The 144,179-nt window shown below is 35.9% G+C and overlaps 1 protein-coding gene across 1 annotated transcript; it reads left to right on the top strand.

Annotated features, from left to right (window-relative positions):
- Nucleotides 1-40,346: 40,346 nt before the first annotated feature.
- Nucleotides 40,347-43,284, top strand: LOC114266737 (uncharacterized). The gene is made up of 7 exons (XM_082911610.1): nt 40,347-40,515; nt 40,603-40,844; nt 41,434-41,655; nt 41,745-41,819; nt 41,922-42,026; nt 42,125-42,477; nt 42,981-43,284. Coding segments are annotated over exons 1-7 (1,152 nt in total). The 5' UTR covers nt 40,347-40,361; the 3' UTR covers nt 42,982-43,284.
- Nucleotides 43,285-144,179: the final 100,895 nt, after the last annotated feature.

Raw genomic sequence — 144,179 nt, 5'->3', positions numbered from 1 at the left:
GTTCAAAGTTGGCAACGCTAGCTCTAAGGTATTCAACATTAGCCCGGAAGTTGGAAAAACGGGCGCCGGGAGGCTCCGGAGGAGAGATAACTGGCTGTCGCAACAATTGCTGGCCTCCCACCCTTCAGTGACCTTCCCTGTGATAAAACAGAGGTACCTGCCAAAAATGAGCGAAAACCGTTGCAAAACGAATGTTCGGGGGCCAAAACACGCAGTTCGGGGCCCCGGAAACTGCCCGTTAAACACCGAAAGTGGCGTTCGGCCACGAAGTGGGTTTCTCAGACCCCAGTGTCCCTCAAAAGGGAGAAAATAAGATGTATGCCAAAAATCAGAGCAAACGGAGATGGTTAGGCGGTCCCGAACCGAGGCACACGGCCTGACGGCTCCGAAAACCGGAAACCGGGCTCCGAAATGAGAAAAATGGCCTACGGCCACCAAATGTAGCCTACGGACATTGAGAGATGGTCTACGGGACCTCTCCCTCCCCTTAGGAAAAGAAACAGAGAAAATCGAGTCTGGTTCGCAAACCGAGGCAAGGCACCGAAGAAGGTCCGGAAGTCCGGAGGCGGGGCTCGCAGCCGCGACTCTGAAACTTCTGAACGAGCACATTATGCAATATCACCAAGTGCTCAACTGGTGACGTCTGAGTCTCAAGGTCGGTCAAAAATGGGGTGTCTACAGTTGCCCCTCTTTGACAGAACTCGGAAGTCACAAGTGACGGGAGTGAATGTCAAAGCCCAGAGACGACCCATTTTTGACAAGGCCGAAGACTTAGACAAACATACAAGATAAATAGAAATGTGCCCGCAGGCAGGCCCGCAGGCAGGGGGGGCAAAATGCAAAATGATATGCAAGAAGCCGAACATAACTCAATGATCATGCAAATGCAGCAAGCTGTAACTCGGTGTTTAGGGACGTATCCCAGAGGTGTAGGGACGTATCCCAAGAATTTAAGGACGAGGAGGAGAAACAAAGGGACGTATCCTGGTGTTTCAAAATGGTGTGAGCATTGGGACTTCTTCCGAACGCTTTTAACCGAAGAGGGAGAAACATAGGGACGTATCCCGGCGTTTCAGAATGGTGTGAGCATTGGGACTTCTTCCGAATGCTTTTAACCGAAAAGGGAGAAACATAGGGACGTATCCCGGCGTTTCAGAGTGGTGTGAGCATTGGGACTTCTTCCGAACGCTTTTAACCGAAAGAGGGAGAAACATAGGGACGTATCCCGGCGTTTCAGAATGGTGTGAGCATTGGGACTTCTTCCGAACGCTTTTAACCGAAAGAGGGAGAAACATAGGGACGTATCCCGGCGTTTCAGAATGGTGTGAGCATTGGGACTTCTTCCGAACGCTTTTAACCGAAAAGGGAGAAACATAGGGACGTATCCCGGCGTTTCAGAGTGGTGTGAGCATTGGGACTTCTTCCGAACGCTTTTAACCGAAAGAGGGAGAAACATAGGGACGTATCCCGGCGTTTCAGAATGGTGTGAGCATTGGGACTTCTTCCGAACGCTTTTAACCGAAAGAGGGAGAAACATAGGGACGTATCCCGGCGTTTCAGAATGGTGTGAGCATTGGGACTTCTTCCGAACGCTTTTAACCGAAAGAGGGAGAAACATAGGGACGTATCCCGGCGTTTCAGAATGGTGTGAGCATTGGGACTTCTTCCGAACGCTTTTAACCGAAAGAGGGAGAAACATAGGGACGTATCCCGGCGTTTCAGAATGGTGTGAGCATTGGGACTTCTTCCGAACGCTTTTAACCGAAGAGGGTCTAACCCGTCGCACGCGCGAGGAGAAAGAAAGATAATTGCAAGTGAACTGGTGCATAAAAATGCAAGTAATTGAGCATAACAATGCGAGATAGATGTGCATAATCAATGTAATGGATATAATAATGCTAGTGAAGTGGGTGCTTAATAATGCAACAATGAGCATAACAATGCTAGATAAATGTGCATAACAATGCAACAAATGAGCATAACAATGCTAGATAAATGTGCATAACAATGCAACAAATGAGCATAACAATGCTAGATAAATATGCATAACAATGCAGCAAATGAGCATAACAATGCTAGATAAATATGCATAACAATGCAACAAATGAGCATAACAATGCAGGTGGAGTGTGCGTGACAACGCATATTTGAAACAAAATACCGAACAAGGGAATACTAGCCTTAAGTAGACCAATTTCCAAACGCAACCTCCGATTTACCTCTCGGAGGGGTCACGATACATTCCAAAAAGGATACACCTCGTGCATGCCGACTGACGATGAGCTACACATCGAAGACATGAGTTTGAAAATCCCACAGAAACATTTTGAGCTGAAAAGAGTAGGTCCTTCTTGCGCTTTCTTGACTGTACTTCCAAACCGCAGTTACTACCTTTCCTTTCTGGCTATGTTCACAACTTTCCCTATTCTCCAACGGGGTGACAGACTAGGTTGGTTCAGTATCCAAAATTGAGGTGCATACACGCTATCTCAACCTATGGGGCTTCCATACAGACTTCAAGCCGAGGACACGCCTCTGGGTATTTAAACCAAACTTTAGTCTCGGAAATCCCGAACCTTTGCGTCCTAGGCATCAGCCATTCGAACTCTAGTTTCCACCGTCGCAGTTGGTCTCCTAGGAACTCATTGCGAACACAGCCAAGATGCCTCTGGCGGGGAATGGTACTCAGGGAGAGCACTTCTGATTACCATTTTGGCTTGAAGCAAACTTGATCTTGAGCTTGAGGTAGAGGCACATTCATACTTCGGGGCACTGGCAAGGCCTGAAGAGGTACATATGGAATGCAATCTCAGAATTTTCTGAAGGTGAAACACACTCAGATGCTCAAAATTTTCCCTATTTTCTTTTGCTTTGCAGTCCGGAACTTATATAGCTTCAGATAGGTCCTTGTTTTGCTGTTCTGACATGACTTGGGCTAAACCCTGCGGTTTTATGAAAGAATGAATCTTGTTTTGCACAGATGTGGAGAATGGCACGGCACTCGGAGCGCAAAACGATTTTATTTTGAAATTGATAAATGAGCTCTTGACCGGGTATCGAGCCTACGACTGAACACAGCAAGACAACTCAATACGGAAATAAAAGGCACACAACCTAGACACATCGGGTAACACTCGAAACGACTCAAAAAAAGAATCGAGATAAAACAAAAAGACATGACACTCAAATGTGCACAGGGAGCCTGTTTCACCGGGTAGTGTTTCCCACCCTTTTCTTATTTGTGGTTCTCACATCACTTGGCCCACAAGCTCTGTTTTTCTGAAAAAGCCCTCTTCTCACTTTTCCTCTCATCGCGCATCTCTCTATTCTTCATTCTCTCATTTTTCATCCCTCCCCTGGGTGGTTGATGGACGAACAGCAAACTGTGGGCTCGTGCCCCTAGCATTCTGCTAGATTCTCTTTCTTCCGCTCACAGTTAGTGAATTCCTCCCATGGAAGGGTTGCGCTACAACTGGGTGTGTGGCGAATCCGCAGCTAACATCAGTTGATGATGCTTTGCAGGGGAGTTTGGATGTGATAAGATCTGTCCAGACGATGGAGTGGAATATCTTGTCCCGTTCCGGTTCGTGCTTCGCACTTGGCTTGATACCTTGTTGCTTGGAGGATGAGAGAGCTTTCAGCTCTTTGTTGTTAACTTCGGTCATTCCCTTTTTTTTGGCGGGTAGAGTGGCCTTTCTGGCAAGTATGTTGGCAATGGGGAAAGGACAGGAAGCCTGACTCAACTGTGCCCGTAGTTCATCATTTTGACCATTTTTTAGTTTTAGTTTTCTCCTAAAAAAAATTTGACCAAAATGAGAGTTAGATTAACATACTTGTTCAATTTTCTGATTTAAAATCATGCAAGTTAGGCAGTGAGCACTGAGAGTTTTCCTTTTTTGGGTCCAAGGAATGGTCCAGTTTTGAAAATGGAATACTTTTCGAGAAGATTAGTCAACCTCAGTAAAAATTCTCAAAAACTATTTTCGTAAACGACCACTGCTCAACGAGCATGGGACCTACTCTTGAGATGCGCAACCTCGGATCCATGGCAATGGAAAATTGCCCCTTGTCTGAAGGACACTACATGGCAACGGAATGTTGCCCCTTGTTTGAAATGACACTGCGACGTTCTGAATGGCAACGGAAAGTTGCCCCTTGTTTGGATAGCACCGCAGCGCATTGAATGGCAACGGAAAGTTGCCCCTTGTCTGAATGGCACCGTAGTGTATTGTAGTCAGTCCTCAAAGCAACGAACGCAACCAGACTCTCAGATATAGAGAAGGCAAAGATTATCAGAACCATTACATGGACATGATTGAGTTTGAAGTGTTTTACGGCTGGACTTCAGAATGAAGTTGCCTACGTATCCCAAAGATGGGAATCAAGCCTCACGTAGTTCGGGGTTAAGGTACACTCGGGTATTAACCTCTCCTTTTTAGGCTCTAACTTTTGCCAAGGCGCCCGTTACGGGTTTTCGACCTTGCGAGCTTTGTTCTTCTTTTCTTTTCAATTCTTTTCATTTCTTTTTCCTTTTTTTGATTTTTTCGTTCTTTTCTTTGCATCTTTCTTTTTTGTTCTCTTTTTTTCTTTTTGCATTTTTTTGCTTCTTCTTTTTTTTTGTATTTTTCTCTTGCTCTAACTTTTGCCTGGGTCGCCCTTCCGGGTTTTCGGCCCAGCGAGCCTCTCAAGGGTAAAAGTATAACAAGTCCATGCCAAATGGTTTTGAGATCCTGGAGTCATCTGAATCCAGGAGAATGGCTGCTGCTTTGCTTTGTAAGCTTCTTCTGATGAGATCTGATCTTCTTGACCTGACTTTGGTGCCTCTTGTTCGAGGGCTACTTCAAACCTAGCCACACAGACCTCACATCGTAGTTGACCGTCGAACCTTCTGATTTCAAGTTCAAGGTTTGGAAGCGGAGGGGTTGAGTCTCGAGGCTGAGAGCGATCCTAAGCTGCACAATCTCAAGAGCGATTCCACACAGGTCTTCGCAGGACCGCTCAAAACATTTTTTTGTTTTTGAAAATTTTTAAGAAAGCGACAAATCGCTCGCGCTGAAGATAGTGTAGAACCAATCTGGATTAAGCCAGGATCCTTCTCAGTACTCACGCTAATAAGCATGATTTCATTCATTAAGGGCTTAGCATGCCTCTCTTTCTCTCAAATGATCAAAGTTTTGCAAATCCCGAGGAATTCCTTCCTCTTCGTTTTCACCGCAGTGTTCAAAAAGTTTTGAAAAACTTAGGTTAAATGCAATGATTTTGGGGTGCAGAAGAGAGCAGGTGGAATGTACTGCCATTTCATTCAGATTCCGTCACAACTAGCATACGGCAGAAGCGAACACAGAAGTGCAAAAATTACCGCTATTTCATTCAAATCTGTTGGTACAACTGGCTCCCTGGCAGAAACAGACTCAAAACAAAACGAAAAGACAAACACAAAACAAAAATGGTGACGCCCGAGGTAACACCCCCCGGAATCACCCGACTCCTATACAATAGGACTGACTCGATACAACAAGACAGATCCAAAATAAAAAGAGACTGACTCAAAACAAAAAAAGACAGACTCAAAACAAAACAACAAGACTGACCCAATACCCGAGTCAGAAACCGGCATTCGCAAATGCTCAAAACAGTGCATGCCATCCACCATATCTAGAGTAAACTGAGCGCTGCCCGCAGGTGGTTCATCCCTCCAATCACATCACATTATCCCCTACAAGTTCACTGATCAAGTGCCGATAGACTTTGCAGGACCTGGTGCGGGGATGACCCCATTGTCGATCAGATCTTGTATTTCGTGATGGAGACGAAAGCACATGTCAGTGTCATGACCGGTTTGCTGATGGAAGGCACAGTAGTCGGCTGGGTTGTGCGAGAGAGGGAGGTTCTTTGGTAATGGCTGCGGCTCCAGGGGCTTCAAATCCCCCTCTCTAACCAAGATCCTAAAGGCCGCTGATAGAGACATGTATAGTGGTGCGAACACCCTCTGGCCTCGAGGTGGGTATTTTGAGGTTTGTGGATTTTTACTGGGTGCACCAGCAAAGGGATTGGCAGGTGCTGGCCTGGTTTGCCGATCTCTTCTGAGTAAGGGTTTAGAGCTGAAAGGAACATTCCTGGTACAGCGGCCCTTCTCCCGGATTGCCCCTTGATTCAGACTAATCTCATGCTGAGTGGCGAAAGTGTTATCTACAATTTCTGCGACAACTGCGAGTACTTGCTGCTTGTTCAGCCCTTCGGCTTTCAAAGCCTCAATATCCCACCGAAGGTGTTCATGGGGACCAATGCCTGCCCCTACCTTGCTCTTACCAGTCGCTTCCACTTTGCCAAGGGATTGGCCTTCCTCAAATGCAGCTCGTCCCAACATCGGGGAGTCTTTTGACATGAAGTTCCCGATATGTGGTGTGGTCGATGATGGAGCCAATGTCCCGGAGGCCAGATCTGTCACGGTTTTTTGAAGATCTTTAATCATTCCCATCAACTCAGAAATAGTGGGTTCACGGGTTTGAGATGGTTGAGGTTCAGGTGCATCCATCATGCATAGGTCCATGCTTTCTGGGATAAACACCTCAGGCTTGGGTAGATGGGCCGGGGTGATGTATATGCTGGGGTCAAAGGTGGATGGCAGTATGTGGATGTGATTGAGGTAGGCAAGAGATGTTTGGTCATTAGGGTCTGAAGGTGGAGCTATCGTCCGGTTGTCGATGAGATTTTGGACCTCATGACGAAGGCGGTAGCAACGGTCGGTGCCATGACCGCGCTGCTGATGGTACATACAATACTTGGCGGGGTTATGTCTGGCTGGGAGTGGGTTGGGAAGAGGTTGAGGATCGAGGGGTTTGAGATGCCCTTTTTCCATCAAGGCTTTCAGTGTGCTAGTCAGGCTCATATAGAGGGGGGTGAAAGTTCTACCCTGAGCTCGGACTGGGCCAGCTGTTTGTAGGCTTGGTTTGGCAAAAAGGTCGGCTGTGGTGACCGTATTGATTTCGGTGGGTTTGGGAATGCTACTACCAGCGTTGGTACTCCTTGAAATTACCTTCCTTGTCAGTTCCCTTGTCCTGGGAATGATCCCGCTGTTGAACGCATTCTCGACTTGAACCCCCAGTTCATGCAAATTTTTGAAAGTGAATAGTGGAACGACTATCAACTTTTGCAACATATCATGCTCGAGGTTTCGGACCATCATCTGCACTTGATCCTTCTCAGAAGGGCGACGATCTGTCATTTGTGCTGCCTTGGCTCTCCACCTTGCAATGAATTCCACAAAAGGCTCTGTTGGGTTCTGGCGGGTTGCTTCAAGCTCTTGGATGGTCATTTCAACTTGGGTATTGTAGGAATACTGATCGACAAAGGCCTCAGCCAGTTCTTCCCAGTTTTGCTTCACTGTATCCTCCAATTTGGTATACCAGGTGGCTGCTACACCCGACAGGGTTCTTCCATACAGAGAGAGTTTTTGTGGCTTAGTCAGACCCATCGGTTTTAGGATATCCAAGAAAAGTCGGATATGTACCATTGGATCTCCAGACCCGTCGAAACGGTCGATATATGGCATTTTGAATCTGTCTGGGAGCCGGATGGAAGCCTCGGTGTGCCCATCCTCAATGCCAGGAATGGAATTAAGGCCCTGTGCCCTTTTGAATTGCTTCTCAAGGTTTGCAATTTTCGCTGCAGTCGGATTGAACTCATCAACATGAAAGGGTTGAGTTTTCTCATTAGGCTGCACCAGGGGTCTGAGCACCTGAGCTTGAGTCGACCCTTCTCGAGGATTCAGACACTGCAAATCTTCAACTGGTGGAATTGGGTCAAAGTTCGGCTGGGGTCCCAAAGCTGGATGTGGGGCAGATGCCCCAGATGGGCGCTGCGTTTCAATACTGGTCTCAGCCTGCATGGCAATTCCCTGACTTAGCGCTGCTGTCATGGCCGCAAACTCTTCCGAACCTTGTGCCATCATGGCCTGCTGAGTCTGAACAAAGGTGATGTGACTGGCGACTGACGGATTAGATGAACATATGAGCCCTGACCGGCTTTTCTTTACCTTGCCTCAGCGAAAGAACACTGATTACCCTTGAACTGAATCTCTTACCTGACAAAGTCTATCAGCACAAGTTCGATGAACCTCGGGGGATATCGGAGCCTTCTGAAGCGACAGTTCCAAGACTACCTTGCAAAAGAGAAAACAGACAGCACCTCAGCCTGATTTCACCTGAACAGATACGAGCATAGTTGAATGAGTGTGCCCTCTACTGAATTCTGCCACAAAATTCTGCCCCAAATCTGAGTCTGATACCCACAGGTAAAGCTGACTCCCAAATACTGATAGTAATGCCCGCAGCCATGATGCCAAAATTCGCAAACTGGTGCCCGCAGGCCTGACGCCCGAACTCATACACTGATACATGCATTCCTGTAGAGACGCACTCTAAAGCACATAACAGATAAGTGAGAGCCAAAACACCCCTATGAAGGGGTAGGGTTTCCCTGTCCTATTTTGTCAGGAGCTAGGGTTTCACTACGCACGCAGTGGTTTCAAACAACCTATAAACGGGTAAGCAACCTGTCCTAATTTGGAATGGTCACTATGGATCCGAATATGCACTAGGTCGAATGGTTAAAGAGGGTGCCCCGGTAAAACCGGGGTTTGTGTTCCCATACTGGCAGAGCCCACAACCGGTCAGCCTTATGGTCATGCCTTGACAAGACAAGCCTCCGGCAAACCGTTCAGGAATAGCAGATGGCAAACACGGTGTCCTAGGCGCACCAATGCAAATGCAATGCAAAGAAACACACAAGTGTAGTCAAAAACAGATATCATGAGTTCAAGTCAAGTTCTCTAAATCCCCAGCAGAGTCGCCAGAAACTGTAACCAGCCCGCGGGGGGACCTCGCTACAGCTCGGACTCGACTCTTCGTAGTCACGGTTCTAAGTCTGAACCAAAGAGTCCAAATCCGGCAAATCGTTTTGAGAAAAACAGATTTTTTTGAAAGAAGTGCCAAACATGGACTGCTTTGCCAGATACAGAGTCGCCACCTAAATGTTTTTTTCATGGGAAATTTAGGAAACCCTGACTCGGTGCCAAAGGCCACGTGTCCGTCATCACCAAAGTTGCCTCGGCTCGGGAACTTGGGTACGATTGGGGAAGGTCACTTCGTGAGCACCCCCGCTCGCCCGATCAAAGATCGGCCTCTACTAACCATGATATCTATTTTTGAAAACATTGTGTGTTCTTATTCCGGTTATTAGCCTAGGTTACTATGTGATGCGCACAGCATACAAGTATAGACTGGGTCGCCTGAATTGGAACAAAACATTTCATGTTTGTTTTTGAAAGATGGTTTGCTACTCGCAAGTAGGCTTAAAATGCAGATTTTGCCACCCTCGGGTGGGCTTAGAAGAGATGGTTTCGCCACTATCTAGTGGGCTTAAAACAAACAATTGATGATTTATTCCAATCCAAGTAACCCAACCTTCACCCACAGGCATTCAGGCAGTTATATCATATAAGCAATTAGCCTCATGGTAAGCATGCTATTCATGGCAGTCACTCACACGCATGCAAGGATGCTAAAGCATAAAACTCACCGAGTACTCCAAGCCAAAACAGAAACTCATTAGAAATCATGCATGAATCCTAAGTATACAGAAATGCCTAATGCAACACATGCAAAAATGCAACTATGGAAGGCTCGGCTATTCTAAACATGGCATGTGGAATGCGGCAACTAGCATGTATTCAATTTGGAATTGAAAGTACAATGCAGTTAGTATGATGCGCCGAGCCCGGTGCATGCAAAAATAGATGAATGATGCAAACATGCTATCATACTGTATGCTAATTGAAATATGCCCTAATCTAACCATCATAAGCGGATAAATAAAAGGGAGAAAGACGTGGGGTTGGAAGACATACAACACACACACGCACACTTATTACAGTTGTGCCCTCGCACAGAGGGTCCGAATAAATAATACAGTCCAAATATTACAGTCCCGAATGAAAGAATATTACAGTCCAAAATATTACAAAATCCTAATTAATTAACGAATTAACTAAGAAAACTGTAAAACTGGCATGCAAGCCAGGGACTGCCTTGCTTCTGATGGATGATGCATGTCCGGATTGTCTTGCGCGGAAATCCACCGGAATGCCCCAATTAGCCTCTGTTTACACCTGTTCTTGGAATGCGTGCCAAGCCCCCCAAAGGTTGCTGATTCTTCATTTTGCTGCAACAGAGAGCAGGAAAGGGGCATGGCAATGTATTTGCACAGATATATGCATGTCTCGATCCTCGTGCCACCAATCACGCATACCGAGGCATGATGGCCGAGGAGTCGAAATGCACAACTCAATATAGGATGAATGCACATGAAACTACAGCTAAAACCTAACTCCATCATGGATAATCCGGAGTGTCGGTGACTGGGGAATTGAGACACATTCCGTCACTCGGAGTACGAAATGTACCTCGTTTCCCGCGCCCGGGCTAACTCCTATTCCGAGCACGATGCAATATGCATGATATGCATGAAATGCAACTAAGATGCAATCCTAACATACACAATGCTATGAAAATGAGATGCCTCGAAATGCGTGCACGCGGGCACGCAAACCGAGGCGATGATATGTGTCTCGAAATACGTGCACGCGGGCACGCAAACCGAGGCGATGATATGTGTCTCGAAATGCGTGTACGCGAACACGTAAACCGAGGCGATGATATGTGTCTCGAAATGCGTGCACGCGGGCACGCAAACCGAGGCGATGATATGTGTCTCGAAATGCGTACACGCGGGCACGCAAACCGAGGCGATGATATGATGTGATGAAAATGAGATGCCTCGAAATGCGTGCACACGGGCACGCGAACCGAGGCAATGACTGAATGCTATGAAATGACATGAAAACATGATATGGACTTATACCAACATGAGTGAGCCTCAGCCACTCTCATATAAGATGCCGGTTGATGAAAATGAAGTGCCTCGAAATGCGTGCACACGGGCACGCAAACCGAGGCGATGATAAAATGTGATGAAATGACATGAAAATGACAAATGGGCTTATTATACCAACATGAATGAGCCTCAGCCACACTCACATAGGATGCCAGCGGATAAAAATGAAGTGCCTCGAAATGCGTGCACACGGGCACGCAAACCGAGACAATGATAAAATGCGATGAAATGACATGAAAATGACAAATGGGCTTATACCAACATGAATGAGCCTCAGCCACACTCACATAGGATGCCGGCGAATAAAAATGAGGTGCCTCGAAATGCGTGCACACGGGCACGCAAACCGAGGCAATGATAAAATGCGATGAAATATGGCAAAAATGATATGCAAGCATGCTAATGGAATTTCAGCAACAAAATATGGGGGAAAACAGTCCCGAAATGAAGCGAAATGACATGAAATGCAAGGAAATGGTCCCGAAATACGAATTTAGGCACCCGAAATGGCCTATAGCTATGCAATGCGTGCACAATATGGACATGGAATGTAAAGACAGAAGCAAGGCAGCCCCAAAATTAGCATTTTACTAGTTTATAGCATGGCCAAACAGTGGACAAAACAGGGCAAAACAAGCATGCAAAAATGGGGAATAAACATGAGATTAAGAAGTAACTCATAGTTACTGTCCTCGAACAGGTTCAGGCCCTTCTACAATATTGAAGAGGGGCCATAAATATGCACATTTACAGAACTGTAAAATCCTCAAAAACAAACATAGATATGGCTAAGCTTTTATGTAAGAAAACGGGCTAAAAGATGGCCAAAGAGGCAAGTGGTATATACAATGCCCAAACTGAAAAATTCCCTTCTACAACATTGAAGAGGGACCAAAAATAAGTATATTTCCAGAACTGTAAAATGGCCAAAACAGTATAAAAACATGCTAGAAATGCAATGCAAAATAAGGCTCAAAAGAGGCTATAACATGAGGTATGCAAAATATTCCACAAATGGCCAAAGACCCTTAATGAAACATGTTAAGAAGGTCAAAATAAGACTATCTCTAGGCCTGTAAATCGACCAAAAACAAAAGCATGGTGGGCTAACAAAACATGCAAGAAAACGGTATTTACGAAGGATATTGAAGCAAGTGGCATATGGAGGGCTCAAACAGGGTTGAGCCCTTAATGAGACATGAAAATGAGCTCAAAATAAGGCCACTTTCAGTTATGGCCGGAGCTCAAAGCAAAAAGCATGGATGACTTGCAAAAGATCCAAGAAAAGGGCCAAAAAGGGGAAATTGCAACTTACCCTTGAAGACCAATTCTTTTGTTGCTTCTTGGGCCAAATTTGTTGCCTCTTAGCTGCTGGAATTCCTCTCCTTGCTCTTGGAATGGAGTGGTGGTGGTAGAGCTTGGTGTTGTAGTGTAAATGGTGGTGTAGGACTTGAAGCTTTTTAGGAAAATGAGAGAGATGGAGGAGGATTTGTCTCTTGAGGCTTGAAGAACCAATTTTCTAACCTTCTAGAAGAAGGTCCTCAGCTGGTTATAAGGTCAAGAAAGGGGGTGTAAAAGGGGGGTGCAAAGGAGAGCAAAACTCTCTCCCAAAATATCCCCCGGATACAGAAAATATCTGGGGGATATTGCCTCACAGCTGGAAGGGGCACAGTGAGGAGAGCACGGCCGGCCGCTCACTTTGGCCGGAGGTGGCCGGCCGGCCACACCCCCTAGCCGGCCGGCTAGGGGTCAAAAGGGTCAACCATATTTTCTGGCCGGCCAGGTATTGGGGAGGTAGCCCTATGTGTGTACAACACAACCATGTAATTGAAAATCCAAGAAAGTGGGCCCAAGGGGTTCAACAATGGCTCGGAAAGAGGGGGTCAAAAGGGTCAAGTTGACTTACTGGCCGGCCATGAACTTTTAGGGGCCTCTCAGGTGTGTACATCACAGATATGTGGTTCAAAGTTCGAGAAAAAAGGTCCAAGGGGTTCAACATTAGCCCGGAAGAAAGGGGTCAAAAGGGTCAGGTGACCTTAATGGCCGGCCATGAACTTTTAGGGGCCTCTCAGGTGTGTACATCACAGATATGTGGTTCAAAGTTGGCAACGCTAGCTCTAAGGTATTCAACATTAGCCCGGAAGTTGGAAAAACGGGCGCCGGGAGGCTCCGGAGGAGAGATAACTGGCTGTCGCAACAATTGCTGGCCTCCCACCCTTCAGTGACCTTCCCTGTGATAAAACAGAGGTACCTGCCAAAAATGAGCGAAAACCGTTGCAAAACGAATGTTCGGGGGCCAAAACACGCAGTTCGGGGCCCCGGAAACTGCCCGTTAAACACCGAAAGTGGCGTTCGGCCACGAAGTGGGTTTCTCAGACCCCAGTGTCCCTCAAAAGGGAGAAAATAAGATGTATGCCAAAAATCAGAGCAAACGGAGATGGTTAGGCGGTCCCGAACCGAGGCACACGGCCTGACGGCTCCGAAAACCGGAAACCGGGCTCCGAAATGAGAAAAATGGCCTACGGCCACCAAATGTAGCCTACGGACATTGAGAGATGGTCTACGGGACCTCTCCCTCCCCTTAGGAAAAGAAACAGAGAAAATCGAGTCTGGTTCGCAAACCGAGGCAAGGCACCGAAGAAGGTCCGGAAGTCCGGAGGCGGGGCTCGCAGCCGCGACTCTGAAACTTCTGAACGAGCACATTATGCAATATCACCAAGTGCTCAACTGGTGACGTCTGAGTCTCAAGGTCGGTCAAAAATGGGGTGTCTACAAGGACTTATCATCCTTTTGTGGCATCAGCACTGGAGGGTTGGTCAAGTAGGCTTTGATTCCTTCGAAAGCAATTTGATGCTATGATGTCCACACAAACTCCTCTTTATCTTTCAGCCTTACTAAGGAAGAAAATACTTTAGTTTTCCCTGCAGTATTAGAAATGAATCTTCAAAGAAAATTAACATGTCCAAGAAATTTTTGTAATTTTTTCTTGCTTGATAGAGGTTTGGCTTCAATGATAGCTTTGGCTTTATTCTGATCAATCTATATTTCTTTTGTGTACTACATAGGCCAAGAAATTTCTAGCTGATACGCCAAAAGCACATTTGAGAGGATTAAGTTTCAATTTGAACCTTCTCATTCTTTCAAAAGCTGCTTCCAAGTGAAACAAATGTTCCTCCATGGATTAGGACTTTACTACAATATCATTAATATAACACTCTAAGTATTCTCCAATGAGGTCATGAAAAATAGTGTTCATAGCCCTTTGATATATAGCCTCAGCATTCTTCAAGCCAAATGGCATTTTAACTCATTCGAAGGTGTCAATATTCCCAGGACATCTGAATGTTGTCTTGTGGATATCCTCTTCTGCAATGCAGATTTGGTTATAACCAAAGTGCCCATCCATCATTGATTAAATCTTGTACCCTGTTGAACTATCCACCAATAAATCTACTATGGGCATGGGGTACTCATCTTTTGGAGTTGCTAAATTTAGGTTTCTGAAATCGATGCATACCCTCATTTTACTATTATTCTTAACTACAGGCACAATATTGGATAGCCATTCAACATACCTAGCTGTCCTAATAAAGCCTACCTTAAGGAGCCTGAGAATTTCCTCCTTGACCTTCTGAATCACTTCAGGACTCATCCTTCTTGGTTTTTGCTTGTATGGCTTGAAATTAGGCCTCATAGGGAGCTTATGTTCTACTAGTGACCTATTCAATCCTGGTAGTTCATTATAAGACCATACAAAACAATCTTTATATCTCTTCAAGACTACCAACAACTGGTCTCTGTCAAGAGTATTTAACCAAGCACTAATGTAGGTGGGCTGCTGCATGGAACCTTCCCCTAAGTTCACTTCTTCCAAAGGGTTTTGTATCTGGGAACTCACTGATGCTTCTTTTTTGATTTCTTTTGTCTTTGAAGCAAACTCCTTACTTTGTCCTGCTCCTAGTTTCTTTGATTCAACATCTTTGCCCTCCTCCTCATAGACAAAGTCTGTCCATAAGGCTTCTTCTTCCTGTATCTCCTGAACTTTTGTTTCAATATCCAATGCACAGTATTTATCCAAAGCTAAAAATCTAACCTGTTGCTGCTCCTGCTTGCAGCCAATTATTATGGCTTTTTCCTCTTGCTCTTGCACCTTCTGGACTAATGATTTTAGATCCAATACTGAGAACTAAATTAAAGCCAAAGATCTGGCCTCCTGGGTTTCATCTATTTGCCTACAACCAGGCATCATTGTCATCTTTAATGACAAACTCTTCATCAGCACTTTCCTGGACTACGTGTTTTAGGTGTGCTAATTTCTCATCAGCCGTCACTTCGGCTGATCCATCAAGCTTTCTCAGTATACTGAGTGGTGTCACATCTTTAATATACAATTTGGCCTCTGCAAAATCTGCACAAGCTATGAAGGGTTGAGGGTCTGCATTGATCTCCTCTATCTCTCCATTGCTCAAGACCATCATGACCTTCTGATGTAAAGAGGAAGGCACACATTTGTTGGTGTGAATCTAATCCCTCCCAAGTAGAGCATTATACTTAGCATTGCTGTCGATAACGAAGAATGTCATCATGCAGTCCCTGGTTCCCACACTCAGGTTAATGGGCAAAATGCCTTGAGCCATCTGTTTGTCTCTAGTAAAACTAACAATGGTTGTACTGGTTGGGATTAGTCTGGGGTTCCTTTTTCCTAGTTTCTCCAAAGAAGATTTCGAAAGCAGGTTTACTGTTGCCCCATTATCCACCAATACCCGGTTCATTTGTATCCCATCGAAGAAGGCCTTGATATACAAGGGTTTGACATGTTGTGTCATGAATGTCGTAGGATACTCAAAAGGGTATGAGAGGTTAATACTCACCTCTTCCTCACTCTCATCTCCAGTTTCCATTGGTATGGCTGCTTCGGATTCATCTTGCACCATACTCACTTGTGAATCTTCACTAGAAACTGGAATTGGGTCAATTTCCTAACCTTGGTTTTCATCTTCAGCTTGAAACTCCTGTGGTAGTATATGCACCATATTCACTGACACAGGAGGAAATGAGCCAAACTGGACGACTGGCTGTACATGTTTCTCTTCTTAGCCAACTTGTTCAATTACTTCAGAAGCATTTTCCATGCTGCATTCTAGTACTTCAGCACTAGTAATTTTCTTCGAATGGTCTGTTTCTGCTGGTTTTTCGACCAAAAATGTATGTTCAGCCATAAAGGCTTCAAACATCTCTTCCTTAACCATCTCTTTCTTCTGGCCTAAGCCAACTTCTCCCTTTGTCTCACTATCACTTTCCATCAAAGCTTTTTCCAATCCTGCCAAACTGGGTCTTTCTTTGGCTTTTAGTTCGGAATGAACTTTGGCCAATTGCTTTCTGCTGCAACTCATTTTGTCTTGAGGAGTCGGTTTTGGATTATGATCTACCCTTGAACTTTTTCCTCCCTCTGTCTGGCCCTTTGGCTGGACCAATGAAGAACTTTCTCCGTTTTCTTTCAGATCCTTCTGGTACTGAGTGTACCTTCGCTGGATCTTCCTCCTTTGGGACCTAGAGATCACTGGGACCATATTTGGTTCCTTTGTTTTTGGATGCTTGAGTAACACCCAATTATTGGTGTCCAACAACATTTCTTTGGGTAGACATTTCCCTAGGTTTGTTTTGCATGACAAACCAATCTAGGACTCCAGGCACCCATGAACCTACTAGCCTAGTTGTTGAACTGTCTTTTTCTTCCTTCGAAACCATCTTCGAAGCTGGCTGTGAAGGCCACTGCTTGGCCCTGACTCCCTATTTTGGGCCCAATTCAGGTCTTCCATGAAGGTGGCCACTTTCCATCCTATGTGAGGCTAGTCTAGGGGCCCAATCCCTGGCTTTGATCCCATAACTTGAACCCCTTTCAGATCTCCTTTCAGGATGATTGCCCTCCATTCTGCAATAATTAGGTGGTCTGGATTCATGTAGAGGTCTCTTGCCTTTAGAGTGTACTCTAACAGCTGTTGGCTTAGCCATTAATGGTTGCTGCATAATACCAGTTGGATATGACCATTTGTTATAAGCATTGGTTGGTTTAGGACGCCTCTGCACATCCTTGTAATATTGCTTCCCATCAATCGGAAGCCCTTTCAACCACTTGTAGCTCAACCTGCATCTGGGCCACATTCTTTGCATGACAGCTGCCTCTAAAGAATTATCATCCAGTGCCTCTTCATCAGAGTCTTCCCTCTGGTCTAGAAAACCTTGTCCAACAGTTGGTAAACTTCTGGCATCTATCTTGACAATAGTCTGGCTAGCAACATGCATTTGTACATTGAGCTCTTCCAATTCTTTCAAGGACAAGTTCTGGAAGTCTAGCACAATAACATTGGCTGCTACTTCTCCAATTTCTAGGAATGGATTAGTGTCAATCCCCATGGCCTTTTCTGCTTTAGCAAGAAATTTTAGACTCCCCTTTTAAATCTGCTCTTGGATCCCGTCTCGAAAAATAATGCATTTTTTGGTTGAGTGAGACTAAGAATTATGCTATTTACAATACACTTTCCCTTTAAGTTCCTCTGGAGACGGAATTTTTACTCATTTTGGTAACTTCAGGAAGTTTGCGGCAAGCAAATGATCAAAAATGTCATATGCCTTTGTCAAATCGAAAGAGTATTTCCTATGAAGGTCTTTCTTTTTAAACTGCTGGTCTATTGCTGTGTCTTTATGAATTAATGTTTCACATATCACAGGTTCTTTCCCTACAATCTCTGCTGCATCAATCTCATAATTAGAATCTCTATAGTACGTTTTGTATGATGTATTACTTCTATCTTGTTCTTCTTCTAGTAATGCTTCATTCTTAGACACCTTATAGGTCAGTTCCACTAAGTCTCTAAACTCAGTTAAGTCAAACTTCTTTCGAAGCCTAAACTCTAGACCATTTTGAGTCAATCTCACAAACTCAGGCTCTGGTAAGACAATCCTACATTTGTTTCGTGCTCTTTTGAATTTGACAATAAATTTAGCAGCCTTTTCATCAGGCCTTTGACTCAACCTTGCCAAGTCTGCCATAGAAACTTCTGGCTTTGTTTGGAAAAATTGGGCATGAAATGCCTCTTTCATCTGTTGCCAAATTTGGATAGAGTCAGATGTCAAGTTAATATACCATACGAAGGCTGTCCCAGTTAGAGAATTTGGGAACAATCTCAACTTCATGTAATCATTATTGGTAAATTCACCATATTGGGCAGCGAACCTAGCAATATGCTCTACCGTTGACTGGTTTCCATTCCCATAAAAAATAGCAAAGTCTGGTATCCTAAATCCTCTTGGGTATTCATATACCCTATCTACCCATTCTGGATATGGTTCCCTGTACACATGAGTTTGAACCCCCCGAGCCATCGGTTCACACATCTTTCTAACAATGTCAGCAATTTGGTCCCTAGGAACCATATTTTGTGCTTATTGAACCACTACTGGAGGAACAAACACAGGATTCGGTGGACAACCTTGTGCCTGAGGTTCGCTTGGTCCATAGGGTGGCACATTTGGGACTGGTTGTCCCTGTGGTGTTGGCTACTATTGAGGGTATGGGTAACCCTTCTGCGCCTATCCTGCGAAAGGACCTGCGAAAGGTGCTGGAACAGGTGTTGTGTCTCTTCCAATTGTAGAGAACCCTTCCAACCCCCCAAGTGTAAATTCAAACAAAGGATTAGTGAACCCCCTTGTGCCAGGTATGCCTTCGAACATGGGATTTGGAAATATCCTTATGCCATCTTCTTGTGTTGGGCCAGATCCATCAACTTGCATGGCTTCACTGTTAAGTAATGAGGCATTTTGATTTGTCACAAGTCTCGAAAGAGGTTCATACCAAGACGAAGGTGATGGTCTTTCGTAGTTTTGGTTACTTGTTTGACCATTAGAATGTCCATTAATTTGCATAGGCTGTTTATCTCTAGCCAATCTTTGTTAAGGGACATTTGAAATTTCCTCCAGATGTCTTGTGTTTGTTGGTTGGTGGGTACTCATTCGATCCACGAAGGATGTTGCCCACATTTTCATTGTGTTCATTAACTGCTGTCCCATGGAATCTACTAGGCTACTCCATGGATTCATTGGTTGAGTAGATGGAACGGTGGATGGTCCAATTCCTTGGCCTCGTCCAATATTTTGAACATGTGATACTTGTTCCGAAGTGCTGGTCCGTTCGACCATAGGTTTTGGTAGAACAGGTACTTCTATAGGATGTGTTATCACATTATCCTCTGGATTAGGCATTTCTACTTCTCCTTCCATGCCTTCTTTCGAGCGTTCATTTTCTCCTTGTCTCCTACGTCTAGCCATTTCACTCAGGTCCCATTGGGCATGCCAAAAATATATGTTGGCTTTTTGGCTTTCAAAGGTTAGTATTGTAATTTTGAGTGTGCCAGCAAAGATCAATTAGTCTTTACAGAATATTAATTGCCAACCAATTATCAGACGATTGTGTTTTAATTCTTTCAGCCTCAATGAAGAGAACTTTTACTGGTGGCTTTGTTTTAGGAGAATTGAACAAACAATGATTTAAATAAAGAACAATTATAGCATTTCATTAAATAAAATAGAAGACTTACAAAGATCCAAATCAGCCTCGTAGAGGTTTACAACGATAAACTACTTGAAACTACTCCTATGAACGAAGTGCAGTGCGGGAATTTAAAATACAGAAATGTAAAGAACAAAAAATATAAAAATTGAAAAAATAAGATAGATAAAACTAATTTTTTGGATCTGAGTCTAGAGGCTTTCTAGGACCTTCTCTGCTATTTATGCTTCTCAATGCCAACCGTCAAAATAAACTTCTAACAGTCGAACCACTCTTCCATGATCGCTGCTGTTTCCTTACAGTTAGTTCCATTATGCCATATTTACAGTTAGGCTTCCCTCCTGATTTCGAATTTAAATGTATGTATAACCGTTAAAGCCACGTCATCTTATATTCTTTTGCTGATCCAGTACTACGCAGATCTTTAATAATCAAAACTGACTGCCACATGTACGATAACAATTGAAGATTTGAATTATCTTCTCGTATTGTCCTTATCTTACCACGTGTCAAACTATGATTGAATTATACAAAATATATAACCAACAACACTCATATAAGTATTGTATAAATTTTTTAATAATTTTATTGAAGTGGCTAGCTCTTTATCCACCCCTTCAAGTTGCATTATTGTTACTTTGTAGAATATTCCCCATGTGCTAAGTAACAAAAATAAATAAATAAAAAGTATATTTGTTTTGAGCAATAAAAACAACTAAAAAAGTTTTGAAATATCAACCTTTTCAATAATTTTTTTTCTTTAATTTTTTATATTGCCAAATATATCAATTTTTAAAAGGAAAATGTTATGAGCTATTGTTAATATTGAAAAATATACAAAAAGATGTATTAAAATATGTGAAAGTATTTTAATAATAGTCATTTATTTTTTTAATATATATTTGATTAACATATAGCTATTAATATCTAATTATTTTAATTTTTTGTATGAAAATTTTAATCTTAAAAAATAAATAATTTAAAATATCAAAATCAATCCTAAACTAATCTTGCCAAATCTAAATACCCTCTCAAACCCAACTTGAAATAAGTCAAATCCAAAATATGTAACAAATATATAGACTAGCAGGACTTTAAAAAAACGTCGAAGTCGATCTTAGGAATGGAATCATGCAAATAAATATATGTATTTAATAGTAGCAAGTGATGGAATCGCTTAGTGCCCATGGGTCCAAAAATGAATGACCGTACTACTGTATATCATTATTGGAGATTCAGAACGCGTTTTGAAACAGTTCGAAATATCAGCTTTGGTTTCACTTTTCAGATTCATTTTTTTTTAAATTAAAATCTTTTTATTCTCATATATATATTTTTTACTGAATTTTTAAAATATTTTAATTAATTTATTAATTTTTAAATACACTTAATATAAATATACTTAAAAGCATGATATTTGTAAAAAAAATCTTTAAATAAGAAGAACTCAATTTTTTTATATATTTATGAAAGTGCAAGTCAAAATAAGTGAAAGTTGTGCTGTTGTCATAAAAATACCATTATGAGTTGTTTCAATTTAAATATAACTTCTTTTCTTTTTTTTTTCTTTCTACATTTGATTCTCAAAAATGAGATTCATTATAATGAAATTCTAATTCTGATCAACTAAACATAATTTAAGTCTTCGTTTGAAATGTGAGTTGGCTTTTTAACTTTTTAATTATTTTAGTTTGGAGCTAAAAAGTCTCATTTGGAATGAATTTTTTTAACTTTTTTAACTTTTGTGAGAGAAAAAATAAAATGATTATGGTTTAGATATGACATTTTATCTTATTGATTTTTTAGCCTATTTTATCTTTTTATGACTAAAATAGTCAAAAAAAACCAATGCCAAATATAGTCTAAGGCCTCGTTTGGGAATAGGCTATTTTAGTAATTTTTTAGCTTTTTGGCTAAAACATTGGGATGATCTAAATAAGTGCACTTTTTATCTTTTTATGAAAAGATATACAGGAAAGCAGAGAGGTGATGTGATGGAAAACAGATAAAAAAGATAAATTATATAGGGGATGCCAAACCAACCCTTGGCATGATTTTTTAATTTTTTACCAAAAGATGTGCAAAAAGTAAAGAGAAATGGGAGTCTTTGACTTTTTGATATAGATTATAGGTTTTTTGACTTTTTTAATAACTTTTTAACTTTTGTCTAAAATATTAACTTGCCAAACGAGCCCTAAATAGCAAAATAATACCCATGATAGCCAAAAAAGCCCCTACCAAATATAGGCTAAGTAGCAAAATAATCCCCATGATATGATAAAATTGGCAAAACACAAAAGCATTGAGAACTTGTTAAGCCACAACAACCCACAGCTTTGATGCAACTGTCAGCCCTTCTTTGCCACCCTCCTCCACTATTACCTAGCCACCCATCCCAGTTCCATCCCACTCTTTGTTGCCCATAGTCCTCCTCGCTTAACCACTTCCCCCGACTATCCTACTAGACTATTTAAATTGAGATTTTAAAATTTTAGAGTACGTGTTTCTCTGGTAATTTATGATTGTTTTGCAAACTGATTATTTTAATTGATTTTATATCCAAAAAAAATGTATAGAAAAGTTAATTTTTTTTATAATGATTTTTTTTTTTTTTTTTTTTTGACTATTATAACCTATTCTCTGAACATAAAATAAAATGATAGATGAATTGAGATAATTTTATAATGTAATATAAGCACCCAAATTCTATTTTGTAGCAATTATTTTGAACAATTCACAATTATTGCAATTTTTTAGAAACATTCTTATTGATTTGTAAGTGCCCATTTGAGAATTTGGCTATTTTTGTGGCTTTAGACTTTTGACCCCGTTTATGAATAGGATATTTTAGTGAGATTTTAATCTGATTAAAAAAGGTTATAATTGAGATGATAGTTTATTTTTATTTTTATTTTTTTGTAGTTGATTTGATAATTATTAAAAAAAGTGAAATGATTATGATTTAGATGTGATAATTTGTCTTATTGACTATTTTAATCTATTTTATCTTTATTGGCTACTAGCATATTATCCGTGATACGCACAAACATAAATAAATAATCAAAAATTAGTTTCAAAATAATATAAAATTTATTTAAATTATGTAGTAAAAAATATTTATAATCAATTAAATTTTATTCATTTTTATCAGAGTTACGCCTAAGAGAAAATTTTTATTATGATGTAATGAATTGTGTATTCTAAGTTATAAAAAAATTGCATGTCATAATTTAATTGGTAAAAATTATATTTATGATAAAATATAAATATATTTCATTTTATAAGTTTTGTAATTTTAATTTACCATATGATAGTAGTAAATTACATTTGTTCATATACTAATTTTTTCTTATTTTGTAAAGTCTAAAAATTTGTCTACTCAAAATTGTAGATTATCATATCTCATAACTCTTAGGTGAAAATGGATTATGATTGATTTGTGGTGTTGGGCTAAACATTACAAGTGACCTAGAAACTACTCGACTCAATATATATGTTAATGTGACCTTCACCTAATTATTAAAAATTGTCTTTATTGGTTCATGGCCGGTATGATCTAGTTTGGGGTTTCAATATTGGATTAAATATTAAAAATTAGCCTAGAAATTTTAATTGAAGTCGATTTTTTATTTATTTATTTAATAATTCTTGGATTAAGCTATAATACATCATATTTTAATAACTCAATATTATAAAAAAAAATAATAATAATCTTAATGTTTACGGTGCTTTTTATCAATCAATAAAAAAAATTATAAATATTAAGAGAATTACATTTGAACAAATTCTAACATATAATTTTTATTTTAAAACTTTAAGATCTACACATTTTCTTTGACTCTATAACTAATATTTGAGATAGCAACTAAAATAAATTTCAATAATTATTATGGGGAAACATGTGTGATAAGAGTTTACACCACACAATTTTAAAAAGTAACATTAAATTCAAAATTTTCAATATGGAAAATCTGTATCCGTGGAAGGTAGAATTCTTCCCTACAAGAAAAGTGAGATGACGTGTCCATTCATTTACTCTATTAAGAGAAACCAAAATGTCAAGGATCACCCCCGACTAGGGTTGGTCAAGAGGACCCTCCACGGTCAAGTCAAAATACTATTTAGCCATGAATATTTGTATTTAAAAAAAGGTTATTGGATTACCTGTAGTCTATCATATCTGCTTCACTTGCTTCGCCTTTTATAGTTTTGCTGACTTGAATCTCATCTGTTTGATCTGAGGTTTATGTCCATACTTGGTTCTGGCTGGGCAAGTGGCCAAGTTGTTGTTGCCTTTGATTGTTGGATCATTATTTTATGGATGATTTAGATTATGTTAGATGCTAGTGGCCAACTTGCTAAGCATTGTATTCGTCAGATCAAGTTGATCAAATGGACGTACCGCCTAGTAGGTCTGACTTATACTCTTGTATTTGTCGTATGATGTTTCCACTATTGGTTTAAGATGAAGTCGACGTTCCTCTTACATTAATGAATCTTTATTTTTCATTCCTCCTCACGCTCTTAGCCACGCGCCAATTTACTGCTAGTTGTCTCTAATGGGCTCCTTAGAAGATTTATCTGGGCCTTCCCTTTCTTTTAGGTTGTATTGCCAAATTGCTTTGAGCTTGGGCCAATATTTTACCCCTTCACAATACTCAACTTTATGTTATGTTTGATTCAGGGAATTGGGTAGGAATTTGAAATAAGAAAGGAAAAATATATGTGAAATGTGAATGAAATATAATTACATTTCACCTAATTTTTACACACATTTTCATTTTTCCTTTCAAAATTTCTATACAAAATCATGAACCAAATACATCATTAATGATTGAAAGGAGTTTTGGATCTCAATTATTGTATTGATATATACTATCCAAAAAAAATTGTATAATATTTGGTGGGAGAAGTAAATTCTTAAAATAGGCGTCACCATTTGAGCGCTCGGTGATACTACGTATCGTGCTCGTTCAGAAGTTTCAGAGTCGCGGCCGTGAGCCCTACCTCCGGACTTCCGAACCCTTTTCTGTGCCTTGTCTCGGTTTGCGAACCAGACTCGATTTTCTCTGTTCCTTTTCCTAAGGGGAGGGAGAGGTCCCGTAGACCATCTCCCAGTGGCCGTGGGCTACATTTTGTGGCCGCAGGCCATTTTGCCCATTTCGGAGCCCGGTTTTCGGTTTTTCGGGACCGTTGGCCGTGTGCCTCGGTTCGGGACCGCCTAACCATCTCCGTTTGTTCTGATTTTTGGCATACATCTTATTTACTCCCTTTTGAGGGACACTGGGGTCTGAGAAACCCACTTCGTGGCCGAACGCCACTTTCGGTGCTCGGCAGCCCATTTTCGGGACCCCGAACTGCGTGTTTTGGCCCCCGAGCTTTCGTTTGGCATTGGTTTTCGTTCATTTTTGGCAGGTGCCTCTGTCTTATCACCAGGGAGGTCACTGGAGGGTGGGAGGCCAGCAATTATCTTGGCAACCAGTTATATTCCATTTTCGCCCTCCGACACCCGTTTTTCGCATTTCCGAGCCAATGTTGAACACCTTGGGGCCACTTTCTTCAACCCCAAACCACATATTTGTGTTGTACACACATGGGAGGATCCTAATATCATATGGCCGGCCACTATTTCACCCCTCCTAAAATTGGCTTGTTCTCTCTCCTGTTTTAGAATTTCCAAATTCGAACCACAGGGTTGTGATGAGGAGACCTGGGAGGCCACCTTTTTGTGGTGGCCGGCCACTAATTGTTCTTGGCCTTTTTGACCCTTGGCCGGCCGGCTAGGGGAGGTGGCCGGCCGGCCACATGCAACAAAAATACCTGGCCGGCCTGCTTCCTCTCAACTTGAACTTTACAGCTGTATAGCTGTTTCCCCCAGAAAATATCTATATGCGGGGGATATTTTGTGGGGGAAAAAGAGGCTCATTTTGGCTCCACTTTTTCCTAGAGTCTTCTCTCCCTCTCTTGCATATATTGCTGGCCTCCCAACTCTAGAAAAAGGGTTACAAGAGTTGCTTGGAGGAGATAGATACATATCACCCCATTTCCTTCAAGTTTTGGGCTCCATTTCTTCATCATCTTCAAGCTCTACCATCACCACTCCATTCCAGAAGCAAAGGAGGGGATTCCAGCAGCTTAGAGTCACCAAATCTGGTCCAAGAAGCAACAAAAGTGTTGGTCTTCAAAGGTAAGTCCAATTGCCCTCTTTTCTAGCTCATTTTTGCACCATCTCTAAGCCATACATGCTTGCTGATTTGAGCTCCGACCAAAACTGAAAGTGACCTTATTTTAAACTCATTTTCTTGTTTCATTAAGGGCTCAACCCTGTTTGAGGCCCCCATATTGCACTTGCTTCAATATCCCCTTGTATGTCAATTTTCTTGCATGCTTTGGAAACCCATTATGCTTCCATTTTTGGGTGTTTTACAGAACTAAAAATAGGCTTATTTTGAGCCCCTCTTCAACATTGAAGAAGGGCTCATCACTGTTTGAGGTATATTTTATACACTTCATGTTATATCCCTCTTTTGGTCCCCATTCTTGCATGCTTTGGCAGCCTATCATGCTTCTGTTTTTGGCCTTTTTACAGTTCTGAAAATAGTCTTATTTTGGCCCATTCTACATGTTTTATTAAGGGTCTTTGGCTGTTTGTTGAATATTTTGCATACTTTGTGTTATAGCCACTTTTGAGCCTCATTTTGCATTGCATTTCTAGCATGTTTGTATACTGTTTTGGGGGTTTTTATAGTTCTGTAAATATGCTTATTTTTGGTCTCTCTTCAATGTTGTAGAAGGATATTTTTCAGTTTGGGCTGTGCATATACCACTTGCCTCTTTGGCCACCTTTTGGCCCTTTTTCTTGCATAAGAACTTATCCTTGTCTATGATTGTTTTTAGGGTTTTTACAGTTCTGTAAATATGCTTATTTTTTGCCCCTCTTCAATGTTTTTGAAGGGCCCTAACCTGTTTGGAGTTAGCAGCTGTGAGTTGCTATGATTGTTTTGAAGGGCCCGTGTGCACGCATTTCGAGACATGTCATTCCATAGCATTGTGTATGTTAGGATTGTATCTTAGTTGCATTTCACGCATGTCATACATATTGCATCGTGTTCGGAATAGGAGTTAGCCCGGGCACGGGAAACGAGGTGCATTTCGTACTCCGAGTGACGGAATGTGTCTCAATTCCCCAGTCACCGACACTCCGGATCATCCATGATGGAGTTAGGTCTTGTTGTGTTTTCATGTGCATTCATTCTATATTGAGTTGTGCAATTCGACTCCTCGGCCATCATGCCTCGGTATGCGTGATTGGTGGCACGAGGATCGAGGCATGCATATATTTGTAAAAATACATTGCTATGCCCCTTTCCTGCTCTCTGTTGCAGCAAAATGAAGAATCAGCAACTTTTCGGGACTTGGCACGCATTTCAAGAACAGGTGCAAACAGAGGCTAATTGGGGCATCCCGGTGGATTTCCGCGCAAGACAGCCTAGACATGCATCATCCATCAGAAGCAAGGCAATCCCGGGCTTGCACGCCAGTTTTATTTGCTTTCTTAGTTAATTCATTAATTAATTAGGAATTTGTATATTATTCGGACTGTAATATTCTTTTATTCGGGACTGTATATTTATTCGGACCCTCTGCGCGAGGGCATAACTGTAATAAGTGTGCGTGTGTGTGTTGTATGTCTTCCAACCCCACGTCTTTCTCCCTTTTATTTATCCGCTTATGGTGGTTAGATTAGGGCATATTTCAATTAGCATACAGTATGACAGCATGTTTGCATCATTCATCTGTTTTGCATGCACCGGGCTCGGCGCATCATACTAACTGCATTTGTATTTCAATTACAAGTTGAATACGTGTTAGCTGTAGCATTTCATATGCCATGTTTAGAATAGCCGAGCCTGCTATAGTTTGCATTCTTGCATGTGTTGCATTAGGCATTTTTGTATACTTAGGATCATGCATGATTTCTAATGTAGTTTCTATTTCGGCTTGGAGTACTCGGTAAGTTCTATGCTTTAGCATCCTTGCATGCGTGTGAGTGACTGCCATGAATAGCATGCTTACCATGAGGCTACTTGCTTATGTGATATAACTGCCTGAATGCTTGTGGGTGAAGGTTGGGTTACTTAAATTGGAATAAATCATCAAATGTTTCAAGCCTACCTGCGGGTAGCAAACCATTTTCAAAAAGCGAACATGAAATGTTTTGTTCCAATTCAGGCGATCCAGTCTATACTTGTATGCTGTGCGCATCACATAGTAACCTAGGCTAATAACCGGAATAAGAACTCACAATGTTTTCAAAAACAGATATCATGGTTAGTAGAGGCCGATCTTTGATCGGGCGAGCGGGGGTGCTCACGAAGTGACCTTCCCCAATCGTACCCAAGTTCCCGAGCCGAGGCAACTTTGGTGATGACGGGCATGTGGCCTTTGGCACCGAGTCAGGGTTTCCTAAATTTCCCATTAAAAAAACATTTAGGTGGCGACTCTGTATCTGGCAAAACAGTCCATGTTTGGCACTTCTTTCAAAAATCTGTTTTCTCAAAACGATTTGCCGGATTTGGACTCTTTGGTTCAGACTTAGAACCGTGACTACGAATCGAGTCCGAGCTGTAGCGAGGTCCCCCGCGGGCTTGTTACATTAACTAACTTCTTTTTTTTTTGAAATGTGTAAATCAAGGCATACATATCACCTCTAACGTTTGGAAAATTACATTAACCCCCTGTCATTGTAATTATTTAGACGAAATGAAGACATTGAATTCATGCACTTTCTGTTTTCTTGCTTTGCTTTACTTCTTCTTTTTTTTTTTCCCCCTACTTTCCTTTCCTTTACTCTTTTTTTTTTCAATGTAATTTTCTTTGTTTTTGTAGTAGAAGTTGTTACCTTTTATATGAGTGGGGGAGTTTGTGAAATAAGACTATTAATCACAGGGGTGGAAATTTAATTTCCAAGACGTCAGGGGTGAGACGTAATTGGACCAAATCCTAGGAGGTGTCTGTGTAATTTGCTCTAAATTTTAAAACTGATTAATTAACTTTCCTTTTTAAATTTCTAAATTTAAATTTAGAATATGTGAATCAAGGTATAATAATTTTGTTTTAAATGATTCAATAAAAGCTAGAAGATTTTTTAAAATTTTAAAATTAATTAGTTAACTTTTCTTTTCAAATTTCTAAATTTAAATTTATAAATGAATTAATTAACTTTCCCTTCAAAATGTATAAATCAAGATATATTAAGACTTTTAAAAAAAAATAAAATTAAAACTTGTTAGTTAACTTTCCTTTTCAGATTTCTAAACTTAAATTTATAAATAGATTAATTAACTTTTCTTTTGAAATGTGTAAATTAAGGCATAATAAGAATTTTTTTTCAAAAATAATTCAATAAAAGTTAGCCAATAAAAAATATTTTAGAAAAATAATATAAGGGTTTTGAACTTCTGTTGGCTTATTTTTCCTACAAAGAAAAATATCATAAATGCGAGTGTGCCAGCAAGGATTAAAAAATCCTTACGGATTAATTTTAAACCAATTATCAAGCAATTGCATTGACGGTTCTTTGCCTCGATGAAGAGGACTTCAAAATTACCAAGTGTAGAGAAAAGAAAAATTAAAAAAAGAAAGAGGGAGACGGAGAAAGATAATTGAGTGAACAATCAAACTAACCATTAATTTATCTCTACTCCTATGCTTCGAAAAGGAAATTCATAAAATAAAGTGTAAAGAACTTACCTCCACTCATATACTTCGAAAATAAAGTGCATAATATAAAGTGCAGGAAATATAAATGACAAGAAAAATAGAAATCAATTGTCTTTGATTTGAATTCTGGATCCTCTTACAATGTAGCCATGAATGGCTATTTATAGGCAAACATTTGTAGGAAAAAACTACATAAAACTACCCACTTTTCCACCTCCTCCATTTCATACTCTATGATCTTCTATAACTTCCTTCAACCTCCACTTCCTGCAATTATATAAATAATAAATAATAATGAAATTACAAGTTTATGGCGTCAACATTATCCCCCGCAGCCCATAAAAATGATGTTTACTTGAATTTTTGAAAGGCCAAACCAAGCACATGACTAATCTAAGCAAGAAAGTGCTTCGAATAATATCAACAAAGTGCTTCAAATGATATAATAATACCAATAAAGTGCTTCGAATGAGTATAAAATTATGACTAGATGTCTCGAATTATATATATATATATATATATATGCCTTGAAGGGATATTATAGAAGTACTTCAAATCGACATTAATCCGTTGAAGGAAATTAAACAATTTTATTTTACTCGTGCTTCAAACACTTAAAAAACTTGGAACCTTTTGAAGTAGTTTGATGTTGCTTGCACTTAGAATCATTCAGAACCTCATATTTTCAAGGCAAAGCCAATATTCAAACATGATTCACCTTAACAAGTTGTTACACATGCTAGCTATTATGAACTAGTAACCAGCTTCGAAGGTGGCATAGAGGACCAAAATCATCCTTCAAAGATCGAAAGTGCCGACAAATGACGAATTACATCCTTGAAAATACTCGGCAAAGTTTTGAAGGTTCACAACCACCATTATTGTTTTTCTTCGAAGCTATTAATACAAGATGGAGTGCTTCGAAGCTTACAAAATTATGACAAAAGGACTTTCGAAGCAACTTTTGGCCAACATTGTAGTTATTCAAATTTTGTATGTTCTAGTTCACTTATAATTAATAAAAATATTATTCTTGTGCTTCGAACCAATTCTTAATTCTCTGAAGATGCCAAAACTATTGTTCTTCGAACCAACTTTTGTAGAATACTAGTTACATTTTCATGTAACAAATGGCTATAAAATGGTTATCAGTAAAGCCACTAATTATCATGCCAAAAATATGCATTATTCGACAATTAATTAATTGTCATTTTACATATATTTGAAGGGAGGTACACATTTCGAAAGTGTTTATTGATGACAAAATCACCCTTCAAAAGTCACATATGTTATTAAAGGATCAAAGTCGCCTTTCGAAAGTGCTCACGACATCTCTACGAACCAAATCTAAAGAGTTGGATTACTACGAAATTAGTTTGGCATTTTAACTAGCCATTAATGGCTATAAAATGATATTTCAATGAATAACATGCTTCGAAGGCAACCACAAAACCAAATGGTGATAGTTTTATGGATAAACTAATAATCATATTTTTTGCCCAATATATTGCAATAACGAAATATTATTTGTTAGCTATTCCATCAAAGTCAACATTTGATGTGATCTACAAATCCAAAATGGATTTCGAGCAAAAAAGTCATGGTATAATGTGACCATGAAAATTCATATTTTTTGACACTTTGAAAAATGTCAAAAATTTTGAATTCATGAACAATGGCTTGTTCATTATTCTTGATCATGTTTGTTTTAAAAACATGACTTTCGCCGAATTGATTTTCATAATTATTTGGCAAAGTGGATTGTTTTTCCATGCTAGCCATTAATGGTTTATGAAATCACCTATAGATATGTTATTTTTATGACTTGACTCTCTAAAAATTGATTTTTGGACCCCCTGAGCCATGCATAGAACATTATTCTTAGTCAAATTTGGCTCAAGAACATGCTCTTTCGTTATGTTAATTTCATAATTTGGCTCTTTAAAAACGGGTTCTTGAACCCCCCGAGCTATTGATGAAATCAACTCTTTACTTTTGCTATTTTTAATCATAGAAAAATTCTGTAAAAATTCACCAATTCCAGCCATTAAAGCCTCAGTTAAAGACTTGGTAGTGAGAGTTGATAACTCATCATTCCATTGGCGAATTTCCATATCAAGTTGATGAATTTCTCTAATTAAATGGTATCTTTTTTTCTTCCATCAAATAATATTGTAAGAGATGAAAGTTTATTTCATCAAGAAAATAGATTTCTTCTTGAAGATCCAAATTTTTTTATTTATGCCTATAGATTTTATCTAGGCTATTTGAAATGAACAAATCCAATTCATTTTTCACTTCTTAAACTTGACATCCCACTGGGCGTGCCAAAAATTGTTGGCTTATTTTTCCTACAAAGAAAAATATCATAAATGCAAGCGTACCAATAAGGATTGAAAAATCCTTACAGATTAATTTTAAACCAATTATCAAGCAATTGCATTGATGGTTCTTTTGCCTCAATGAAGAGAACTTCAAAATTGCCAAGTGTAGAGAAAAGAAAAATTAAAAGAAGAAACAGGGAGACGGAGAAAGATGATTGAGTGAACAATCAAACTAACCATTAATTTATCTCTACTCCTATACTTCGAAAAGGAAGTTCATAAAATAAAGTGCAAAGAACTTACCTCTACTCATATGCTTCGAAAATGAAATGCAGGAAATATAAATGACAAGAAAAATAGAAATCAATTGTCTTTGATTTGAATTCTGAATCCTTTTATAATGTAGCCATGAATGGCTATTTATAGGCAAACATTTGTAGGAAAAAAACTACCTAAAACTACACACTCTTCCATCTCCTCCATTTCATATTTCATGATCTTCCATAACTTCCTTCAACTTCCACTTCATGCTCCATGTTCTCTATTTTGTTCTCCATCGTCTTTTCACATTTCATAATTTCTCATAACTTCCAAAAAAATGAGTAAAAAGATGACACATATCCTGCAATTATATAAATAATAAATAATAAAAAAATTATAAATTTATGGAGCCAACAGCTTCACAAAGCTTTTCTCATTATAAACACCATTTCCCTTAATGGCCCTGTTTGGTAGAGTTGTGGGAAAGTGCTTATAGCTTATGCCTAAACAACTTATAACTTATAATTATGAACATAAGCTGATTTCTGACTTATAAATTAAGCATCTCCAGCCCCACTTAAAGAATAAGCTGATTTCTGACTTCCAAAAAGCGATAAGCTATAAGCTATAAGCTAAACCAAACACATCAAAATAACTTAAATTAAGCTGAAAGCTGAAATAAGCTACTTTTAAGTTCTGCCAAACAGGCATAATATATAGCATAGATTTTAGCTTAAACCACACTTCCCAAACAGGGCTGTCTATTTTATGAGAAGAAAAAAGTTGATGATTTGTGAATTTTTTTTTTTAATTGAATAAATTATTGTGAGAGAAAAAAATAAATGATTGATGTGTAAGACGTGACATTTTATTTTATTAACTATTTTAATTTCAGTAATGCTAAGAACATAAAAGCCATTCACAGAATGGGACACAGACCTCTTACAAGGGTCCCCTTGTGAATAGTTTTTATGCACATAGACTTATTGTTTAATTTAATTTAATTTTTTTTTATTATTTTTTAAATCTTTATTAGTTATTTAAGCCAAACCCCACCTTTCCAAACAAAACATAAATATTTGCAATTCTCTTTTTATTTGTAATTTTCTCTATATATATTTACGAAAAAAAAATATAAATTACATTCACTTCTCTAGAAACTTTAAAAAATATATAGGGTGTTTTTTTAGAATTTCATAAAAAGCTAACTTTTTAATTTTTTAGCCAAAAAAATTATCAAAAAGTCACAAAAAGTTAATTTTTTAGCCAAAAAAGTCACATAAGGCCAAAAAAATAAAAAAGGCAACTTTTAATTAACTTTTCAAAACACTCCATAGTTTGTTCACATTTTTGACATAATTACCCTGACTTCTCCTAAGATTTTAATTCATATAACATTTAAGTCATTTTTCATCCATAATTATTAGTCATATAAATAAAAAATAATATTATCATTTTTTTCCTCTTAAAATGTATATTTATTTTAACATTTATCTACCATTAACATTAATTATAATTATTTTATTTAACTTGTGAGTGTAACTTGCCTTGAAAAAACAAAAATATTTAGAAACTCTAATCCGTGAGTTCTAATAATTCTAATGGATGGTGGACTCTACTATAATGTGATGTTTTGACCTTAAAGTCAAAAGTTGATTTTTTTTTGTATTTAAAAGCATTTGAGAAATTGATTTTCTAGCGAAATTACAATTCTACTCCTCATAGGTCAAAATATACTTACATAGATGAAGTTGTAAATATTTTAAATTGAATGGGGGTAGTTTGATTATTTTATTATAATTTAATATCATAAATAAATATTAATAAAAAAAGTCAAAAAAAACTTTTTATTAACTTCTCAAATTACTTATTTAAAAAATTCAAAACTTAATTAAAAGTTAAAAAATTATTTTTTGCTATCTTCTTAAAATATCTCTACAACTATCATTATTACTGTTTGCAAAAATTAGTGGGAGCGGGGGAGGATAACAGCTGGTGAGAGAAAATTATGAGAGAGACGCGGTTTTGTTTATAGTAAAGTCTCTAATAAGAAGAGGAGAGAAGAGCGCGTTTTAGAGGAGTTGGAGGGACCATAGCATAGTTGATGTTTGTTTGGTAGTTTGGGAGAGTTGTGACTGATTTGATTGGATGAGGAGTAGTACTAGTGGAGTGTCTGTGATGTGATGTAGTTCGTTCGGATGCTTTCACTCACATGACCGGAGTCATTCTCTCATTCTTTAATTTTTTATTTTGAGTTATTTTTTAAAAATAATTATAATTAATTTTTTGATAAAAAATTGTTTATAAGCAATTTTTTTTGTGAAAGAGAAAGTGAATTGTAATTTGAAAAGTGAATTATAATCCACTTTTCAAAATAGGCCTTTATATGACATTTGACTCAAAAATTATTGTTTGGTTATATTTTTTTTGATCAATTATAAATTTTTATATTTTTTTATACTTTTGATTATTTAATATAAAATTATAAATTTTATACCCATCGTCAAACAAGAGACATCTTAACTGTGTTCTTGACCAACCAATATCTTCTCCATTTGACTTGCCCCACCTGCTAGCTGGCAGTCCCACCTCTCCATTCTTTGACATTGACCATCCAAACTACTCTTTCATTTTGATCATTTAAAAAAAAAAAAAAAAATACTACTCTTTCATTTAAAAATTATAAAAAAATTAATTTAAAATATTAAAAAATTATTAAAAAAAAAACCCTATAAATAAATAACATATTTAAGAATTCAACCAAATGGGATTTTCAAAATATTTTTAAGAAACTTATAAAATTCAGACACTAGTAAAGTGGTTTGGCAAGTGAGGTTTTTAGTTAAAAAAAAAAAAAAAAAGTTATTATAAGTAATCACACTATTCTTTTTATTTATTTTTTTATGTTTTTTATAAAATTTAAAAAATCAATTAAAATATTTTTTAGTAATTTTTGATTTTTTAACTAAAATATAAGATGAAAAAAATTATTAATATATTTAGGATGGCTTTTTTTGATTTTTTTTTTTTACAAAAAGATATGAAAAAAATAGAGAATGAAGATGAATATTTAACTTTTAATTATTTATTAACTTTTTGACTTTTAAACTATTTTTGCTCGTTGTCAAACTAGTCTTAAATTAACGAATTGTCATGGACATGCAAGTGCCACAGTCGACATGCATATAACTTTCCTAATTTTTAATCGCAACAAATTATATATAACGTGATAGCATTATATAACAATATCAGCCATTTTCTAAGACAATGACTATAAGATACACCTCTACTTGTAATTGGAAATGAAATGCACACACGAAGCAAATGTTTGTTCGCATGGCAAACTATAACATGAAAATTGTGTAGATAATATGGATAGGGTAATTGGGATAAAGTATTGTCGAGTTAAGTAGATTATTTAAGAGGGTATTATCTCTAGGTTTCGGGAGGCTCTATTTACATACCACTTTCTCTCTCAAGGCAAACCATTTCTAAAGACACACCAAAAATAATTTACAAAAATAAATATTTTTCTCATCACACACCACAAATTTATATATTTACCCTTACTCACACACCCACCCATAATAATATACACACAAAGTTCCATCTTTGCCCCCACACAGCCATACACTCTACACCCACGATATTCATCTCCCCCTCCATTCTTTATTCTCACCGGTGAACACCATTGCTGAAAACACTCATCAAGACGTCGTCGTCGGTGTTGCTCAACATAGTTCTGAAAAAAAAAAAAAAAAAAATTATAACTGTTCGGTAGTACATAGTTGAATTAAATGAAAAAGTTCGACTGTAGTAATCTGAACAAATTGCACTAGTTCGATTGTAGTCTGTTGGACAGATGTAAGTTGTTCAGTTGTAGTATATTGAACAAATGTAATTTGTTCGATTGTAGTATGTTGAACATATATAAGTTTTTCGATTGTAGTCTGTTGAACCGATATAATTTGTTCGATTGTAGTTTGTCGAACAATGATATATCATTCACCTCTGGTTAACCGAATAACGATTTACCACTCATAAACGAAAACGAAGACGAAAACAACAAAAAAAAAAAACATTTTCATTGCTCCATTGTTCCGAATAAGAATTCTCAGATGCATCCTTCATTGAATCCAATCAAAATCTTTAGTAATACTATATTTTAGATTATTTGTTGAAGGGTTTTTGATTTTGGTTTTAGAGTTTTTGGATTTTTGACAAAGAAGATACGTAAGGAATAAGTTTGAAATTGATGATTTATATTATATTGATTCTTGTCCTTTATGGTGAATACACAAATGGGGTGTATCATAACTTGTCTTTTATAGTCATTTCACTTAAGGTTAAAATTGTATTAAAAAATAAATTAATTAATGATTTGTCTTGAGAGGGAAAGCGGTGTGCAAATAGAATGACCCCTAGGTTCCCTCTAATGCATTGACACATGGCATTATTCTATAAGCACGCATATCTGTCTGTTTGGTGACTTTATTTTTTTAATAAAATTTTAACTTTTGCACTACAACAAAAATAGTCTTTAGAGACGAAAACTAATGACGAAATTTTTTTTGTCACGATAAACGTATCTTTTAATGACGAAAATCATATTTCATCTCCAAATGTACCATTTTTGGAGACAAAAATAAAATTTCGTCACCAATCTAAATCATAATAAAAAAATTAGGTGACGAAATTATTTTTCATCATTATTTATAATTTTTTTTGTCACCAAATATTTTCCCGCTAATATTTTTGGAGGGTGCCAAACTTTTGAGACTTTTAGTGACGAAAAAATTAGTCACTAATTATAAAATTATTAATGACGAATATATTTTTGTCACCAATAATTTTTAATATTTTAATATTATTTAGTGACAAAACGATTTTTGTGGCCAATATTTCTATCTTTGGTGAAGAAATAATTTTGTCACTAATAAATAATTTAGTTACTAAATATTTAGGGGGGGAAAAAATGTTTTGGCACCAAAGAAATAATTTTGCCACTAATAAATAATTTAGTTACTAAATATTTAGGGGGGAAAAAAAATGTTTTGGTACCAAAGAAATAATTTTGCCACTAATAAATAATTTAGTTACTAATAAATATTTAGGGGGAAAAAAAATGTTTTGGCACAAAAGAAATAATTTTGCCACTAATAAATAATTTAGTTATTAAATATTTAGGGGGGAAAAAAAAAGTTTTGGCGCCTCAAACACCCACAATGATTTATCGGTTCAAACCTATTTCACACACACACACACACACACAGAGGCGACGCCGCTGCTCACTCTCCTCATCGATTCAGACACAGATTCATCGCCGATCGGCTCACTCTGCTCACCGCCGTCACCCTCTCCTCACCGCCGCTGATCTGTTAGCTTCTCCTCTCCTCACCGCCCCTCGCTGCTGTGCCGATCTAGCCTCTCCTTCCCTTGCCGATCTCATCTCCTCTTCAGAATCTGTTAGTCTCTCTCTCTCTCGTTGCTCTTTTCTCTCGATGCTCTCTCTTTCTCTCTTTTCTTTTGCTACTCTGTGTTCTGTATACATTATATTGTTATACATATAATATATATATATATATATATATATATATATGTATCCTGCTCTATTTTATTTATAATTAGATTCTGAATATAATTAGATTCTGAATATGAATAGATTCTGAATATAATTAGATTCTTAATCCTTCAATATCATTGAATACATGGCTAGCCCTTCCTAAATTCTAAGATGTGGCATGTTTTCTTTTCTAGTGCGAAATTATAGCTTAATGGGGAAGAAAGGAAAGGGTCCTAAATACTTGACCATTGTCTTGGTAGAGTAATCAGTAATGATCAGGGTTGGTTGTGTGCTGATTATGATTTGTGAAATGCTTTTGCTCTTATGGCTAGAGTGGGTAAAGAATTGGGGGTTTGGTTTCTGCCTTTGCAGAGACCTCGAGGTCTCTATTTTATTTCAATAACTAGAGCAGTGACAATGTCTATTGCTCTGCCCATGGCTCAGTTTTTACCACCCCATCCACATCCCATTAAGGGTGGTTCTAGACAGGTTGGTTTAAGTTTCCATTTCTTACCAAAGTGAGGTGCTGGGAGGAATGACTTAGGTGCTGACCTATTCATAGAAATTATTTCTAAAATGTGTCTGCCTCACAGAGTTGAACCGTCTTTATAACACTTGATGCCCAAAACTTTTGCTTACATAAGAATGCTTGCTGAAGTTTAATGGCATCGACTTATACAAGACGGCTGTATAATGTATCCCTACTTGTTCTAAAATGAAGATGATCAAAACATCAAAGGTTCCTATCTAACTTATGATGAATACAATCTAGTCATAGTTATGTTGCAAGAAGTTCATTGATGTCCCTTCATTGCTACTCAAAAAATAAAATCACGTGCATGAATGCTATGCTACTATGATGAACTGATCAGAGGAGTTGATCATAAAACATTTAAGTAATATTTGAAGGTTCAACTTGTTACACTTTGTCTCATTTGTAGGATAAATATAGCTTCCATATTCTTCATTCAACATATGATCACGTGGAATTATTATTGTGGCAAGTCTTATTTTAGATATTGTTGCAATTCACAAAAAATTAACTTTAAAAAAAGAAATTGTAAAATTTATTAGGTTATATAATATTTTCTTCCGAAAGTTAAAATAAAGCATTTTTTCAATGGGTAGAATTACAAACAAATTGAATTGTTTAAGAACAGTTCACCTTTAATTCATTAAAATTCATTCAAATTAAGTTCTATTATTAAGTAAACTAGTTCAAGACAAATTTTTTAACTCGTTTATTAATCAAACTAAGTTTGAATATACCCAGGCTCAATTACAACACATATTGTATTAGTCCTATAGAATTTCTTAGAAGACTCTTTTTTTTGGGGGGGGGGGGGGACTTTTTTTTTGGAGGGGGGGAAGGGGCTTAGAGTTTCTCACTTGATTCACTACGACTATGGTTCAGTTAACAAAATAAAATATGCTTACTTGCAACAAGATGTCGACAAGGGATAAATACATAAACTAAAATCATAAGATTTATAGGGATGATCACATCCTGTAGAATTTACAATTCTGTGAACATTTTGTGTCAATTGTATTATCAATTTTAATGTAAGCAACTCAACTGCAAATTTTCTTCCACCTTACCTTTTTTTCAAAACCAAAAAAATAAATAAAAATACAAACAATCCATGCATGTTTTAGACTATGGATTTAACAATATTCTTGGCCAAATGCAAAATAGAAGAGATTGAAGAGAACTAGTAGTTAAATAAAGAGTGACACAATTGCATGGTATAGTTTTGACTTTTGTGATTGGTCATTCTTTTCTTCTCTCCATTACATAGCTGGCTTTAATGCAACTAAATAATGGACCTAACACACTATCTCCATCAGTGGGACTTAGAATTGACACACTTTGATGTTATACTGTTGTCAAAACGTGTAAGAGAGTTTAATTAATGAGAAACAAACAAGGAGGTAATAGCTAAAGCCATATGGAATATCAGATCAATCATTTCAAAAACATTTGAACCCCATTCATCAAACATCTTTGCCCACCAAACATAACCCACTTCACCACTAGTCCTCTTGCTATGATGGATCTTTCTCTTTAAACATCAATACTGTATATATAGAGAGAAAAGGTCTTAATAATGATTATTTTAAGAATTATCAATAAAAAATATAAATTATCAAAATAATTTATAATTTTATTAAACTTTTTATGTATATCAAAATATTTTTGTATTTTTACAAATTTTTGTATATATTTTATAACATTAACAACAGTTTTAAGAGTTATTTTTTATGTTTTTAAGAGCACTAATAACTCACCCAAAGGACATAATATACATCACATATACAAGAAGTTAGTAGTCTTGGGACATATTCAGGTGGTGTCCAAAAATATTATGATTTGTGAAGTGAGTGGGGCTCATAACTTTATATAGCTTCCATATTCTTCATTCAAATATTATGTTTGGGATTATGTTTTTCTTCTTTTATTTAATGGTGAATAATTATATTGTCTATATTTTCCAATTAAAGTTGAATTATGTTATATGGTTGTAGAAAATGGTCAAAGGAAAAAGACAATGGCTGAAACCAGGTGATTTGAGAACTAAGAAGCTAACAGAATATGAGAAACAAAGAAATAAGCGAATCAAGAAGAACTATGAGGTAATGAACAATCTTGGAGTGAAGAACATTACAAATTATTTGATGAGTGTGGTTCAGCCCAAATGTGCAAATGCAAAGGAAAAGGGAATTAGGGTTGAGGTAGATGATGATGATGAGTATAATCCGTCAGAGAGTGAGAACGATAGTGATAACGAGTCATTGGGTTCCTTTTATCGCAAGGTATTATATACATTATTTTATATTTGTGTGTGAACATATCATTTACTATTTAAATATCTTCTTCATATATCTTAAACATCATATCTTTTTTAAAATATATTTTAACTGTGTTAAATATCTTCTTTACTATTCGATTATGTTATTTCAGGAACAAGAGATGCCACCGGGGTTACGTTTACAGCCTTATTCGAGGCCATTAACTCCCACCCCAGAAGAAGGGATGGATCCCCCACGTCAAGAAATTGGTACCCAACCCTTACCACCTCATAATGTGCAACCTGTGCATGAGGTGACTGCATCTAGTAGTGTTGGTAAGTTTGCAAAGTTGTTTATATTTAATTTAAGGTCTAACTTGCATTTGTTTACTTATTAACTCAATTAACATTATGTCCTTACAGCATCACATGACAGACGTGGTCGTGGTCCAACACGCGGCATACAAACCCAACGCATTGTCCAGAAAAATGGAAAGATGTTGGTTCCTGTACCTGAACATTTCCGTGCGCCAGTGGGAGATCAAGCCTCTAAGTTGGCCTCCAAGATTGGCATAGAGGTTCGAACGCAATTACCAGACTTGAGCATTTGTAGGTGGAATAAGGTTCACGATGCTGATAAGAAGCCGATGATCCAACGCTTGGAGGTAATTATTGTCAAGTAAAAGAGGCATGACACATGAAAATTGAAATTGAAATTACATGGTAATTATTGTGTGAAAGAAATACTCTCTTTGTTAGGGTGATTACAAGAACTTGCTGCTAAACAAGATATTACATGGTAGCATATCAAAGACTTCTAGTTTTGGAACGAATTTAACGATTAGTAAGAATGCAACTATAACTATGTATTTAGGAAGGTCTTGGCAATATCTTCACAGTAAAAAGCAATATTTACAATAGTATACACTTATGATTCACATATTCTTGCTGTTAATGTTTTTCATTACAATATATAATGCCTAGAAAGACATGTAGGACATTTCATGTCAAAGCTTGACATTGAATTTTTAGGTTCCTGTAGACTGCCTAGAAAAACATGGACATCATATTCCTCAGTTAACACATATGTTGCAACTGTTACAATATATAATGCCTGCATATCTAGGAATTAAATTGCAACTGTTAACACATCTGTTGATGCAATCTTTTTTTCTTTGTTGTTTAATCAGGCTCATTGCTGCTTGTCTGAAATTTAGGTTATTTAACTTATAAAAAAATGATTTGATTTTGTAGGATCAGTTTGATCTACAAGGCAATCCGAGTGATGTAGCAAGGACTTTAAACACACAGTTTGGTCGGCGATTGAGTAGCTTCACCTATAGGTTGCACAAACAATACAAGCAACTTAAGGATGCAAGAGGGGAGGAGTACGCGAGAAGCCACCCACCTACAAGTGTTACTCTTAATCAATGGACATCTCTAATTGACAAGAAGTGGAATAGTAAAGAATTCATGGTATAATGTTTTATGTTAATTGTCAAAAATTAATTTTCTTCTTACTAATGTTAAGTTTTGTTGTTTTTATTGGTGTTTCAATCGTGTAGGAACAATCACTAACTAATGTGAATAATAGGATGCAAATGAAAACAAAACATAGATGTGGATCAAAATCAATCCCGGTTAGGGTGCATAGCTCAGTGTGTTCTGCTATTTTATTTTATCAGATTAGTAGGCTTTGTTATTTAAATATTTGAAATAACATTCAAAAACAAATGAATCAGATAATTGCAAATGGAGAAGTTCCTGATTTGGCAAAGTTTTACAAGTCCATCCACTATAATTCGAACACACATGAATGGATTTCGTCGGAGAGCCAAGCTAATTATGTATGTACAAGGCAATGCATATTAATTTTGATAAAATTATTTATTTGCTTTGTAGGGTAGAATAACTAATAATTGTTCGATTTATTTTAAATTAACAGGACAACATGATAAAGACGCAAGCCGAACACCTCTCGCAGACTGGTGTGATCCCTTTAAGCCAAGAGGAGTTGTCAGTTAAGGTGCTTAAGCCAAGGTCAGGTTATGTGAAAGGACTCGGCTTGAGGCCTTCTTCTTCTATGAAGACTACTGTTGTACCTGCTGAAAATAGTGACTATGTTCAACGCCTTGAGATGCAAATAGCACAGCAAAATGAACAAATTGCAAGGTTTCAAAAGTCAGAGAAGAAACAAAGCAAGAAGATACAAAGTATCATAGAGTGTTTGACGCAGAAAGGTATCACGGGAAATTTTGAGAATGGGGAAAGTTCAGATTCTGATGAACAAGCTTCTTGGTTAGTATATTATGTTTATATGTTAATTTAGTAGAACATTTCTTCTTTAACTAGGGTAGAATAAAAAACTATTTTTGACATTTAGGCACAAGGTCCCGGGAAAATAGTGAAGTATGCATCTAAAGGCCCGAAAAACATCACAAACACCTTGAGATTATCAGAAATTATCACGAACACTTTGGGAGGAATCAACATAAGTTGTGAAAACTTACAGAACAATCATAGGACTCTCGGTTTGGAAACATTTAGGCTTGAAAATAGGCCGTTAGGGAGTAAAATCTTGAAATAGTCGTTAAAAGGCCAAGAAATATTATGAACACCTTGGGAGGAACTAATGTAAGTTGTAAAAATTTACGGAACAAGCACGGTAAAAATTTGGTTTAAAATTTACTTTGAAATTTTTATTTTTTTCTCTTATAGGTTGCATATTAACATATTTAGTGAATGGTTACCTTAACCTTTTGTTGTTGTCTTTTTTTTCTTTTTTCTTTTTTAAATGGCAGATTGGAGGTGAACGAATTTGGTAACCTGCATAGCAAGAGTTTTTTTGTTGATATTACCAGACACATCCATCACAGTGTAGTTGTACTTTTTGTTGATATTACCAAACATGTATTTTGACTATGTTGTTGTGGGCTATGATTATATTGTGATGGATCTTATCTTTTTGTTGATATTTTATTGAATAGATTAAAATGAACAGGTTTTTGTTGATATTACCAAATGAACAGGTTTTTGTAATGATTTGTAATGGATATTATATTCAGCAGGTTATTAAAATGCACAAGTTATTTTGATTGTGTTGTAGTTTTTAATTTTACTAAAATAGATGTTATAATTTGGATGTTATATATTAATTTCTTGATACTATGAGACATGTATTTTGCTTGGGTTGTTTTATGATAATGAACAAGTTAATTTTATATTGATTTGTATTAAATATTTTATTTAATAGATTATTAAAATGTACAGGTATTGTTTGTTGAAAAAAATATATAAATTGCAAATATAACCCTCCCCTCAATTTTTAAAAATTATTTATTATTGGTGACGAAAAAAATTGACACTAAAACTTTCTAATCCCAACAAATAATTTTGTCACACATTCACTATTTCATCACTAAATTAAAATATTTCTTGACAAAAAGTTTTCGTCACTGAAGGTTCTTTTTTTTTCATCTTTTGGTGACGATATTTTCGTTACTAAAAACTTTATCACTATTTTTAATGACGAAATATTTTGTCATCCAAAATAAATATAATAAAATTTTATTTAATTTTGGTGACGAAATGGATATTATAGATGACAAAATATTTAACATTTAGTGACGAAATATTTCGTCACCAAATGCCAATAATAGGTGACAAAATAAAATTTCGTCACCGGGTACTTTTAGTGACGACGAATTGGGGACGAACGTGGTGACGAAATTATTTCGTCACGGATCAATTTGGTGACGAAAATTTCACTATTGGAGACGAAGTGATTTTGTCATTAAAGTACCATTTTGTTGTAGTGTTGTATGAGTTGAAAAAAATTAAGGTCTTTAGGAATGATTTTTTTTTAGTTGAATAAATAGTCAAGGAAAAAATTGTTGTACAAATTGTGTGATTAACTAAAACAAATAAATTCATATTTTATAATTGAAATTATATAATACAACATCATGCTAGAAAAAACAACTAGAACAGGAACACATAAAATAAAATAGCAATAGTAAACAAATTAAAGCCTACACTAGACAGTGCCCTTAAAACAGATTTGCCGCCTCACCAATTGGATATTGGAGGTTGTTCGACGTCTATCTCCTAGGATACGACGGTTGGATCAGTTACAACAATGCACCGACTAAGTAGTTTCGGCGAACAAAACTTTGCAGCACTCTCTCACAGGAAAAATATAATATAAATGTGGAGGAAAACTTTTGAAAGGAAGAGCAAATTTTCTGGTGTAGAAAAATGAAAGAGATGCCCTCCTTTTATACACATGAAGGGAGAGAGGAAGAGTCTCTTCTACAACAAATGCAGGATTTAATTCTGCATTAACTTGTAAAACTGATGAGTTTAAGTCTATCATCAATAAAGGAGTTACTAGCTATACACATAAGTTTTGTGTATATATTTCTATAGCCCATAGACCTGGCTTGGCCCAAAAAGATTAATATGGGTGGGCCAAGCCCAACCCCCACACTCAATCCATTCTACCAAGTCTCAAGCCTAAGCTCAAGTCCCACTGACCTGGACCGGTTCGGGTGCGCAAGCGCGCGTGTGATAATTTTTGCATAACTAACTTGGACCATAATCTTGACTCAAGTCCATCTTTGAAGCATCCATAACTCATTTCTTCGAAAAATTTGGATGCCTCAAAGGGCTTATGCCCTTAGCCAAAAAAGGAGATTTAAATACCCATCAATGCTCTCCTTTACAATCAATATGGGATTCAAGGTTTTACACTTTTTTCAACACCTCTTTCATGAGACCAACTTAATGAGCCAATTTCTCATTCAAATCTTAATGTTTTTTATCATTATTTTTCTGGTGTAAATATTACATTACAAATGTTATCCAAAAAGCAACCTAAGAGGGGAGGTGAATTAAGTTTCTACAAATTAAAATTAATAATACCCCAATAAAATTAACTATTAGTACAACAAATTATTAACAAGTACAATGATGAACTTAGCAATAAATGATCAAGCAAAATAACAATGAAGTATAACTAACATACAGGGTAAATCAAATGATTAACACATGAATATTAGATAGCTATAGTAGTAGTAGGAAAGTAGAGAAATTAAGAAGAGAAGACAAACAGATTTATAGTGGTTCGATTTCAACCAAGCTTACATCCACTCCTCAAGCTTCACTTGAGATTTTTCACTATCTTCTAGCTTCACAGGGGTGCTAGTAACCTTTTTACAAATTGAGCAATTCTCCACGGATTTTATACAGACTTCACAAGCCCAAACCCAAACCCTTGCAAATCTTAGGTGATTCACAATCACTTTCAAGATTTCAAGAACACAGTGTTTGCAACACTTTTACATGATGAAATTATATTTTTGCTTTCAAAGAAAGCTTACAATAAATATCTCTCAAAGATAGATATATAAAATGAAGTTTTGATTTTTCTGTAAATCTCACACAGGAAAGATGAGCTTAATGCTATAAGGCTCAGTGTATAATTTCTGAGAATAGATGTGAGTGATTATAAATCAAAGAATATTTTCAGGTTTTTTTGTAACTTGTTTACATTAGAGGTTTTGGTATATATAATGAAAATTATAGCCGTTGTATTCATTTGAATTTATAGCCGTTTATAGCCGTTGTATTTCCATCATTACAAATTTGAATATCTTCCATTTGAACCTTTTGAACATTTTGGCCTTTTGAACCTTTATAGCCGTTTATAATCGTTGTACTTCCATCATTACTAATTTGAATATCTTCCACCAGAATCTTTTGAACCTTTTGACCTGCTGCTGTGCTAGGCTGTTTGAACCTTTGTTTTGGGTTGTTTGAACTCCTGATTCAATCAAATATTAAATACATTCTAACAACATTTAGGATAAAAGTTTATGTGAGAAATAATAGGACAAAATAAATTTTGATTCTATTTTTCTCTTTCAAATAAATCATCAAAATAAATTTTGATTCTATTTTTCTCTTTCAAATAAATCATCAAAATAAATTTTGATTCTATTTTTCTCTTTCAAATAAATCATCAAAATAAATTTTGAATTCTATTTTTCTCTTTCAAATAAATTAAAATATAATTAAATAAATCATCAAAATAAATAAGTCTAACAATCTTCCCATTTTTTCTGATGGCACACAATGATGTTTTGATTTCATTTGGGAGTAACAAGGGCTCCCCCTCAAGTCATACTCCCTGAATTTATTTCTAAATACATAAGTTAGCACATATGTAATAAATAAGTTTTAATCAATAATATAATATAAGATTAATATATCAAACTATAAATACATAACATCAGATTAGTTTGAAAATAATACCATAATACATAACATCATATAATTTTCTCCCCCTGTGACATTATCAAAAGGAAATTATGGCTCAAAATTTAGAGAAGGAGGAGGAAAATGATAGTGATAAATGGCATAAAAAAATAGAGAATCAAAACATATATATATATATACATATATATATATATATATATAAAGATTCGTCTGCGTCTCCTTTTTTTCCATCGAAAATCACGTCGGACACGCGTCCTCACTTTTGCATCAACCGACCGACAAAAGCGAGACGGGTCAATCAGTCAATCAGTCAATCAACTGCCTCGGCTCTCTCTTCCTCTTGTCGTCTTCTCCTCCGTCTTCTTCTTAATCACTCTCTTCGCCTTCTTCTTCCTCATTCGCTTCGTGAGAGAGATAGAACAGAGAGACTGAGCAGTGCAGAAAGAGTGCCAAAAACTACTCTCCTTTCGATTACATCTCTCTCTCCTACTACATGGCCTCGTCCTGTTCCCTTACCCTTTTTCCGAACCTGAATGATCTTGTAAGCACTGCTGGGCCGAGTGCCCTGGCTTCCATTCTTCCTGTCATTCCTCTGCCTAACCTTCTTATGATGTCGATTGAGCAAATCATGGCAGCTCAATCAGATATTGAAGCTAATCATTTCACACTGACGTCCTGTATGGAGACGGTGACGATAGTCACAAAATTGGCTCACCGATTGCAGAGCAGGACGAGTGAGGTCAATGCACAACTCTCTCTACTTTAGCGCATGTACAAGGATGCGCGAGTAGAAATAGGCGCACTGAAGGCCGAAAATAAAAAACTTAAACGGAAGACCACCTCCATGGCCCGATTTGGAGGAACGTCGTTCTTGGCCTTTGATGGTCAGCGGGGAGTCGTTGCTCTCAACGAAAGCACGGGGGCAAGGGCGTCAAGGGTCGCCCAAGGTGATAAAAAGAAGAAGAAAACGATGGAAGAGGCGAGTAAGTAAGATCGGCGTATGGCCGGAAAAAATGAAGTTTTTTTTTTTAATATTTATATTTATTTTGATCGGCGTGTGGCCGTAAAAAAAATGAAGTGTGTTTTTTTTTTTATGTAAATATTTGTATTTTGATTTGTTGTTGTGTTTATGTTTAAGTATTGAAAAATGAAATTAAAAAGTAGAGAAAAAAATGAGAAAATTAAGCCCAAATAAAAAATAATAATTAGAGAAAAAAAAATAATAATGATACCAATTGTTACTGAGTATATGAGAAGCATTTGAGCATGATCTAATTCGCAATTTCTTAGCAAGAGCATACCAATCTCAAGACTATAATAGACATAATAGTGCATAGATCAAACAAGGTTGCCAAGCAAGAGCATAAATATGGAGCTAAAGTTCAAGTCACTTTTCCTTGAGGAAAACGATATTCCTCTTACATTATCAATAACTAATTAGCTTAAAGGTCATGTTGTAAGAATTAAGATACCAAAAGTATAGAGATACCAAAATAATCAGAGATACTAAAACAATTAAGTCTCTTTTTCTCCCCTGATGACATTTTTAACAAAATCAAGCACAAGGAGGGAGTATGGTCCAAAATATAGGATGAAAGAATATAAGTCTCATTATAGCACAAATAATCATCCATATCAAGGTAGCTCTATGATACCAAAAAAAAAATGATAGCACATAATGATCATACAATTGAAGCTCATACCATTTGACAATAATGGGCAAAAAAAATAGTAATATGTGAAGGTGCAAGCTCATAAGTTTGATATCAAAAATAGAATAGAAACTAAGGGGATTTTAAAAAATAATCAAGTTTAAATTCTTCCCCTTGTTTCATTTGGCAAAATCAATAGGAGATATGATAAATGAAAACTCATAACTGAAATGTTCTTGTCAATAATATCAAATAGGATGCCAAAATGATACCAACATGTAATCTTCCAAGGATACTAATATGCAATCTAGAAGATTTAACAATCATAGCTCAAACATTATGTAGAATACCAAATATTGCTCATAATAGGTTAAACTCAATATAATCTCGTGGAGGTAATATAAATCCAAAAAATGAAGTATGTTCAAGGTATAACAATCCATATGCCAAGAAAAATCATGAATTTCAATATATAACACACATTTTAAGCATAGGCATGATTTTTAGGCATGAGTATCATCAAAGAGTATACATTGCAAATCATATGAAGCATAATCAATCTTTTTCATATTAAAGTAATAACTGTATTAGCTCAAAGGATATAAGATAGAATTTTTACCTCAAAAGCTTAAGAGAGTATATGAGGCATACGTTAGGTTCAACAGATGGAAGCTTTTCAATCTTCAATTTTCTTTCATGTGGAGTTCATCTCAAAGAGGTTTAACAAGTATGTTAGCAAAGATGATTTCTCCCCCTAAATTGGTGCTTCCGTTTTCTATTGTGACCTTGTAGAGATATGGCAATTGTATAGCATAATCATATTTAAACTCATGAAGCAAGCATGGTAAGCAAACTCAAAAGATGGGAAATATTTCAGTATGAACCATGATCAATCAAGAGCTTGAGATGCTATTTTTCAAAATTTTTAAATTGTAGCACATAGCATAACATGCATGAGAAAATATTGTTTTATGCTCTTTGTTCTATCAAGAATTGATGCGACATATAAAATCATCAAGAGGCATCTTCATCAATTCAATCTACATACTCAATGTGATAAAACATTTTACTCAATGTGGAACACAACATGAATGCTATAAACAATTAATTCAACAATTTATCACTCAAAAGCATTTCATGAGATATATGCCAATGTAATCCATATTCAAAATATATTCAATAGGATAGATGCAATGTCTCTATAAACGTATGATACTTCTTTTTATTTGGACATTGTTGATAGATCATAATCAACGAATTTCATAACTCATTCAAATATTGCAATGTAAAGCATATAAGCATGAAATTTTCATATTGAGTATATTCTTGAGATCATAAATGTACAATTCAAAATATAGATAGTATACATCTCAAAAATATGCTATGACATCAAAATTGTTTCTACAAAGATATGACTCAAAATGGAATTAACATATTAGTATGAAGTCATATATAAGATATGAAAAGTATGCTCACAAAAAATATTTATCACTTCTTATCTCTTTTTCATAGCAATGGATGACATGAAAAAAAAAATTCCATATGTAAAGTCACAAAATTTAATGGTAATATTGGGCCCTTAGGGGCCTACTAAGGGTTCTGTTTTGATAATCCGAACCGTTAATATGTAGAACTCATCGAGTAATATATACTTGTAAAAAATCACGTTGATCGAATATCGTTAACTATATGATCAAATTAGTTTTGTATAAACAAAACGGATGGTGTAATAGTTAACTGTTGAAAAAAACTAATCCGATCACATAGCAATCAATATCCGATCAACGTGATTTTTTATAAACATATAATACTCGACGAGTTCTACATATTCAACGGTTCAGATTATTAAAATGGGACCCATGGTGGCCTCCATTGACCGACCATCACTATTCAAAAGTTATTTGCCCCGAATGAGGCAATTTTTTTCGGTGTAGACATGCTGGGGCAGCCGTAGGCCAGCCGTACAGCCAATCACCTTTTTTCCACTATACACTTTATTTATACAATTTTTTATTACACATTTTTTCATAAAAAGACAAAAAGTTAGCCCAAATATCCATCTTTTTTTCCTCAACTTTTTAGTTCAAAAAGACAAAAAGTGCACTTATTTAGGACACCCCAAACAACCCTATTAAAAAAAAAAATCAATTAAATCAAGATTTTATAGTGATTTGACTTAACAAAGGCTCTGTTCAATCTCTAAGTGCACATCCTAGACTATTTTTTACTATCTTACAATGTTGTTATTAGGGGTTGGCATAGAGTTATTCGACCCACAAAATTCGTCCGACCCACACACTTATGAGCGGTTTCACAAACACATTAGGGTCGGATGTGGTTTGAAATATTATAAATTTTTGAATTGCTGGTTTGAACCACACCCGCCAGAACCCGTCAGCATAGAATAATATTTTATTTTTATTTTTTTCTAAAAAATCTGGACCGTTCATCCTAGATATTTTTGTTGCCCAAACAAACCAAACCCTAAACCTAATATCATCAAACAAATGTGGTGTTTGTTCAAGATTATTTTACTAAACTTCTAGCTTTTCGCTTAAAAAAAAGCATATTCAAACTGTTTGGTAGACTTCAATTAACTTCAGCTTAAACTTCTACAGCTTATGCAGAAGGTAAAAAAAGCTAAATTTCAGAAGCTGCTTAGAGCTACTTCAGATTCTCACAGGGTTTATGCAGAGGTAAAGATACTTAAATGACTTTGGTGTTTTGAATTATTTACTCTTATACCACATATATATATATATATATATATATATATATTCTTTTTTTGCCCTAATCTTTCTCTTTGGCAAAAGATATGCAGCAGCAACGCAACAGCATACTTGTGACTTTGGTTCGCTTCCGGTGCTGGTTCACTTCCGGCGACATGTGGCTCTGGTTTGTATCCGGCTTTGGTTCATTTCCGACGACGTACAGCTCTAGTTCGTTTCCAGCACTGGATCTCTTTCTCTCCTTCCGGCTCTGGTTCGTTTGCGGCTTTGGTTTGTTTCCTTCATCTTTGATTTTTCTTTTTCTCTCTTGCTCGACATGTATGTATGTATATATATATATATATATATGTATTGTTTTGGTTATTTATGATTTTGTCTATTTTAAATTTGTTCAAATTGGCGAAAATAAGAGTAGTTAGGGTTTAGGAAAAATTTGGGGAAATTTTATTCATGCTTTGATGTTAAAAATTTGTGTAGAAGTTGACTGCCATTGCATTGATTTTTTGTTTATTAATGCTTTGTTTGTGTTTTTGTTTTGTGTTTCCTTTTCTCCCTTCTTGATTTTTTTTTTTATTTTTGTTGTTAAAATTCATATTCAGAACTCCACAATTGAAAATTTTAGGGTTGCTCTGTTGTAATTAGTGTTTGGTTGCCCAGAAATTTCTAGAGATAAAGGATGTGCAAAAGAGTGTTCTTGGGCCCATTTGATAGTAGCAATGGCTGCTGCTATGTGTGTACAAGGCCTTTGCATAATAATTTTATTGAATAAAAAGTCCACAAGACAGTAACTAAGTTTGAACATAACACCAATCCCCACTACTAGGTCATTATTGTTGAAGACAACTCCACAATGAATGTGAAGGACAACCAAATTGGACTCTTTACAAGTTGCAGTGGTTTTAAAGATGTTAAAGGTTTTTGGTGGTGGTGCAAGAGAGAGTTGAATGCAAGCTTCAACTAAAAGTTGGTGAGCAGAGGGAATATGAGCGGAGACAGACAGTAAGTGTATGTGAAAGGGAAGAGTAAAGGATTTTGGCTAGAAGCAAGGTTCAACTAATTTTATCAACAAAAAAAAAAAAAATGCAAAAACAAAAAAACTAATTTATGATTTGTTAGTTCAATGAGTGTGGAACTGCAATATAGGGATGGCAAGGGGCTATAATTTGTAGTATAGTGTTCTTGCCCCATATTTTGTACCTTTAGAAATGAGGATACTAACAAAAATAAGAAATAATTTAGAATATCATGATAATTATTTATAATTAATGAGAGTTAAAAGATATCAGATGAGAAATAAGAGAGTGAAAATGAATGTTAAGTGTAATACTTTAGTGGGAGTGCTTAACACACCAATCTGTTCATGCTTTGAAGGAGTGCTTAACACACCAATCTGTTGATGTCTCATACACACCAATCTGTTTTTTATTTTTTTGTTGATATGATTTTTAATAATATGAGTAAGAGTTTGTTCAAACTATTGTTGCAACTCAAGTTTTTTTATTATTATGGTTTATTTAATAGAAAATGAGTTCCCAACCACCATCACAATCTCCAACAATTACAACGAGCAAGGGAAAAGCTTCCTAAAACTCCCAACCCTCACAAGGTTTAAAGGTACATTGGGACACAAAGTCCACTAAAATTTTTGTCAAACTTTGTGTAGAGCAAGTGAAAGCAGGTCACAGACCTGGTATGCACTTAGATAGGATTGGTTGGGAAGCAGTTATTAACAAGTTCAAAATTGCAACTGGAAAGTCATATATTCTCATTCAGCTTAAAAATTGTTGGGATACTTTAAAAAAGGAGTGGGGTCTTTGGAAACATCTATTGAGAGGTGAAACTGGGCTCGGGTTAGATCCCTTAACTGGAGCTATCATGGCATCTAATAATTGGTGCAATTTGAAGTTGCAGGTCAGTGAATTATGTTTAATTTTTTTTTTCTAGCTCACTTGTACTTGAGCTTTATGATTTATATATTTGTAATTATTTGTCCATATTTTGTTATAAAGGTATCCTGATGCGGCCAAATTTTGTGAGAAGCCATTGACATTGGCCAATGACATGGACATACTATTCTTTGATGTTTCTGTAACTGGTGAGTGGGCATACACCCCAAGCTCTGGAGTGTTTCTTGACATTGAGGGATCTCACACCCCACTTGGTGATGATACTGATACGGAAATCCATCCGTCTGAATTGAGCAACCAATGTCGTCACCAAAAAGAGGGTGCATTAAAGAAGCAAAAGGGGAACAAAAAACAATCGGCTGCCGGTGAGTTGAGTAAGACACTTAACCGCATTGTCGATGCTGTGGAGGCATCATCTTCAACTGGTACATAGAATGTTGCTATGCAAAATTCGCACACAATAACTGAGTGTTTGGCTAAGATTAGCACAATCTCTAGCGTTAGTGAAGACGATGACCTTTTAGTTTGAGTTGCAAGGTTGTTCATGAATGTCACGCCTCGAAAATAACCCCACATAACTATTGCATCAACCCACTTCATGATAAGACATCAACTAAATTCATTTACATAGTTCCAAAGGTTTACCAAAAGCCAGTATACATTTCTTTACAAACTAATACATGAGTCTAGAACATGTAAAAGAAATAATTGAATCACAACAAATAAGGCCCTCAAGGGCTTACAAGTTCCAAGGCAATAGCCCGGTTACATATAATGGTCTCTCGGACCCAAGCACATTAGCCCTTGGCTTACAACCATTATCACAACAAAATAAGAGTCAAACTACTCTTCTTCCAAAACATCCCCACGCCTTTAGCTTGGCGGGGTCGCCACATCTTTACTTGCACCAATTCCAATAGGGGTGAGCATAAAGCCCAGTAGAGATTTCTCACAAAGTATATACAGTTATGCCAACTCCATCAACGTTAAAAATGCATATGTACTGCCATGCAAGTACTAATAATGAAGGAAAATCGTATTTTGATGCACTAGTTCACAATCATCATGTTCTCAATAATATTCAATGCACAATTTAAATTCACCATGTTCTCGATAATATTTAGTTATCTCATCAATTTCAAATTTCCAATATTTAAATCAACAGGGGCAGTAAATACGACACTAGTAATTCCTAGGCTGGTGTCTGCAAGTAGTCTCTATGTACACTACCAAACTGTCATTTTTACCGGTATTAACCGGAAGGCCCGACACCTATCCGTGCGGCTTTCGGGTCTTTTACTCTGGACACTCAGGCCAACTTATCAAATTCATCTACACCCCCTATCCAGACTTACCAACATATTTACCCCATACACATTCCATTTGTTCTCATCACAATGATCTTTCTCAAAATGAATGCTTTTCCAACTCATGTCATGATATGCAATAATGACCTTAAAACAATTGAGAATATGATGCAACAACTACTAACTCATAGACCCCATTTGGTAGAGCTGTGGGAAAATGATTATAACTTATAGCCTAACAGCTTATAGCTTATAGCTGTGAACATAAGCTGATTTTTTACTTATAAATTAAGCTTCTCCTCCCTCACTCAAATAATAAGTTGATTTTTGTCTTACAAAAAACTATAAACTGTATTGCTAAGCTGAACCAAACACATCAAAATAGCTTAAATTAAGCTAAAAGTTGAAATAAGCCTTACCAAACAGGCCTATAGCCTTCTTTTATATTCAACAAAAAGAAACATGTCTACAACCATATTCAACATCACATTATCATTTCCTCCTTACCATGTTCTTTCACAAGATGCCCATGCGTCTCCAACGCATAATTACACTTCCTCATTTCACACAATAATCATGTGTCTTCGACACGCCACAACAATTCCTCAACATTAATTCATCATGACCAAACTTTCAATATGGCTAACATGCCATCATTCATTTCACTTTTCCATTATACTACAATTAAACATTTTCACATCACTTATGGCACTCAACAACTTGCCATATACCACTTTACACAATATACAATTATCAATGAGTTTTAAAAGAGGGCTTAGTCTCCAACACATAGATATATCATGACTTTGCTAACTTGTTAAACATTTGGTGAGACTTAGTCTCATACATGCTCTTGATACAAGAAAATATGTAATTTCAAAGACACATTCACTATTTTTCAAAAGCCCCAATTTCTAGGGTTTTCATAGGAAATAAACTTTCATCATTTAAAAAAAAAAGCTCCATGTAGTAATTTTCTTTGAGTTTAGTAGAGGGAAACCCTCAAGATAAAAGAAAAAGGTTGGGATGTAAACCCACATTCAAAACCCTCTTTACATTTTGAACCAAAATCAATAAAATCAATAGAAACTCAAGAACTCTTTAAATCAACAACAAATAGCAAAACTATATATATAACTCAAGAAATCCCTACCTCAAAGCCTTGATGAAAAAGAGATGAAACCCTAGCCTCAAAGATGAGAGAAATTTTCGGGTCTCCACCACCCAAGTGAGGCCCTAGCTTTGGATCTTCAAAAATTAGAGAGAAAGATGATGATGATCTTGCTCTAAGAATCTCAAGAATCAAAGAGTTTTGGGTGATTGAGGTGTTTTCTAGAGAGAATGGAGAGAAATATAGGGTTTAGAGTGAGAGAGATATGAGTATAATGTTTGATAGATTCGGATCAAAATGTTATATAAAAACAGAGCTCGGACTGCCTGTTTGGCCGCTCGTGCGGCCTTCCCTATCGCTTGTGCGCTCTAGACAGTAGCAAAATTTCTGGGTGTCAAACGTGGCCGCTTGTGCGACCCCTCCCACCGCTCGTGCAGTACAATTCCGCACATGCGGCCTAGGGCCCCGCACGTGTGGTCCTAGCCCAGCAGCCCAAAGTTTCAACTTCAACCCCGGTACCCCGAACTCACCCGTGCACCCTTCGGGACAAACAAAAATTCAACACCGAAAGAAATAAGCACCAAGAAACCAATTCCGTACATTTCAATCCAACGAAAATAAAAAGTGAACGAAGCGAAAAAGAGGAGAAAAGGAAAAAGAAGGCCGGTCATCATAATGAAACCCTCACTTCGTGAGTCTTTCATGGCTTTGCCTAATGATCTGTTGTGTTTGATGTTTATTAATCTTGAAATTTCTTTGGAAAAGGCTCGCATTCTTAGTTTTCATGATTAGTTCATTATGCGAATGTTTTTTTTTTTAAATAAAAAAAGACATTAGGAATATCTTCAATTAATTTGGCTTGATGTTGCATTTATGTTTGCCTTAGTGGCAGATTTGATTTGTGCTCTTACGAATGGAATATGAAGTATTATTGCAAGTTGTATTTGCAAACTTGTTTGCCATGTGATTTTGTCCTTGTAATTTTAGGTCACAGGCTTTAGCTATTATTTGTCCATTTGCCTGCAAGATTGGAAAGCAATTTTAAAAAAAAATATTATTTTAAATGATGGACATTGCAATGACACTGTCTATATATACTCATAGTGAACTTGTTTGCCATTCCGAATTGTTAAACAAACAAGAGGCATTCCAATCTTTGCAGGTATTCTGCTGATGTTTGTCTAATTTTATTTTTTGTCTATATCCTCTAATTTTATGTGTTCAATTAATTTCTTATTGTTAAATTAATTTTTTTTTATCTATATCCTTTAATTTTATATTTATTTTTTGTGTTAAATTAATTTCTTATTGAATGAATGTGGTACATGACCCCAATTTCTATACAGTATAAAAAGATGGACAATTTCAATGATGATGGTGATTATGATAATGATGACAATGTCGCTGGATCTTCACAACAACCAAATCACCTGTATGGGAATCCCTACCTAATGGAAGCAGCAGTGGTAGGAACAATTTATGTAAAAAATTACCTAAATAAACAACCATGTAGGATATCTACCCTCACAGGACATCAATGGATGTTAGAATTGCAACATGGTAATGCTACAAGAATATATGAAAAATTTAGAATGGGCAGGGATGTTTTTATCAATTGTGTAATTTATTACAGATTAACTATGAACTACAAAGTGGGAAAAAAGTTGAGGTTCAACAACAAGTTGCTATTTTTTTTTTATATATTGTTCGTCAACATGCAAACAATAGAAATGCTCAAGAAAGATTTCAATTATTGGGTGAAACTATTTCAAAATACTTCCACTTTGTTTTAAAAGCATGTGTGAAAATGTCTGTGGATTGGGTGAAGCCTTGGCAGAGAAATCAGGTCCATCCGTACATAAAGAATAGCCAAAAATATTACCCACATTTTAAGGTAACTAGAAATACTCTCTCTCTCTCTCTCTTAAAAAAAATGTTTTCTAATATTTTTTGTATGTAGAATTGCATTGGGGCAATTGATGGAACACATATCAAAGCTCATGTGGAAGCAAAATACTTACCTTGTTTCATAGGTAGGAAGGGATACGCTACACAAAACATATTGGTAGTGTGTGACGTTGATATGTGTTTCACCTTTTGCTTGTTTGGTTGAAGGGAAGTACACATGACATGCGAATTTTTTGAGATACAATTAGGAATCCAAATAATAATTTTCCATATCCAGAAGGAGGTGTGTATGTAACACAAATTAAGATTTATTCATTTATTCTATATTAGTTATATTTGTAATGAGTTCATATTTTACTTTGTAGATGAGTATTATTTGGTTGATTCTGGCTATCAAACACAAAAGGTTATTTGGCACCGTACAAAGAGAAGAGATATCATTTATCTCAATTTGACCATCGGCCTCCTCAAACTGCACATGAAAGATTCAACAAAACACATTCATCACTCAGAAGCGTAATAGAAAGATCATTTGGTATTTGAAAAGCAAGATGGCCTTTTATGAAAGATATTTCATGCAATTACAATTTTGTTTGTCAACGGCAACTTGTTTGTGCTACTATGGCGATCCAAAACTTCATTAGACGAACTAATTTAAGGGATATTGCATTTGACTCTTATGATAAACATATTGACTATGTCCTTGTTGACAAGGAAGCAGTGGTAGGGAAAGACCGACATGTGCATCCGGTTCATAATGATGATTATGAGATGGATTCAAGAAGATATGAGACTTTAATGTCAATTTCTCAAGGAAATAATTATTAAAATATAATAAATTTATTTTGTTTAATATTTATTTCATTGTTATTATTATGTTAATTTGGTATTGGAATGATCTCTTAGTATGTAATTAATAGCAAAAAGTCTAGATAAATTCAATTTACAACTAACAAGAGTAAAAAAGACATTTACACATCAAAAAGTTACTTCACAGTTTATTTAACAAATACTACTCAGCAACTTAAATATATAATCTAACAATTACACCAAACAGATTAACAGTTTTTTATTAAAGTCATAATCTATAATCTGTTAAGCTATAATCTATAATACGTTTTAACAGCTACACCAAATGGCCACAAACTGTGCAGCTCTCTCTATCTCATCTCTCTCTCTCTCTCTCTCTCTCTCACACACACACACACACACACACACACACTCTCTCTCTCTCTCTATGGCGATGGCGACCACTGATTTCCACCGATCAACGACCTTCGCAAGATCGACTCTCCCTCTCTGGCAACTCTCAAGTAAGCTTCTCTCTCTCTCTCTCTCTCTCTCTTCCCAATCTCTGAATTTTCTTTCTTATGTCAGATATGTTTGTGTCCTCAATCCTCTGCAACTCTCAAGATCGACCTTTGCACTAGCAGGTAATTGCCTCTCTGTTTTGATAATTGGGGAAAATTATGTTGATGTCTTGATATGAGTGTTTTGATACTTGAATCTAAGTGTTTGAATCTGTTATGAATATGTTTTCCATGTCACTCAAATATTTGAGTGCTTTGATATTTGAATCTATTATGAACCTGTTTTGATACTTGAAGGAAATTATGTTGATGTCTTGATATTCTATTAAGGTTGTTTCAATTATTATCTTAATTTTTGACTTATTTAGATAAAAAATTAGATTTTTAAAGGAAAAAAAGCTCAAAAACAAATTTTTAAAAGAAAAAGTTCAATCCGCAAATCGTTCGCACATTCGCGTACCCTATCCGCACAAACCACAAACCGCACTGCAGGCGGTTGCGGTTTGACTTTTCTCCAAACCGCATAGATGCGGACGGGTCAAAATCGAACCGCAAACCGCACAAATCCGATCCACGACCACCCCTAGTTTTTACACCCAACTAATCAACGAAAATTCTCAAAAACTATAGTACAATCTTCTTTCAATAGTTTCTCTTCGAACACTTAACAATAAATACAAGGGCTCTACAACCATTTTGTAAAAGAATAATGCTAGATGTATTAATTAATGTACTAACTAATATATTTATAGATGCTGTGGCATAATTGTAGATATTTTGGATATTTATAATTTGTATGATAGGTAGGGTCAATAATAATGATATAACACTAGCTAATACATTAGTATATACATTAATTAATGCATGGAGTAACACCGTTTTCAAAAGGATTGTGAAGATCTCAAAGCAATAAAGAGAACTCTGAAACAGTGGGTAAAAAATGAAGTTGAAACACGGGGAATGTCATTAATTATGGCTCAAAACTTGAATGCTCAATCTCTTTCAATCTGTTGTAGGTAGGTGAACAATCGTTTTTGAATTTTTAGAATTCCTAGAATCCTTTCTTGAACGTTAGTGGTAATTGGAGTGCATTTAATTATTTCTTTCAACGAAAAATAATCATCTTCTTTAATTTTAAATTTTTTTTGGTTGGGTCAACTCTTTCAGGTTGGCTCATTTTGAGTTTGGGCGAAATCTTTTACTTTCAATAGATTGAGGTCAACTCTTTTGCATAGACGCTAGAAATTGATGCTTCGAATTTTTTTGATTCAGGTTTGTCTACATTAGAGAGTGGACACATTTTAAAAGAGTAACAAAACTAGTATTTGTAGGAGTTTGGGGTCCACTCATTTTCATCGAAGAGCCAACACCGAAATCCTCAATATTTTCTATTTCAATATGTTAAGCTTGTAATCTCCATCATATACAAATTTAATTTCGAAATGAGCTAAGCTTAATATAATTAAGCATGAAGCCAACACCAACTGAATTTTTATTCAAGTTTTTTAGGAGTTGTTTGGGATGTCTTAAATAAGTGCACTTTTTGTCTTTTTAAACTAAAAAGTTGAGAAAAAAAAATATGAATGTTTGGGTTAATTTTTTAACTTTTTACGAAAAAGTGTGTATTAAAAAAATTTATAAATAAGTGTGTAGGAGAAGTTAGTGGAGTAGGCGTACAGGTTAGGCAGGGTAGTGGGTTGGTTAGGAGATGAGAAATGATTGTCTCCTTTTTGTACTTGAATTTGACGGTATTGTTCGGCCCGTGGGGGCCACCACAGGTCTCGTTTTGATAATCGGAATCGTTCAATGTGTAGAACTCGTCGAATACTAAATGTTTGTAAAAAATCACGTTGATTGGATATCAATAGTTATCTGATCCTGTCAATTTTTTTGTCAATTGTTAACTATAACACCATCCATTTTTTATACAAAACTGATTTGATCATGTTGTTAGCGATATCCGATCAATGTGATTTTTTATAGGCATATAGTTCTGGACAAGTTCTACACATTGACGGTTCGGATTATCAAACGGGACTCGTGGTGGGCCCCACGGGCCCAATATATACATCCAACTTAGTGATTTTATATATGTAAATTTTTTTTTCCCTGTCACGGTACTAAAGGGGTCCATTCAGTCCCGAAAACTGTGTAAAGTTTGTTTGATTAAAATATTATGTATATTAATTTTTTTTATATTTTTAATTTGTGAATAGTGATAACTTTTTTGTTTTTTTGTGTAACTTTTTTGACTTGTTATATTTTTTGGAACACCTCAAACCAGGCCTTAATCTAAAACATATGGTCAAAAGAGATTGTTTGAGATGTCCTAAATAAGTGCACTTTTTGACTTTTTGGACTAGAAAGTTGAGAAAAAAAATATAGTTGTTTGGGTTAACTTTTTGACTTTTTATGGAAAAATGTGGATTAAAAAATTATATAAATTAGTATGTAGGGGAAAATTAGAATTGAGAATTATGCAGCCGTACTTTTTGACTTTTGGTGAATAGTGATAACTTTTTAACTTTTTGAGTAACTTTTTGACTTTTTGACTTTTTTTTCAACTTGCCAAACTTGGCCTAAATTATAAACGGTAGTGCTATGTGTATCAATTAGTGTACTTACTAGTGTTATGTCATTATTACTAACCCACCTATTATACAAATTACAAATATCAAAACTTCTAAAATTATATTATATCATCTGTTAGTACACTAATTAATACAAATATAATTATCCAATTACAAAACTTCGGTGAGGAAGGCTATTCTTCTTCTACTTCTACTGAAAAAATTAGGAGAAATAAATCTAAATTAAAAATGTACACTTCATTTATGTTTTGTTATCATCAAAATCAACCGTTGAATGTTTGGGCTATCATAATGGATGTGAAAATCCTATGCTTCCTGGCACTTGAAAAACTAGTGCTAACAATTTGGGGAACTAAAAATGTGCAAACTGTAAAGTGCATAATAGAGCTACGGTTATATATGATATCTACTTTGCTATGCACTGGTCAGTATAAAAAATGTTAGAAATTTCAAAAATTTTATAAAAAATTCTACCAAATATCTTGTGAAATATTTGATAAAAATTTCAATAGAATTTTTGGAATTCCTAATATTTCTTGATCATTATTTACCGCGTTTTTCACTTTTTTTTGTGCGCGTGCGTGATTTGATGATGATATGCCGCATGAAAAAATTCCATGGCCCATAGGCCGGGCCATTGAACTTTAACTTGGTCCAGGCTCGGCAATGACCTAACTTGGGGCCGTGGGGCTACCAAAAAAAAAAAAGAAGGGAAACTTACTCATAAGTCCCTTACACAAAATTCAAAATTTATTTAATCTCAAAATAATACACTTACACCAATTAGTTTTATATATTTTTAATTATTATCAAAAAATTTTATTTTTAATTTTTAATTTTTGAAAGACACAGTTACATCTAGGAGTGTGCGTGGTGCGGTTCGGGCGATTTGAGAGTCAAATTATAAACTGAATGACGGATTAGCAGATTGACGGATTGACAAATTGCAATTTGAGCAATTTTGGATGGATTGGCAGATTAAAGAATATTTTAACCAATTATTAAGCCTTTGCACAATATATAACACAAATTTACATAATATTTTTCATACATATAATACAAACTAATTTTACATAATATTTTTCATATATATAACTACTAATTTGTAAGAAATTTCACATATTAAATATTTCATAATTATTTTTGTTTTGATATTTCATTATAAGTTGAAAAATATATATGTATTAACTATAGCGGAATGGAGTGGGTTTGAAGGCGAATTATAAAATTTAAACCGCTGTTAGCAGATAGAGTGGTGCGAATTGACGCGAATTGATGCAATTTTAGCGGATTGGGCGGTATTTTGCACATCCCTAGTTATATCCCACCACCGTTAGACTTTCGTCAAACAATCATCGGAGACTCATTGGAATGTTCAACATTACCAGAAAGTCGCTAGAATATCACCGGGAGATCGCCAGAATATCATCGAAATTTCACCGAAGTATTGCCAGAATGTTCTGAACGTCACCGGAAGTCGTCGGAATACCTAGAATGTTCACTAGACATTAAGAATAGTGCCGGAGACTTACTGAAATGTCTAGAATATTGTCGAAAAAAAGAAGAAGAATATACTGAGAAATTAAAGTGAAAAAATATAGCAAAATATGCTAAATATTAATAAACTAAAAGAAGAAAAAACCTAAGAACAGCAAACAACAACAGTGGAAAAAAACATATGCTAATTTTAATTTTTGTAGGGTTCAAGCAACTAATTTTCAATATCAAACTGAAAAGTAAGTTTTGAAATTGTAAAATGTTATAATTTGAAAATATGATTCTATTAAGTTTTTGTCCTTATTAATCAAATTGAAAAACATGTTATAAAATTACAAAATTTTAAAGTTTTAAAGAAAGTTATGAAACTGTAAAATTTTACAATTCTAAAGAATGATTCATTTCAGAACAAAAAACAATGCAATTTCCACCGCCTGTAATTAAAACTCGAAAATAACTCATTCAAAACTTAAAAATTTTCTCCATTATAACAGGAGAATAGAAGTGTGTAGTACATAAAAAATATTAAAACTGAGAGATTGAATGAAAGAGACAGATATATAGAGATGCTTATACTCCGACAACTATTTTTTTGTTTAGATCTAGCTGGATCTAACGTAGATCTACTTAGATTTGATGCAAATTTGAGTAGATCTACTCATTTTCTTTGTCGGAAACTCATCTCTTTCATCATCGATGAGCACGAAGTAAGAAGTTGGTGTTTAGTGATTGCCCGTGAACCCCAATCAATGGTGATTGCAGTCGCCGGTGACTGTAGATTAGAAAGAAAAAGAAAAGAAAAGAAAAGAAAAGAAGGAAGGCGTGGCCGTTATCGTCGTTGTCAATATCAGAGAAAGAGAGATAAAAAGAAGAAGCAAGATGTATGGAAAGAGGAGAAGATAAATGAATATAAGACTTTTGAGTCTATTTAAGAAGTTTTGAGATTAAATAGAATATATACTTTTCAAAAAAGACTTGTGGGTAATTTCCCCCCCCCCCCCGAAAAAAAAAACACTTACAAATCCAAGAGACTAGGGAAAGAAAACAAAAGCATCTCATAACCTCGAGAGATTAGAACACAAAAGAATTTAAGTTTGAGATAAGCACAATACAAACTCAAACCAGACATATTATACCCAACACAAAAAATAAATAATTAATTAATTAAAATTAAAAAATAAAAATAAAAATTTTATAGTGGACTTGACCATATTATTAGTCCAATTGAGCTCATCACATGACACATTTTATGATCCAATGTATTTATTTTATGATTGTGTATGGTTTGTAGATCCTTCATAGAAAGATTTGATTGATCCCATATTTATAATCACATGGTTTATCATCAAATAAATGAACTACAAGTATAGTTGTAAAAATATATTATAAAATAATTATGATAAAATTATAGGACTATAATTATCGAATAAGTGGTTTTTTCATAAATAATACAAATAAATATAAAAGTGGACCTTATGATGGGTTTGAAAAGCCAATAACATAATTCAGTCAACTATATGAATGGGAAAGAAGCTATATTGTTTTTTTAAAAAAAAGGTTTTACTAACAAATGTCTTTAGAGTATAACAAAAAGATAAAAAAAATAAATTATTAAAAATATGAGAGACTTTACATCAAATTCAATATATTTTTTTATTAAAAGTAATTTACTTTTGAACTTTTTCACTATTTTCAAATATTTTTTAGGGCAAAATTCACACTCTCTTTATGGCCCAATTATATTTTTTTAAAAATATTTTATGTAATTTTTATTTATTTATTTTGTAGATACATCTAATCTAGATACACTTAAAAAGTATAATATTTGTAAAAAAAATTTTTAAAAAAAATTACCAAATACAAAAAATATTTTAAAAAAATACAAATTGCAAACTCAAAAAATTATTTTTCAAAATTCTAAACCAAATAGGGCAATTTTTTTTTTTTAAATGAATATCTAAAAGACTCCTAAAAATTACTTTTCAATGGAATTCTTCCTTTGTTGTTTTTGCTTATGAGGAAAAAAAATAAGAGAGAAAAATCTTTTGTAAATCCATAGTACCACCCTTATAAGTTATTAAGGATAATGGTAGTTCTACTAGAGACATAAGAATATTTACTAGTCAAAAATACATTAACATATTTTGTTCCATAAATATCATCTATGTGTTGAAATTTTTATTTTAACCTATCTGTTTAAAATAATAATAATAATAATAATAATAATAATAATAATAATAATAATAATAATAATAATAATAATAATAATAAAAAATAAAAAATTATCTATTCGATTTTTTGAACCTACTTGTTCAAATTTTTATCTATTGTATGAGAGGGTCTGGGAAGATCATCGAAAAATTCGAAGGTTGCCGGAATCTTCGAGTGTCCGCTAAAAAATTCAAATGTCACTGAAAATTTTGAATCTTTTAGAAATAATGAGAAGCTTAGGCTGTGTTTGGTTAGATGTTCAAACTATGATTCCGCCGTTTGGTTTCAGTATGATGTTTGTTTGGAGTTTTCAAAAGTTAATTCCACACCTACTTTTGAAAATTCTTTCCAAGGCAGAAAAATTTAGGCTAACCAGTTGTCCTCCCTGATGTCCGACCAATCGTCCTCCTGGACGTCTGGCCAGTTGACCAGTATAGTGTATTTTTTATTTATTTATTTTACAATTGGCACCTATTATTTTTTATATTTTGAATAAAAAAATTTAGAATTTTTTAATTTTTTTTATGAGTGTTGAATAGAATTTTTAGTTGTGTGTTTGGTTATGAGTTGTAAGTTTTTGTATCAAATATCATATATCACATCAAAAATTCCCTGCTCAATTCAAAACTCTTTCACCAAACAAAATTTTCACGCTCAAATCATAATTTCAAAATTCACAAACTTAAAATACAACTCTATTATCAAATTTTATTTAGAAAACTCTACCAAACGTTACCTTAGACTCTTCAACGATTGGGTAGACATCTCATTTTTTACCGCCCTTAAGACATGGGCGCCTCATGTTGATCACTCGACGATGAGAGTTATGCTGTACAAACGTTCAATTTCTTCAACAAGAAGAGCTTCTAAATTCCAACCTTACACCCTATTTTGGACAAAAACTATTTTAGACCTTAAAACCCTCTCTTTCAAAATACTTTTGAAAATGTTTCTACGATGTTCTGAGACTCGCATTTCGTTAAATATTGCACTTTTCAGTAAACAGAGCAAGAACAAAGTGAAAATAAATGGAAGAGATGTGAACTCTTTGAAAAATCTTTTTAAACCTCTTATTTATAGGTTAGGAGTTGAAGAAAATTGGAGGAGAGGGAAGAAAACTAGTTGGGAAGAAGTTGGGCTTGAATCCGTTAAGGGAGAACTGAGCAGCCTTCACTAAATTAGGCTTATCTCTTTGTGCACTTAAACTTTAGTTGTGAGGCCACCACCATTGGAAAGTGGACTTTCGGGGCTTCATTTTAAACACAAGAATCTCCTAAAGCCAAGTTCAGATGAGGCAGATATGGCCGTTTGAAGTTAGGCATTAATCCAGTTAAGATAGAAATGAATGACCTTAACAAAAATAGGCATATCACTTTGCACACTTAGAATTTAGATGTGAGGCTCCACCATTGGAAACTAGACTTCTGGGGCTTCGATTTAGGCTCAAGAATGACCTTAAAAGGAGTCCGGATGAAGGAGATGTGCCTATTTGAAGTCGGGTCTGGAAGCAAATTTTTGATGGCCGGCAGGTGGTCAGCAGATGGCCGGTCGGCCACCATTGATGGCTGGCAATGCACACTTCTAGCCTGTCGGCTTTGACACCCCAAAAATTTTGAATTTTAGAGAATATATTATCAATTAAATACAGTGTTTATCTAAGGTTAGGTGTCACGACCCAAATCCGTCCCTAAAAGTTTGGTCCACAACCGGCCTGTACATAGGCCTCAAAACAGAATTTTAAAATAATATTTAACCATTTATGGGGCCTTAGGCGGAAGCAATAACAATAAAAGACAACATCCATTGAGCTTGTGCATACATGATGGTTTAATTGGATTTAAGCATTTAAATACGTTCCAAATATACATAAACAATCACAAATTTTATATAGATCTCACACACTCTTACATAAAACTTAATAATTTATAAGACTCCCAACAATAAATTAAGGCCTCCACGTGGAGACATATCCTAGGTGACTTGGCAGACAAGCGAACCTCAGTACAACTCTAGTGTCAATCCCTGATGGCTCACCTACAGAAATATACATAAAACAGAATGAGTAAGGCTCAGTGAATAATAGCAATTTAAGAAGGTTAATTGAATAAGCCAAACCTTGGATAAAATAAATAGACAGATACCAAATTTGTTTTATACCAGAAAATATAGATTGGCCTCAAGCCTAACAGATCACACAGAATGGCCTCTGGCCTAACAGATTATACAGAATGGCCATAGGCCCAGATTGGCTTTAAGCCCAGTTCATGTATGTATGGACTCAAGAGGTGTCTCACACGGATTATAGAGGTGACTCGCATTGCAGCACTTAGTTCCGTACATCACTTTGTTGCATACTAGAAATCATTAGGTCTTAAAGACCAAACAATCCATATCATGTCATAACATAGCATAACTGGAACGGATAAATAGAAACAGAATAATCTTAGTTTCCTAAGAATACCATTATACAATAGTGCACATAAGTTTCTCATGGTTTAGTTACAGATTAACACAGTTGTCTCGCGTATAACAGAATAAGAATAGTAACTATTACAGAGAGCACATAATAATGTTAAACCTTTGCATTCATATCGTAGGTTCTGAACGACCTCAGGTCCATATGTAACACAACAGAATTATTTCAGATTCATACAGATACACATGGCTTTTCCAATTATTCTGATTCTTCGGAGATATCCATACTCGATGACTTATAACTGAACGGCCTCAGGCCTATTAGTAGCAAAACGGTATGCTCTCATACTTACACTGAAACTATTATTCAAGAATGAACATAAGTTCCCTTTATTCATTAAGAAACGACGTAATTTACTTACGGAGAATAGAATGTTAATATTATATATTAATCAGAACCATACAGAGGTATGCACATTTGTTTAATCGTTCATATACATTAACATAGTTAACCTGCAATTAACAGAGTACTAATGGTAATTGTTAGCTGTAAGTAAAGCATACTACGACAGTACTACTACTCACAGTGATCAGCTCCCGGTAGTAATGGGATGATGTCCTCGTCTCGACCTACAAGTACAGTGCACAACACATAATATGAGATTATACTCGATCTTTTACTTCTTCTCTTTGATCATTCAATCACTTAGCCATGGTGGTACCAAGCTCATTATTCTTTAATAAGTTATAATCCATGTCTCAGAAAACAGGAGAAATCGATGGGAAATGGTTTAAGTGAAGAAATAGTACAAAACTAGTTGACAAAAAGTGAATAATCGTCACTAATTTGGGCATAATTATTTCTATATTTAGAATTTGGGAGTGACACCACTTCCATTGGAAACTAGACTTCCGGAGCTTGATTTTAAGCTCAAGAATCACTCAAAACGGAGTTCGGATGAAAAAGATATGCTTGTTCAAAGTTGGCTAGACAGAGCTGTCTCCACACATGCGAGGAAACAGTGCTGCACGTGCGGCCCTAGACAGTTTGCAGTCCGAAAATGGCTGAAAAATTGGGACTGCTCATTTTCAAAATGAAACCTCAATTCCATGTAAATCAAAGCCCAAAACCCTTTAATACATAACAAATTTCATATTATTAATCTCCATCAAACATCATAACCTTAAACTATTACTCAATTTCCAAGCACAAGAACACAAGAACATAATATAGCCATAGTTGGGGTTCAAAGCTCACATCTTCTATATCAATCCTTGATTTCATGTAATTGATGCTTTAAACATAAGGATTCAAGATAGGTGATCATACCTTAGTTCAATCTTTATCTTCCTTTTAATTCTCCTCTATTTCCTCAAGCCTCCATGGTTGATCTCCCTTCTCTTTCTTCAATTCCCTTCAAACCCCCATGATTGTTAAGCTTTTCTTCAAGAATCTTGGTCTCTTTTCTCTTTTCTCCCTCACGGTTCTCTTCTCTCTCTTTTAGATATTTTGGCTCCCGAAAGATGAGACCAATCACTCAAAAACATATCTATATATCTAAATAAACACACATACATGACTTAACACTATAGGGAGAGCCAAACGTGGCCTTACGAATCGCGCAAAATCAAATTTCAAATAAAGTTCCCAGGTGACTCTAAAAATTACGCTGATCAAAAATATGTCCCCTACTCTGGTTTCTGAAGCCTCTAGGGCCTTCAATCTGCAATATAAAGTTAACCACCCAAACGTGCATTAACGAATTAGACAAATTAGATTTCCAATTACTTTTCCCAAATAGTTCTAAAAATTCCCATTAACATATCCAAGTACTCAATTTTGATTTCTGAACCTATAAAGGTCGGTAATTTCAATTTTAAATTCGTAACTCAACAGATAATGCTTCAATTTCAATAGATATAATTAAACTAAACACATCATCTCATAGTTAAATAAAGATGATTTCTTATACGCATTTTGGGGTCATTATATTAGGAGTCTAGGAAACAGCACTAATGAGTCCTATGGCCAATAACCGAGCAAGATCTCAAATCGCCAGAGGAGTCAAGTTAGCCTCCCTTCTAAGTCCAACTTTCTTAGGTAGCGCACCACGCTTTTGACAGATCTTAAAAGGCATTGACACAAGGTCTCATAAGCAACGCAGAGATAGGCATAAGATTACAAAGTAAATAATAATTACAACGTCTCAAATTTTAAATTTACAAAACGAGTTCTGTTACTATTACAATCCAAAAAGAATAAATAAAAACACAATTAGACTAATGAGCGAAATGGTTCCAAACTTTCTCTAAGGAAAACTTAAGTCTTCAAATGTCTTTGACTCTTCGTTGGCTTCGTACGTTTCTTTGATACCTGGCATGAAACGCTATGAGTTTCGAATGCCTAGTAAACGCACACACACCCCATCCCTTTTTCCCAATCCAACACACCATCACAATTATAACAAGCAAGTAATGAAGCATGATAATCATTTAATAATAAAGGATTACAAGGTTAGATGTTAGAAATCTAGAAATCCCTCAAAGAGACATCGTCCTCCCAACCACAAGAATCGAACGCGGATTATTCGGTATGCCCCCTTTTTTGCTGCTTTGTTGCAGCACGAACCTCGGATGCCTACCAATGGTTATATACCGCGTAGCGTCAACCGTAGGGCCTCAAAAGAGACAGTAATAATGAGCCTTGCCCAAATCCCTCCTTACACCAAATACCTAGGGTCCGAATATAACCACTCCGTTCAAGGGTTCCAAAAACCACTTGTGGAAGATTTTAACTTCCAAATAGGGAACGCATCCCTTCAACCAATCAATATCTTAGTAATCTTGTCTAAAAATTTTCATCCCATTACCACCCATTAAGTTTCCCATTTGAGTTAGATAATTTAAGTCAGAGTTAGAACATGCTCTTGAAACAACATCTATTGCACAAGTTTGAATAACTAAATTGTACAAATAGAAGGAAATAAGGTTACAACACATGAGATTCACATATGAAGATAGGCACAAGTAGCTCTAGGCATATTCAAGTAGTTAAAGGAATAAATTCGCACATGAATATAATTTCCAAATTTGCATAAGTGTGAGCACCAGTGAAGGATTAAAATAAAATGCATAAACCTATGACATGTGAAATATCATATCGAGACATGATCATAAATTAATAAGCATATTCATGAACACAAGAGTATAAAACACTAATAAAAACAAAATTTCTAGATTCAGTACTACCTAAAGATTATACTCAAAAGGGATATTTCAGATTTTTCCAGAGCCTGGCCTTCCTATGGTTTGTAGGGAATTTTATCTAGTTTTCAGAACATTTTTTGGAAATAGAATTGCTTTTCCAGATTTGTAGTTATTTCAGAAATATTCCAACTCTCTCTAGATTCGTTGACTGTTACGAAAATCAGATTTTCTCACAAACCGCTCACTCGTTTTCAATGAAAAAAATTTTATTGAAAGATAACTCCTTAAGAAAGATTTTGACATAAAATGGAGGTCCAAGATATTTTTATACATTTTTCTACAATTTTCGTAAGGTGGCTATAAAACAGATTTTTTTTAGCACAGTTCTTGAAAATAGAAAGTTTGTGAGAAAAGAGGTCAGCTAGGGAAAATTTTCCACTTATCTTGTGATGAAAACATGCTAAATAATATGTATTAAACTCAAAAATTTAAGGTGAAGGTGTGCCTTTTAAAATTTTGAGAGATTGATAGGGAAAAATGTAGTCTTATACCGATTAAGAGAAATAGAAGAAGGGTACAATCAAGACTTAACTCCTTTCATTTTTGATACAAGAATACCATTATAACACATCTAAAAATACCATTTTAAACTTCTAATAACATGTTTTTGAAAAAGGAAAATGGAAGAGAGAGTTGTATTATGGCTTACTGGAGGGTTGTTGGAATTGTTAGCAAACTTTTTCTTCCTCTCCTCTCTTCTACCAAGCTCACTCTCCTTCATTTCTTCTCTCTCATTTGAATATAATGTGTATAAGTATTGTTCTTGTATGTAAAATGCTAGGGGACGGGTTGTTTATATAATGAATTTGGTGCAAAAGGTCTTAAATGCCCCTTGGTTGGAATTGGATTGGATAGTTTGGATTTAGTTTGAATTCAATGGAATAGTGGAGGATTAAAGGTCTTAATTAGGTTCCAAAATATGATCTATTTAGGGTTTTCCTCCTAATCAAACCAACCTAGTTGCTTATATACATATATATAAAAGTTTGTACCAAGTCAAAGATTTTTCTTCCTTAAATCATGGAAAATTATCTCATAGTACATTCATTACACCTACAATGGTGATGGCTAGCCATGTGATGGTGAATTGATGGACTTGTTTTATTTTTTATTTTTATTGTGTGTACAATTGTTGGAATTTGTAAAATAAATGTTTTAAAAAATGATTTTAGGATTCAAGTATATATATAAATATATAATGGTACTTGTTTGGGGTTAATTTGTGATTTAATAAAAATGTGAGGGCTTGGGCTCAATTAAAGTATCTATTTCAAGTGTAGAGTTAATAAATTAGGGTTTAGGAAAAATAATTCGGTTTGTATTATCTTACTTTGAATTTAAAGGTAAATAACCGAACGAAAATTGTAAAAACTGGAAGTTAAGGTTTGGAGTGTTTAATCTAAAATTTGAGAGTTAAATAATTAATACTAGAGTGTTAGAAATGATTTCTAAGCTTCCAAGGTCGATTAGGGTTTGTATGGGTTCGTCCGTGATGCGTTTTCGATTCTAGGGTTTAATTTGCGAACATTCAACGAATTAAGGGCTTTATTATAATAACTCAAAATTTAGGGACCTAATAACGTTTACAAAAGTTAGGGGTCTCACATCGGCCACTGGTGAAAAACCTAGATAATTTTGGCCAACTATCCCCCAAAAGTTCTAGTTGTTCCAAGCTTGATATTTTTGACATGAGGGGTTGTTTTTTTATTTAAAAGGGACATTCCTTCAAGGTTTAAAGTTAAAAAAAATTCCAAAGGTTCCAAAACTCGAAATTCTCTCTCTATCTCTATCTTGTAACCTATGTACCCTCTCTCTATACTTCCTAAACCAATATTGGAGCTTTCCTTGCTGAAATTATTGAGTCTAAATTTCAGCCATTGAGAGTGAGAACTTGTTGGTTTGTGAACAAAAGTGTTATTCTCTTTTAAGAGATATAATTTTGATTATCTTTGCATTACTCATTTTCTACATTTTCTTGCTGATTTTGAAGTGTTTTTGGACTGTTTTTATGGGCTGAAGCTTGTGGTTTAAGGCTATTAAAGGTAGAGGGGTATTTTTGGGTTGAAACTTGTGATTTAAGGCCAATAAGGGTTGAGGGGTGATTTGCCCTTCTTTATACCTTACTTTCAAGGCCTTGGCCATTGTGTATCTAACCCTTTTACTATCTTTTTCTGAACTTTTAAACACTGATTTTCAGCGGTCAAAATCATGTTTTAAAGTCCAAATTTAGAGGGGTTAGCCTCCCCTCATTGTGTCTTGCTTACTAGCCTAGTTTGTGCAATGTTTTAGCATGTTAATCTATTTTACCTCAATTCCAGCATGTTTTAGGACTGTATTAGACCTATTTTAGCACTGTTTTGAGTTGTTGGTTGCATTTGAGTTTTGCTTTACATGCTTATAGTGTATTTGTCCTCATAAGCTTGGTGTTCTAGCCCTTAGACACCATCTTGTTTAAGTGGATAGCATTTATTTATGTTTTTCTCACTTTTTTTCAGCACTTAATCATGTCTGCAACCTCCTTCCTTTCTTGGTTTTTGTTTTTCTTTGAAAGTGGTTCAAACAATTTGTTTGTTTAAAGCATAAGATTGAGATGTCATGCTTAATGGTTTAATCGCTTAGGGGGTTAATTACCAACGGTATGATGTCTTTTTCATGCCTAAAACAACTCTTAGTTTGAGCCTTCTTTCCATTTAGAGGACTTAAACTCACCATTGGACTTAATGGATTAAAGAATTGTTGGTAATCTAAAAGGAGTAACTAAAATTGAGGCTAAAAAATAGTGAAAGATAATAATTGGTTGTGTTCAATTGGACATTAATTGAACACATGAAAGCTTGAACCATTTCGTACTCATTAGTGATGAAATGATTCAAGGTCTCAAGGTCACCACTTCCCTTGATCATCCATGATAGGGAGGTGGTCTTTAAAGTCTCTTTTTGTTGCATTTATTGAAATTGCACACTTAGGTTCACAAGGCATCATGCAATAAAATTGCTTGAGTTGGTGGTTTGTAACTTAAGTTCACCACTCCTTGGATTTGCTTATGAAAAAGATGGGTGAGTTATGCAAACAAATCCTTGAAATGCCCTGTATATGCTTTGTTTTTCCTCTGTTGTAGCAAAGAGAACTAGGCAGCTGTAGACACCCCATTTTTGACCGCCCTTAAGACTTGGGCACTACTGATGGTTTGCTCGGTGTTGAGAGATGTGCAGGGCAAAGAATCAGTTTCTTCGGCAAGGAGAGAGGCAAATCCTTCAAAACACTTTGTTTAGGGGTTTGGAGTTGAAGAAAAGAGGAAAGGAGAGGAGAAAACTAGTTTGGGAGAAGTTCGGCATGAATCCGGGTAGAAGCGAGTCGAGCAGCCCTCGCTGAATCGGGCTTATCTGTCTGTATACTTGGATTTTAGCTATGGGGCCACCACCATCGGAAAGATTACTTCCAGGGCTTCATTTTGCACTCAAGAATCTCCTAGAGCCAAGTCCGGGTGGGGGAGATATGATCAGTTGAAGTCGGGCATCATCCCGGTTGGATCGAATCTGCGCGGCTTCACGGAAAAGGGCATAACTTTTTGCACAGGAGGAATTTTGATGCAAGGTTTGCGCCATTGGAAAGCTAACTTCCGGGGCTTCAATTTGGACACCAACCGGCACTTTTTTGACCTCACCGGCCACCCATCGGCACTCTGTTTGTGCCGGCCGGCAATTTATTGTGCCGACCGGCCATTTATTGTGCCGACCGGCACTTTATTGTGCTGACCGGCAATTTTTGCTAGCCGACGACCTTCCGGAGCATTCTGCAGATTGAGTGGATTCCAGCTGTGCCAGCTGGAATGCACAGAATTGATCCCCCACGTGCATGTGTGTTTGTTTTGCACCTTGTGAGCTTTTGAACCCCCTAACCTTCTAGAAGCTTGAACCTTTTGGCCAAGCTTCTTGGAGAAGCTTGGCCAGCTGTTTTAGCTTCCTCTAGAAGCCTTGCACCCCCCTTGAACCCCTTGGCCCCTTTGAAGCTTGTCTTAGAAGCTTAGCATTGCTTATATAAGCACCTCTCCTCCTCCTTTGTTTAGGTTGGATTTTGAGGACAAAAAACCAGAGATATATAGACATATATCTGATATACATACATGCAACCCTCCATCTCTCTCCATATCTCTCTCATTCAACCATCAAATACCCTTGTTCTTGGGCCATTTCTTCATCAACTCATAGCACAAGGCATCCAACGCCCATTCCAGTAGCTTGAGGCTGTTCTCCAAAGCTTAGGAGCACCTAAACTTGGTCCAAGAGGCACTGATTTGCTGGTCTTCAAGGGTGAGTCCTCATCTTCCCTTTTCTAGCCTTTTCTTGCTTAATATCTAAGCCATAGTTGCTTACATCTTTGGGCTCCGACCCAAACTTCAAATCATCATATTTTGAGGTCCTCTTCATGTTTGATTGAGGACCTCTTGCTGTTTGAGGACAGTAGCTTGCACTTACTTCAATATCCTCCTTGAATGCCATAATCTTGCATAGATTTTTTGGCTTGCGTGTGATCTGTTTTAGAGCCTGATGTAAACTGAAAATAGGCTTATTTTGAGTCCCTCTTCAACATTGAAGAAGGGCTCAACACTGTTTGGGACTTCCATGTCGTACTTCCCTTTATATCCTCTTTTTGGTCCCATTTTTGTATGTCTTGGCAGCCCCTGATTTTTCTGTTTTTGGACCTTGGTCCGAACTAAAAGTGGCCCTATTTTGACCTCCTGAACATGTTTTATTAAGGGAATTTTCTTTTTTGGTGAATGTTTTGCATACCTCATGTTATAGCCACCTTTTGAGCCTCGTTTTGCATTGTATTTCTAGCATGTTTGTATACTGATTTCGGGGATACCATAAACTGTGAATGTGCATATTTTGGGCCCCTCTTCAATGTTGTTGAAGGGCCCTAACATGTTTGGAGACAGCAGCTGTGAGTTGCTTCATAATCTCATGTTTAGGGCCATTTTTGCATGCCATTGTTGCCCTATCTTTGTTTGCTTTTTGGCTATGAGTTGTACTAGTAAAATGCTAATTTTGGGGCTGCCTTGCTACTGTCTATTCATTGCATATCCATGTTGTGCATGTTTGATATAGCTATAGGCCATTTCGGGTGCCAAAGTCCATGTTTCGGGACTATTCCATGCATCGGGTGTGTTTTCGCCTCATTCCGGGGCTGTTTTCCCCCATATTTCAGTGCTGAAATCCCATTAGCATATTTGCATGTCATTTTCCATGCCATTGCATTGCATATGCCATTGCCTCGGTTTGCGTGCCCGTGTGCACGCATTTCGAGGCACTTCATTTTCATTCATCGGCCTCTTATGTGACTGTGGCCGAGGCTCTCTCATGTTAGTATAAGTCCATGTTGCATTCTATATGCCGTTTTAGCCATTGCATTGCATATGCCATTGCCTCGGTTTGCGTGCCCATGTGCACGCGTTTCGAGGCACTTCATTTTCATATTATGGCCATTGTTTTGGGCCTAACTAGAGCTGCCTAATTCATGTTTAAGACCATCCTTTGCTTATTTGCATGCTCATCTTGCATGTTTGCTTGTATCGGCATGTTGCATCCTTAGCTCGTATGCCTAAGTTGCATTGCATCTTGCATGCATCACCTTGCCTCTTGAGATGAGTATGATAGAGGTTAGGCCTCCTTGTGTGTTTATTTGGTTTGCATGCATTTGAAATCAAAGTTGCATACTTGGTTCTTTGGGCCATCATGCATGGAAATGCGTGATTGGTGGTCCGAGAACCGAGGCACATGTCCCTTCGAGTCATTACAATGATAAGAGACATGGTTGGTGCATATATGCCTTGAAATGTGCTGCCATGCTTTGCCTTGTCCTCTGTTGCTGTGGGTTGCAGGTTCTGCAGGAATACTCTGCCGACCGGCAGTGTAAGGTGCCGGCCGGCAATCTTTTCTCTGCCGACAGCTTCAATTTTGTGCCGGTGGCAACATCTCATTGCCGGTGGCAATTTCACCCAGCCGGTGGTGTCTCCCAGCATCCAAGGAAGCAGTCCTGAAATTTTGGCAGCCTCCAGAGGAGCACAGGAAAGAAAACAGAGGCAGCCTACGCATGGCGGCGCGCTTCCCGAGGCGGTTTACTGTTTTCTTAGAATAATTAATTTGTTAATTAATTAATTAATTTGTAATATTTAATTAGCTTGCGTAGTTAATGAATTTGTAATATTTATTCGGTCCCTCCGAGTGAGGGAAAATCTGTAATAAGTGTGGGTGTGTGTGTGCATGTCTTCCAACCTCCACTTCTTTCTTCCCTTTTATTTACCTGCTTATGATGGTAGATTAGGGCACATTTATTTTAGCATACCTTATGCTACGCATGCGTGCATCCATACATTTGTACTGCATGCATTAGGCTCGGTACATCACGCTAACTGCATTCGTACTTCAATTCAAAAATTGACTATGTGATAGTTGATCGCATTTCATATGCCATGTTTAGGGCTAGCCGAGCCTGCCTAGATCGCATTTTGCATGTGATGCATTAGCCACTTTTAACATGAACTAGGACATGCATGTTTGCTAACTAGTTTACTGTTTTGGCACGGAGTACAATGTAAGTATTTTTGCTTTAGCATCCAGCATGCGTGTGAGTGTTGCCATGACAGTATGCTTGCCATGCGGCTAAGTGCTTACATGGGATAAACTGCTTGAATGCCTGTGGGTGGAGGTCAAATTGCTTAAATTGGGATAATGCGTTAAAACTGCGATTTTTTTTAAGCCCACTAGATAGTGGCAAAACCATCTTTTCCAAAAGCCCACTTGAAGGTGGCAAAACCTGCATTTTAGCCTACTTACGAGTAGCAAACCATTTTCAAAACGAACATAAAATGTTTTATTTCCAATTTGGGCGATTCGGTCTATACTTGTTTGCCGCGCGCATAACATAGTAATTCTAGGCTAACAATTGGTTTAAGAACACATAAAGTTTTCAAAAAACGGATATCACGGTTAGTAGAGGCCGGTCTTCGGACCGGGCGAAAGGGGGTGCTCATAGCTGACCTTCCCCGATCGTACCCAAGCTCCCGAGCCGAGACAACTCCGGTGATGACGGACATGTGGCCTTCGGCACCGAGTCAAGGTTTCCTAAATTCTCCCAGAAAAAATATTTAGGTGGCGACTCTGTATCTGGCAAAGCAGTCCATGTTTGGCACTACTTTTTCAAAAATCTGTTTCTCAAAACGATTTGCCAGATTTGGACTCTTTGGTTCAGATTAAGAACCGTGACACAAATTGAGTCCGAACTGTAGCATGAGGCCCACGCGGGCGCTGTTACAGCAGCAGTGGTCGACAGACCACCTTTGATGGTTGGCAACCTTCATCACTGGCCAACCGGCCACTGATGCAAAATTGAACAATGTGTTTCTAAGGTGGAGTAGAGTTGTTCTGGAAGTGGGCAACAGTGTTGGCGTTCAACTGTGCAAACAGAGGCATTCAGAAGCAAAATAGTGACTTTTCAGGTGAAAACCGAGCATGCACATGAACATCCCTCATTTTTCGAGGTGTAATCGTTAGTTGTTTAGTTTAATTACTTATTTTAATTGCACTTGTGTTGTAATTATTTAATTAATTAGTTAACTAGAATATTTAGTTAATTCAAGTGTTGTAATAATTAGTTTAATTAGCTTACCTTTAATTAGTTAGTTAATTAGCTTAGTTTGTTTGGACTCTCCTTCGTGAGAGCGTAATGTAATAATGTGTATATCTTTCAACCCCACATCTTTCTCTCTTTTATTTACTAGCTTATGATGGTTAGTTCAAGGACATCACGTTTCAATTAGCATACTTCATATTTGCATCCATTTGTATTGCATGCATCCATTCGTATTGCATGCACCGTGGCTTGGTTCATCATTCTAACTGCGTTAGTAGTTCAATACTTCTTTGAATACGTACTTAGACCGTATGCTATTTAATTGTTTCATATGCCATAAATAGTAGCCGAGCCTATTTAGTTGTATATCACATGTGTTGCATTAGTCATATTGCATAGTTATGAATCACGCATTTTTTCTAACTCTTTTGTTTTGGCTTGGAGTACTAGGTGAGTCCTTACTTGCTTTAACATAATTACATGAGTGTGATTGCCATTTTCCCCATGTTTAGCATGCTTGCCATGAGGCTAAATACTTAATTGATAAACTGCTTGAATGCTTGTGGATGAAGGCTTATTGCTTGAATTGGAATAATTTGAGCAATGTTTATATGCAATCACTTTTTTAAGTGGTACATATTTCGAAACAATTTTCAAAACAAACGTGAACTCAAGATGTTCTAATTTTTGCAATTTAGTCTATACTTGTGTGTGTATGCATCACATAGTAATACTAGTCTAATAAACTGGAACAAGAGTATATAATATTGATAAAAATCATATCATGATTAGCAGAGGCCGATTTTTGATCGGACGATCGGGGTGCTCAATTCATGACCTTCCCCTCTCGTACCTAAGTTCCCGAACCAAGATAATCTTGGTGATGACGGACACGCGGCCTTTGGCACGAGTCATGGGTTCCTAAATTTTCCAAATAAAATATTTAGGTGGCGACTCTGTATCTGGCAAAGCAATCTAATTTTAGCATTTTTGATTCAAAATCGATTTTCCAAAAGATTTGCTGAATTTGGACTCTTTGATGTTTATCAATTTCATATTACACTGTGAGTTTATATTCTAAACCGTAAGAGTCCGAACTGTAGGGCTTATTCGAACTTCCGAAAGGGGGGGCACGAAAAAATCGAGCTACAGGTTGTAACTAGAAACACAATAACAAAGAAATGACAGAGAAAAGATATTTGGTGAAGAATAATGTAAAGTAGTTAGAGGGACAGTAATGGCAAGGCTCCCCTATGGATCTCCTATTTTCACTTTCAAGGTAAATAATGGAGAAAGGAAATTAGTTCTCTTTAAAAATTGTCTCTCCAAAATCAACTCTCTTATAAAGCTATGGGTGGATGCTATTTATAGGTACCTCATAATATAGGATAGAGCCCTTGCACATAGGGAATATATCCTCTAACCACTTTGTCCGAGAAGGTGACCTCTCAAAGGATGGGAAAGATCTTAAAGATGAGATCAACCTCTTGGTGAACCTTTCTTCTTAGCCACGCCGAACCAATGATCCTTAATCATCCCAAAGGGTTAGGGGTAGTCCCAGAGGATACCTGTCATAGAAGGGTCAAGGGTAGTTCAAGAGAATGCCCTGTTGCAAATATTGTCGAGTCTTAAGGACCCCCTAGATTGTGCCACCTCGATTTGGGTATAAGCTAGTTTAGCCGAAGAATGTATTTATCTCTACTCATCGTCCTCGGGATCAAGTTCTTTGTTCGGACTTCGTCACCCCTATGGTTCTGGTGCGTCGATTTTAGAAAGCTCCGAGCCCGCAAGTGTTCTGGGACTCATTTATGGAGCGACTTCCAGATTGCTTTTGAATCTGTTTGAAGCCAAGCGTTTTGAATGTCTAGGTTTGTGATTCAAACCCTTTCGAGTCTGAGCACAAATAGGTCTCAAGGTTCGTGGTTCCAAGCCCTTTCGAGACAAATCAATTACCTCAGAGAATAGATCTCCTTTGAGGGTTTCACTTTTTCCGAATATGATATATCTCTTCAAGAGCGTGCGTCGATTAATTCTTCCAAATGTTCGTATGATCTAGCCCTCCTCGGATGAGTTTGTTGGACTCTCTTTAGAGATACAAGCTTGATGGGTCCTCCTCGGTTCAATTTGTTAATTTTTTCGCAAGCTCGTTCAATATAATTCACTTTGGCTCACTTAGTGATAATTTCTCCGGGCCCACTAATTTTGGGCTTTCTGACTGGACTTTGATTGGGCCTAATTAATTTAATAGGCTCAAGTTAACCCCTCTTACATCTATCTATCAAAATTTTTTTAATATTTTTTAATCTCAAAATTTTATCTATCCAAATTAAATCTATCTGTTCAAATTTCTCCAAAATTCAACAAATATTCGTCCAAAATTCAAAGGCGATCACCGAATAACCACGGTCTCATACATGCATGAATGTCCCCTGTAAACACACCTCAAGATCAACCAACACAAATCTCAAAAGAAACTTCTAAATTTCAAAATCTCCATAGTTTGATCCCCCCCCCCCCCCAAAAAAAAAAAAAGAACAAAATATAAAAGGGAGAAATGAGAAGACACTCTAGAGAGAGAAGATAGAAATTATAGAGAGGAAAACGAGTTTGATTTGGAGAGAGGCCCATTTCAACAGATAATGGATCTAAATAAATATAAAAGCCCGTGAATGATGGTACTGTCCTAATGGACCCAAGTAAATTATGTGTTCGTTTGGACTAAAACAAAAAGGCTTTGTATCTGTGTCCTTAAAAGTTTTTGGAATTGACTTATGACGAGGGATAGAATTAGGAAAAAATTAGAAGGGGTCATGGTTTTATATTTCTATAAAAAGTATTATTTGTCATGATATTTTAAAAATATATATATAGCATTTTATACATAAAATAGTTGTTCAATATAAAAAATATATATCTCATTTTTCTTCTATTTTGCATTCTCTTTCTATTTTGCATAAAAAAAAAATTTCATCTCATTAGAGATTGCTTCTATGGTATATAATTTTTTTCTATATATATATATACAATTTATATATCATATTGTATATACATGTGTACTTGTGTATATAGTGAAAAAAATTATCATTCCTTTGGCCCCTCTAATAATAATATCCTAATTCCGTCCCTAAATGTGAGCACCATAAGAAAAATACTACATAAAATTTTATTTTTTATATTATTTTTACATTTTTAGACACAACTGAATGAGTCTTATATGTATTTATTGGATGTGTCCTATTGGTTGCATCAAAAAATTAAAAAGGGAGATTATGTATAGCATTACTCGTAATATAAACCAGAGTAGAAAAATGAGATTATATATAGTCGAAGTGCGCGTAAACTAACTTAAACACCCGATTATTAAAAAAAAAAAGAAAGAGATTATGTATAGTCGAAGTGCGCGTAAACTAACTTAAACACCCGATTATTAAAAAAGAAAAGAAAAGAGATTATGTATAGTCAAGGTGTACGTAAATTAGCCTAGACACCCAGTTATCAAAAAATAAAATAAACTAGAGTTGCAATACACAAAAGGAACTGGAGATTGCAAACTACGTCAATGCAACTAGAGGTGGGCGCGGGTCGGTTGCGGCCACGGAATCTCTAATCCGCCATCCGTCCGCCAGATTGGCGGATTGGAGAAAATCAATCCGCATCTATCCGCCAATCCGGCGGACGTGGATTGAGCGGATTGGCGGTTTGGCGGATGGATGTGAATCGGTTTGGGTTTAAAATTTTATAAATTTTCAACATAATTCAACTTGTGCACTTCCTCAAAAAAAAAAAAAAAAAAAAAGAAAGTATTATAATCAATGACTTAAAAAAATATTACAATCACTGCATGCCTCATCCAAAGTACGAAAGTTTAAAACTTTAGAATATCACAATTACGGCATGCCTCATCCACATAAAGTATTACAATCTATGGTTCTTAAAATATAAAAACAATTCAAACCACCAAAACCATAAATATCGCAGTAGTAGAGATTGTATGTCTCTGTATTGTTACATCTATATCTGTTTTTGAAAACAAAAACCAACCAGCATATATCATATTTTTTATTTATTATTTTTAGAGATAGATTTAAAAACTAAAAAATATAGATAAATAATACATTTATTTTTTTCAATTCAAAAAAGATATTCAAGTTGAAAACTTTTTTTCAACAGAATATTTAAACTCTTTTTTAATTGAAAACACAAACAGAATATTTAAACAATCTGAAAACACAGAGTCTTATAAATTACTAGGGGTGCTCGCGGTTTGACGGTTTGATTGCGGCCAAAGGAATCTCAAATCCGCCATCCGTCCGCCAGATTGACGGATTGGAGAAAATCAATCCGCAACCGTCCACTCGTCATCACGCATCCGTCCAAAATGCGGCAGATCGGTTCGGTTCGGTCGATTTTGGCGGATCAGTATATCCGCTGCTCACCCCTATTGCAACCCACATATCTGAATTAAATTGGCATGAAAACACAAATTCAATGATATGCAAGCACAAACAGAAAACGAAAATTTTACCAATTTTTCTACTTATTCATAAATTATTGATTTTATCTATTTAGTTCATAAATTTCTGTCAATGTGGTTAAATTTGAAATGATTGTACAAATTAGTAAACGTTAAATCCTAATTTAATGGAAAAAATATTTTTATAATTTGAAAAATTAAATCATATAAATATACACCCATTAAATTGACTGTGAGGCATAGTTTGTTTAAAATAATATGAAAAATGAGTGATTTGTCATATAATTTAAACTAATCAAATTCTGAACTAACTTATTTTTTATATTAAGTTAGACTTCAATCACTACAGGAAAACATAGCAAAAAACACGGAGCTTTTAGCGACGCCGCGCCCCCCGTCGCAAAAAATGATTTTTTGTGACGGTAACTTCACCTGTCGCAAATAATAGCCTTTAGCGACGGCACTTACCCGTCGGTAATGAAACTAAGCGGAGGGGTCGAAAATGCGGAAGTATTAGCGACGGTAAATAAAACCGTCGCAAAACACTTTTTTTTTGAGACGGCATGTATCATTTGCGACGGAAAATTGCCGTCGCAAAAAAGGATTAATTCAAACGGCACCGTTTTACGACCTACTGCCTTCTATTTGTGACGGTCTACATCATACCGTCGCAAAAAGTCAAAAAAAAAAAAACCCCCCTCTTCTTTTTCCTGTTGCCGCTCGATCCTCCTCCCCAAATCCCTAACTTCACCCCCAAATTTCCCAAACGGGCTACGAGGAAGACAGCGGTGGTGCGGCGGCGACGGCGACGGCGACAAGTAGTGGTGCTCCGACGACGACTCTCTCTCCCTCTGCGTATGCTCTCTCTCTCTCTCTCTCTCTCTCGGTCTCTGTATATATATATATATATAGATGAATGTCTAAAATCTGTCTATATATATATATGCAATGTATATAAATCTATATATATATATAAATCTGTTTATCTGAAATCTATATATATAAATCTGTCTATATATATATATAAATCTGTCTATATATATGTCCAGAGACCCCCATTGTCAAAGACATGTTCTCACAGCTTTATTGTAGAGCTTGAATTTAGTACAAGTTATTGTTTAGGGGACACTCTATTTTCACACTTCATTAATAAAAGATTTAAAAGATGAAAACTCGTATTTTGATAAAGACATTATTCACAACAAAATTGACAATGAAACTGTGAGTTTTTATGTTTAAAATCATTTTTTTAGCACTACTTTATTCAATAAATCAATATTGAATTAAATGACATAGTTCGATAGGTAACGTTATGGGTGAGCATGGTTTGGTTTGGTTCAATTTTAAAGTAAGTCAAGATCAAATCACTACCCAATTCCATAATTTTTTTAACTAAATTGAACTATAAAAATTTTGGAAACAAACCAAATTTAACCATAAAAGACCAGTTTGATTTGGTTTGAAATTAAAATTTTTATAAACCTTGTTATCGTTTACAATATGATCACAACATGCTTAAACATTAAATAATATACTATGATTTCATAAACAAGAACTTGTAGAACAAATTGCGAACAAAATATAAAATTTTGTAAACTTATGAACCACGTTGAATTTGTTAGGATATTTTCAATAAAAACAATAATATTATTAATAACATACTTTAATTGTTTAAATCGTCTCAAATTATATTGGTGTTTAAGAAGATTCAATTACAAATAACCATGAGACAAACTCAATTATAAAGTTTTAATAATAATATAAACTCAATTATAAAGTCATGAAGTTTTATCTTTAACTAATGGGGGTGTTTTTAACCACGGAAAGTCAGTGGAGGTCTGAAAAAACTTTACTAACGAAATTAAATTTTGACAATGGGGGTTTGATATCATACACATGTAATGGTTCGATTACAAATTTAAATTGCAAATGTTTAAATAAGTCATAAAAATATTTAAGAGAAAATAAAAAAAATACAAAAAAAAAAAAAAGGATTTTAACCCTTATGATAAAATAAATCTTAAATTTTTAATTTAATTAATTTAAACCTTAAATAGGAATTTTAGACATTTCGTTAATTTGCCAAATAGGATGTCGAGTGAATATTTATGTGTAGGTATTATATTTAGAGTTACTTTGGTGAGATATTCTTGTGGATGTGTACAGATGATGGATAAGAGTTGGATTGATTTGCCAAATAGGATGTCGAGTGAATACATTAATGGGATTGATGAATTCCTTGTGTTTGCCTACACCAATAGGGTTGAAGGTTCGATGATCAGTTGTCCATGTAGGAAGTGTGAGAATCGATACTATTTTGTACGAGATGGTGTACGGGAGCATCTGATTTTGAATGGTTTTTTTAAAAAATACAAACATTGGATTAATCATGGGGAATCTTACATATCTCTGCATAGTAATCGAGAGAATGAAACATTAGCTAATTTAGACATTGGAGATGATATGATTGGAATGATACAAGGGGCTATGGGAAATCCACATGCCGGTACAAGTGTTGAGGGTGATGAACCACAGGGGCCTGATCCCCGTGCATCTGAACCCCAACTCGGTCCAAATGCAGAGACTGCAAAGTATTTCAAACTTCTTCAAGATGCACAAAGTGAATTGTATCCGGGTTGTCAGAAGTTCACATCTTTGTCATTCATTGTTCGATTTCTACATTTGAAGGTGCTTAATCAGTGGACGGACAAGTCTGTTGACATGTTGCTTGAGTTATTGAATGAGGCGTTTCCGTTGGGTGTGAAACTCCCGGACTCATATTATAAAGCTCAAAAGGTCACAACAGATTTGGGCTTCACGTATGAGACGTGGGATGCATGTCCCAACAGTTGCATGTTGTTTCGAAACGAGGACGCCAATCTTGATAAATGTGTCATATGCAACAGTTCTAGATGGAAATCAAATGGTGATGGTGGTTCAAATGGTCCTAACACAGGTGGCAAACAAGTAGCTGCAAAACAGATGAGGTATTTTCCTTTAAAGTCAAGGTTGCAGAGGTTGTTTATGTCATCCAAGACGGCCAAGTTAATGAGATGGCATGCAGAGGAACGAACTGATGATGGTGTCTTCAGGCATCCTGCTGACTCCCTTGCATGGAAAGATTTTGACAGTCGGAATATTGACTTTAGTAATGATTGCCGAAGTGTAAGGCTTGGCTTAGCATCTGATGGTTTTAACCCATTCTGGACGATGAACATAGTTCATAGCACTTGGCCTGTTGTGCTCATTCCATACAACTTGCCGCCATGGATGTGCATGAAGCAACCATTTCTAATTTTATCTGTGCTTATTGACGGCCCGAAAGGACCTGGTGACAAGATTGATGTTTATATGCAACCGTTGATTGAGGAGTTGAAAGAACTATGGAATGAGGGTGTGTCAACATTTGATGCATCAACAAATCAAATGTTTCAAATGCATGCAGCTTTACTGTGGACAATTAGTGATTTTCCTGCATACGCAAACTTGTCAGGATGGAGCACTAAAGGAGAATATGCATGTCCTTGTTGCAATAAGGAAACTACATCGTGTTGGTTGAAGCATAGTAGGAAACAATCATACTTGGGTCATCGCAGATTTTTACCTACTGGCCATAAATTCCGGAAGGATAAAGTATCATTTGATGGTAGTCGGGAAGTCAGACTCAAACCAAAATTGTTGTCTGGAACTGAGATGTTGCTACAATTAGAATCTGAGGGTATTTTAACCCAATACAATAGGGATGACCTTAAGGAGAGGCATAGGAGACAGGTAGAGAAGGAGAAAGCTGGACATCGCACCCATAGTTGGAAGAAAAAGAGTATCTTTTATGAATTGTCATATTGGGAGCACAATCTAATAAGACACAACCTCGATGTGATGCATATAGAGAAGAATGTTTGTGACAATGTGTTGTGGACAATATTAGGGGTTGTAGGAAAATCGAAGGATGGTGTTAATGCTCGGCGTGATTTACAAGATATGAATATTAGAAAACCCCTACATTTGCAGTTAAGAGGGTCGAATAAAGCCTATTTACCACCAGCACAATTCACGATGACCAAGGATGAGAAAGATTTGTTCTTGAAAGTGTTGAAGGAAGTAAGAGTTCCTGACGGGTATTCATCCAATATATCACGTCGTGTGCGCTTACATGATAGAAGCATTGGGGGTCTTAAGAGCCACGATAGTCATATTCTGATGCAACAACTTATTCCATTGGCTATTCCCAGATCGTTACCGAAGAATGTAATTGAACCCTTGATTGAATTGAGCAATTTCTTTAGACAATTGTGTTCGAAAGTGAATCGTGCGACGGATTTGCAATATATTAAAGATCGTATCGCTGTAACACTTTGTCATCTAGAGAAAATATTTCCTCCGAGTTTTTTTGATATAATGGAGCACTTGCCTATACATCTAGCTGATGAAGCGTTATTGGGTGGAGCGATTCAGTTTCGATGGATGTATCCAATTGAGAGGTATCTTCTTACTTTGAAGCAATACGTGCGTAATAGAGCTCGTCCTCTCAATTACGCACAATTGTCTAAAGAAATTGCTTCAGGACGAGCTCTATTATGCACGTATTGCTTCAAAGTAAGAAGATACCTCTCAATTGGATACATCCATCGAAACTGAATCGCTCCACCCAATAACGCTTCATCAGCTAGATGTATAGGCAAGTGCTCCATTATATCAAAAAAACTCGGAGGAAATATTTTCTCTAGATGACAAAGTGTTACAGCGATACGATCTTTAATATATTGCAAATCCGTCGCACGATTCACTTTCGAACACAATTGTCTAAAGAAATTGCTCAATTCAATCAAGGGTTCAATTACATTCTTCGGTAACGATCTGGGAATAGCCAATGGAATAAGTTGTTGCATCAGAATATGACTATCGTGGCTCTTAAGACCCCCAATGCTTCTATCATGTAAGCGCACACGACGTGATATATTGGATGAATACCCGTCGGGAACTCTTACTTCTTTCAACACTTTCAAGAACAAATCTTTCTCATCCTTGGTCATCGTGAATTGTGCTGGTGGTAAATAGGCATTATTCGACCCTCTTAACTGCAAATGTAGGGGTTTTCTAATATTCATATCTTGTAAATCACGCCGAGCATTAACACCATCCTTCGATTTTCCTGCAACCCCTAATATTGTCCACAACACATTGTCACAAACATTCTTCTCTATATGCATCACATCGAGGTTGTGTCTTATTAGATTGTGCTCCCAATATGACAATTCATAAAAGATACTCTTTTTCTTCCAACTATGGGTGCGATGTCCAGCTTTCTCCTTCTCTACCTGTCTCCTATGCCTCTCCTTAAGGTCATCCCTATTGTATTGGGTTAAAATACCCTCAGATTCTAATTGTAGCAACATCTCAGTTCCAGACAACAATTTTGGTTTGAGTCTGACTTCCCGACTACCATCAAATGATACTTTATCCTTCCGGAATTTATGGCCAGTAGGTAAAAATCTGCGATGACCCAAGTATGATTGTTTCCTACTATGCTTCAACCAACACGATGTAGTTTCCTTATTGTAACAAGGACATGCATATTCTCCTTTAGTGCTCCATCCTGACAAGTTTGCGTATGCAGGAAAATCACTAATTGTCCACAGTAAAGCTGCATGCATTTGAAACATTTGATTTGTTGATGCATCAAATGTTGACACACCCTCATTCCATAGTTCTTTCAACTCCTCAATCAACGGTTGCATATAAACATCAATCTTGTCACCAGGTCCTTTCGGGCCGTCAATAAGCACAGATAAAATTAGAAATGGTTGCTTCATGCACATCCATGGCGGCAAGTTGTATGGAATGAGCACAACAGGCCAAGTGCTATGAACTATGTTCATCGTCCAGAATGGGTTAAAACCATCAGATGCTAAGCCAAGCCTTACACTTCGGTAATCATTACTAAAGTCAATATTCCGACGGTCAAAATCTTTCCATGCAAGGGAGTCAGCAGGATGCCTGAAGACACCATCATCAGTTCGTTCCTCTGCATGCCATCTCATTAACTTGGCCGTCTTGGATGACATAAACAACCTCTGCAACCTTGACTTTAAAGGAAAATACCTCATCTGTTTTGCAGCTACTTGTTTGCCACCTGTGTTAGGACCATTTGAACCACCATCACCATTTGATTTCCATCTAGAACTGTTGCATATGACACATTTATCAAGATTGGCGTCCTCGTTTCGAAACAACATGCAACTGTTGGGACATGCATCCCACGTCTCATACGTGAAGCCCAAATCTGTTGTGACCTTTTGAGCTTTATAATATGAGTCCGGGAGTTTCACACCCAACGGAAACGCCTCATTCAATAACTCAAGCAACATGTCAACAGACTTGTCCGTCCACTGATTAAGCACCTTCAAATGTAGAAATCGAACAATGAATGACAAAGATGTGAACTTCTGACAACCCGGATACAATTCACTTTGTGCATCTTGAAGAAGTTTGAAATACTTTGCAGTCTCTGCATTTGGACCGAGTTGGGGTTCAGATGCACGGGGATCAGGCCCCTGTGGTTCATCACCCTCAACACTTGTACCGGCATGTGGATTTCCCATAGCCCCTTGTATCATTCCAATCATATCATCTCCAATGTCTAAATTAGCTAATGTTTCATTCTCTCGATTACTATGCAGAGATATGTAAGATTCCCCATGATTAATCCAATGTTTGTATTTTTTAAAAAAACCATTCAAAATCAGATGCTCCCGTACACCATCTCGTACAAAATAGTATCGATTCTCACACTTCCTACATGGACAACTGATCATCGAACCTTCAACCCTATTGGTGTAGGCAAACACAAGGAATTCATCAATCCCATTAATGTATTCACTCGACATCCTATTTGGCAAATCAATCCAACTCTTATCCATCATCTGTACACATCCACAAGAATATCTCACCAAAGTAACTCTAAATATAATACCTACACATAAATATTCACTCGACATCCTATTTGGCAAATTAACGAAATGTCTAAAATTCCTATTTAAGGTTTAAATTAATTAAATTAAAAATTTAAGATTTATTTTATTATAAGGGTTGAAATCCTCTTCTTTTTTTTTTGTATTTTTTTTATTTTCTCTTAAATATTTTTATGACTTATTTAAACATTTGCAATTTAAATTTGTAATCGAACCATTACATGTGTATGATATCAAACCCCCATTGTCAAAATTTAATTTCGTTAGTAAAGTTTTTTCAGACCTCCATTGACTTTCCGTGGTTAAAAACACCCCCATTAGTTAAAGATAAAACTTCATGACTTTATAATTGAGTTTATATTATTATTAAAACTTTATAATTGAGCTTGTCTCATGGTTATTTGTAATTGAATCTTCTTAAACACCAATATAATTTGAGACGATTTAAACAATTAAAGTATGTTATTAATAATATTATTGTTTTTATTGAAAATATCCTAACAAATTCAACGTGGTTCATAAGTTTACAAAATTTTATATTTTGTTCACAATTTGTTCTACAAGTTCTTGTTTATGAAATCATAGTATATTATTTAATGTTTAAGCATGTTGTGATCATATTGTAAACGATAACAAGGTTTATAAAAATTTTAATTTCAAACCAAATCAAACTGGTCTTTTATGGTTAAATTTGGTTTGTTTCCAAAATTTTTATAGTTCAATTTAGTTAAAAAAATTATGGAATTGGGTAGTGATTTGATCTTGATTTACTTTAAAATTGAACCAAACCAAACCATGCTCACCTATAACGTTACCTATCGAACTATGTCATTTAATTCAATATTGATTTATTGAATAAAGTAGTGCTAAAAAAATGATTTTAAACATAAAAACTCACAGTTTCATTGTCAATTTTGTTGTGAATAATGTCTTTATCAAAATACGAGTTTTCATCTTTTAAATCTTTTATTAATGAAGTGTGAAAATAGAGTGTCCCCTAAACAATAACTTGTACTAAATTCAAGCTCTACAATAAAGCTGTGAGAACATGTCTTTGACAATGGGGGTCTTTGGACATATATATAGACAGATTTATATATATAGATTTCAAATAAACAGATTTATATATATATATAGACAGATTTCAGATTTATATACATTGCATATATATATATATAGACAGATTTCAGACATTCATCTATATATATATACAGAGACCGAGAGAGAGAGAGAGAGAGAGAGCATACGCAGAGGGAGAGAGAGTCGTCGCCGGAGCACCACTACTTGTCGCCGTCGCCGCCGCACCACCGCTGTCTTCCTCGTAGCCCGTTTGGGAAATTTGGGGGTGAAGTTAGGGATTTGGGGAGGAGGATCGAGCGGCAACAGGAAAAAGAAGAGGGGGTTTTTTTTTTTTTGACTTTTTGCGACGGTATGATGTAGACCGTCGCAAATAGAAGGCAGTAGGTCGTAAAACGGCGCCGTTTGAATTAATCCTTTTTTGCGACGGCAAATTTCCGTCGCAAATGATATATGCCGTCTAAAAAAAAAGGTGTTTTGCGACGGTTTTATTTACCGTCGCTAATACTTCTGCATTTCCGACCCCTCCGCTTAGTTTCATTACCGACGGGTAAGTGCCGTCGCTAAAGGCTATTATTTGCAACAGGTGAAGTTACCGTCGCAAAAAACCGTTTTTTGCGACGGGGGGCGCGGCGTCGCTAAAAGCTCCGTGTTTTTTGCTATGTTTTCCTGTAGTGATTGGTTAACTCTAATTTAACCATAACAATTAAACTCTAATTATTCTATAAATTACGACTTCTAAAAGGAAAGTATGCTCAATTATTTTAAAATTTAAATTTGCGTGCCACTAATATGGAAGTAATTCACTAAAATCTAATTATAATCATAAAAAAAAACTCTAATTATTCCATAATTTATGATTTTTAAATATATACATATATATATATATATATTTCAAGATTTAAAATTATGTGTCATTAAATATGATAAACAATTTAACAGAATCTAAAACTTATGAAAACCTTTCAAATGGTCACGTTATCTATGCTATAACTAATATAGAAATCTTTTTCAAAATTTATAAAAATGCTCCTTTCAAAATTCAATATAGTATGCTTTTAAAATTACATTAATTTTTAAATTTAGTTCCAAACTCACATACTAAGTTTCTTGATTAATTTTTATTCATTATTAAAAAAAAATTAAAAAATCTATTGGGTAACACTTTCTCAACAATAAAAATATAACTATCTAATGATTTATGAAATTTAAAAGGAAAGTACACTAACCCATTTCAAAATTCAAAAGTGTGCCAATACAAGAAAATGGGGCATATAATACAGAAGCATTTGCAACGGCACCACTTACCGTCGCAAAAAGTGAGTTTTTTTTTTTTCGACGACACCACTTGCCATTTCCAATAAATCAGGTTTAAGCGATGGCACCACTTTCTGTCACAAAAAAGCAAGTTTTTTGCGATGGCAACAACTACGGTCACAAATAATGCGAAGTTTTTGTGACGGCAACCCCTGGTGTCACAAAATAAAGCTATTTTTTGCCACAACATGAACTACAGTCGCCTCTTCAATGACAAAGTACATTTTCAATTTCATCTCATCAATTCGATTGATTCATTTTCAAATCATTAGTAGATCCATTATATTCATCACTGTGTTTGGTTTCTAGGTTCGAACGATCTTCATATCGGGCCTCCTGAGGATGTGAAGGAGAGCGAACTCCATAACCTTCTCAGATGATTACCTAGTTACGAGGCTTTGCAAGTTAACTTCAAAGGTGAACTTCCTATGGGCTTCGCTTTCTTCACTACTCCTCCTTTTGCCATTCTTGCCAAAGATGCCCTTCAAGTTCTCATCTTCACAATCCTTACCTATATTATTTGTTTTAATTAATCAATCTCTGTTGTACTAAATTATTATTAGGTTTGGTTTTGTGGTTTAGGAGATGGTTCTTGATGCGGAATCAAAGTCTGTTTTGCACACAGAGATGGCAAAGAAAAATCTATTTGTCAAAAGGGGTGAGTTTTCTATTTTTAATCGAAGCTTTCTTTATTTCAAAAGTCATGTCAGAAAATAGGGTTAAATATTGTAGACTTGTAGTGTTGTTTTTGGTTTGTTTGCTTGTTTCAAAATAATTTGAAGCCTTGTAACTAGACCAGAACTGTGGGAGAGAACAAGAACATTCATTCGTAACAATCTTCAGAGCTTACAAATGTGTTCTTATATCCTATATTAATATGGATAAGGTTAAGCTGGCTTGGTAGTTGTTTGCATAGTATCGTGTTATGGGTATGGGTTGAAATCATGGAACCTTGTTTTCTGGAATGCATTTCTCAGAATGTGCTTGAATTTGAGCAAAACCCTAGAGAGAGTGAATGTAGATTGCTCACACGTCTTGTATTATGTATTATGTATCATGGTCATCTGGTTGTTATTTCTTAATTTTATAAAATTATTTATGTGAAAGTTTGAAAGCGTTTATCTAATTTCTTGTAAGTGATTATTTCTTTCTCGTACCTTGTGTATGTGTGCTTATGCTTTGAATTGAACCCCTTTTTTTAGCATGATTGTTTGTCTATCGGTCACTATTGTGGCAACACCCCAATCAATGGGTTTACAAGTTTCTATCCAACTAGAAGATCTATCAGAAAAAAGGTAGCTTAGTGTACGAGGATTAGGAAACACCATGATACACTAGCGTATAAAACAAATCATAGTTCTACTAGGCGATCTGTGCAAAGTCCAATTACAATTTCTTTTGGATATCCCAAGCAAAAACATATGATTCTCATTCCATAATTAGGATGTATGTAAAGAACTACCATGTGGTGAGGATGGTTAGCTCCACGTATGGTTGGAGATTTGTGTCATATGGAAAGCAGGAAACACACTTGCCTAAAATTGATTTGAGTGGAGTTGGTAACTAAGAAATTGTTGTGAATAATAAGAGAGGTTGGTGAAACCATGAAAGACATGAAAGATTTGTTGTTGGGTGCCCCTTAGGTTCTTTGTTTGTAAATCATTAAATTCCTTCCATTGTTCAGAAATCAAAATCTTCATTAGGTGACTGAACTTTTAATCTTGGCCATGGTAATGATAAGATTCCATAGAGTTCGTTTGTTCATTACCCTTTCTCAAAAATAGTTTCTATAATGGGCTCACAATTAAAAAGTCTTCGTTGAACAAGAGCAAGGAGTAAATTTTTGAGTTCTTTGCTCAATAGCTTATGGTTTTAATTCTTTCTCCTATGTCTAGTCATATGAAGAGAAGAAAACAAAATACATTGTCTACTAACAGAGTAGTTGAGCACTGTGACTGGTTGTAAGGATTAATTATCTGCTAAACATTTTTTTCCTAGTCTTCTTTTATAATTATGGGGATCATATGCTCAAGTAAATTGAAGCTTTCAATCTTCTAGGTGTGTTCCTTGCATCAAAACAAATAGATCAGTTGAAAACTCTGCTCTTTTGTAATTAATTCTCTCTCTCTCTCTCTCTCTCTGTTAAAGATGTTGACTGGGATACAGCTGTCCAGTTGGTGGTCAAAGTAGGTGATCTGTGGGCCCAATCTTTGCCTACTAATGATTGGTATCGTCTGCGTCGCAGTCTTGAAATCATTAAGGCAAGTTTATGATCTTCTGGATTCCCTGACTTTTTTTTCATTATGAAGGATTCAAATTTTTTCATGAAATCATTTAGGTAAGTATATGATTTTTTTCTTTTTCTTCATTATCACAAATTCATATTTTAACAATTAATTGATACATTTTCTTGATTTGTTTCTTGTTGGAGTATGCCTTGATTTAGGCTGTTGTTAATCTAGTTGTAATTGGTGTGAAAGTTAAATTAGAGTTTGAAAGAGTTGCTTTCTCTAAATTGTAAGGTTACTGGAAAACACTTTAAGTAGATGTATACATGCTTTTGAATATATATTTTTTTTTGTTGGACTTTGCAGGCTAGTGGATCACCTCCATCTACTTTTCAAGTACCATATGACCTGTTTCGGGAACAGTTTGATTCACGCGTAACAGATTGCTCTTTTGACAACTATTCTTCTGGTGATGCACATGAGGAGAGCGAGTCAATGAATTTGGACTACAAGTTCATTTATTTTTTCCTCTCAAGTCAAAGACTGGACTTGTATAGATTGATTGATTTCCATTGTGAAGATATGTTGTGAGGTAAAATGTCATGATCTCAACTTTTTCTCTTCTGTTCTTTGAGGCCTCAAAATCTATGATATATACTCAATTTTGTCTTGGATAAGCCAGTCAATGTTGTTTAAGTGTAATAGCCCCGACTGGCGCTAGTGTGTGTTGAGTGGAAGCAATGAACACAATGACATCCTTGGCTAGCCCTTTGAGACTCAGCAGATCGAGGTCATTACGTGAAACACTATATTTCAAACATGGATTGTATGTCTTTGTATTTAGTGAATCATGTTTATATTTTGTCTAAATTTCCTTTTTATTTTTATATTCATTTCTCTTAAGGTTCTTCTTTTGAGAACCAACTAATACCACTCAATTTGTGAGAAATAATGTTCATTGTTATCTCCACAATGGGTTCTCAGTTTGGGAGTTAGAGCTGGATTTCGGTCTAGGCAAACTACTTTCTTAAAAAACTTAGAATTCGAGGTGTTGACGCCCCAAAATCACCAAACGGCATCAGATTAGCACGAAACTTGGCACACATGACCGCCTAGGCACGAGAGACTTGTGGGAGAAGACGAGACTCGAATCGGGTTCTCGGTTTGAGAGTTAGAGCCAGATTTCGGTCTAGGCAAACTAGTTCCTTAAGAAATTTACGATTCGAGGTGTTGATGTCCCAAAATCACCAAATGGTGTTGTATTAGCACGAAACTTGGCATACACGACCGCCTAGGCATGAGAGACTTGTGGGAGAAGATGAGACTCGAATTGGGTTCCCAGTTTGGGAGTTAAAGCCAAATTTCAGTCTAGACAAACTAGTTCCTTAAGAAACTTAGAATTCGAGGTGTTGAAGCCCCAAAATCACCAAACGATGTCGGATTAGCACGAAACTTGGCACACACGACTAACTAGGCACGAGAGACTTGTGGGAGAATATGGGACTCGAATCAGGTTCCCGATTTGGGAGTTAGAGCTGGATTTCAGTCTTGGCAAAATTATTTACATAATTATCTTTGTAATTGTATAGTAGTTAAATTTTTATGTTTTTTGTAATTAACATATTAACACATAATTATATTGTCATTAATTATTTTTGTTTTTTGTTTTCAAATATTTCTCGAGTAGGAGTTTGCTTCTTGTGGAATGCATGCCCGTGAAGAATGCTACTAACTTTTGTTTTTGTTACCCACAGAGAATGATAAGGAAAATTTTTGTTTTTAGTTTATGTTATTTTGAATTGTGAACGACATTATGTATTTAAACATTATATATGTATTATGCAACATTATGTAGTGGGGTAATTTTGCTGTTGTCTAGTTATGAATGCAAGAATTTTTTTTTTTTTTTGGCGACGGCACCACATCGTTGCAAAAAACTTTAGAGCTAAAATGTGTTTTTCTTGGCGACATAGGCAATGTCGTCGCAAAAGAAGTTGGCGACAAAGGTCATGTTGTCACAAAAAAAAAAAAAATCCCAATAACATTCTTTTGCCGTCTCAAATAGATTTTTTAGCAATGATATAACATTGTCGTCGCAAAAGGTCTCAAATTTTACATATTATAGGAGATAGTAAAATGCCATCGCAAAAGCCAACATTTGCCGTCGCAAAAAAAAGGCGACGACATCATGCCATTGCTAAAATGTTTTAGCTACACCCTCTGTTGTAACACTCCCTTGCTGTCACTAAAAGTCATTTGCGATCGTTAAAATTTTTTTGAGACAACGTTAGAAGTATTAGCGACGACATTTTACTGTCACGAAAAATTGAAATTTTTGTAGTGGTGTCATATAACTATTAAAAAACAAAAAAATCTAATTTTCTCATAATTTATGACTTTTAAAAAGAAAGAAGACTAAATCAATTTTAAAATTTTAAAATTGTGTATCACAAATTATGAGAAGCAATTCACATCTCCCATAAATCTTCTCTCTTGCACTTATTGGATTCTTCTCTCTTGCACTTATTGGATTTGAGTCAAATTAGAGTTGATATTCATCAAGTGTTGTAACTGTTAGTGATGGAGCAATTGTGAAGAATTCGATTGATAAATTTTTTCATTGTAAGTTTATGTTTTTTTATAAAGATCAATTTCTAATCTTTAGTCTCTTACATTCTTATTTCTATTATGCATCTAACAATTATGTTAATTTCTAAAAATTTATTGCATGCTTATTTAATCTAAGTGTATTTTATAAAATAAATCTCCATTCTCTTCGATCAATGTTTAACGGTTTAAAATTTATATTTATCAAGTACAAAAATATGGATGACAAAGAGTATTGAGAAAATGTGCATATTTATTAACAAATTTTCATTGTAAGTTTCTTCTTCTTTTGGATGATACATTTGGTTATAATATTACTGATGCATTTATGTTTTTTAATTTCTATGATTTCATATTTCAAAATTTTTATATGGTTTGCTTTTAATGTTTAGATTTTATAGTTGGTGCACTTTTTCTTAAATAATGTTATACTTATTATATTATATTATATTGTGTGACTAAGTTTATTTGGTTGTAATTTTAAATTATAATTTATTTGATATTTTTATAGCTTATTTAGCTAAAAAATAGAGATTTTCTAAACTACAATTTGTAATTTCTTTTTCTTTTTTTTTTTAAAAAACTTATTGAAATCCTTAAATACATATGAATATAAGAGTCTCATGTCTTTCATCTTAGTAATAACTTTTGAGGCATTGTATATTTACACAATGAAAATGTTATATAGATTATCAAAAGTTACATTACACCAAATAAATTTACAACTTATTTTAAGTTAATAATTTAAAATTTTACTTATAATTTATAACAATTTTATGGGTCATGCCAAATACTAAACAAAATTTAAAAAATACAAGGTGCATTTAGATTAGGGCCTAAGTTACATAAGCTTAATAATGACCGTGAACATGGTGCACTAATATGTGAATAGTTTTCCTAAATAAATATTTGCCAAAATTTTGAATGAGAAAATTTTGTTTGAAAAATAGGTTGATGATTAGATTTAAAGCATATTTGATAAAACTTAATTATTGATTTTGTAATGCTAAAAGTTTTAATAAAGTATAAAATTTTTAAATTACATAAATTTATTCATAAATTTTAAATGTGAAAAACGCTTGGAGTATTTGAAAATATTAAATTTATTCATAAATATTAAATTTTCAAATGCTAAAAGAACTATTTGATGAAGTATAGAATTTTTTTAATAAAAATAGGTTATTAATAAAGTTATTTCATACATATTTATAATGTATCATGTCTATTTTTTTTTTTTAAGTTTGTGATTAACTCTTAAAAATTTATAAAATTCTTATTTGAAATGTGATTATGCATAAATTTATTAACAAATGAGAAGAAAAAAAATTATAAATTCACATATAGTACATGCATCACCTTTTATTTGAATCATACTAACTATAAATCAAGTAGTCATTATGGCTTAAGTTACCAACTGAATAAATATTGAGATTTCGGTATTAGCCATTAAAATGGTCTAACACATTTTCAATCAAATACACAATAAAAAAACTTAGGCCTATGGGTTAGAGTTAAATTGTTTTATATATATATATATATATATTCAGTTTAATTTATTTGTTTAGTATATAAGTTCTAAATTTTTTTAATATAAACAATTAAAAAATATAAAAAATTAAAAATTAAAAATGGGATATATGGAGTTCAAATTAAGAAAATGGCTATAGGGTTTGCAAAATGTTCAATTGGTCTAACCTCTAAAATATTAGTAAATATAATTAACTAATATTTAATGAGACTGTTTTAGAGGTTATACCTAGCAACCTAGCAGGATCGAAATCATCGAAATCTTATTTGAGGAGTGGGTTGAAGATTGGGGTCACTGATACTCTATTTTTTTCAATTTTTTATTTATTCTTTAATTTTGATTTATTAATAAGGTAATTGATTATTGGTAAATTGAAAAACAAAAATTACAAAATTCATCAAGATGAAATATATTTATATTTTATTGTAAATATAATTATTATATGAAAACTAATTAATGTTAAATAGATTTTATTTTATATTATAAATAAAAATTTTGTTATAATTTATACTAGTAAATAAAATACAGAATAGGATTGTGCTGTTATCGTTTGTTAAAGGGGGATTAAATGTGGGAAACAAGTGAGGTTCACTGAATTATAAATTCAGTGTTTGGACTATGGATAAGAATAGAGTAAATTTGTTCACATACTAATAGACTCCCTCATTGGCACTGTTTTGTGGGACCACCCTATTCACGGGTTGTGTTTTGTTCATAGAATACATTGAGTCCCTTTATATACAGAGGGATTGACCATAAATGGTAATGATATTGTAGAATAATATCAACCTAGAAATGGAAATGATACCTGAGATAATATCAACTGAAGTACGGAAATGATACACGGAATAATATCAACCTGAATATGATAAGAAAAATGGTATGTAAAGTCTATTTTTTAGACTTATTTTTTATGTTTAATGATGTGTAAACAAAATGATTGATTGATAATTAGAGAATAAATAAGAGAGAAAATTAACTCAAATATTTTTATAAAATATCATATCATTAGACCTAGAAAGGGAGTTTAATTTTTGAGCATGACCAACAATACTCATATGATAATGATATAGAGAATAATATCATATATTGTCTATTCTCTAACATGATATGGGAAGGGTGTTGTCAGGGCACCCTGTTGTGACGCTCCGTTTGGGATTCGTCTCGATTCTATCTTGATAATCTGAGCCGTACATATTGGGCAATGGTAGAGGGCCACAATTTTTGTGGCTCAAATGGTTCAAAACTGTCAAAACGACGTCGTTTTGAGCACAAAACATGCCAAAACGACGTCGTTTTGGCAGTTTTGAGCCATTTGAGCCACAAAAATTGTGACCCTCAAACATTATTCGTACATATTATAGTTTGTTGAGTATATGCCATCCAAATAAAAAATAAGGTTAATCGGACATACATAGCCTCACCATCACACCATGATTGTTTTTAAAAAAATTATTAAAATTATGCTAACCATTTATTTTTGTAAATATAAATGTGAGCTTGTTATGAGTTACAAATTTGTAATTAACTTGATTATTTTAGGAATGATCTACTCGATGAATTTTATAATATGAATAGTTTTGATCATCAATCTATACTATATATTAAGCAAAAGGGGATTTTTAACCCCAAGCCTTGTGGGAGCTCCAATCTCCCAATCTAAATTTTCTGATTTTTTTATTTAAAAAAAAAATCTTAGTATTTATCAACTTCTCTCAACTCCCAAGTCTTACCATCATAATAACACTTTAATGCATTAAGAACAAGCATAAAAAAAAAAATTGAAATCCAACACATGAATTCCTTGAAAAGTCCCAACACATATGATTATTATCCCTCATAATAACACTTTAATGCATTGAGAACAAGCATAAAAAAAATTTCTTGAAAAGTCCAACACATATTATTATTATCAAAATATTAAACTTTAATATAATATAATAATAAAAAAAAGACATTTAATTCATTGAAAAGTCCAACACATAATATAAAAAAGAAAAAGAAAAAACGAAGACATTTAAAAAAAAATTTAAAAAACACAATTCACATATATAGATAATTGTAAACGCAATTCGTGCATAGCATGAGTGATATGCTAGTATATATTAAGAAAAAAAGAGTTTCTAACCCCCAAGCCTTATGGGAGTTCTAATATTCCAATCTAAATTTCTTGATTTTTTGATTTAAAAAAAAAAAAAACCTTAGCATTTATTAACTTTTCTCAGCCCCCAAACCTTACCCTCACAATAATACTTTAATGCATTAAGAACAAGTATAAAGAAAGTTCTTTGAAAAGTTCAACACATATGAATTTCTTGAAAAGTCCCAACACATATGATTATTATCCCTCATAATAACACTTTAATGCATTAAGAATAAGCAAAAAAAAAAAAAAAATCTTGAGAATCCCAACACATGAATTTCTTGAAAAGTCCAACACATATGATTATTATCAAAATATTAAACTTTAATATAATATAAAAAAAGAAAAAAAAAAAGACATTTAAAAATCACTATTCACATATGTATAAATAATTGTAAAGTACATATGAATTTCTTGAAAAGTCCAATACATATGATTATTATTCTTTATAATAACACTTTAATGTATTAAGAATAAGTATAAAAAAAATTCCTTTAAAGGTTCAACACATATGAATTCCTTAAAAAGTCCAACACATGATTATTATCAAAATATTAAATTTTAATATAATATAAAAAAAAGAAAAGAAGACATTAAAAGAAAAAAGAAGACAAAGTGGTGAAACACAATCCGTGCATAGCACGAGCGATAGGTTAGTATTTATTAGAGAAATACTCCCATAGACTTCTGCTTATAGGCACACCACTCTGCCCAAGTTGCTCTAACCCTCACGGATGAGGGGTCACTGCCGTGAGCCCCTCACTGTTGTTCCTGCTGTGGAATGAAACGGTGGCGTTTTGTGTGTATTTGCTTCTTTCTTTCTTTCTTTTTTTTTTAGTTGGTCACTTTTTTACTTTAATTCTTAAAATTTATTTTTTTTAATTTATTTTAGAGTTTAGAATTTAGGGTTTAGTTCTTAAAATTTATTTTTATTTTATTTTATGATTTAGGGATAAAATTTATTTTTTTATTTTAGGGTTTAGGATTTAGGGTTTAATTTTTAATATTTTTTTATTTTAGGGTTTAGGGATAATTTTTTATTTATTTTAGGGTTTAGGTTTTAGGGTTTAATTTTTAAAATTTATTTTTTATTTTAGGGTTTAGGATCTATGGTTTAGGATTTAATTCTTAAATTTTTTTATTTTTATTTTATGGTTTAAGGTTTAGGGTTTAATTCTTAAATTTTATTTTTTATTTTATTTTAGGGTTTAGGGATAAATTTTTTTATTATTTTAGAGTTTAGGGTTTGGGGTTTAATTCTTAAAATTTATTTATTTTTATTTTAGGGTTTAAGATTTAGAGCAAAATGTAATTTATCAACATGAAAAAAAAAAAAGAAAAAAAGGAAGAAGATTAAACAATGTTGTTTTAGGGACAGCAAGCACAGCAGGGATAACCCACTGCAGGGACCCCGCGTCCAATACTCACCATCTTCCCTTCTAATCATCGGTCGAGAGAGAGAGAGAGGAGTGGCGGAGTCGTGGGTGATGGTGGCCCGTGATTGTGGCTGGCGGATGGGTGGATGATTGTAGATGATAAAAGGTGAGTTGAAATATTAATTGGATTAATTTGGTACTAGCATATCACCAGTACTATGCACAGATTATATTTACAATTATCTATATATGTGAATTGTGATTTTTAAATATATATATATATATATATTTTATAAATATTTTTTTTTCTTTTTTTTATTATATTAAAGTTTAATATTTTGATAATAATCATATGTATTGGACTTTTCAATGAATTAAATGCCTTCTTTTTTTTTTATATTATATTAAAATTTAATATTTTGATAATAATCATACTAGCCTATCACCCGTGCTATGCACGGGATAATTTTATATATTTATATTTGTTTTAAATTTTTTTAATATATAAATTATGTTTTTTAAAATTTTTTATAAAAATAATTTAACAATTTTATCACTAACCATAGTGTATAGGGGAAGTTGAAAATGATATTGTAGTAACTATGTACAGATTATATTTATAATTATTTGTTTGAGGGGATTTTAAATGCTGATAAGGGAATTTTGACCAAATCAATAAATGCATGTATATAGAAAGACATGTGGATTAAAAGAAGTTAATAAATGCTAATGAGGAGACTTTGACCAAATCAATAAATACTGAGCTTTTTTTCAAAAATAAAAAAAAAAATTAGAAAATTAGGATTAGGAAATTGGAGCTCCCACAGGCCTTGGGGTTAAAAATCCCCTTTTGCTTAATATATAGTACTAGCCTATCACCCGTGCTATGCACGGGACAATTATAGATATTATATTTGTTTTAATTTTTTTTAATATATAAATTATGTTTTTTAAGATTTTTTATAAAAATAATTTAACAATCTTATCACTAACCATAGTGTACAGGAGAAATTAAAAAGGCTACTGCAGTAATTATGCACAGGCTGTGTCTATAATTATTTGTATAAGGGGATTTTAAATGTTAATCAAAGATTTTAACCAAATCAATAAATGCAGGCATGTGGATTGGAAAAAGTTAATAAAAATTTTGACCAAATCAATAAATGCTGATTTTTTTTTTTAAATCAAAAATTTAGAAAATTAAGATTGAGAGATTAGAGCTCCCACAAGGCTTGGGGTTTAGAAACCCCCTTTTTCTTAATATATTTACAATTATCTATATATGTGAATTGTGATTTTTAAATATTTTTTTTAAATGTCTTCTTTTTTTCCTTTTTCATATTATATTAAACTTTAATATTTTGATAATAATCATATGTATTGGACTTTTCAAGGAATTAAATATCTTTTTTTTATTATATTATATTAAAGTTTAATATTTTGATAATAATCATATGTGTTGGACTTTTTAAGAAATTTTTTTTATGCTTGTTCTTAATGCGTTAAAGTGTTATTATGATGGATAATAATCATATGTGTTGGGACTTTTCAAGGAATTCATATGTGTTGGATTTCAAAAAAAAAAAATTTTGTGCTTGTTCTTAATGCATTACAGTGTTATTATGAGGATAAGACTTGGGAGTTGTAAGAAGTTAATAAATGCTAAGGTTTTTTTTTTTTAAATCAAAAAATCAGGAAATTTAGATTGGGAGATTGGAGCTCCCACAAGACTTGGGGTTAAAAACCCCCTTTTGCTTAATATATAGTGCATAATTATCAATATATGTGAATTGCGATTTTTAAATGTCTTTTTTTTTAAATATCTTTTTTTTTTCCTTTTTTATATTATATTAAAGTTTAATATTTGATAATAATCATATGTGTTGGACTTTTCAAGGAATTCAATGTCTTCTTTTTTTTATTATATTATATTAAAGTTTAATATTTTGATAATAATCATATGTGTTGAACTTTTCAAGAAATTTTTTTTATGCTTGTTTTTAATGCATTAAAGTGTTATTATGAGGAATAATAATCATATGTATTGGGACTTTTCAAGGAATTCATGTGTTAGATTTCAAAGAAATTTTTTTATACTTGTTCTTAATGCATTAAAGTGTTATTATGAGGGTAACACTTGAGGTTGGGAGAAGTTAATAAATGCTAAGGTTTTTTTTTTTTTTTTTAAATCAAAAAATCAGGAAATTTAGATTGGGAGATTGGAGCTCCCATAAGGCTTGGGGTTAAAAACCCCCTTTTGCTTAATATATAGTATAGATAGACTAGTAGTAACCCGTGCTATGTACGGGACTTTATAAATTTTTTTTAAAAAAATCATTATATTTATCTTGAAGTAATTTAATATTTTACCTTGTGGTATACATAAAATTTATAAGTTAACTTTTATGTTTATAACTTTTTAAATTGTTAGTTTAAAACAATTAATATATATATATATATATATATATTTAGTGCAATTTTAATAATTTGTATTAAAAAAAAATTAAAACTAATTAATATAGATTAAATGAGTTATAACATATCTCTTCTTGTTATGAAAATATATAAATTTAAAAGTTATAATTAAGACAAATATACAATTTTATTATTAAATGTGAAGTAAAGTGATATTTAACAATAATTAATATGATGTTTCTATTATTAATCCAATAATTTAAGTTACATTTCTTTTGATTTCAATTTCATAACTAAAAATACAATATGAATATAATACACACGAATTTCTAGTCTTAAAGAATAAGAAGGTTTCAAAATATTTTCAAAATTTCATCATATTCTTTTAATTTCTTTTAATCTAATTTGATTTTAAATTTGAATAAAAATTTTGATTTGATATGAATTACTTCAACTTTTTCATTAAATTTTTATCAATTTTTAAAAGAACCTTCATTCTTATCCCAATTTTTTTTTCTTTCTACCAATTTTGATGGAAAAAAATAATAATTTTCAACATTTCATCTTTTTAAATTTTTATCAAATTATAATTTAATAAAAAAAATATTAAGGGTTGAAGATTCTATTAATTGGAATTATGGTGAAATAACATCTTGAAATAGTCAAAGTTTGAGTATATGGTTGGTTGAAATGTATAATTTAATTAATTCTCTTCTCATATTTGTATTAAAATTGACACTTATGACTACATCATTTTAAGTCAGATTATGAAAAAAAAAATTTGAGGTCCATTTGTAAATATCCTACATATTAAAAAAATAAAATAAAAAAGAAAAAGAAAGAAAAATACGTAGCTTTTGGATATGTGTTTATTAGTTTTGTTTTATGGACATAAATAATTGATGTTTCAATTTAAAAAATTAAAAAGTAAAAAAAAAATAGATTGGGTTTTTTAGAGATAAAAGAAGCCATCTAACTCTTCTATATACTATTTAAGATGGACTATTTAATCACATAAAAAAATGAAATTATATTTAGAGATTATCCCTATATATTATGCTATTATGTACAACTATACCTGTAACAAATTAACTATAATATATACGAAAAGTTATATTAATCTTTCATTTTCAATTAATTGAATTATAATTAACAAACTAACAAATACCAATAATAGTATAATGGGATAGAAAGAGGATAAAAATAAAGAACACATTGAAAATCTAACGCTATAATAAAATCTTGAATTCTCAATAATTTTTCACATTTTCTATCAAATAAAATGACAAAAAATAAAAATAAAAATTTGAAACTCTTTTTTTTTACTTCAATTTTATGGTCTTCATTGAAAAAAACTAAATCCAATCAAAATCCTTGGCACAAATGGACATAGATACTTCAATTGCATCCATAATCACTAATAATTTTTCTCCGCTATGCAAACCTATAAAAAAATACATAAACCTCATTAAAATCAAAACCAAAATCAAACCAACAGCAGAGAAAGAGAAATTAAAAAACAAATAAATTTATGGAATGAGAGAATGTTACCTCAAACAACTTAAACCTCACCTAACCCAATCCGTTAGCTCCTCCGGCAATGCCCGCGAAGTCTAGGAGTTGGGATGACTAATCAAATTATTCTTTAAATAAGACTTGAAAATTGATTAATTTGTCCCAGTAAGTGATTTAAATTTTTGATAGATATAATTCAGAAAAATAGATAATTATATTTTTGTGTGGTTTCTATTTTTTTTTCCCAATTAATTAAGATGGAGTTGTGGGTTTCTATTTTTTTTCATATAATTTATCTATGGTTTCTATTTGTTTTTAATTCTTATTGTTTAGGTAAGTTAAGATGTGAGTTAGATATTTGATAGACATGTGAGTTTTATTGATTTAAAGTATGATGGTGGGAGATATTTTCAAATTAAATTTGTTTAGATAAACTTTAAAGATTTTTAAAATTTAAAATTAGATACTGAGATCCAAAATAAAGATTTTAACTGAATAAATAAAAATCAAATTTATTAATTTTATCTATTTGTATATCTGATCTTTTTTTTTTGTTATGTTAAATATAAGATATAAGATATAGATAGATATCCACAACTTTCATAAAAAATATTATCTGATTTTTTGGGAAAGAGAAAAAGAAGGCAAGTTTTAATATATTTTTTTTTTGGGAAATCGGTGAGAGAGATTAGGATGGCGAGATTATGAAATATTTTTGTTATCTTCTCATTTGAAGTCCATAAATTAATGAATAATTATTATTTCTAAAATAATTAAATAAATAAATCAGCCAATAGATTTTTTTTAATCTATTTTATAAATTGAAAAATCAATAAGTTTAGAATGAAAGTATGGAACTCTTAGAGGTTTCTCATTAGAAACCCCATTTTCTTTATATTATATATAGATATAGTTATTTATATTTATTTTAGATATTTTTTAATATACAAATTAATATTTTTTAATATACAAATATTTTAAAAAAATTATAAAAATAATTTAACAATCCCATCACCAACCACAGTGTATGGGAGAAGTTGAAAAGGGTGCTACAATAATTATGAGAGAAGTGTGGGTTGGGAGAAATTAATAAATGCTGAGGTTATATTTTTTTTAAATCAAAAAATTAGAAAATTAAGATTGGAATATTGGAGCTCCCACAAGACTTGCGGGTTAGAAACCTCCTTTCCTTATATAATATACTAGTCTATCACCCGTGCTATACACGGGATAATTATAAATATGTATATTTATTTTAGATTTTTTTTAATATGTAAATTATGTTTTTTAATTTTTTTTATAAAAATAATTTAACAATCTTATCACTAATCATAGTGTATGAGAGAAGTTAAAAAGGATACTGCAGTAACTATACACAGATTGTATCTATAATTATTTGTATGATGGGATTTTAAATGCTGATCAGGAAATTTTGACCAAATCAATAAATGCAGGCATGTGGATTGAAAAAAGTTAATAAATGCTGATTAGGGAATTTTGACCAAATCAATAAATAAAAGGAGATAACTTCAATCATACAAATCACAATTTTTTTTAATGCTATCTAATCATCATCAATAATTAAAAAAATCAATTACAAATTAAGTCAATTGATAATTAAAAAACACAATAATTTATTTTTCAAAAAACACAGTAAGTTAAAAAGATCAATTATAATTTTTTTGGGTTAAAATACAATCTAATCATCATCAATAATTGATACATTAGGTGACCCTAATGAGTACAACCCATTTTGTTTTTTAAAAAATACAGTGAGTTAAAAATCAAATCACAAATTAAGTGAATTGATGCTTAAAAAAACACAATAATTTTTTTTCAAAAAACACAGTGAGTTAAAAAAATCAATTACAATTTTTTTCAAAATATAATCTAATCATTATCAATAATTGGTACTTTAAAAATCAAATCAGAAAAAAACCAAATCGAATCACAAATATTTTTATGCTATCTAACTACAATCATATTTTTTTTTATAAATAATTGTAAAGAAAAATCATTAAAACAGTAAATAAAAAATTAAATCACATTAAAAAAAAGAACCATTGAACAAACTACAACCAAATCACATTTTTTCCATAATAAAATAAATAAATAAATGAAAAAAAAAAATCATTGACTAACTACAATCACATTTAAAAAAAAGAACCATTGAACTAACTACAATCACAATTTTTTCTTTGTGAGTGTTTATGTTTATCTAACTTCAATTATATTAAAAATAAAACTAAAATAGTAAATAAAAAGATTAAATAACATTAAAAAAAAAATTAAACTAACTACAACAATCATATTAAAAAAAAGAGCCATTGAACAAACTACAATCACATCACATTACAATCACATTTTTTTCTTTGTGAGTGTTTATGTTTATTTAATTTCAATCATATTAAAAATAAAATTAAAATAGTAAATAAAAAGATTAAATAACATTAAAAAAAACCCATTGAACTAACTACAACAATTATATTAAAAAAAAAAGTGTCATTGAACAAACTACAATCACATCACATTTTTCCCATTATAAAATAAATAAATGAAAAAAAAGAACTATTAAACTAACTACAATCACATTAAAAAAAAAAGAAACATTCAACTAATTATAATCACATTTTTCTCTTTGTGAGGGTTTATTATCATATTAAAAAATTAAATTATAATATTTTATTCGCAAGACAAATCACAAATATTTTTATGCTCTATCTAACTACAATATTAAAACAGTAAACAAAAGGAAAAGTCAAGAAGAAGAAAACAAAAAGAAGACTTACTGTTTGTATACGTGGTCACTGAAGTTGAAAGTGTAGAAGTGAGAAGTTAAGAATGAGAAAACAAAAAGGAGACTCACTATTTGCAATAGATATGTGAAAAATTAAAAAGAGTGTATGTATTGGAGAAGTTAAAAAGATTTTAAAGAATTTAATAAGTGCTAAGTTTTTTTTTCCAAAAAAAAATCAAAAAAATTAAGAAATTAAGGTTCAAATATTGAAACTCTCACAAAACTTGTGAGTTAGAGATAGATATAAATAAATAGATACATATAGATATAGATATTTATATTTGTTTTAAATTTTTTTTAATATAAAAATTATTTGTTTTGGAAAAGGTACTGTAGTAATTACGAGAGAAGTTAAAAAGTCTTGTGGGTTGAGAAAAGTTAATAAATGTTGAGGTTAATTTTTTTTAAAAAAAACAAAAAATTAGAAAATTATAATTAGCATATTGGAGCTCCCACAGTCCTTGGGGGTTAGAAATCCCCTTTTGCTTAATAGATAGATAGATAGATAGATAGATAGATATAGATATAGATATTTATATTTATATTTATATTTATATTTATTTTTATTTTTGATATTTTTTTAATATACAAATTATTTTTTTATAGATTTTTTATAAAAATAATTTAACAATCATATAATTAACCATAATGTATGGGGAAAAGTTGAAAAGAGTCTTGCAATAACTATGAGAGAAGTCAAAAAAGCATGTGGGCTAGGAAAAGTCAATAAATGCTGAGGTTTTTTTTTTAAAAAAAAAAATTCAAAAAATTAGAAAATTAAGATTAGAATATTGGAGCACAAGGCTTGTGGGTTAGAAACCCCATTTTCCTTATATAACACTAGCATATCACCCGTGCTATGCACGGATTGCATTTACAATTATCTATATATGTGAATTGTGATTTTTAAATGTCTTTTTTTTTTTTTTAAATGCCTTCTTTTTTTTCCTTTTTTAAATTATATTAAAATTTAATATTTTGATAGTAATCATATTTGTTAGACTTTTCAAGGAGTTAAATGACTTTTTTTTATTATATTATATTAAAGTTTAATATTTTGATAATAATCATATGTGTTGGACTTTTCAAGAAATATTATTTTATGCTTGATCTTAATGCATAGTGTTATTATGAGGGATAATAATCATATGTGTTGGGACTTTTCAAGGAATTCATATGTGTTGGATTTCAAAATTTTTTTTTTATACTTATTCTTAATGCATTAAAGTGTTATTATGAGGTAAGACTTGGGGGTTGGAAGAAGTTAATAAATGCTAAGGTTTTTTTTTTAAATAAAAAAATCAGGAAATTTAGATTGGGAAATTGGAGCTCTCACAAGGCTTCGGGTTAAAAAACTCCTTTTGCTTAATATATATGAGAGGAAAATTTATATGCGAATTAGGCCGAGCTGGGCCTTTATGGGCCTCAGTACGAAGGGCTGAGTAAAGAGGCCATAAAGTTACTTCGGTCTTGAAGAGGCTTAAAGTTAGCCCGATCTCAAGCCCAGAAGGTAGACCGGTCCGAGGGACTTTTGATGTTAGTCCGGTTGAAGGACACTTTAGACTAGTTTAAGGGTGCTTTGAACTTATACCGGTCATGGCGCAGTAAAACTAGATCGGTCTAAACCTTGATAAAAGATAGTTCGGTTTTGGGCATACCATGGTTTGTAGAAAACTATGGGCAGAGAACTGAACTAGGTATAGTTCGGCTAAGCATAGTCGTGATTATTTCGGTCGTATGATAGGCCGGCCATGGAAGAACCATCTCACTTGGTTTAAGCAGTGAGGTGGGTGTTGAAGGATAAGTATTATCCTTCGGGAGTATGAATCCTAGGAGGACTCTGCATGGAGGAGTAAAAGTCCTACTAGGATTGTGCCACGCAAAACCTATAAAAGCTCACAAACATCACCTATGGAGAGGTAACACAACTTTGATTCCTGAATACACAGAGCTTTTGTTTACTTGTCTATTTTGTTGACTTAGGCATCGGAGAGGTTTCTGGCACACACCCGCCAGCTAGCTCACGTTTGTGTTTTCAGGGAGTAAAGCGACGACGTTTGGAGGAGCGCAGACTTGATCAACAGGACTATACGAGAAGGTTTATTTCTTTCCCGTACAATTGGCGCCGTCTGTGGGAATTCAGATAAGAACAAAACCTCTTGATCAAGCTTTACCTCTTTAGAAACAATGGCGCACAATGCAGATTTACCATAGTCCGCCATCGACGGGCAAACACCAGATGGGGGTGCAAGGCGTGAAGGACTACCTTCTATCCCTCCCATGGAGGACTTGGAGCCCCAACAACATAACCCCAGGAGGGATACTAGGGGGAGGCGGACTAACAGCCCCCGTTACTCTCGCTCACAAAGTCCTGACAGGCAAAGGCGGAGGATTGATCCTCAAGTTCTAGAGGACCGCGTGAAGGAGCAAGACGAATTAATAAGGAAGATGGCGGCGGATATGGAGGCCTTGAAGCGCCAGATGAAGGAAAAGGAGTGGCGATAGGAGAGGGGCGCAAAAACAAGACGCCCCCTCGCCGCTCAGAAGACCATGGAAGACATTCCACACCATCACAAGCAGAGAGTAGAAGCCTCAGGGCAGGCGATACTCAGTCTAGAACCTCCAGAACTCGTTACTCCAAGTCTGAGAGAACGAGATCATTGAGGTCTTACACAGAGGGAAGTACCTACCGACCCTCACATTCGCACCAAACATCATCCAAGCAGACGGAGTTGCCAAGATCATCCGATTTGCGGTTCATGCTGGAAGAAAAGGCACGATGGAAGGAGGACACCAGGGCGCGCAACCCTCACAGAGTTTCTACCCTTCAACGATTGGCTCCTCGATTGCATGGAAGCGTCGAGGTTGGAATGCCATTACCACGCCCTGCCTACGAACCGACGGACAAAGCATTAGCAAGGCTGCAGACCTCGCTGTTCGTTCCGGCAATTGAAAATGCGCCCCTACCGATAGGCTTCTTTCAGCCCCTACCTATAGTACATTCACCTAAGCCACTTCCGCCAGGTTATGGCAGTATATCGACGGAACGAGGCTCTAATATACATCCTCTTCCCGTCAAGCCTTGGCGATCTAGGCTTGACTTGGTTCGAAAAACTTCCAGAATGCAGCATAGCCTCCTGGGCGCAATTGGCGGAGGTGTTTGTCACAAGGTTCAGAACAAACACCAAAACCCCGGTGGAGATTGACCAGCTACTATCCATTGACATGGGCGAAAAAGAGACATTAAGGTCCTACAATAGTCGCTACTGGGAGACATTCAACCAGATTGGGAACTGTCCCACCAATCTCGCCATTGCACAATACAAGAGAGGCCTTCCGGTCGGGAACAGACTAAGGGACTCAATCACCATGACACCACCCCTCACTATGGAAGCCTTGATGGAAAGAGTGCATCAGCACATCAGGGTAGAAGAGGATGGCGCACGTGCCAAAACAAAATATGGCACGACCACAGTACCAGAGAAGAAGGCCTCAGCAAAGGTCAACGCGGTAGACCGTCCAAGCAAAAACGGATGAGGCAGACGAGACCACGAAGAGAACCAGGATAAAAGATGGTTGAGAGTCTGCACTGCCATAACCACGGTCTTCAAGAAACCGATCTACCGAATTCTAAGTGAAATACGGGATGAGCCTTTCGTCAGATGGCCAGCTAAGCTTGGGGAAGCTCAGAAGGACTATGACGAAAGATCACGGTGCACCTTCCACAAAGAAACGGGGCACCGCACTGAAAATTGCACGCCATTGAGACAGCACCTGGAGGAGTTGGTGGCAGCAGGTCACCTGGATAAATACATTGAAGGAGGGGCCCAACCAGCCCCCCAAGACCATAACAACCCCAACGGAATGCCAATCGACGCCCCACCTCAAGGCGTTATCAATGTGATACATGGAATTTTCGAACCTGAGCATGTATGCGAGCTCAGAGGATCAATCAAAAAGGCTGAGCATTTAAGAGAGGTACTAAGTGCCCAACCTGCCATCAAGAAGGGGAAGACAGAGGCCACGAACATCATGTCTTTTTCGGATAAAGACTTGGCAAGGATATATTGCCCTCACAATGATGCCTTGGTTGTCACTCTCCGAGTCAAGGATTTTGACGTCAAGCGGATTTTGATAGACCAAGGCAGCTTGTGTGAGATAATGTACTACGATACCTTCAAACAACTGAAATTGGAGGACAAAGACCTGGCACCAGCTGTATCCCTCCTGATTGGATTCAACTCCATGCCAGAATGGCCCGTTGGCAAAATAATCCTCCCAGTCAAGGCAGGAAGCGTGACGAAACAAGTGGAGTTCTGGGTATTAAAGGTTCCCTCCACTTATAACATCATATTGGGCAGAACATGGCTGCATGCCATGCGATCGGTGGCGTCATCCTACCACCAAGTAATGCGGTTCCCCAATAACACCGGTGTAATTGAAGAGGTCTATGGAGATTAGATTATGTCCAAGCAATGCTTTATCACGGTGAATGGCAGCCGCACTGCCAAAGGATACGTTCATTCGGTGGAAGAACCTGAGAGCAATGAACTGTTCGCAGATGTAGGCAAAGTCGCTAATCAGAAAGTGGTGGAAGACTTGGTAGAGGTAAGAATAGATAAAAAGAACCCGGATAAGTTCTTTTTGCTCGGTTCATCGTTGTCCAGCACTGAGAGATTAGAGGTCTTGGAATTTTTAACCTCTAATATCGAAGTGTTTGCCTGGACACCATACGACATGCCAGACATCGATCCCAACTTCATCTGTCACCAACTCAATGTCCACCCATCTGCCAGACCAATCATTCAACGCACCCGTAGATCGACACTCCACCATGCCGAGATAGTGGTAGAAGAAGTAGGAAACCTACTGAAGGCAGGAGCAATCAGAGAGGTGCACTACCCAAGATGGATCTCCAACACAGTCGTGGTGCCAAAGAAGAATGGCAAGTGACATGTCTGTGTCGACTATAAGACAGTCAACAAAGCATGCCCAAAGGACAGCTTCCCCCTACCACGGATAGATCAACTGGTAGACCTGACAGCGGGGCACAACCGACTTAGCTTTCTAGATGCATACAGAGGCTACCATCAGATTGCCATGTACGAACCAGACCAGGAGGTCACGTCCTTTACCACCCCAAGAGGACTGTATTGCTATAAGGTCATGCCTTTTGGCCTAAAAAACGCAGGGGCAACATTCCAGAGAATGGTCACCAAGATGTTTGAGCCGTTGTTAGGCAGAACAGTAGAGGCTTACATCAACGACATGGTGGTCAAAAGCAAGGACGAGAACGACCATCTAAGGGACCTAGGTGAGATGTTCCAGATTCTGAAGAAACACAAGTTGCGCCTTAATGCATCTAAGTGCGCGTTCGGTGTAGGATCTGGCAAATTCTTGGGCTTCCTGGTGACCAACCGAGGTATAGAGGCAGACCCCTCCCAAATCAAAGCTATTCAAGATCTAGAGAGGCCTAACTCAGTAAAAGAAGTGCAGCATCTCACCGGCATGGCAGTTGCATTCAACCTATTCATTAGCCGGTCGTCAGACAGACTACGACCATTTTTTCAAGCATTAAAAGCCAAGTTCGAATGGGACGAAGAATGCAACCAAGCTCTGGAAAGTTTGAAAGAATACATGTCTTCTCCACCATTGCTGGTCACCCCAATACCTGGAGAAGAACTCTTCCTGTACCTGACAGTCTCTCAGCACGCAATTAGCGCAATGTTAGTCCGTGCGGAAGGAATTCAACATCTGCCCATCTATTATGTCAGCAAGACATTGCTGGGTGCCGAAACAAGGTATTTGCCACTGGAAAAACTGGCATTGGCCTTGATGATGGCCTCAAGGAAGTTGTCGCACTACTTTCACACCCACACCATAGTTGTCCTCACAGCTTTTCCATTAAAAGCTCTGTTTGAGAGGGCAAACTTTTCTGGGCGAATCTTGAAATGGGCAGTTAAGTTGGGACAATTCGACATCAAGTTCCAACCCATGACCGCGATAAAGGCCCAAGCTTTGGCAGACTTTGTCGCAAAATTCACCCCAGGAAGTCATCATATCTGCCCAGTCGATCTGACTAATACAACCAAACTAGGAATAGAAATTGATGCTGGAATAGCGCAACCCCTGGTGCAGGATATTTAGTCAGACCCCATGGCAGACCAGAGTAAAGACAGCAAGGAAGAAGCAAACCATGCTACACCAAGCCAAGACTCACCAACAAATAAAGACTTGGTACAATCAGCTAGCGAGGGGCAGACAGCAAGCATGGACCTTGAAGAAAACACCAGCAACATTCTTGACCCCACAATATCATCTGACCCCTCCACTTGCTGGAAGTTGTTCGTTGGTGAGATGTGGAAGCTCTTTGTGACCCGCTTGTCCCACTTGCTCAGCCATATTAGCTTGGCCAAATCCTTCTTCTTGCACCGGAACCCTATGGACCGGTACCTCATGCACACCTCGATGAGCCCTACCACGCCTCCCGCCTCTACCACCACGGACTTGATCCCTTCCTGAAATCCTAATAAAGGACACAAGAGAAATAATTTAGCACATTAACTCATATGTTCTCGTAACTTGACTCACACGTTCGACTACAACAATTCTATATATTTCTCTACCATATACATAATTCAATTTCACTCCACATAAGCACTTAGTCATGTAAACACAGACGGACTATTCTTTTACGACGACATCCATCCCATGAAAAACCAAGAATTCTTAGTAGAACGAGTATTGATCAAGTACCCTTCTAATGAGAAATCAAGGAATTTAACATGCGCAAACAACATCCCAAACGTCCAATCCCATACCCATTTAGTCACATAAGCATGTTATCACATAGTCACAAAATGCATAATACTTCCTAAACATGCTAAATGAACCCATTGTGGTTAAACAACCACTTCCCACGAGTTCTAAGTATTCAAACCCGGTAGCTCTAATACCAAGTTGTAACGCCCCAAATTTCTAGCCCAAGTGATAATACAACAATCATGACACTTTCAAGGAGAAACGAATATAAATCTCCAAACTTACATTACATGATACAATAGTTCTTGATGCAACAATACATTAACCCAATAACAAGTAAATAAACAAATAAATACCCACAAGGGTTTACTAGTTTCCAGGGCTTGAGCCTAGTTACACAAAATGGTTATTCAAACCCACACACATATAGCCCTTGGCTTACACACAGAGTCACAGCAAAATGAGAGTCTCGTACTCTCAACACACATTTCCTCGCCTTTAGTTAGGCAGCATCACCACATCTTTTCTTGCACAAAAATCCCGTAGGGTGAGCATAAAGTCCAATAGGAAATCTTTAACAAAGTATATACATTTTATACAAGTCTTAAGAGATGAAATGCACATGTCATGCTATGCCCCTTTTTGAAAATAAATCACATTTTTATCTTTTGAAAACCATCATGCTCAATGATGTCATGCAATTTCAATTGTTCAAAACTTAACAATTTATTTCAAGGGCGGAAAGTACAACTCTGGTAATCTCTAGGTAGGTGTCTGCAAGTAGACTATACAAGTACTACCAATTTGTCATTTTTACCAACATTGACTAGAAGGCTCGACACCTATAATCTGTCATTTTTACCAGTATTAACTGGAAAGCTAGACACCTATTCAATTTCATCTACACCACCTGTCAAGACTTACCACCGTATTTACCCCAAAACTAATTCATGGAAACTTGTTTCTCAACATTCTTTTCTCAATGCAAGTTTTCAAATCAACTTTCAAAGTTTAATGTAATCAAATGAATTGATATGTCAATAACACAAGATGAATATAAATAATTTTATTCCAATTCATCATCCAAGGAATAACACAATTCCCTCTTCTCAAGTATCCTCAACAATTAGTCATTTCAAGACTATTTCAACGTTTTGAACAATAATTTCCAAAATGAACAACAATTCTCATATTCCTTGAAATTCATCATTTATGCGCTGTCTTCGTGCAGGTTTTAACAATCACAAACGACTCCAAGATAGAACCCAAAACTTTACAGGATCTGACACAATGCACAGTTGCACTAGAAGAATTTGCCAAAAATGTATCAATTTCCAGAAATATGGAATACAAAAATACAGTAAAGAGGAGAGAGAGAGAGAGAGAGAGAGAGAGAGAGAGAGAGAGAACAGAGAATGTTGTATATTTTTCCCAATGTTAGAGTCCTATATAAAAAGGCTCTATGGTGTCTGTTAGGAACAAACACACCTATTGCTTTTGAAACCAAACACATATTTAAAATTCAAATAAATAAGACTATTAAAATAAATAAATAAATAAATAAATAAATAAAATTTTGAAGCTTTTAAGAAATCTCCAACAAAATTGCATTAAGCGAAATTCTGGGACAAGAAATTTAAAATTGTGATAGAGAAGTAACCTCCAAGTTCAATAAATTAATCAAGACACATAAATTAAAGAAATTTAATTGCAGAATGTTGAGATTTTTTTTTTTAAAAAAAAAAAAAAAGCAGCAATACTAGATAAACTTTCAAATAATTTGGAATGAACAAAACTTCAACAAAGCTGTTGCATTGTTTTCCAAGTGGTAGGTCTATGGTTAGCAAGCTTAACTTCTTTCAGATATGTTTTGGACTGCTCTTGGAATAATAGAATTTTATCCAAAGGTTGCAACCAGTGCTCTTGTTAATCCAAGTTATACACTTCGCTGCCCAATCTTATCTCAAATAGTTGGTGCTCTTTTCTTCTTTGGAAAAGAAGACTTGACTTGATGTTGCTCCTTAATCACCCCTACCATTGGTACAAATCTTTTCAGTGTGCTAAACACCCCTATTTCTCACCCACCACCCTCACCAAAACCCACATTGACCACACCCCCAACCCAAACTCGGTACTGCTTACAAAACCCATAGGTCCTAAGCGTCATATCTGGCTTCCCCAATCATAAACTCAACTTCAAAAGTTACCAAGCTTTTTTTATTTCCCTCAACAAAGTATTCCCTCATTGAGAAAAACCACCACTTTGTATGTATATTGAGTGGGTAATTTGTATGATCAAATTGGGCCGCGTTAATTAAGCCGCGCTAATTGGGCTGAACTAGTTGGGCCAAGCACTGGGCCAAGGTAAGAGCTTGGGTAGCTCGATTGGGGATTGAATGGAATTGGAGCTAGCTAATTATGTGCAGGTCATATACAGAAGTCCGAGGGGGCTTTGGTGAGGACTGCCGAGCTCAATTTAGTTCGGCAGGTTGTCATTTGGCTGAGTGTACAAATCGGCTTGAGAAAGGGAGCAAACTGAGGTGACCTCAAGGAATGAAGCTGAGCTAGCTGTAGCTCAGCAAAGCACTACTCTTTGGTCAGGATTAGCACAGCTCGACTAGAAGTAGAACAAAGTAGGGTAGCTCGGTTGAGCACAGTAATAGCCGAGCAAAGAGTTATGCCATCTCGCTTGGCTTGCAGTGAGGAGGGTGTTCCCAGGATAGGCATTATCCTCGAAGAATATAATTCCTAAGAGGACTCTGCAGTGGAGAGTTAGAGTCCTACTGGGATTGTGCCACGCAGAATCTATAAAAGCTCATGATAACACCTATATCCAGGTATTGCAATTCTCACTTGTGAATACACATAGCTTTGTGTCCCTTGTCAACTTGCTGACTTAGGCATCGGAGGGATTTCTGGCACACACTCACCGGCTTGCTTACGATTGTGTTTTCAGGTGATAAAACAACAACGTTTGGACGAGCGCAAACTTGATCAATAGAATTATACGAGAAGAATTATTTTGTGCTCGTACAATTGGCGCCGTCTGTGGGAAGAACACAGAGAACTTACCTCTTGATTGAGTTTTTCCTCCAACTAGTTCCAATGGCGCACAACGAAGACTTGCCTCAATCTACCGTCAACGGGAAAACTCTAGAAGGGAACATGAGGCACGATGATTTGCCTCATGTTCCGCCCATGGTAGACCTGGACCTGCAGCGACGGAACCCTCATCGGGGCGTTCAAGAAAAACGGGGCTGAAGTCCCCGTTGCTCTCAGAGCCCAGATGGACAAAGTCGCAAGATGGATGCCCAAGTCTTAGAGGACTATATGAGGGAGCAAGATGAGTTAGTCAGAAGAATGGTGGCAAACATGGAAACTATGAAGCGACAGATAAAGGGCAAAGGTGTTGTAGGGGTTGAGAGCAGCGAAGGAAGAATGCATTCTCGCTATACAGGACATCGGGATAGGCAGGCCACGCCTACCCATTCTAGGACCAGGAGCCTCAGAACAGGCGATACATATTCAAGAACTTCCAGGACTTGTGACTCTAGGTCTGAGAGAGTGAGGACTTAAAGGTCTTACCCAAAGGGAAGCAATTATCGACCCTCGCATACTCACCAAACTACCTCTAGACACACTGAGTTTCCCTGGTTGGTGGACTTGTGAACCGTTCTAGAAGAAAGGGTGCAAAGGAAAGAAGACGCCCAAGCCTATGACCCTCATAGGGTCTCAGCTTTGTAATGGTTGGCACCTCAGATGTACGAAAGCGTTAAGGTTGGAATGCTAGTATCACGCCTTGCTTATAAACCAGCTGACAAAGCGTTGGCAAGGCTGCAGAGCTCGTCGTTTGTTCTGGCAATTGAGAACGCACCACTGCCCTTAGGCTTTAACTAGCCTAAGTTCACGACCTATGATGAAAAGTCGGATCCCTACATGCACCTAAGCAACTTCCGTCAAGTTATGGCCATATATTGATGGAATAAAGCTCTAATGTGCATCCTATTTCCGTCAAGCCTCAGCGAATCGGGCTTGACTTAGTTTGAGAAGTCTGAAGGTGGCATTGCTTCATGGGCGCAACCGACGGAGGTGTTTGTCACCAAGTTCAAGACAAACACCAAGACGCTAGTGGAGATAGACCAGTTGCTCGCCATCGACATGGGCGGAAAAAAAAAATGCTAAAGTCCTACAATAACAAATATTGGGAGACCTTCAACCAGATAGGCGACTTCCCCACCAACCTAGCTATCGCACAGTACAAGTGAGGTTTTCCAACGGACTGCAAGTTGAAGGATTCAATGACAATGACGCCGCCCCTCACAATAGAAGCCCTAATGGAAAGAGTGCATCAGCACATCAGGGTAGAAAAAGCGAGGCTCATGCCATGGGTAAGTCCTGCACAACAGCGATGTCAGACAAAAAGCCCCCAGCAAAAGTTAACGTAGTCGAGAGGAAGGATCGACCGTGTAGAAATAATCGCGACGAAGACCGCAAAGCAAGGAGGCTAAGGGTCTGCACCGCCATCACAACGGTGTTCAAGAAACCTATCTACCGAATATTGAATGAGATCCACGATGAACCCTTCGTTCAACGGCCGGTCAAGTTGGGTGAAGCGCAAAGGGGCTATGACGAAAGATATAGGTGCACCTTCCATGACGAAGTTGGGCTCCGAACTGAAGATTGCACGTCTCTGAGGCAACATTTGAAAGAATTGGAGGAAACAGGCCACCTAGATCAGTACATTGAAGGGGGAGCTCAACTTGCTTTTCAAGATGGCAATGTGGCAGATGGGATGCCGGCAAATGGCCTGCCTCAAGGCGTGATAAATCTAATTCATAGAATCATTGAACTTAAGCGAGTCTACGAACTCAGAGGGATGATCAAAAAGGCAGAGCACGTGAGGGAAGTGCTGAGAGTCCAATACCATAAAGAAAGGGAATACCATCACTTTCTCAGATAGGGACTTGGCGAGGTTGCAGAACCCTCTCAACGATGCACTAGTGGTTACTTTGCGCGTCAAAAATTTTGATATTAAAATGATATTGATAAACTAGGGGAGCTCGTGCGAGATAATGCACTATGAGACTTTCAAACAATTGAAATTGGAGGACAAAGATTTGGTACCCGCGACTTCCCCACTGGTCAATTTTAACTTGATGCCAGGATGGCTGGTCGGCAAGATCATTTTTCCGGTCAAAGCTGGCTCAATGACAAAGCAAGTGGAGTTCTGAGTGTTGAAAGTCCCTTCCACTTATAACATCATCTTGGAGAGGGCATGGATGCATGTCATGCGAGCCGTTGCATCGACCTACCATCAGGTAATGTGGTTCCCTAACGAAGCTGGCGTAATTGAAGAGGTCTTGGGAGACCATATTATGTCCAAGTGATGCTTAAAAATCGACAAGAATGACCCAAAGAAGTTATGTTTTCTCGGCTCATCCTTGTCTAGCACCGAGAGAAAGGAGCTGATAGAATTTTTGATCTCCAATATCTAAGTGTTTGCCTAGACGCCATATGATATGCTTGGCATTTACCCAAATTTCATCTACCATTAACTTAATGTCTACCCCACCGCTAGACCAATTATACAACGGACTCGCAGATCGGTGCTATACCATGTAGAGTAGTGGCTGAAGAAGTAGGAAACCTGCTGGAAGTAGGGGCAATTAAAGAGGTTCACTATCCCAAGTGGATCTCCAACACTGTGGTGTTGCCCAAAAAAAATGGTAAATGGTTTGCATGGACTACAAGACAGTCAACAAAGCGTGCCCAAAAGATAGTTTCCCTTTACCAAGGATAGACCAACTAGTGGACCTAACTGCAGGTCACAACCGACTTAGTGTTCTCAATGCGTATCGTGGATACCATCAGATTGCTATATATGAACTAGACCAGGAGTTCACATCCTTCACGACTCCGAGGGGGTTATATTGTTATAAGGTCATGCCCTTTGGCCTGAAGAATGCGAGGGCAACATTCCAGTGAATGGTCACCAAAATGTTTGAACCATTGTCAAGTAAAATAGTGGAAGCCTACATTGATGACATGGTGGTCAAAAGTAAGGATAAAGCAGACCATCTTAACAACCTAGCTGAGATGTTTCAAATCTTGAAGATCTACAAGTTGCGGCTAAACGCCTCTAAGAGTGCGTTTGGGGTGGGGTCAGGCAAGTTTCTTGGCTTTCTAGTGACCAACTGCGATATAGAAGCAGATCCCTCCCAAATTAAGGCTGTTCAAGAGCTCAAAAGGCCTAACACGGTCAAGGAATTGCAACACTTGACAAGCCTAGCAGCCACACTAAACAAATTTATCAGTCGATTGTCAGATAGGTATCGACCATTCTTCCAAGCGCTTAAAGCAAAATTTCAGTAGGATGAAGAGTGCGAATAAGCTCTAAAGAGCCTAAAGGAGTATCTGACCTTGCCAACACTGTTAGCAACCCTAGTGCCTGGAAAGGAACTTTTCTTGTACTTGGCGGTTTCTTAATATGTCGTTAACGCGGTGTTGGTATGTGAGAAATGAATATAACCCTTGCTCATCTTTTATGTGAGCAAGACCATGCTGGATGCCGAAATGAGATATTTGTCATTAGAAAAGCTTGTTTTAGCCCTAATGGTAGCTTCAAGAAAGCTGTTGCACTACTTCCACTCACACACTATGGTCGTGTTAATGGCGTTCCCTCTAAAAGCCTTGTTTGAAAAGACGAACTTCTCTAAAAGAACACTGAAATGGGCAGCGGAGTTTGGACAATACAACATCAAATTCCAACCTAGGATGGCGATTAAGGCCCAAGCTTTGGCAGACTTTGTGGCAAAGTTTGCCCCAGGAAGTCATTCTGTTTGTCTGGTTGACCTGACTGAGGAAGCCTAACAATGGGGGGAAAGTGCTGGAGGAATTGAGCAGCCCCTATATCAACCTGGTTAACCGTGCAACGCGCCGTTAAGCCTAACAGTGGCTACATCATCCTCAGAGGCCAACAGCATATTGCCAAAGAGAAAAGGAGCAAGCCACACAAATACAAGCACAATTTGTGATGACATACATGAAAAGGAAATAGTAAAGCAGCCGAGCAGTGAGGACCAGATCTGAACGATGGCTAAAGACTTGGAAGAAATCACCAATGTCCTAGACCCTAAAGCATCTTCAGATCCATCCACATGTTGGAAATTGTTTGTAGGAGAGATGTGGAAGCTCTTCGTAGATGGCGCATCCAACTGGTATGGGGCCGGACTTGGCATAGTCCTTATCTCGACAGACGGCTTGACCATTGAATAAGTAATCACACTTCGATTTCCAGCATCCAATAACGAAGTGGAGTACGAGACACTATTAGTCGGTCTGAAGTCAGCCCACCGGATGAAGGCCACCGTGACTCCCAATTAGTAGTCAACCAAATATCTGGCGACTATGAAGCAAAGGATGACAGAATGGCCAAGTATCAAAAGCTAGTCAGAAACGAGATTATGAAATTCGAAGTCATGAGGATAGAACAAATTGGCCGAGAAGAGAATAGCACAGCAGATGAACTGGCTGGTTTGGCGTTGATGGCAGACACTTCTATCCCACACCCTTTGCTAATTGACTTCTTGCTAAGACCAAGCATTGAGGAACCTGAAGCGGCCGAGGTACTATGCACCAAGCTAGATCCCTCCTAGATAGACCCCATCATCACCTTCTTGAAAGATAAGATTTTGCCAGAGGACAAGAAGGAGGTGAACAAGATTCGAGCAACGTTGCAACGGTTTTGGCTTTCTCCATCCCTAGCGCTATACAAAAAATCTTTCACTGGACTATACTTGAAATGTGTCCATCCTAGCAAGGTTGAGGCATTTTTGTTCGAAATACACAAGGGCATTTGTAGAAGCCACCAAAAGGGTTGATCTTAGGCCTACCGAGCTATCTCACAAGGGTATTGGTGGCCATACATGCAGGCAAACACAAAGAAGTATGTTAAGAAATGCAAAAAAATGTCAGAAGTTAGCACATCAAATCCATCAGCTAGCTAGAGAGCTTTTACCTCTGACCAGCCCCTGGCCTTTCGCAATGTGGGCCTTAGACATAGTGGGACCACTCTCAACTACGCTAGGCTCCAGAAAGTTCTTAATCGTGGCAACAAACTACTTTACAAAATGGGTGGAGGCAGAGGCACTCACATCCATCAAGGAGAAAGACGTCAAGAGGTTTGTTTGGCAAAACATCATAACCTGGTTCAGAATTCCCAAGGCCCTGATATCAAACAATGGCACCCAATTTGATGGAAGAATCTTCAAGGGTTTTTGCGAAGAACACAAAATAGAATTTTACAACTCCATGCTAGTGTACCCCCAAGCCAATGGCTAGGTTGAAGCATCGAACAAGGTGATCTTAGATTGCTTGAAGAAGAGGTTAGAAAAAGTGAAAGGAAAGTGGGTTGAAGAACTACCCCATGTCCTGTGGGTCTACCGAATAATACCAAGACGATCAACTAGGGAAACGTCCTTTGCCTTGGCCTACAGCATGGACACAATAATCCTTTTGGAAGTCGGCCTCCCCACTATTAGAAACGAAAATTTTGACCTAGAGCTGAATGGAGAAGTAATAGCCTTGGAGCTAGATATAGTCGAAGAACGAAAAGAAAGGGCTCTGATTCACATCGCTTCGTATCAGCAATAATTGTCCAGAAAATACAATAAGGTGGTGCATCCAAGGCAATTCAAGATTAGAGATTGGGTACTACATAAAGTAATGGGAAACACTTTGGTGCCTGGTGATGGCAAATTAGGACCCAACTGGGTGGGACCGTACAAAGTTATGGGGCTAGCAGGAAAGAGAGCTTACCACTTGGGGGACAATGATGGCCGAGCTATCCCAAGGCCATGGAACACAACCAATCTCAAAATATTTTATTTTTAGCTTTTTGTACTTGTCTTTTTACAACTCTTTGTTCGAATTTAATAAAACAAGTAGACAATTTCATTTTGAACACTTTTTCAATACTTGTACGTATTTCTATTGTTTAAAAATCTTTGCTCAACTAGTGGCAAAGTGGGTTGGCAGGTTTGACCAACCCCTTCTTAAAATCTTTGCAAGCCTGGGGGCAAAGAAGGTTGGCAAGTTTGACCAACAAGTTTTTGCACTCCTTAACCGAGATGGTCATCTCGGCCAAAGAAGGTTAGCAGGTTTGATCAACAGGTTTTTGCACTCTTTAACCGAGATGGTTATCTCGGCCAATGAAAGTTAGCAGGTGTAACCAAGTTTTTGCACTCTTTGACCGAGATGATCATCTCGGCCAGAGAACGTTGGCAGGTTTGACCAACAAGTTTTTGCACTCCTTGACCGAGATGGTTATCTCGCCAGAGAGAGTTGGCAGGTTTGACTAATAAGTTTTTGCACCCTTTGACCGAGATGGTTATCTTGGCTAGAGAGGGTTGGCATTTTTGAGCAACAATCTTTTACAGTCCTTGACCAAGATGGTTATCTCGGCCAGAGAGGATTGGCAGGTTCAGCCAACAATTTTATGCACTTTTTGACCGAGATGATTATCTCGACCAGAGAAGGTTAGCAGTTTTGACCAATTTTTGCACTACTTGACCGAGATGGTTATCTCGGCCAGAGAGGATTGGCAAGTTTGACCAACAATTTTTGGCACTCTTTGACCGAGATGATTATGTCGGCCAAAAAAGTTTGACAGGTTTGGCCAACAGTTTTTAGCATTCTTCGATCGAGATGGTTATCTAGGCTAAAGAAGGTTGGAAGGGCCATGTGTAGCCAAGCTGGTTAGCTCGCCAAAACATGCATTCAAAGTTGCAACATTTGAAAAGAAACACAAAATATATGCAAATAGTTGGAAATTTTCATTGATAAATGAAATGACTACAAAATGGAGGGCTGCTAGCCCAGTTACATTGCCGAAATAGGAAGAAAAGGAAAAAAACTACAAAGATGGAAAATATAGAAGCAAGTTTCATCACGGACAAGCAAACAGGTCGTCCAGCTCAGTATCGACACCAGCACCGACTTCATCGCTCGCCAAGTCGGCTCCAGTACCATCCTCTAAGACCAAGTCAGTGATGCCTTCTTCGACAATCAGATTTGGCTCGGTTTGGCTCAATACTTCCAACCGAGCAAAAAGATCAATGGTTGGAGCAAGAGCATTGTTTGGCGCCGGGCTCTCCTTCTCCACCTCCAAGAATTTCTATTGAACGGCATTAGCATAACTCGTTATATAGCTTGGTATGAAATGTGGAGTAGGATTCTAGAAAACGTCAGAGTTAGGCACCTGATCGAGCTTCTCTGCCGCGGCTTTCTAACCACTTAAAGAAGATATCTTTGGTGACTTCGCATTGTTGAACGTAGGTTTCCTCACTCTCTTTGAAACTACAGTCCTTATCATCCTCCATCTTCTTCTGCATCGACGCTATTTCGGCATCTTTCTTCTCCTTTAGCTTGGCAAGCTCACGAAGATAGCGGTCTTTCTTTTCGGCCAAGGATTTTTGCTTGGCTACCACAGCCTCATTGAGTAGCTCGGCCAATTGATCTCAATTAGTGGATAGCTCGGCCAGTTTGGCATTTACCCCCTTAAGCTCAGCATCCTTAGCCTCACTTTTGGCAATAGCCGCCCACGCTGTCTTCCTCAATTCAGGCGCACATCGGTGAGCAGCATGGTTTTTCTGCACGGCCTATAATTCGGCCAAACAAGAAAAGAGTTAGACTGAGCCAAAAGTTGAAAATAAACAAAAAAGAAAACGCAAAACCCAAGCTTACTAACACCATAGCTTGGTAGTTGACCGAATAGCTCTTAGCTCGGTCAGCTGTTCGTACCGGTCCATGTCGGCAGGCAGGTAGGAGGCCCTCTTGCCTAGATTAAAGGCTAGGTCGCTGTCCTTCTCAGTGCATACCGAATCAACCGTGGTCACAGCACAGCCTTTAACTGTCATAGCCGACGCCCAATACAGGGGAGAGGAAATGTCAAAACCACCAGAGTAGCGGCTTTTGGATGATAGTGAAGTTACAGGCAGATCGGCCTCTGGCTGCTCGGTCTCCTCTTCATCCATTAGTCACTGCTGCTCGATGGGTGAAATGCAGGCACATTTGGCGGGCCAAGATGATGATGCCCTCGCTTTTAGGAGGGCAATGGCAGTTTCGCGCGGCTGCTCGGAGGGAGGATGCTCAGTCTGGAACTCGCCGGTGGCTTGCTTGGTGATTAGCACTCAGACACCTCTCCTCTTAGCCATTTCTTGTTCTTCAGTGAGAGGGACGAGGTTGATTTCAGGGAGAGTTGGGTCAGGCTCAGGTGAGGACTCCAAGAGGAAGTCGGTCACCTTGCTCTTTCGCTTACCGCTATACCGGTAAGTCGGTTGGAAATTCAGGAGCTTGGTCTAGTCTTTATGCCGGTATCATAGTGCGGCACGGAGTCTTGATTGGTGTAGGGGTAGTTCTCCTTGAGTAAATTCAGATCTGTAAAGAAAACAAGGGTTAGCATGGTATAGCCCGATTTTTGGGCTTCGTGATCTTCAAAGTTTCCAGAGACCTAGAGAAAGTCGTCATCATGTAAGTCTTTGTCTGGCGTTCTCTTGATGAGTTTCTCTCGACCTCTCTTTATTTTGAGATAGTATACCCATCCGTCGTCATTTTGATTGAGCGAATATTGGTGGAAGATCTTGGCTAATCTGAGGTTGAAACCGAGACAGTGATTTAGCTCGATGATCCCATTTACTATCATATAGGTGTTAGTAGACAATTGAGTTGGGTAGAGCTTGGTTTGCCATAAGAATTCACAAATGAGAGACTAGACAGAAAACTATAGTCTGCCTTCTACAATGGACAGCACGGTGAAAGGGACAAAGCCAGGCTTGCCCCAAGGAATGGTGTCTAGCTCGGCTAGAGAGAGGTGTACATCATCAGGAATGTTGTAGTCCTTTTAGAACTCGGCTATGGCACCTGGTGAGCTAACCATGAAGCGGTACTTGCCCATGGTCTTAAATTAAAAAAGATAATAAGTTTTCTCAACTGGCTGGCTCGACTTCGATTGGGTATCTCGATTGAGCAGCACTGCCAAGTGCTGAAGTGAGGGTGTGCTTGGCCAACCTAGCCAAGTCTGCAAAGTGACAAATAAAAGGTGTTATGCCTAAGTGCTGACTGAGCTAAGACAACAGTGTAAACTAATCGTTTGATATTTTGCTTGGCCTGAAGTGTGTACACACGGTGCTTGGCTCGGTCTTCAGGTAACGGTCATAGTTCAGCCCAACAGTAAAGCAAGGTGTTAGCTCCGCTAAGGAAAGGCCGACTAATTAGCTCAATTGTGACCACGGGCAAGGTTTTAGCCCAATCAAGATCATGTGTGGGGCTTCTAGCTCAATTATGACTAGGTCAAGGTTTTAGCCCAGTCAAGATCATGTGTGGGGCTTTTAGCCCGATCAAGATCGTTTATGGTTTTTCTAGCTCTGTTGTAATCATTTAAAGTGTGTGCAAACAAGATTTTAGTTCAGTCGCTTTGCGATTTCAGATTGAAATCACTGTTTATGACTGGTTCTTGTTCCAGTCAAGAAGATTTGTTTTCGAACATGGAATTTTAATGGTTTTTTTACAGAGGTTATAATCTCAAGATCATTTTATGATAGGTTAACATGCTAAAACATTGTTTTTGAGCCTAGATGGTGGATTAACAGCACTAAAACATCAATAATGCGGAGAAAGCCATGAATATTCATGGAAAAAGTGAGTTGGTTTGAGAAACTTACATTTTCAAGGGCTGAATCGAGTTCCAGACTGCAGAAATGATTCTCTGGGCAACTGCGAGTTGAATAGTGCAAATGTTTGAGGCATTGACGGGAGAATCGAGAAGAAGCATGAGTTCTAGGGTTTGCAGTGGAAGAAGTTGAACAGTAAAGGGTTTTGAGCGTATATCTGGGCTATATATATGAAGAAGGCATAAAGGTGGGACTGTTCAAATATTTGGGGTAGTGTGTGATAATTGTAGTAGAGTTACGGGCATAGTAGGACCTCGCCATGTGTCACAAACATACCAAGCATAACATATGTGTCAGAATAGTGGCAGAACGGGTGATACAGTTGACAAGACTTCTTAAAATCGAGCTAGTTCTGTGACCAAGTAACTATTTTAGTTCGGCTGATGTGAGCATTCATGGCTCGACCTGAGAGAAGTAATCTCAATCATGCTTTCTAGATGGAATTAAAGGGCAATTGAGAAGATAATTTGTATGAACAAATTGGATCAATCTAATTGGGCCGCGCTAATTAGGTTGAACTAGTTGGGTCAAGCATTGGGCCGAGGTAAGATCTTGGTTAGCTAGGTTGGGCACTGAATGGAATTGGACCTGGCTAATTATGTGCAGGTCACATACAGAAATCCGAGAGGGCTTCGGTGAGGAAGGGCGAGCTCGATTTAGTTTGGCAGGTTGTCATTGGGCTGAGTGTACAGTTCAGCTAGAGAAAATGAGCGAACTGAGGTGGCCTTAAGAAATGAAGCCAAGCTAGCCCTAGTTCGGTAAAGTGCTATTCTTTGGTCAAGATTAGCACAGCTCGGCTAGAAGCAGAACAAAGTAAGGTAGCTCGGTTGAGCGCAGTAATAGCCGAGCAAAGAGTTGCGCCATCTCGCTTGGCTTGCAGTGAGGTGGGTGTTCCAAGGATAGGCCTTATCCTTGAAGAATATGATTTCTAAGAGGACTCTGCAGTGGAGAGCTAGAGTCCTACTAGGATTCTGCCACGCAGAATCTATAAAAGCTCATGACAGCACCTATATCCAGGTATTGCAATTCTCACTTGTGAATACACAGAGCTTTGTGTCTCTTGTCAACTTGCTGACTTAAGCATCGGAGGGGTTTTCGGCACACACCCGCCGGCTAGCTTACGATTGTGTTTTCAGATGATAAGACGACAACGTTTGGAGGAGTGCAAACTTGATCAACAGGATTATACAAGAAGAATTATTTTGTGCTCGTACATATATAACAAGAAAAGACAACAATATGTACCAAACCAACAATATATATGTTGAATTCGAGTCAAGGGTAACTTTGTGGACAGTAGCTCATGCTTTACAATATTTTCTTTGCCATCATGCTTCAGCCTCGAATTATACATCTTGAGCCATGGAAGAAACATGAAAATTGGGGTTTTAAGTTGCAGAGATAGACTAAGACTAAGAGAGATGACTTTGGGTTGTCAATGGTGGTGGGGTTGATGAGCGTTGGATTGGTTAGACCATAGTTCTAAATCGCGATATCGATATTGGTAGTATCGACCAGTACATATCGAGAATTGGTTGTTGTGGCCGTGAAATTTTAAAAATTATTAGCAATCCCTCTAAAACTCAATTTTATGCCTTTTTTTGTTTTTTTTGGCGGGGGGACTCTTTTAGCCTTAATTTGTCACATTTTAATCAAAATTTTGATATATAGGAGAACTTTTGACTCATTTTCAACTAAATGATATGTATATATTTTAGTCTCAAGCTTTTTTTGGCATATATTAAACTTTTAATAAAAAAAATTGATGTAGAAATATTTTAAAAATTGATATGTTAAACTTTTAAAAATTGATGTAGGTGTACAAACAAATAAATACGAAAAAAAAAACTCTAAACATTTACAATCTACAAATCCACCATAAACATACGCACCTTCATGTACCTCACTCTTCTTATCCATTTCAATCTCTCATACCATAATATAACCACAAAGATTCCTATCCTCTCTCTCTCTCTCTCTCTCTCTCTCTCTCTCTTTAAAAAATGGTTGACGCTGACCGGAAGTTCTAGAACAATGGCTTTTCTGGCCAAACCCAGAAAAATATTTTAGCTTTAGATCGACACTAAAACAAGACCAAAAAAAAAAAAAAAAGAAATACGAAGTAGAAATAGAGCATAGCAAAACCCACAACAACTCACCAAAAACGGACGACAACAACAACAAAACAGGTTCTCTGCTCCAATTTCATCCATACTGGTGATTGCAAATCTGTATCGGACTGTATCGCCCCATGTATCAGATTCAGACCGCTACGAACTGGGACTCGAATGCTACGACTGTGAATTTCATTCTCACCGGTATACCAGTCCATATCCAAATTGGCACTCTGATTTTCCGGTACGAATAGGTCGGTATGGTACATATCGGCTGATATTTAGATCTATGGGTTAGACTAGGGATAAAAGTGAGAGATAGCATATATTGCATTTTTTATTTGACTTGTCCAAAGATTGATATTTTCTTTCTTTTATTATACTTTTAGTCTTTAGTTTTATTTTTTTATTTTTTTGCCTTTTATTTTTGAGGTTGAAATGGGCATTTTAAATTAATAGTATGATAAGGTCAGCAAAACCAGTCAGAGTTAGTGATGGACAATTAGTGACAGAGAGTTAACAGAAGGGGCGATGTGTTACCAACAAACAAACCAGAAGGGATGTCATTGTTATTTCAGAAATCTCAGAGGAGGTATCTATAATTTCGTTAAACCTCATGGAGCTCTATGTAATTTACCCAATTAATTTTTATTTTATTTTATTTATTTATTTATTTTTACGATTTCTATGGTCCACTGCACTTGCACAGACATAACATTTAACTTTTTTATCATTATTTTCTCTTGAGTTTTCCCAACCACATTATAAAAATCATTACTATGCTATTTTTGTATCCACACTTATTCAAACTATGCTATGTTTGTAAACGTAAAATAGTAATTTATGAAATTGCGTGATTTTGCCATAGCGGCCCAAGGTTATTAGATATTTTAAATTAAATATCAAATTGAGACTTTATATAAATAAATTTTTTTAAAAATTGAGGTCGTCAGCACTAAGAATTTTAAATCTTTTTTTTTTTTCCTTTTTAGGCCTTAGGCAGCCATCTATCTTGCTTAATGGTCAATCTGCCTTGAATTTTGTGATTTCAAAAAGATGCATGATTTAAGATTTCACTCATTGTTGACACTTGCTAACTTAAAAATTGGGCCTCTTTTGGGAAGTGTAAAAAAAAAATAAAAATAAAAAATAAACTAGTTTATTGACTTATTAGTTTCTTTGACTCATAGTACCTCTCTATTTTTTGTACGTTTTTTCATAATAAGCAAAAAAAATTAACTATTTTAGCACTTTCCAAAACAACCCTGCGACCTCGTTTGGAAACAAGTTATTTCAGTAATTTTTCAGCCTTTTACGAAACGATGTGTAGAAAAATAGAGAGAGTGATGTGACAGCTTATAATGATTTTTTGACTTTTTAATTAAAATATGTGGTAGCGTTTGGTAGAATTTTAGAATTATAATTTAATAATATATGTTTGGTTATGAGTTTTGAAAAGAGTTTTAAATTGAGTTTTAGGGGGAGTTTTGAGTTTTTGAAATTAAAAAAATTATTGATTCAAAAACTTACAACTCATAACCAAACACACAATTCAAAATTCTATTCAAAACTCATAAAAAAGTTTAAAAAAAGTTCAAAAATATTTTTTATTTAAAATATAAAAAAATAGCAAGTGTCAATTGCCCTAAAAAAAATCTGAAAAATAATTTTTATTTAAAATATAAAAAAATAACAGGTGCCATGTTCTTAAAAAATAACAATTTATCCCTTAAAAAGATAGACAAGTATATTTTTTAGACTTTTAAAAAAATTATATATATATATATATAATGATATATAAGTAAGATGATTAATTGATAATTAGAGAACATATGAGAGAGAGTTGCTTATGTATTCTAAGGCAATGTCACATAATTACGTTTAAAAAATGAGTCTAATTTTTTAATTTAAGTAACATTACATATATTTTTATGAATTTGGATTATTCATTTATGCAGGATGAATGTGAATAATTAATAATATTTAGTGGATTTCTTTATTCAAAACTTTGTGTTTAAGTAGGGGTTTAAGTAAAGTTAAACCTGTTTTTTCAGTCTCTAAAGCAAGCGATTTTAGTTTCGACCAAATTTTATTTGGTTTAATTTCTTCTTTCATCTTTTAATTTTTTCACAAATTTAAAATCTACATTCAACTTGCATATTTTCAAAGCTGTCAAATATATCTCCTCCTCCCTATTCTCTCATGTTTTGCCTATACCAAATTAACCCTTCCTCCCTATTCTCTCACACACGAGGCAAGTTGTTGGGATATGCCATAGTACTTTCAGGTGAGAGTTAAGTTGGGCCTCTTACAAATTTTATTCTCAAAATTGATACATGGATTTGTTGGCAAGGCAAACTTTGGGAAACAGATTGATCAATGGCATTGTTGTTGTTGGCATTGTACAAAATCACACACAAATTGAAAAGTTAAAAATGATGCAACAAACCTTTCACAAAATTAGTCCCAAAGAGAAACAATAGGATGCAAAACCTTTCTTTTATTATAATTTTATTATAAAGAAAAGAGCTTAACTTGGATAAGTTAACACATTCCATTGTGATACAATGAGGGCAAGGCAGGGCTAGGATAATATTAGTGACGTTGCATAGTACAATACATTCGTGGTATTTGCTCAGAGGGCAAGTGTGCCTGCTTTTACAATTGTGGTAATATTAGTGACGTAGCATTACCACAATTGTAAAAGCAGGCACACTTGCCCTTTGAGAAAATATCACGAATGTATTGTACTATGCCCGGCTTACCATGCTCCTTCAGACACTCTGCTTGCAGGCAACATCCGTGCATGGCAATGCAACCGGCACCACCACGAAACATATCTTTGCTGCCATTGCTTGCTTCTTCTTCTCCTGCTGCATCCCTACATTCCATCATTCAATCACCACCCACACCCACATTCATGTTCATACACACACACACACACACATATATATATATATATATAACAACACAAAAACCATAACTTTAGCATTGCCCAAGTTCAATTTTTTGTTGAATGGGTTTAATTGCACTTTTCATTTCTATAGTTTGAACACTTTGGTCCCCAAATTGGAGTTAAAATTAATAATTTTGAACATTTGTCAATTTTTTAAAGTGTACACAAATAAGATTAACAAATTTTTTAATGAAATGACTAAATTGAAACTAGTCTAAAAATGTAGGAATCAAATTATTCAAATTGAAACTATAAGGATTAAAGTAAAATTTGAGGCAAATTTTAAGGGTAAAAAGTGTAATTAACCCTATATAAAAATAATGCACTAATACTATGTACCTGGAATTTGTATTTGAATTTTACTCAAAAAATATGAATTGTATTCGGATCTATGCATGGATTCTATAATATAGTAATTGAATCTCAACCACAATTTTTCATTCTAGGCAAAATTTTTGAATTATGATAATTTTTTTTTTTTGTCCTAATTTGTTTAAGCTATTTTTTTTTAATAAGTTGTAATGATAAAACTCACCAAAGCAACTAAGATACACTACATCAAGAATCCAATGTAAAGAATTTTTGAAATTTGTTTGTGAAAAAAGTTTTCTATATCAGTGAAAGATAAATGAAGATATGACACTAAAATATTAAAATACCATACCACTAGTAATGAAGAGAGCAAACACCACAACAACAGCAATGGAGAGGGTCTTCATGGTTGTTTTCCAATAGATGCAAACACAACTCAGGTTTTTCTTTTTTCTTTCTTTTCTTTTTGTTGTTGTTGTTGTTGTTGTTGTTGTTGTTGTTGCAATATATGTTTGTAACTAAGCAAAATAGATTTTATAGGACTTTGGGGAAGACAAGTGTACCATGTTTATTAAGATATATACTGCTTATTGTAGCAAACATAGATTATACTGATGCCCTCTCTTGATTTTTTTTCCCATATAAGCACAATAAACAATGTTAATAGGACTGCTTTTACAAAGTCAAAATGCATTTATTCTCATAAAATCATTCCAAAATTACCATAAAAATGAAAACAAAAATACAGGTGCCAATCAAAAATACAGGTAGAACCATGTTTTTATGTATAGTGATAAGAAAATTAGGTAATAAATCTTTTTATATATAGCATTTCCTTTTTTGTTTTGTTCTCATTTTTTAGTCCAAAAATTTGTCTAATAATAAAAAAATTATCATAAATGGTTGCAATTTCTAATTTTTTACGAATGAATAATTGAATTAGCATATAGAACCACCCCAAATTGGAATCTTCCAAAAGTCTTTCTTATAACTAACTTACCATAACCAGAACAATTAATTCTTTATTACCTTAAACCAAAATTTTACCATATACAATTTGGTAAATTGAATAATTCCGACAATTTCTTTACTTTTTCAATAGTTTTTTCAATAAAAAATTAAATTGACACTTAATTATAAATCACTCTCCACATACCTATATTCTACTTAATTCAAATTACTTTATTATGTTCCAATAAGTCTTGTCGGTGACATTGTTACTAAAATATCCCTAATAATAATATTCATATAAAAGTCTGAATATTCTGTGATGTGAACATTCACATTATAAAATATGAATATTCACATCACCAAGTTGTTAACCATGCAAAAAATATTTCTTACGATAAAACTATCCATAAAATATCTTAAATATGATAATTAAGATTTAGTGGAACAAATGTCCAAATAATAAGACTTATTTAAACACAATAATATGTTATAGACTAATTGTGATACAAGCATTTGAAAATGATTTCTTAATAAATCTCTCAAAATTAAACCCATATAGGCCTTGTTTGGGAAGTTAGCTAGTTGGTTATTTTAGCCTGACTAAAAAAGTTGTGTTTGAAAAGTTGATTTTTTTTTTTCCCAGTTGATTTGATAGTTGTGAGAGAAAAAATAAAATGATTATGCACTCGTTTAGTTACAAAAAGACGAAATAGGCTAAAGCCAACAAGACAAAATGTCACATTCAAACTATAATCATTTTATTTTTTTCTTACAAAAGTCAAAAACAGCAAAAAGTCTATCCCAAACGAGACTTTTTAACCTCAGCCTAAAATAGTCAAAAATTTAAAAGTCAATCCACATTCCAAACGAACCCTATTTGTTGGATGTAACATTTTATCTTATTAACTATTAGGGTGTTCAGCGGATATTCCGATCCGACCGAACCGAACCTATCCGCCGCATTTTGGACAGATGCGTGATGATGAGCAAACGGTTGTGGATAGATTTTTCCAATCGACCTAGTTTTGGATGAATGATGGATTTGAGGTTCCTTTGGCCGCAACCGAATCGTCAAATCGCGAACACCCCTAATAATTTGTAAGCCTTTGTGTTTTCAATTTGTTTAGATATTTTGTTTGTATTTTCAATTGAAAAATAATTTAGATATTTTGTTGTGTTTTCAATTTATTTTCAATTTGAAAATCTTTTTATCAAATGACAAGTGTTGATATTTGGTGTTTTTGTGTGAAAAATATAATACTTAATTTTGTCATTTAAAAAAAAATCAAATTAAATAGTTTTTGAATTTTTAAAAAAAAACTAATGGAATAGTTTTGATAATGCATGGTTTTCTTATTTGTATTTATTATTGATATTTGACAATTTACTTGATAATCTTTTGGTTATGTTTTAAAAAAAAAATGTTGACAAGTTATTATATTTTGTTTAAAATTTGTAAAAGTTTAAACCGTTAAACCAATTCGTATCTATCTGTCAATCCGCTCAATCTGTATCCACCAATTCGGCGGACGGATGCAGATTGATTTTTGGATTATTTTTTTCAATTCGCCAATCCGGCAGAGGATGGCGGAATGGAGATTCCCCAACCACAAACCAGATCACAAACGCTCCTATTAATTATTTTAATCTATTTTTATTTTTTAATAAATTATTTTAACCCAACTCTCACCCAAAAATATTTGCTTCGTCTCTTCTTCTCCACTATATTTTTGTGCAATTATTCTTTTTACTACCTTTTTAATTTCTAATTTTATTCCACTAACCCAAAAACTGAGAAATGAAAAAAAAAAAAAAATCTTAATTTAATAATGAATGTTGAACGCTGTAATAACTAGGTAGCCATTTATAATTTTAAAACATTGCCTAATTTGTTAATGCAATTAAGGTGGAATGCATTAGGGCATATATTTTTTTTCCCATAAAATTTGAGCAAAAACTCATTTTGATATCAAATGTTCCAATAGAAAGTTTTAAAGCTTCATCAAACCACCGGTCAATTGACCAGTGTAATTTTCTTATAAATTTTTGTGTTAAAGTGGTCATCTAAGGGATATTTGATAGTGAAAATCCAACAACAATAGACAATAAATTGATAAAATGCACAGTCGTTCTCAATTTGATGAAAGATTTGAAAAATCCTAAATTTAATGAACCGTTGAAGGATCAAAAAAATAATTTTTTCATCAAATTTAAATTTAATAGACCATTAGAGATGATCTTAGTAATTGCTATCAAGCACAATTGACTAGAAGTTTAATCACTTACTACTTAAAATGACTGGAAATGTGAAAAATGACTTATAATATTTAGTATTTTTAAACCTTACACCAGTATAACGCAAACTAGGTCAAATACCCCTAGTTTAGCACTAGAAATTCAGTAATAACCATTTCAATACTTAATAATTTCACTTTCTCAAATAAACCCCTTTTTTTAAGTATGATAAATAAAAATAAAACCTATTCAAACATAGATTGAATCTGGTGGTGAATTTCCAAATGCGGTCACAATGCTTGATCTATTTTGGATAAAAACCATCTAACAAGTAGAAATTCACTAGGAAAAAAAAAAACCTGTAAAATTTTTTTTTTTCTTTTTTCTTTTTAGGCCTTAGGCAGCAATCTATCTTGCTTAATGGTCAATCTGCCTTGAATTTTGTGATTTCAAAAAGACGCATGATTTAAGATTTCATTCATTGTTGACACTTCGCTAAGTTAAAAATTGGGCTTCTTTTGGGAAGTGTAAAAAATAATAATAATAATAATAATAATAATAAAACTAGTTTATTGACTTATTAGTTTCTTTGACACATAGTATCTCTCTATTTTTTGTACGTCTTTTCATAATAAGAAAAAAAAAAAAAAAACTGTTTTAGCACTTTCCAAAACAACCTTGAGACCTCGTTTGGAAACAAGTTATTTTAGTAATTTTTTAGCTTTTTACGAAACGATATGTGTAGAAAAAAAAAAAGAGAATGATGTGACAACTTATAGTGACTTTTTGACTTTTTAATTAAAATATATGGTAGCGTTTGGTAGAATTTTAGAATTATAATTTGATAATAGAGTTGCATTTCGAGTTTGTGAGCTTTGGAATTATGATTTAAGTATGAAAAATTTGTTTGGTTATGAGTTTTGAAAAGAGTTTTGAATAGAGTTTTAGAAGGAGTTTTGAGTTTTTGAAATTAAAAAAAGTTATTTATTCAAAAATTTACAACTCATAACCAAACACACAATCCAAAGTTTTATTCAAAACTCATAAAAAAGTTTTAAAAAATTCGAAAATATTTTTTATTTAAAATATAAAAAAAATAATAGGTGTCAATTGCCCTCAGAAAAATCCAAAAAATAATTTTTATTTAAAATATAAAAAAATAACAAGTGCCAATTGTTAACATAAATTTCAGAACATGAAACTTCATGTTTCGGATCATCTACCATGTATATCATCAAGAAAACAAGACTAAAACGACATACCTGAATCCATCGATGAACGGTTAAACGGAAGCGTCTGATTGTCAATAAAACCTTTGATATTGACTTTGTTAAAGCCTTCTAATCCTTTCCCTTATGTGCCTTATGTTTCTCCTTGAGAGGATTTAGAAAACAAAACAGTATTCTTGTTTTTTCACTCTTGGGAAGGAATAGGGACCATAACCTTTTAAAGGTTGTAATTGGTTTTCATAACTGAACGGTAATGAAAACCAATAAATTAACCATTATTGGTTTCATAACTGAAAGGTAATAAAAACCAATAAATTAACCATTATTAGTTTCATAACTGAAAGGTAATAAAAAACTAATAAATTAACCATTATTATTATTGGTTTTAAAACTGAAAGGTAATGAAAACCAACTTTAACCAATATGTTTTAATTTCTATTTCTGCCCCTCATAGAAATAGAAATTATACAACTAGTATCTACACATTAGGTCCATAACACATATACCCTTAAGCCTATTAACTAAATTGAATCACTTAAATTGTAGGCTTCTTATAAATGATAACACCACATTTAATTATGTGGTCCCATTGAGACATTATCTAACAATCTCCCCCTGGACCACATATGTATCCTGAAAAATGTGCTTAACTTTAGTGAGCTCAGAAATTTGTTATCATAACTTGAGGGTATCCAAACAATCTTGTCCATTAACTATATTAATATAGGATCAAAGCGGTCTTCGTTACATCAATCGTAACTCGACCCACCAATGGTCACGTATACAAATATAGCTAAATGACATAGATCAATCATGGATGCGTAGCATGGAAATTACATGTGATGTGATCCATACATGCCTATGTCCAACTGGTCCTACTTAACTTTATTGAGATCAATACTTCACAATACGTAACAGAGCGTAATAAACTGAATACTTCATTTCTGCAGAAATTAATCTAATTACATAGATAAAACTCAAGGCTGACATAAAGCAGTAATATAAATACAAACTCCCACTAAACCAGAATGTTCTCAAATAGAACAACACCCATATGAGCAGCGTGCTCATGAAAGACCTTGGGTGGTAGTTTCTTCGTAAGTGGATCCGCTATCACGGAGTTTGTCCCAATGTGCTCTATGGAAATCTGTCCACTCTGCACTCTTTCTTTTACAACTAGGAACTTGATATCAATATGCTTTGATTTTGTCGAGCTCCTGTTGTTATTGGAATATAAAATTGCAGACTTATTGTCACAATATATCTTAAGTGGTCTTTCAGTGCCTTCCAAAATACGCAACCCAGTGACAAAATTCCGCAGCCATATCCCTTGGTTTGATGCCTCATAACATGCTACAAACTCTGCAGCCATGGTGGATGAAGCTATGAGCGTCTGCTTTGCAGACCTCCAAGAAATTGCTCCGCCAGCTAACAGATAAATATAGCCTGATGTGGATTTCCTACTGTCTTGGCATCCAGCAAAATCAGAGTCGGAATATCCAATGACCTCTAACTTATCCGATCTCCTATATGTGAGCATCTATTCCTTTGTTCTCTGTAAATATCGCATAACACGCTTGTAGGAACCCACACTTTATGTCCTCATCATGTTCATGAGCATTTGCATGATTATGACTTGTTAAGCTTGCATGTGTGTGTTGTGACTTGTTTTGCTTTAACAAGTGAGATTCGTGTCTTGATTTGAAGCCTTGTGATTTGTCTAAGTGTAGTGTGCTTGTCTTGTTTCTCCCTTAATGCGAAACCTAGGTTACGCCTTGCTTGAGTTATACTAGCCGATGTTATTCCAATGCCGAGGTCTTCCTTAGTCTGGCCTTAGTATCTTGAAACCCCTTGTCGACCTCAGTCCTTGCCTTGACCGCATTAGCCGAGATGTCACCTCGCACCCTAGTGATCTCGTCCTGGAGTGGTACGACCTAGGCCGAGGTGTGGCGCATCTAGGCCAAGATGTGGCACAGCTTAGTCAAGTGTTGTCCTTCCTAGCCGAGGTCATTGTCACCTTAGTTGCCGAAGTCCTTTGTTAGCCGATGTCACCCCTTGCCGGAGTGCCATTCCGTATAGCGTGTTAGATACGCCTCGTTGTTGGCCGATGTCATAGCCTGTCAGAGAGCCCATACCGCTTTGCTTTTTGAATACCCTTCCACCATGCTTTGTCTGGCCTGTCAGCCACCTTTTCAGGATGAACCCAACCAGTCGCCGCCACGTGTCTCTGCAGAGGATTAACCCCAGAACCGAGTATAGAAAACTATCATTTGGTATCATAAACTTGCCTTGTAGAGAGAGAGGAGCTCTAGAAGAGGGAGAAGAGTTCTTGAGAGAGAAGTAGATCTTCAAGCTTGATTCCTAGAGATCGAACCGTTAGATCCGTGTTCTAAGGTTAGATTCTTGATCTGCTCATGATGTTCTTCATGTTTATGTTATTGCATTGCATGATTGAAAATGATTTGTAAGCCATGCATCGTTTTGAAGCTCGATTCTAGAAAGAGAAAATGACATTCATGTGTTCTTCAAGAAAGTCTTGTTTTGATCCGAAAGCTTTTCGCCTAGACTCAAGTTTTGTGTTTGTTCTTACATGATTTTCAACTACGGGTACCCAGGTCCATGTTTTCAAACTCTTAGCACGAAAATCCCAGATTTGTGATGGCAGATTATGATCAAGCATTCGTATTTTTCATGTTTTCACACTCATGTTCTTCATGTTCATCAACAGAGGGAAACCCAGAGTTTCCCGACCTCTTTTCCTTGCATGTGGCCCTCGGGAACACACCTCGGCAAGGAGGTGTGGAACCTCGGCCTAGACCTGGTTGGTGCCCAGCATGTTTTCCGAAAACATTTGTGTATATGAAAGACTTGTTTGAAAGCGCATTCAATAGGCTTTGCCATGTGTTGTAGGACTTGGGCTTGTCTCGACCCCGACGTGTGAAGAAACGATGTGAGTGGTATTTTTAATAAAGCTATGTTACACTTGTTTTGATAAATCTTGTTTTGCCTTGTTTTGAAAAGTACTTGATCTAGCATGAATGACTATCCCTATTTTGTATATCAAATGCTATCTTGTTTTGATGACTTGTCTTGACAGTCCTTAGTGCTAGAGGACTCTAAACTTTTGCAGCACAGCTTGTCTTGACAGTCCTTAGTGCTAGAGGACTCTAAACTTTTGCAGCATAGCTTGTCTTGACAGTCCTTAGTGCTAGAGGACTCTAAACTTTTGCAGCATAGCTTGTCTTGACAGTCCTTAGTGCTAGAGGACTCTAAACTTTCGCAGCACAGCTTGACTTGAAAGTCCTTAGTTGCAGGGGACTATAATACAACTGCACTCTTGTCTTGGGAACGTCATCACCCTCTTGTATTAAGTAGATGTAGTAACATCCAAAGAACTTGAAAGGCCGGCAATGAACTTGATTTCCCTCTAGATTGTAAAGTATGCTATGTATTGTTTTGTAAGAAATCTTGGATATCAGCCATGCAAAACCTTTATTTCTAATATCATTCACTGAGTATCCAAGCTCACCCTCTCTATATATATGTAGGTGATGAACAAGAAGGCATTGAGGCCTAGACGTGATTGCCGATGTGTTTTGGGTGCCTTGCCGACATGTTTTGGATTTGCGTTTTGCATCGTCTTGAAGATTATGCTTCTCGGCTTATGTTTTCTTTGTTTGTTTTGGCATATGTCGGCTTGAGAAGCCTTTTGGTCAGGATGTGTTTTGTATCTCATTCTTGTTGTATCTAAATTGTAAGACTTGTAAGGATGTTTGATGAATGACATTCCATTGGACTTATGCACGGCTCTCATGGACTATTCAGATTTTGTATAAGTATATATATATATTGCTTCCGCACTCGTAAGCCCCATATTTCATACTCTGATTGTGTGTGATTTTTGTAAGACGGCCTTCGGTAACCTCGGGTTACTGGCCATCACGGCACCAAACTACTAGGGGCGGTTTGGGGGCGTGACAGATTGGTATCAGAGCACAAGATCCTTGTAGTACGTTAATCACACACCTTGAGTCCTAGAAGAGCCTAGGATTTCCCTTAGAAGAATGTTAAGATTGCATCATATTGCTTGCTACTTGACTATGTGCGCATCGTTTTAGCCTAGACGCTCGTTACTTGCATATGTGTTATCTGTTTAGTTGTTTTAAAGACTCATCTTGCATCCCCCCCCTAGCATCATGAGGAGAGGTAGACCCCCGGTTGGCCGAGATCGATCGGAAGACAGGCTGGAGAGATTGGAAAGGTTAGTCGAAGGCTTGGTTCGTGAGCAGAGACAACCTAGGCCGCAGGATACTGGTACCACTTCTACGCATGCCGAACAGACGAATGGCCGATATGCAGCTCCACCTCCTCCAGTGCCACAAGTGCCTCCGCAGCAAGCTTTGTATGGGAACGACACGATAACTCTAATCAGAGAGTTCAAGAAGATGAAACCGCCGAGATTTCAGGGAGGCATAGAACCAATGAAAGCCGAGGCATGGGTTTTAGAGATGGAGAAGTTGTTTGAAGTTTTTCCCAGTACAGACGCCCAGAAGGTATCTCTGGCAGCATTCACATTAGACGACGATGCTCGTAGGTGGTGGATGATGGTCCGAGAAAGCAATCCGGGTTTGACTTGGGCAAAATTTTTGGAGTTGTTCTACAACAAGCATTTCCCCCTCAGCGTCCGAGACCGAAAGACCACGGAGTTTCAGAATCTGATCCAAGGGAACAAGACGGTCGCAGAATACGATCGTGCCTTTACTGAATTAGCGAGATATGCGCCTCATATGGTTGACGACGAGTACCGAAAGGCGAGGAAGTTCGAAAGTGGGTTGCGGGGACCGATACAAGATCGGGTCAATATGCTCAATATGCCGACGTACGCCGGAGTACTGGACAAGGCCATCCTGGCTGAAGCTAACTTGAACCGATACCAGAGTTCGGGTGAGGGTCAGAGGAAGAGACAGAGTTATGATAATCGCCGAGTTCCGTTCAATGCCAAGAAGAAGACGAGTACGGACAATTCCAGCAACTCCAATCAAGAGGGTAACGTTAAGCCGATGTGCGCGAGTTGTGGAAAGCTACATTTCGGCGTTTGTCGTTGGGCAACAGGAGCTTGTTATGAGTGCGGTGAGATAGGCCATCGCGTGAAGGACTGCCCGAAAGCAAGGACCGATGATGGGAGGAGGAATGGAAGCACCTCAGGCTCTGCACAGAAGAATAACGTCGGGGGAATACAGGCGAGGCAAGGCAGAGTTTTTGCATTAGTACCAGGAGACGCCCAGAATGCCGAGGCGGTAGTGTCAGGTACCCTCTCAATTTGTTCTCGAGATGCATACGTATTGATTGATTCGGGTTCTACGCATTCATTTGTGTCCACTATATTCGCCGAGGAATTGGATAGAGAATTAGAACCCCTTGATTATGTATTATCTGTGTCTACTCCATCTGGGAGAAATATGATTGTTACATCCATTTATAGGGCGTGTGTTGCTATGATTGAGAGTGTAGAATTGTTAGTTGATTTGATGCCATTAAACATGACTCACTTCGATGTTATATTGGGAATGGATTGGTTAGTGGCGAATCATGCGTCCATTAATTGTGTTACTAAGAACGTCACATTGAAGACCCCAAGTCAAGCTGAGGTCATTTTCCAGGGTAAAGGAGTAGTACCCCCACCTTACTTAATCTCATCCATGAAGGCCTACAAGTTGATCCAAAAAGGATGTAAGGGTTACTTATGCAGTATACTAAGTGATCTGAATGGAAATGTTGAGTTAGCCGACATACCCGTTATTGAGGAATTCCCCGACGTCTTTCCGAATGAGTTGCCTGGCCACCTTGTCGATAGAGAAATAGAGTTTACTGTGGACGTCTTGCCTGGAACACAACCTATCTCCAAAACACCCTACAGAATGGCTCCAGCCGAACTTAGAGAACTGAAATCGCAATTACAGGAATTGTTGGATAAGGGATTCGTCAGGCCGAGCACTTCACCGTGGGGAGCACCCGTTTTATTTGTTAAGAAAAAGGACGGCACCCTTCGTCTTTGCATTGACTACAGAGAACTTAATAAGGTGACCATTAAGAACAAATACCCATTGCCAAGAATCGATGATTTGCTTGATCAGCTACGAGGAGCACGAGTCTTTTCCAAGATTGACCTTAGGTCGGGCTACCACCAGTTGAAGGTTAAAGCCGAGGATATCGAGAAGACTGCTTTTCGGACAAGATATGGCCACTACGAATTTTTGGTAATGCCCTTCGGAGTAACCAATGCCCCAGCAGCATTCATGGACTTGATGAACAGAGTCTTTAAGCCGTACCTAGATGAGTTCGTCATTATTTTTATCGACGACATATTGATCTATTCTGAGAGTGCGAGCGAGCACGAGAATCATCTGAGACTTGCCCTGCAGACCCTGAGAAATAAGAAGTTGTACGCC

Source organism: Camellia sinensis, unplaced genomic scaffold (assembly GCF_055761805.1).
Source record: "Camellia sinensis isolate YWXY unplaced genomic scaffold, ASM5576180v1 Unanchor12, whole genome shotgun sequence".
NCBI lineage: Eukaryota > Viridiplantae > Streptophyta > Magnoliopsida > Ericales > Theaceae > Camellia > Camellia sinensis.
This window is presented reverse-complemented; position numbering and strand designations above follow the sequence as displayed.

Excerpts from the sequence above, each read along its gene's own strand:
- LOC114266737 (XM_082911610.1), top strand. The coding sequence starts at position 40,362 with ATGCCACCGGGGTTACGTTTACAGCCTTATTCGAGGCCATTAACTCCC. Across the intron at positions 41,656-41,744 it reads GGAATAGTAAAGAATTCATG|GAACAATCACTAACTAATGT; the intron begins GTATAATGTTTT and ends TCAATCGTGTAG. Across the intron at positions 42,027-42,124 it reads CGGAGAGCCAAGCTAATTAT|GACAACATGATAAAGACGCA; the intron begins GTATGTACAAGG and ends TTAAATTAACAG.